Source organism: Bubalus kerabau, chromosome 13 (assembly GCF_029407905.1).
Source record: "Bubalus kerabau isolate K-KA32 ecotype Philippines breed swamp buffalo chromosome 13, PCC_UOA_SB_1v2, whole genome shotgun sequence".
NCBI classification, from domain to species: Eukaryota; Metazoa; Chordata; class Mammalia; order Artiodactyla; family Bovidae; genus Bubalus; species Bubalus kerabau.
The window spans coordinates 47,459,881-47,581,776 of NC_073636.1; the positions used below are offsets into that span (position 1 = coordinate 47,459,881).

The 121,896-nt window shown below is 43.5% G+C and overlaps 2 protein-coding genes and 1 long non-coding RNA gene across 3 annotated transcripts; 1 reads left to right on the forward strand and 2 right to left on the reverse strand.

The window, feature by feature from the left end:
• Positions 1-17,197: 17,197 nt before the first annotated feature.
• On the forward strand, positions 17,198-17,734 carry PRND (prion like protein doppel). The gene has a single exon (XM_055543153.1). It carries the CDS (start codon positions 17,198-17,200, stop codon positions 17,732-17,734), a length of 537 nt encoding a protein of 178 aa, XP_055399128.1.
• A 24,634-nt stretch (positions 17,735-42,368) lies between these two features.
• Positions 42,369-50,789, reverse strand: LOC129624975 (uncharacterized). Its single transcript, XR_008701213.1, has 4 exons — positions 50,478-50,789; positions 44,228-44,333; positions 43,639-43,678; positions 42,369-42,579 (listed from the first exon to the last, which is right to left on the reverse strand). It is a non-coding gene; the product is annotated as an uncharacterized LOC129624975 (long non-coding RNA).
• A 9,126-nt stretch (positions 50,790-59,915) lies between these two features.
• On the reverse strand, positions 59,916-121,100 carry RASSF2 (Ras association domain family member 2). Its single transcript, XM_055544215.1, has 11 exons — positions 120,862-121,100; positions 89,150-89,240; positions 87,639-87,714; positions 85,474-85,625; positions 81,857-81,945; positions 76,200-76,360; positions 72,528-72,629; positions 70,696-70,747; positions 70,084-70,205; positions 65,576-65,673; positions 59,916-64,412 (listed from the first exon to the last, which is right to left on the reverse strand). The coding sequence occupies exons 2-11, from the start codon at positions 89,206-89,208 to the stop codon at positions 64,343-64,345; spliced, it is 981 nt and encodes a 326-aa protein (XP_055400190.1). The 5' UTR covers positions 89,209-89,240; positions 120,862-121,100; the 3' UTR covers positions 59,916-64,342.
• Between the last annotated feature and the right edge of the window lie 796 nt (positions 121,101-121,896).

Genomic DNA, 121,896 nt, shown 5'->3' on the forward strand with positions numbered 1-121,896 from the left:
CCAAAGCCTTTTCTAGCCATAGAATCAAAGCCTATTCAATGAAAGCTGAAAAATGTTATACAAAATTCTCTCCCTCTAAAAAGGCGAGCACCACAATATTTAACCACAAAGTGGTTGAATTTAAAGCCTGCTTGCCTCTCCTGCAATATGTTATATTAGAGGACATGCTGGTGTCAAGAGGTGACAGAATTGTTACCAGGTAAAATAAACCTGTTACCAGGTAAATAATGTGCCAAAAGCTCAACCCCCTTTACTCAACATTAAATACTAAAATTTCCTCAAGAAAAACTATGATCTTTGATAAACGATTGGAGGACCTGGAAGTTGTTTCATGCACCAGTTTTGTGATGACTGCCTTTTCTATTAGATTACAAGTCACTCCTCCAGCAAACTATTGCAACAACTTTCATCCACCTGGTGGAAACTTTACCCTTTTCCCCAAAGATGGCATTTCTCTGGACTTCTCAATCTGCCCAGCAGAGGTAGCCCTGTTGTTTCTTTTCCACCTAGTAGAGAAGTTACACAGATGATTAAGGACCCACCCTTCCGTACCTCCATGTTTTATTTACTTTGACCTGCTTTCCTTGTTCAGGGGCCTTGCTATACCATTTAAGAACCCATCTGAGTAAAGCATGTGATGTTTTGGCTTTTCCTCTATTGGCGCTCATTTCATTTGGTTTTTCCTCCCAAGTTTATATCTGATTCTCCTTCCCTGTGTGTCATTTCATACCTACATGTCACTTCCACTTGAGGCCAGTTCAGTTCAGTTAGTCGCTCAATCGTGTCCAACTCTCTGCGACCCCATGGACTACAGCTCGCCAGGCTTTCCTGTCCATCACCAACTCCTGGAGCTTATTCAAACTCATATCCATCGAGTTGGTGATGCCATCCAACCATCTCATCCTCTGTCGTCCCCTTCTCCTTCTGCCTTCAATCTTTCCCAGCACCAGGGTCTTTTCCAAGGAGTCAGTTCTTTGCATCAGGTGGCCAAGGTATTGAAATTTCAGCTTCAGCATCAGTCCTTCCAATGAATATTCAGGACTGATTTCCTTTAGGATGGACTGGTTGGATCTCCTTGCAGTTCAGGGGACTCTCAAGAGTCTTCTCCAATACCACAGTTCAAAAGCATCAGTTCTTTGGTTCTTGAGGTCAGGAGATCAGAAAAGATGGAAGAGGGGCATTGGTTCATGTAGTTGAAAAATATTAAATGTTTCCATATGGCAGCTAAAGTGAATGGCTGAGAAGATCTTTTCCAACCCTTGAAAAATCCTTGAAATCAAGGACATCTATGGTAGAGGTGGATGTGGTCTGTGAACTGCTAGTAGAGACATATCTGCAGGATGAATCGTTCCCCTTACAATGACCACCATTCAGGGCTAGAAAGGAGAATGCACTGTTCAGTGTTAGCCTTTCCTACAGACCACAAAACTGAGTCATATGGAAAAATTTGCAGCACACAAGCAATTGTGAAAGAAATCCAGCAGAACACTAAAGATGTCAATTATCCCTCTCTGTGCCTTCCTCCCTACAGCCCTCTCAGTGGCAATCTGGCCCGCCATTCAGTTCAGTTCAGTCGCTCAGCCGTGCCCAACTCTTTGCGACCCCATGAACTGCAGCACACCAGGCCTCCCTGTCTGCCGGGAGCCGGCGAGAGACATTCCACTCGTGACAAAGGTCATGAGGAAGGAGGCTCGGCATACGCAAAGGCGGGATCGAGCCTCGGGAGTGCCCCCGGATATTCTCGAGCATCTACCCCCAAAAAACCAGAGTCTGCCTACTTTATTGCTTTGTGCTCTCACCTCTGACTTTACTGGGGGCTGTCCCCCACCACCATCTCGCTCTCTCTGTCAAAGAGTTTAACTTACAGCTCCAATTAATAAAGTTCCTGGGCAATTAGGAGTGTTTAAATCCAAATCCCTCAGATGGCTCTCTAACTCACCTGACAAGTTTACCCGGACACCTACAGCTATGCATACGATTGTTTACAGTCTCCCAGCCTCCAGAAGCACGGGAAGCTTAAGATATTCAAATAGCTTAGAGCCTCTCAGAGAATTAGAAACTGTCAGAATAAAACTAGTAAAAGATTTCATTGATGAGCCAATGTTTGTTGCCAAGTTTTCACATCCCCTGAATTGTATCCTTGAATGTGTATTAATTAATATAGTTGGTATGTAGAAAAAATAAGTAGTGGCCTTAGTGTTAGTAACTTTAGACCCTTAAGGTAGTAAATTCTTTCCTTTGTAAACCCATTACACATCCACCCTATAGGAACGTAATCTTATCTTCGGAAGATGGCGCCAAACCTTAAAATAATTACTCTTAGAGAAAATAAGTCTTTGTTGATAAGTGCTTGTCAAGAGTCATAAAATGTTAATAGGCCTCTGGCCAGAAGATGATGTAAATCACCTAAACCATTTGTATACGATAAATTTGCAGGAAAGAAACCCTGGTTTTTGATAAGCATCAAAGACTGCTGACTTCGCATCCCTTATTATCCTCTATGTGTAACTTAGGGTATAAAAGCCCCTGTTGAAAATAAAGCTATGGGCCTTGCTCACCAACGCTTGGTCTCCCCATGTCATTCTTCCCTTTAACTTCCAGCTGAGTGTCCATCTGGAGCGCGGATATCCTCTGCGACCATTTATTTGCCTGGGCTTCTAAGACCCACTCGAGAAGGTGTCTAAGGTGGGGCACCTTCCACTATTCGAGAGGGCGCCTGCGGCCTCCGAGGTCAGAGCTAACCTGGTGTCACGGGTTATATTGATTTTCCGCGTAAACCAAGCCACTCAGCTTCTTTTCTCCACTGAATTTTCCTACTGAGCTATCCTCATTCTATTACTCTTTATTATCTCTAATTAACATTTGAATAGGTCGCCTAGCCGTCTCTCCTTCGAATACCCTGGATCAGCCGGGGCTGGACCTCGGCATCTGTCCATCACCAACTCCCAGAGTTCACTCAAACTCACGTCCATCAAGTCAGTAATGCCATCCAGCCATCTCATCCTCTGTCATCCCCTTTTCCTCCTGCCCCCAATCCCTCCCAGCATGAGTCTTTTCCAATGAGTCAACTCTTCACATGAGGTGGCCAAAGTACTGGAGTTTCAGCTTTAGCATCATTCCTTCCAAAGAACACCCAGGGCTGCTCTGCTTTAGAAGGGACTGGTTGGATCTCCTTGCAGTCCAAGGGAAGACTCTCAAGAGTCTTCTCCAACACCACAGTTCAAAAGCATCAATTCTTCAGTGCTCAGCTTTCTTCACAGTCCAACTCTCACATCCATACATGACCACAGGAAAAACCATAGCCTTGACTAAACGGACCTTGCTTGGCAAAGTAATGTCTCTGCTTTTGAATATGCTATCTAGGTTGGTCATAACTTTCCTTCCAAGGAGTAAGCGTCTTTTATTTTCATGGCTGCAATCACCATCTGCAGTGATTTTGGAGCCCCAAAAAATGAAGTCTGACACTGTTTCCACTGTTTCCCCATCTATTTGCCATGAAGTGATGGGACCAGATGCCATGATCTTTGTTTTCTGAATGTTGAGCTTTAAGCCAACTTTTTCACTCTCCTCTTTCACTTTCATCAAGAGGCTTTTTAGTTCCTCTTCACCATAAGGGTGATGTCATAAGCACACCTAAAATAAGACACTGTCTTGCCCATCCTCACTTCCTTCCCAAAACTAGTCTCATTGTTTTCCTTTTAAGCAGTTATCTCTGCAGACCTCCACCAAAATGATCACCACTTCCTCTACACTCTGATAACCCTTGCCTGGCACCTAGCATCATATAAACTGAGCCAAGGGACTGTTTTGTGTATTACAAACATTACCAATCACAACCAACTACCGTCACTTCCCCAAGCCTAATTTTAAAAACTGTATTCAAACACATCATGAATTCTTACCTTATTGTACCTTAGAGGCACTCCTAAGATGCTTCCCTTCCTTTTCCTTTAAAAATTTATTATTTTAATTTATTTTTGACTGTACAGGCTTTTCTCTACAATTGTGGAGAGCAGGCGGATGCTCTCTAGTTGCAGCGCATGGGCCTCTCCTTGCCGTGGCTTCTCTTGTTACAGAGCACAAGTTCTAGGGCTTGGCAGGCTTCAGTAGTTGAGGCACATGGTCTTGGTAGTTGCAGCTCCCGGGCTTTAGAGCACAGGCCCAGTAGTTGCGGCACGTGGGCTTAAGTGCTCCACAGCATGTAAGATCCTCCGGATCAGGGATTGACCCCGTGTCTCCTATACTGGCTGGTGGACTCTACCACTGAGCCACCAGAGAAGCCTTCTGTTTCTTTTCTTATGTTGTTCCCTCCACCTGGCCCCCTCTCCATCTCACAAACTCCTGTTTATACATCAAGACCCAGCTGAAATGTCTTTCCCTGCCAGACCTCTTTGTGAGTCTGATGAAGCCTATGGACCTTACTCAGAATAATGTTTTTAAATTCATAAAATATAGAGGTTACACAGGAAACCAATTATGCTGAAATAGAGTTATCAAAACATTTTTACACTGATTAAATGTAAATATCTATAAAGTCACTAAAAAAGATCTACTAGTAGGCCTAATGACCTCAAGTGATAAGTGTAAGTAGAGACGATATTTTGAGATTTGCTAAACCTGGAATCAGGGTCATCAGCTTGTTCTGGTGTGCCTCATACTTCTCGTTTTAGCACTGAAAAGCCCCGTGTCCCAGGAGCCTCCTCACTCCCTATCAAACTAGGACAGTTGGTCACCCTTCCTGTAATGTGACCTGAAAACATCTGTGATTCTAGTCGGTTATGGTCACAGGTATAGCTAATGATACTGTGTCTGCTACCTGCATTTTTCATGGGGAAAATCTGCATTTCAGGGAGCTGCTGCTGCTGCTAAGTCGCTTCAGTCGTGTCCGACTCTGTGCGACCCCATAGACGGCAGCCCACCAGGCTCCCCCGTCCCTGGGATTCTCCAGGCAAGAACACTGGAGTGGGTTGCCTTTTCCTTCTCCAATGCATGGAAGTGAAAAGTCAAAGTGAAGTCGCTCAGTCATGTCCGACTCTTCGCGACCCCATGGACTGCAGCCCACCAGGCTCCTCCGTCCATGGGATTCTCCAGGCAAGAGTACTGGAGTGGGGTGCCATTGCCTTCAGGTAGAGGTTAGTGGAAATAAAGATGTGATGGTTTTCCTAAGTTCATGTATCTTCCAAATTCTATCCATGGACTGCCCCTTGCCAGTTTAAGAACCCCTGCAACTAGCAGGACAAAGTTAGGCCTAATCTCCCCTAACCTTTATACTTTGTTAACTCTGCTACAACTTACCAAGCTGTTGTTACTGTTTATTTAAACAATGCAGCAAAACTTCTCCATTGAGCACCATTCCCACAATGGTGGGAAGAATTAAAAGAAGTCTCCTGTACAGTGGGGCCACCATGCAGCAGATGCATGAGGAACCTTGGAGACCTCTCATGCAGATGTATCTAAATTTGTTGAACAACTTTAGAAAACTGCTTAGCTGCAGTTTTGGTAAAAACTAAAGCTGGAAAGGCACGTATCTGATGACCAAGCCTCTCTGCCCCTGAGGGTTTTACCCAACAAGAATGAGAGCTATGTTAACCAAGAGATGTACATAAGAATTTTCAAAGCACCTGCATTTATAATAGGTCCAAGTGAGAATCAACCCAAATATCCATCAAGAGGTGAAGAGATAAACTGTGATTTACTCATATAACCATATATCATGCAGGAATGAGAACTGAAAAATAACACTTCTAGGCAACAACACTGATGAATCTCACAAACATAATGATGAGCAAAAAAGCCAGCAACAAAAGAGCACTTATTGCATGATTCCATTTGTGCAAAATACAAAAGCAGGTGAAACTAGCTTGAGCATTAGAAGTCAGGACAGCATACCGTTGGATGGGTGGGTGGGTGTGGGTGTAAGGGTTTAGAATATTCTGCAGGCTACACAAGGTTGTTTACTTCATGAAAATTTATTGAACCCTGCACTTAGAGAATGTACATTTTTCCACATGCATGTTGTGCTTCAATAAAAGCATTTGTTTACAATGTTGGAAAGCATTCCCACCTGCTGGTGAATCTCATCCCAATAAAGCCACTGACATCAAGTGACCTCTCCCTGCATAGTTAATTTGTTTGGCTCTGCAGCTTGACCACCAATTTTCCCACCGCATATGAATTGTCCTGATGGAGCTTCAATTTTCTCCTGGCTGAAGGCCATCACAGACCCAGCATCTGGAACCAACCTCTTCAGCCTTTGTTCAGTTCAGTTCAGTTCAGTTCAGTCGCTCAGTTATGTCTGGCTCTTTGCGACCCCATGAATTGCAGCACACCAGGGCTCCAACTCCCGGAGTTTACCCAAACTCACGTCCATCGAGTCAGTGATGCCATCCAGCCATCTCATCCTCTGTCATCCCCTTCTCCTCCTGTACCCAATCCTTCCCAGCATCAGAGTCTTTTCCAATGAGTCAGCTCTTTGCAGGAGGTGGCCAAAGTACTGGAGTTTCAGCTTTAGCATCAGTCCTTCCAATGAACATCCAGGACTGATCTCCTTTAGGATGGACTGGTTGGATCTCCATGCAGTCCAAGGGACTCTCAAGAGTCTTCTCCAACACCACACTTCAAAAGCATCAATTATTCAATGCTCAGCTTTCTTCATAGTCCAACTCTCACTTCCATACATGACCACTGGAAAAACCATAGCCTTGACTAGACGGACCTTGGTTGGCAAAGTAATGTCTCTGCTTTTCAATATGCTACCTAGATTGGTCATAACTTTCCTTCCAAGGAGTAAGCATCTTTTAATTTCATGGCTGCAATCACCATCTGCAGTGATTTTAGAGCCCCAAAAATAAAGTCTGACACTGTTTCCACTGTTTCCCCATTTATTTGTCATGAAGTGATGGGACCAGATGCCATGATCTTCGTTTTCTGAATGTTGAGCTTTAAGCCAACTTTTTCACTCTCCTCTTTCACTTTCATCAAGAGGCTTTTGAGTTCCTCTTCACTTTCTGCCATAAGGGTGGTGTCATCTGCATATCTGAGGTTATTGATATTTCTCCCAGCAATCTTGATTCCAGCTTGTGTTTCTTCCAGCCCAGAGTTTCTCATGATGTATTCCGCATATAAGTTAAATAAGCAGGGTGACAATATACAGCCTTGACGTACTCCTTTTCCTATTTGGAAATGTTCTGTTGTTCAGCCTTTGTTAGATATCTTCATATTAGTAAATCCTTCATTAGTATTTCTAACAGGCCAGTAATTAACAGGCTAACACATGCCCATGCACTCAAAGCTGCATTTAGAGCTTAGCTTGTTTTGTTGTTTAGTAGCTAAGTCATATCTGACCCTTTTGTGGCCTCATGGACATGTGGCCCCATGGACATTGCTTGACACTGTTGGAATAGTAGAACTGAATACAAATCTTTTTGTATTTCAGATGAGAGATTTGTAAGATTTGTATTGAACTCTGTGATTCCAACAGCACCAAGCAATGTTTGATAAGCCCCAGCAAATATGGAAAACTCAGCAGTGGCCACAGGACTGGAAAAGGTCAGTTTGCATTCCAATCCCAAAGAAAGGCAATGCCAAAGAATGCTCAAACTACCTCACAATTGCACTCATCTCACATGCGAGCAAATTAATGCTCAAAATTCTCCAAGCCAGGCTTCAGCAATATGCGAACCGTGAACTTCTTGATGCTCAAGCTGGTTTTAGAAAAGGCAGAGGAACCAGAGATCAAATTGCCAACATCTGCTGGATCATGGAAAAAGCAAGAGAGTTCCAGAAAAGCATCTATTTCTGCTTTCTTGACTATGCCAAAGCCTTTGACTGTGTGGATCACAATAAACTGTGGAAAATTCTGAAAGGATGGGAATACCAAGCACCTGACCTGCCTCTTGAGAAATTTGTATGCAGGTCAGGAAGCAACAGTTAGAACTGGACATGGAACAACAGACTGGTTCCAAATAGGAAAAGGAGTTCGTCAAGGCTGTATATTGTCACCCTGCTTATTTAACTTATATGCAGAATACATCATGAGAAACGCTGGACTGGAAGAAGCACAAGCTGGAATCAAGATTGCTGGGAGAAATATCAATAACCTCAGATATGCAGATGACACCACCCTTATGGCAGAAAGTGAAGAGGAACTCAAAAGCCTCTTGATGAAAGTGAAAGAGGAGAGTGAAAAAGTTGGCTTAAAGCTCAACATTCAGAAAACGAAGATCATGGCATCTGGTCCCATCACTTCATGGGAAATAGATGGGGAAACAGTGGAAACAGTGTCAGATTTTCTTATTTTTGGGCTCCAAAATCACTGCAGATGGTGACTGCAGCCATGAAATTAAAAGATGTTTACCCCTTAGAAGGAAAGTTATGACCAACCTAGACAGCATATTCAAAAGCAGAGACATTACTTTGCCAACCAAGGTCCGTCTAGTCAAGGCTATGGTTTTTCCAGTGGTCATGTATGGAAGTGAGAGTTGGACTGTGAAGAAAGCTGAGCACTGAAGAATTGATGCTTTTGAAGTGTGGTGTTGGAGAAGACTCTTGAGAGTCCCTTGGACTGCATGGAGATCCAACCAGTCCATTCTAAAGGAAAGCAGCCCTAGGTGTTCTTTGGAAGGACTGATGCTAAAGCTGAAATTCCAGTACTTTGGCCACCTCATGTGAAGAGTTGACTCATTGGAAAAGACTCATGCTGGGAGGGATTGGGGGCAGGAGGAGAAGGGGACGACAGAGGATGAGATGGCTGGATGGCATCACTGACTCGATGGACGTGAGTTTGAGTGAACTCCGGGAGTTCATGATGGACAGGGAGGCCTGGCATGCTCTGATTCATGGGGTCATAAAGAGTCTGACACAACTGAGCGACTGAATTGACTGACTGACTGGTGGGGGGCAATGAGTGATACCTCTTACACAGTTGTGAAAGCTGACTCTCAGGGTGAACTTCCACCTGCCCCAGGGATGCTCAGTAAATATATTGTCTGTTTTCTGAGATAAAAAAGCTACTTACATGACAAAGAAGGCTAAGCTCTCCTCTGATGATAACTGAAGTTACTAAAGGCAGAGAATGGCACGGTGGAATTAAAACCCACGTCTTGAGTTCACACTAGCCGTCTTGGCAGCATCCCTAAGGCTTCCCCTGAAAATGAGGGGCACTGTGGATAAATGAAATTTTCATTACCCTGACACAATGATGGTCCCTCTCACCTGTTCCAGGTAAAAGTGTGAAAGAAATCCAGGGGAGGTGAAGGGCTGGATTTCTGGGGAAGACTTTATCTTTTTGGACATTTCCCTGCATATTAGGGAGAGAAGAAAACCACAGATCAAATCATGCTTTAATTATTATGCTTTACAAAAACATAAGAGACATTAGAAAAGTGGTGGGAAACTAAATGAGGAACTTCAACATGGTGTCCTCTTCCAGCATTCTCTGCCCTTCTTTGAATCTTCTGTTAGAAGTTTCAGCTGTTTCCCACTCCAGTATTTTCTGTTGCTGTTGTTCGTTAATCACAAAACCATATCCAATTCTTTGTGACCCCATAGACTGTAGCATGCCATGCTTCCCTGTCTTTCACTATCTCCCAGAGTTTGCTTAGGTTCATGTCCCTTGAGTCAATGATGCCATCCAACCATCTCCTCCTCTGTCACCCCCTTCTCCTTTTGCCTCCAATCTTTCCTAGCATCAGAGTCTTTTCCAATGAATCAGTTCTTCACATAGGGTAATCAATGTATTGGAGCTTCAGCATCAGTCCTTCCAATGAATATTCAGGGTTGATTTCCTTTAGGATTGACAGGTTTGATCTCCTCGCTGTCCAACGGACTCTCAAGAGTCTTCTCCAGCACCACAATTCAAAAGCATCAATTCTTCAGTACTCAACCTTCTTTATGGTCAAACTCTCACATCTATACATGACTACTGAAAAAACCATAGCTTTGACTATACAGACCTTTGTCGGTAAAGTGATGTCTCTGGTTTTTACTATGCTGTCTAGGTTTGTCACAGCTTTTCTTCCAAGAAGCAAGTGTTTTTTAATTTCATGTCTGCAGTCACTAAAAATCACTGCAGTGATTTTTGGAAGCCAAGAAAATAAAATATGTCATTTCTTCCACATTTCCCCCTTCTATTTGCTGTGAAGTGATGGGACCAGATGCCATGATCTTAGTTTTTTGAATGTTGAGTTTCAAGCCAGCTTTTTCACTCCCCTCTTCCTCATCAAGAGGCTCTTCACTTTCTCCCATTAGAGTGGTATCATCAGCGTATCTGGGGTTGTTGATATTTCTCCTGGCAATCTTGATTCTAACTTGAGCTTCATCCAGCCTGGCATTTCACATGATGTACTCTGCATAGAGGTTAAATAAGCAGGGTGACAATATATAGCCTTGTCATACTCCTTTCCCAGTTTGGAACCAGTCAGTTGTTCCATGTCCAGTTCTAACTGTTGCTTCTTGACCTGTATACAGGTTTATCAGAAGACAGGTAAGGTAATCTAATACTCCTATCTCTTTAAGAATTGTCCACAGTTTGTTGTGACCCACACAGTCAAAGGCTTTAGTGTGGTCAATGAAGCAGAAGTAGATGTTTTTCTGGAATTCTCTTGCTTTCTCTATGATCCAATGAATGTCCACAATTTGATCTCTGGTTCCTCTGCCTTTTCTAAGCCCAGCTTGTACATCTTGAAGTTCTCGGTTCACGTACTGCTGAAGCCTAGCTTGAAGGTTTTTGAGCATAACCTTCCTAGCATGTGAAATGAGTGCAGCTGTAAGGTAGTTTGAACATTCTTTACCATATCCCTTCTTTGGCTTTGGAATGAAAACTGACCTTTTCCAGTCCTGTGGCCTGCTGAACTTTCCAAATTTGCTGACATGTTGAGTGCAGCACTTTGACAGCATCTTGAAATAGCTCGGCTGGAATTCCATCAACTCCACTAGCTTTGTTTGTAGCAATGCTTCCTAAAGCCCATCTGCCTTCACACTCCAGTACTTTCTGGATCAACTTAAAACACAGAGTTCATGCTGTTACCCCTGTTCTAAATCTTCAATAGTTCCCTGTTTTCTTACTTATGAGCATGTTTTTCACACTCATGTGTGCTCAGTCATGTCCAACTCTTTGCAATAATTCTACTTATATGAAGTACAAAAGCAGGCAAAAGCAATTTGTGGTATAAGGAGTCAGCACAGTGGTCAGTATAGGGAAGGGGCAGTGACCGGATGGGAAGATAAAAGGCTTTGGACTTTGTTATATTCATCTCATTAATCTTGGTGCTCATTACATGGGTGTATTCAGTTTGTAAGATTACACAGTGCTGTATACTTAGGATATGTTTAGCTTTCTGTGTGTATTAAACTGAAAGTGAAAGTTGCTCAGATGTGTCTGACTCTTTGCTATGCCATGGACTGTATAATCCATGGAATTCTCCAGGCCAGAATACTGGAGTGGGTAGCCTGTCCCTTCTCCAGGAGATCATCCCAACCCAGGGAACAAACCCAGGTCTCCCGTAGTGCAGGTGGATTCTTTACCAGCTGAGTCACCAGGGAAGCCCAAGAATACCAGAGTGGGTAGCCTGTCCCTTCTCCAGTGGATCTTCCCGACCCAGGAATCGAACCAGGGTCTCCTGCACTGCAGGTAGATTCTTTACCAGCTGAGATACCAGGGAAGCCCCCTGTGTGTAGACTTCAATAAAAAGAAAAAATTGAGTATGGTTGTTTAGACAACTACCCAGCTATCTAATAAGTATTTTTTACCAAAACACATTTCAATTCTTTATCATTAGGTCATGAGCTACTTGAGCTGCCTATTCATCTCTATGCTCTCCCACATAACAGACACTTGATAAATTTCAAGAAGCCAAGATATGGTCGGTAATCCTCCCACACACTAACCTTTCTGTATACAGTGATTTTGCCATGGCATCTTCTATCTTAATGATCACTTTATTTATTTCTAAATGTTTTCAAAGAGGTCCAAGGTATAACAAACATAGAATTGATCTAATAATGATCCCTTCATGCATTCTAAAACTCAGTCTTTCCCTGTTTTGCTTTTTTTTAATCCACATAATTTTTAATTATTCGTATTGTTTCAGTGAAAAGGAAAAAGAGGAAAGAGTTTTTTCTTTCCCTTTCCTGAGAACAAACAAGATAAACAGAACAATGAGCAGGCCTGAACATTCCTAGTTTCTTTTTAATTTTAACTGCTCCTAACTCTGCATGTCTGCAACTAAGTTTGCTTTTCAGCCCCCTAATTCTGCAGGAATTACATTTCACACCTATTATCCTTTGCTTACCCTTATAACACTCCTGTCCCCATATAGTTACATATGAGAAGGAAGGCCACAGAGCCACAGAGCTGCCGGACTCAATTACTGGGTTACTGCTGCCAGCCTATGACTATTTTTGGCAAGATCCTAACACCTTTGTTCCTCATCGTTGACTCCTGACTGCAATCCCTCATCTTATATAAACCCCTAGACTCCTCATAGAGTGGGGAGCAAAGTCTTGAGGCATGAGCCTACTGCGTACCTCTCGCCACCGGCTGAGAATTAAAGTCAACTTTATATTACCTTCAAACTCTGTCTCCACATTTTTTATTCAGCTTTGGTGGGCAGAGAAAGCCCAGATTTTGGCTGACAACAATGTTGCAGAGAAATACATCACAGTCTTTGTGTCATGGAGCACCCAACTCGGTGGAATCAGTCTCATTCTCCAAGGTTTCTCAAAAATGATCAAAATTCTATTGTTGTCTTAATATAATTTTCAAGGCTGGAAGACACAATTCACCCAGCCCTGGCCTTTCAGCTCATTTGAAGAAACTAATGTTCTCTCACTAATTCCTTGTCTGTTTGTTCATCTGCTGGGTGTGGGGCAGGATCAGAGCAGCTCTGCACTCTCTGCATCTGGTTAACAGTTTTCTTGCTTCATTTGCAGCTTCCAGGGCTCCTCCAATCTTCTCAAACGTTTCACAGCCCTCTACACTCCTCTGTGCCTCCAATAACAGCCTTTTGTTCGCTGACAAGAGGAATCTGCAGCCTCATCATCTCTAAACCAACCTCCCACAACCCTCTGGGCAAAGTCCTCCCCAAGGGAAAAGAAAGAAGCGGAAGGCCTGGAGGGGAGGGGCCCTGGAGGTGGTTGTGCCAGATGGGGACAGGCAGGGTGGACAGAACACAGAGTTCAGAACACGGCAATGGGCCCACAGGGGCAACACAGCCTCCTGGGTGGGTGACCTTGGGACTATCTGGGCCCCATGACATTATAGTGTGAAGGAGCTGGACTAGAGGATTTTGAGTCCTTTCCAGCTCTAAACATCCCAAACCTAATTATTACCCTAAGCATCTATTATGTTGAGCAAACATGTACTGACATTTGTCTCTGGATAGTGAAATATTAAGTCTTTTTCTTCCTCTCTTCTGCATTTCACAAATAGTTTATGCTAATTTTCCACTACTGATAATGTGTGTGTGTGCATATGTCCACAAAACCAAAATATCTATGATTCTAGAAAGAAAATGAAAAAGATTCTTTTTTAAGAGAGGAAAAAATGAATAAAATTTAAAGGCAGAGGCAGAGAAGAAAGAAAAGTCCATGTGGAGGCCAAAAATCCACCTAGCGCAGAAGCCCTGCAGGGACAGCATTTGATTTGGGGTTTCCCACCTCCAGGGTGAAATGCCTTTGTAAACTCTTCTGGCATCATCTGCTGGTCATTCCAGAAGAAACCACTTAATATGGTTCAAAAAAGGGCTTTGAAGTGAATTTTGGGGACCATTGATAGGGTCATATTCAGGGTGAAAATGGTATTCTATTTATAGGTAAATCTCATTCTGGTCTCACCTCCAGAAGTCACTTTTGATTTGGTGTTGCAGTAATGATTGTAACAGGAACACTTAAGTAAGTCCTGTCTGTGTGTTCACCTGATAACCATGCACAACCCCTTGTACCACATGAGACAGATCTTCCAGGTCTCTCTGCGCTAGGCTTGGGCACCACTAGAGAGAGGCACTCAGAGGAAACCCACTCTCAACCCACACCATCTTTGAACCGTGTGGGTTTCATCTTCCTTTGTCTCTGTCCCTTGGGTTTCTATAAATATTCAACTCATTGGCCTTTGAAATAATTCATTGGTTTAACCATTCCTAGCAACCCAAAGTTCTGGCAAGTGCTCTCATTTGTCTTCCACCCAACATTAGCCCTGCTTTCCAAGGGAGCTACTCTGAAGAAGCTCCCTCATTCCCTGTAGGTCCAGGCTGTGGGTCACAAGGTTCAATGGGTATCTCACCCACTTCCCAACCTGAGCCTTCCCACAGAGGCTGCCTAGCAAAGGCCCCTTGGCTTCTGAAACTGGTCTTTAGGTGAAGGACAGTATGCATAACCAACAAGGCTTGTTTAAAGCGCCCTCTTATAGACTCACAGACTTAGAAACTTATGGTTGCTGGGGGGAAGAGATAGTTAGGGACTTTGGGAAGGTCATGTACACACTGCTATATTTAAAATAGATAAACAACAAAGGCCTATTGTATAGCACATAGAACTCTGCTCAAAGTTATAGAACATTGTTAGTAACACAACTAATAATTATAGAACATATGGTAATAACATAATTAATACCCCAATACAAAATGTTTTTGGTGTTAAAAAATAAAATAAATAACATTAAAAATTAAATAAATAAAACACCTTCTTATAAATATTGAAGGAAAAGCATTTTCCTTCTAACATTTTTTCTTTTCAATCTAAAGTCACCTCTCCAAATATCAGTCTTAAAATAGCCCTAACCAGACTCCTTGAACAGATACAGCCACTTATCTGTACAGCTGTGACATTCTGATATAGTAAGAAATATATGTTTGATCTTCATCCCCAGTTCCTGGCTCAGAGCTTCTAAAACCCTGTAACTTCCTGAGTTATAGGGGTGAGAGGAACATCTTTCATTATAATATTTGGTTTGTCACCTGATTCTGGCATGGGTTTCAAAGAGTTTCAACCTGGAAAGGTTGGTGAATTCACATTCAGGAAGAGTGATGTAACCCCACACTCACGGGAACTCTTGTGCTTGGAAACCTTCCAGACATGCCCTGTGTACCTCTTCATCTAACTGTTCATTTATATCCTCCTAAATCAAACAGAAATAGTAAGTTTAAAATATTTTTAATAAATAAGATAAATAAAAGGCACCTCTCATGTCTTTCTGGACTTCACCAAGTTCTTCACATGGTGTTTATTGGTGTCTATTAGTAAAGAGTAATGAAAGGGTCCATCCGTCTCAAGGCAAAGAAGTACTTGGGAACCCCTGATTGGTTCTGCCAGAAGAGAAAGGCTCCCATATTTGGAAAGCAGCAGGAATGCACCTCCCCCTGCAGCTCCTACATAGCTAGGCAGGTCCAGGAGTATGTGCAGAAGGTGCACAAGAGGACAGTGTGCCCGTGGCTCCAGAGGTGCATCAGAGAGATCCTAAGGTATGTGGGGAGCAGAGTTTATGTGTGATAACCATTTCTGTGGCCAGGGCTGTTCATTTTTAATACCACTACAAGCCATGCAGTGATTTCTTGACTCTCACCTCCTGGGATGGGTCCCAAGTCTGGGGACACTTGAGAGAAGATTCAAACATCACTGGGGTTCCTGTCTATGTTTTGGTGCTATAATAAAATGCTAGCTTAAGGGTTGGCTGGTTAGGATTTTCTTTTGTTTTTAAGCCCTTGCCTCTGAAGACTAATTTATTTCTCAAGGTCTCTATGCTTTTATTTTTTAATTTTATGCATGCATAATTTATGCTATAATTCTTATTTAAGGCTTCTCCTACCAAGGGGTATGGGCTGATGAAATAGGTTTAGGAGATTAATGAATGTTTTCTTCACGCTTGGATCTCTTTGGAGAAAGCTTGTCTGAGTTCACTGTGATTGGTGGGCAATGATGAGTGGGATGCTGGAAGGCTGGGTGCTCAGGCTGCTGCCTGGCACACTCATGCCCACCCTGGGACAGTGACTAGGTGATGTCTGCATGTAAAGAGAGGTCAGCAGAGGCCTCTTTGCAGGAGTCCAGAGAAGCGTGGATGTGCATGCAGTTAGGTTGCATCTTGCCTATTTTTCTGCATAAGAACCTGTGTCACACTAGAGTTGAACATTTTGAACAAAGAAGTACTAATCATTTTAAGGAATACTGCAGGGAGGGTATATTAGGGCCTAAGCAAGATAAACTTTTCAACCTCCTTCAGCTCTGGCACTGGTGAACTCAGGAAATCTTCTAGAAGACGGTCTAAGCAGGCTCTGCTATTGTAACTCTCTGTATATTCCTGACCCACATGGACAAAGGTCCAGGTGCTGAATGCCCTGAATATTTGACCTTAAGAGATGGAGTTCCACAATAGCTATTGTAGTTTCAGGAACCAGTTGTGACTAACTACCAGACTGGGGGCCTTAAGGGGGAGGGATATTTCCTGAGGTCATCAGCAGTCTTTCAGATGTCCTGGGGCCAGCCTGATTCTTGGTGCCTCCCCAAGCCCTCTTGTCCTTCCTCTTATTTCATTTCCTCTGAAATTCTTCACAGGCCTTGCTGTTCACTTAACTGAGGGGCCATCAGAGTTGCTATTCACTTAACCTCATGCCCAGTGACTCAAAAGCACCATCCCCTTCAGCAGCTCCAAAGGGTAATGGGACATGACCCTCGGGTACCTGGGAAAAGCATCACAGGGCTGGATTCAAATCTGCCCTCCATCCCCTGCTGTTGTGTGGCCTCAGGCAAATTACTTAACTTCTGAAACCCAATACAACTTTTATAAAGTGAGGATAATAACATACCTACCCCATGTGAGAATTAAGTTAGGCAATGTCAGCAGCTGGCATGGTACGTGCAATAAGAAGCTGGTTGAGGGAAGAGGGTGGGACCCCACTCTCCCCAGGGTGTGATTAGAAAAGATATCCATGAATAATCAAATTGCCTGTTGCAACTTCTGATCTGTCTGAGAAAACCAAGATCACTATCCTGAATGGTGTAATTCCAGGCCAGAGCAAGAAACTTGGTTTTGGCTTAACCCTATGCAGACCAAGTCTGGGAAAACAGTTATGTTTCAGGAAAAATGTAAAGGGTGCAAGAATGACATTCCTCTCAAACAATCTCCTACACACAGGAGGGGACATGGAGACTCAGAACTCCACTGAGGAAATTAACTGCTCCAGCCTTTTCTGTTGCAGATCCCGACACAATGAGGAAACATCTGGGTGGATGCTGGTTGGCCATTGTCTGTGTCTTGCTCTTTAGCCAGCTCTCCTCAGTCAAGGGGAGAGGCATAAAGCACAGAATCAAGTGGAACCGGAAGGTCTTGCCAAGTACCTCCCAGGTCACGGAGGCCCGCACTGCAGAAATCCGCCCAGGGGCCTTCATCAAGCAAGGCCGAAAGCTGGATATCGACTTTGGAGTGGAGGGCAATAGGTACTATGAGGCCAACTATTGGCAGTTTCCTGACGGCATCCATTACAACGGCTGCTCCGAGGCCAATGTCACCAAGGAAAAGTTTGTCACCAGCTGCATTAATGCCACCCAGGCGGCGAATCAAGAGGAACTGTCCCGTGAGAAACAAGACAACAAGCTTTACCAGCGGGTCCTGTGGCAGCTGATCAGGGAGCTCTGCTCCATCAAGCACTGTGACTTTTGGTTGGAAAGGGGAGTAGGACTTCGGGTCACTCTGGACCAGCCCATGATGCTCTGCCTGCTGGTTTTCATTTGGTTTATTGTGAAATAAGCTTGCAGGCAGGTTGGCAGCCACAGAGATCAATAGGCAAGCAAATCATAAGCAAGTTATTCCAGTTCTTCTCCTCTAACCGCAAACCACACGTGTTCTGAAGGTACCAAAAAGCAGTGATTGATTCTTCAGTGCTTTAAATAGCACTCCCAAGTATTCACTCAGGTGCTTGATTGTATTTGATAAATGTGTGGGTATCAATCCTCTCCAGGCTCTACCTAAAGTTGGCTTGTTCATCATTGCATTCTCAACTCTGGTGTAGCATCTGGCCCACCATATTATGCAATAAATGTTTGGTAAGCAGATAAAAGAATGTGCCAGGGACCATACCAAGCACTTCATAATGCTTCCTGACAACTCTCTAAGGTAGGTGTAATAGGTGTTAGTCTGTTGGTATAGATGAGAAAATTGAGGCTCCAAGAAGTAAAACAGAAAGTATCAGCCATAATTCAACCCTGGCTTATCTAACACCAGATTTCCTGCTCTGTACGGTTATACTTTTGGAAATACGAAATTACTGATGCTGATGGCCATGTTTTTGATAACTTATTACATGGAAGTTAACTAATTAGTTTGATTAAAGTAAGATATAATAAAGGAGTTAAGCTAAAATATAAATAAAATCTAGACAAATGTCCATATTGCCTAGTAAGGAAGTATTACCAACTTGATTCCTGGAGTAGTCTAGATCTATGGCACAAAGATGTTTTTTCACAAGAAGTATAACTATTTGCTACTTGCATCTCTGAAGTAGTTAATGTATTTAAGAAACTATTTCTAAATGATTAATTTCCTTTCTAATGTTCCTCCAACCCTGTGTGCATGATTTTAGGTATACATGCATACAGGCATCTTTAAATATATTCCCTTTATATAGGTGCTCCATACAATCTCCGGTCATTCTTTTACTGCCACTTTGGTGAGGGGCCATCATTTCCATGAACCACTTACAGCTTCAAAAACACAATTCCTCAGTAGAAAGGTTAAAAATAAAGTATATCTTTAAGAAGATCAAGTAATGAATTCATACATGCCATAATTAGGAATTATCATTAGTTAAACTACATTTATATTACAAAATATCAATACAGTTTAAATAAAAATAATGAATCTAATACTCTAAAAGATGCCCCCAGAGGCTCTCTGAGGATATGCTCAGAGTACCCAGCCCCAACCCTCAGGAGTTGTTGAACCATATTTGGTGATAAAAGTTGCTGAATATTATCAATTGGTGAAAAAATGTGCATTGTCAGACAATTTTATCCAAAGTATTCTAAAATGTGAGTGTTGATAATGGTACCTCTTGTTCTGATCTCCTCTGCTAATCAGTGTTCTTCTCAAGGATACAGTTGGAAGGTTTTTACATGGAAAGGCAGTGGAGGACTTGGAGGCCAGACAGTCCAGTGGAGCACCTTCCCCTGGGTGTGAGGGATACCTGTCTCCCTGCCCTGACAGCACAGGGAGTTCCTATGCAGGAGTTCCTGAGGAACTCCCGCCTCTGTGGCTTTCATGCTGCTGGCACTATGCTCATCTTCCACAGTCCTGGTGAGTTCTAGATCAGAAACTAAGACTAAAGTCCAGAACACATACAGGTTATTTCCTACATGTCAATATTTTAATAATAACAATAGCAATAACAACAAAGTACTTATGCGCTGATGTTAAAATTTCAAGTCCCGGCTCTCCTGAGTTTAATTATAAGGGCACACACAGCCTCTTAAGTAAAATTTCACTTCTTATGTGAAAACATTCAGCCATGATGTAGTACATTTTCTATAACTCCTGTCTTTCCTCATTTCATTAATAGTTCCAGAAACCAGATTTAGATGGGTGTAGTGAATTGGTATATAGTGATTTAAATTGATTCCATATGTATTTGAACATCCTTGCTCATGTTTATGAATTATGAGATCCAGTCAAGGTTTTGTGAGTTGAGTTTTTCACTTTAGCAAAGGTCAGTCAAGTGCCTACTATGTATAAGACATTGTGAAGGATTTCTGAATTATTCTTGATGGAGTCATTTTAAAAGTGAATAATTTCACCAACCATTGATTTCTTGTCCCTTCTAAGCATTCATTTTAAAAATATGTTTATTGTAAAAAATGACACTAAAATTACAACAGAAATCCAAAACCAAACATTGCCCACGGTTCCAGCATCTGATTGTCAATGTTCTCATTTTGCCCTATAACCTCCTAGTCCTTACCATTTGCATATACAAATGTACATAATTGCAATAATAATTTAAGTGATCATTTATATTCTAAATTTTTGCTCGACTTTGTTCTATGCTTTTTTCATTTTTCTATGATTTAGGGGGTTTTGCCTCCTGCTGCCTTCCCCAACCCACTCTCCTTCCTGCCTGAGATGTAGCTTCCATGCTTTCATTGTACTCATATAGAGAGTTTTTTGTTTGATTGCTTTTTAAAAATACTGTAATCATACAACTGGCATTTATTCTGCAATTTGTCTCACTGTGTTATCACCTTCACCCTACTGCAACAGCCACCTAGTTAGTTAACTTGTCCTTTAGGACGTGGCATGATATTCTATACCATGGACCAGACCCTGATTGATTTAATCATTTCCTTGTTGATGGACCTTCAGGTTGTCTTCGATTTTTTGCCACTGCAAACAATAAACATCAATGTACAGACGACTTTGCAATCTGTTACTTTTATTTCTGTGGAGTAGATTTATACATGCAACATTTCCAGAACAAAGCTATGTATAATTTAAATTTTTCTAGACATGACTGGATTATGTTCCTAAATAGCTGGAGCAAGTCTCATTCTACCCCCTGCAGTACACTGTGCTAACTTTAAAAGTCTCTATGTCATTTAAGTTACAGCAACTGCCTTTTCTCCAAATGGTGCTTGAACATCTTTTCTACTTTGTACACAACACACCTAAATCTTCCCAACTAATTTCTGAGCATAAAGACTATTTGAAAATTGTAAAACTGTTAGCAGTTTCCATCCTACACATAGTCTGTGGCCCAAAACATCTGGAAAGCCAGAGTGTGTGGGGGCTTCTGCTCAGAGGGTGGTTTGTTTGCACAACTGCACACTCCCTAACTGGCAGAAGAAGCACAGTGTGATGTTTGGTCTTGGCCTTTTTATTGATCTTCAGTAAAATAGGAAATAAAAGTATCTGCATCCCAGCAAGAATGCTCTCCAGGTCGTGAAAATCAAAAGAAGCAGAAATCAAGCACGCAGTGTAAATAGCCCATGCTTCTCCTTTCCTCTGAGCTGTCTGGGCAGACGATCAGCATCTTCCCGGAGCCCTCACACCCCACCTGGCTTAGGATATGACTGACAATGTTGAGAAACCCCACCCTCTGTTCCTAATGAGGTATGTCCCAGGTAGTGGCCATGACTTTGTCTTGAGTTGCCCCTACTCTCTTCCTCAAGCTTTCTGATAACAAGTGACTGACTTTGGGAAGTGGACCCCTGACCTCAGCTTTGTACGTCCAGTTTGGTAACATCTTTCATCTCTATCTTTTCTTCATGTGCTGTATATGGCTGGACAAGGATGCCCTAAGATATTAATACCCACATGTTGCTATGTGGCACACTCTGGGGTCTGCCAGGGTCTCAACTTGAAATGCTGACAGTGGGGCCCACGTGCCTATATGCGGGTAGTGATAACACATGGGCAGACTACATATGCCAGGCGAGTAGTCAAGAAAACTTACACAGATGTGGCATGCTGGCTTTTTTGTTTCTCCAACTGAAAGCTCAGGTGCTGCTCAGTTGAAAAGCAGACCTCTGATAATCCTAGCTCAGGTCAGTGGCTGCATGTCCACTTTTTCTGCCAGAAGGTCATGCAGTCAGGCACAGCAGAGGGCTTGTCCTTATCTTATCCTCACTGTCCATAGAAGTCCCTGTTTCAGTTGGGCACCCAGCCTCACAGGTAGAAGAGAAGGGAGCCAGACTCCTATGCTACTGGGAAAAACAGACACCTGCAACATGTAAATAAGATGATATATCTTTGACATCTCTTAGCCAATCCCATCAAAAACCTGCTCCAGAAAAGCAGACTCAGCTGTTTCCCTTGGCCAGTGGGAGCCTTCACCTGGACCCACGAGAGGCCTCAGACTGACCACCCTACTCCCAAAAGGATCTTCCTGGCAGCTGCATCCAGGCCAAAGCTGACCACCGAGAAAAAGGTTATCCTCCAATACCTGAATGTCCCTGAATCCTTAAGATGCTTCCATCTGTGAATTTCTTATCTTCATTCATCCAGTCAACCCCCACCCACCCCTCCCTGATCTTCCCTTGGAATTTCCACATCTTTTTGTAGGAAAGCATTGCCTTCTTAAACAATACAAATTGTTTTAACTCCCATAGGCTTGGCCTTAAATTGTACAGGGAAGTTGGCATAAGGCCAGAAAGGAACTCGAGGAAGCTGGAAACAAATCAGGACCAGAGGACCTAACACAGCTGGTGTCCCTGAATAGATGGAGGTGTGAGGGTGAAAGATTTGGGGTGGGGGCAGGGGAACTGCTGTTAGCTAAAAATTGTCACTTGCCATCTGCCTCTACAAGGATTAACTCTCTAGCGGCTGCAGTCGCTGATCTTCAACACACACTGAAAGGAGTTCAGTGGGGAGATCAGGAATGAGGCACTCTATGCTCTGGGAGAAACTGGCAGAACAGGCCTTCAAATAGTTAGATATTTTCGGAAGATTTTATGAGCCCCAATTCTTCCATCTCCTCATATCTAGAAAAGCTCTAAAATCATTAATGGTGACATCTGCTCCTCATGACTAGCAGCAAACTTCTGCCAAGACATGTGCTTGACGGCGTACATTCACCAGCTCACCTATATACCGGCCTCCCCCACTGTGTCTTTGGAGCAGTTCCTCAGAGCTCTCTGAGATGCTGTCTCCTGGGCTGTAGTCCTCATTTTGCCCTAAATAAAACTTAACTCACAACTTTCATGTTAAACATTTTTTTTTCAGTCGATACTATCCACAGGAAGAATTACACGCTTAAGGCTCATCAGAGGTGACATCAGCATCCAACAAGGCTCTAGGCTCAATCAACAAGGTTCAACACCAAGGAAAGAGATGTTCAAGGACTAAGCAGAGGGAAGGGATCCAGGGAAGGGTCCTAGTTAGGCAGGACCTATAGTTGTGTTCTCCCTGAACATTTGAATTTCTCCTTGAATTTCTAAATCGATAATTCGGGTTTCTAATTTTTTTAACTGGCTGTTTTGACTCAAGTTTACTTGCCACTCAAGAACAAAATGATAGAGCTTTATAACATCTGCAGTGCTGTGATTTATAAGAAATATATTATTAAAAGATAAACTGACGTATGTTTAAAATTTTGAGTTTATTTGAGCAAAAATCAATTTGAATCAGGCAGTATCCAAGCTAGCAGATAGAAAGGAGCTCCAAAGACTGGTACAAAATGGAAGACTTTTATATTTTTTTATTTTTTAATATATAAAATTTTTATACAGTGACTTGTTTAGTCGCTAGGTTGTGTCCAACTGTTTGCAACCGTATGGACTGTAGCCTGTCAGGCTCCTTGGTCCATAGGATTTCCCAGGCAAGAATACTGGAGTGGGTTGCCATTTCTTTCTCCATGGAAGGCTTCTATAGACAGAAGTGGGATGGAAAAAGGAAGTAACCAGCAAAGAATGGACTGTTTGTGACAAGGCTGCCTTCTTTTAAGGGACAGAAGGGGCCTAACAGGCAGATTATATTACTAGTGCTTACTAGGTAATTCCTGGTGCTTCCCTGATAGCTCAGTTGGTAAAGAAACCACCTGCAATGCAGAAGACCCTGGTTCAATTCCTGGGCCAGGAAGATCTGCTGGAGAAGGGATAGGCTACCCACTCCAGTATTCTTGGGCTTCCCTGGTGACTCAGCTGGTAAAGAATCTACCTGCAATGTGGGAGACCTAGGTTCGATCCCTGGGGTGGGAAGATACCCTGGAGAAGGGAAAAGCTATCCACTCCAGTATTCTGGCCTGGAGAATTCCATGGTCACAGTCCATGGGGTCGCAGAGTCAGACGTGACTGAGCGACTTTCACTTCATTTCACCAAGTAATTCCAGATTGACTGGCTTAAGATTCCACTCTGGGGAGAGGTTGAAATTGTAATCAATTTAGGTATTAAATCTCATTTAGTGACACATGCTTAGTACATTTGGGACCTGTTGCCTCTTTTGTATCAATATATTTAGTCATTTTCTGGTCATTCAGATGACCAAATACATTTCTCATATATATTTGGTCTTAATCCATGGTTATTCGTTCACAGATCCGTAAAACATTGGAACTTCCTAAGTGACTAGAAAAATTTCCAATGGGATTAGAACAATTTTGTCATAATACTTGGTCCTTTCCCCTAGTTCCTAAAATCAATTGACAGCCACAAAGGTGTCTTGATATTAATGACAAGTGCCTTTCTACAACTACTGGATTTATATTAATGCAGTGACTTTTGGAGAGTACCCAAGGATGAGGACTGGTTGCCAAGGGGAACAACCATGAATTAAGGTTTGGAGGTTTCAGTCCCAACCCCTAATTTCTGGGGAGAGGAGGGTGCTGAAGGTTGAATTAATGACCAAATGCCAGTGATTTAATCAACATTCCCTATGTAATGACTCCTCCATAAAAACCCCAAAGGATGGGTTTGGAGCTTCCCAGTAGGGAGCATGTGGAGATGTAAGGACTGTGATGCACTTAGAGGGGCATGAACACTCCACACCCTTCCCCATCCCTTGTCCTACACATCTCTTCCATATGGCTGTTATTGAGTCATATTGTTTTGTAATAAACTGTTAATCTAGCAAGTACAATGTTTCTCTGAGTTCTGTGAGCCATTTTGTTGTTTTTCAGTTGCTAAGACACGTCTAACTCTGCAACCCCATGGACTGCAGCACGCCAGGTTTCCCTGTACTTCACTATCTCTTGGAGTTTGTTCGAATTCATGTCCATTGAGTCGGTGATGCTCTCTAACTATCTCATCCTCTGCTGCCCATCCTCCTCTGCCCTCAGTCTTTCCCAGCATCAGGGTCTTTTCCAATGAGTTGGCTCTTCGCATCAGGTGGCCAAAGTATTGGAGCTTTAGCTTCAGTGTTAGTCCTTCCAATGAATATTGAGGGTTGATTTCTTTTAAGATTGACTTATTTGATCTCCTTGCTGTCCAAGAGACTCTCAGAGTCTTCTCCAGCACCACAATTCAAAAGCATCAATTCTTCAGCGCTCAGCCTTTATGGTCCAACTCTCACATCCATACATGACTACTGGAAAAGCCATAGCTTTGACTACACAGACCTTTGTTGGCAAAGTGATGTATTTGCTTTTTAATATCATGAGCCACTTAGGTAAATAAGTTGAGTTCAAGGAGTAGGTCTTTGGAAACTCAGATCTATTGTTTGTCAGTCAGAAGCACAGATTACATCCTGGACTTGGGACTGGTATCTGAAATGGGGGTGGAGAGCAGGCAGTCTTATAGGATGAACCCTTAACCTGTGGGATCTGACACGATATCCAGGCAGATACTGTCAAAATTCAGCTGAATTATGTCCAAAACACCTAGTTGGTGTTGGAGAATTGCTCAGATGTGTGGGGATATCCACCCCATGCCCCAGCACACACACATTGGAACTGGTTCCAGAACCCTTTTAGCATCTTGTAAAACTCATTTTATCTATCCTTCTTTGTGCCTAAACCAAACATCATCATCACTTCTGCTCCCCTGAAGAAAAATAAAATAGAGATGAGCAAGAGGCAAAGAGTTGGTGGGTTTCCCTCAGATTTTGGCCTACATAGCACAGCCAAAGTGGAGAGAGCACCCCCCACCCCACTCACACTTAATGGGCTTTTCTGGGCTTATAGTCATCAGAGCAGGTTCTAAAATGTCCCATCCGGAATTTCAATCTTAATGTGGTCAGTGAACTGCTCGCTCTCAGCTAAGAGACTGACCTGTGCAGATGGCGTCTCTATAAGCCCAGCGGCCAGACTCTCTCTCAGGACAGGACCTGACCCTGTCTGTGGAGTTCCCACATCTATATTTCAAGGCCGTTGGCCCTCTGCCTTAGCAGATGGCTTTTACTTAGAATTACAGGTAATTTTCCTCTGGGCACTAGCTCAGCTCCTAAATTATATTCGCCATTCTAGCTAATGTCCTTTCATGACTTATCTTGGGCATGCCTTCCTTCAACAAACATTTGTTGAGTTACTACTATGTGTCGGTCCACTCTGTGCTGGAGCTATAATGGTGGGCAAGTAAGGCATTATCCCTGCTATTGCGTCTTTACTTTCTGGTGGCACAAGCACATACATATATAACCACAGATAAACTGCTAGGCCAGCTCTCTGGGAGTTGGGTAAATGGTTTGTACCATTTACCAATAGTGACCTGGTGTTCTGTGCCCTGGTCTTAATTTATGAAGATGACTGAGTGACAACAGCAAGAAGTCAATGTCCTGGATCACAATTCCCCTAGAAATGAGAGACACACCTTGCCAGCACCAAAGGGTCACAGAACGAACACCAGACTGGTTAGGAAGCAGAAGCAAGAGCAAAGGGAGAGCCCAAGTCAGAAACTTTGATTGGGGTTTCCTCAGGAAGGGCAAAACAGGATACAGTAAACAGCTTAGGATTGGCTAGCCTGAATAATTTCAGTGGACTTTGAGCTTATATTGTTGCTCTCTAGTTTTCTGGTTCCCAACTCTTTAAAGTAGGAATGCGCAGGTCTGATAGAGAAGAGGCTCCACTTCTCTCAGCTAAGCCTTTGCTATCTTTAAAAATTGAGTGGTCCTGAGAGGGGAGTCTTTCCCCAGCCAGAAAAGTATTTTTAGGATATCAAAACATCAAAATATGCAGAATTTTTCAAAAACATGATTAGTATACCTGGCTAGTCTCAAGCTAGCAGCTGACTGCGGAGGGAGAAGAGATGTGCATAGTCATTTGTGACTGGTTCCAGGACAACTAATTTAAATTTATAAACTTTACACATATTAATTCATTCCATAGGCAATTTTGTAGCCCTCTCAAGTCAGAGATGAAGTCATTTCAAGTTGAAGGCTGTAGATGATTGAGGATTGCCTTCTAGATCTCTTTCCTCACATGCAGATGGACCCCCAGTGGTACATGGGCTTGGGAAGAGCTGGTCCAGAGCAGAAGAGAGATGGCACCTGGGCCTCCACTGGAGTTTAGGATCAGTTAGCAATAAATCTTTACTGACTCTCTATCACATGCCTGACCATCCCCAGGGCTCTGCAGATACCACAGTGAAAGAATTGCCACTGCTGCCTTCCAGATCTCAGTCTGTTGAGGAAGTGGATAATGACTGAGCAGTATGGGAAAGTTCTGTCTACCCATGTGCACTAGCAAGAAAGGATTCCAGAGAGGGCAAGTCTGAAAAGATGAATGGGTATACCTAGGTGAAGAAGATAGGGAAGTGCAGTATCATCACAAAAAAACAAATCAAAACCACCAAGGTACATTCAAGGAGTTGCAAAGTTGTTCAGTTCAATAGAGATGTGGAGGCATGTGGTGAAGAGTGATGCCATAATGCTAGAAAACGAGAAGGGCAAGACCGACAATGTTCCTTCATTCTGTTGGTCCTACAGGGCAGCACTTTCTTAGGCTTTACTGGGAATTTTGGTAAAACACAGGCTCTGCTTCAGCAGGTTTGGGTGGGTGGGCTCAAAATTCTGCAGCTCCAGCAGATCCCAGTGATGCAACACCACTGGTCCATGGACTATGCTTTGAGAAGAGTGTAGGTAAGGGCAAGCAATGAAGAATATTAGGAATACTGTATCAAGCTTGAATACTGCCTCAGGCTTCCATTTAGAAATATGACTCTAGTTGCTGGGCAGGGAATGGGCTGCAGGCAACCAGAACTGCAAAAGGGAAAAGGTTAAGTCTGGCACATGGTGAGTCTGAGGTGTTCCATCTTGAATCTGCCTGTCCTCCCCTGTCTGATTCCCTTGTCCTCACCACCTGCCTTGCATGTCTCTCCTCCCAGGGGAAATGCTGGAACCCCCAGAAATGTTCTCACTCTAATACATCGTCTCATGTATCTGGATGCCAGTCTAAACAAGATTCAGGCAAATTTATGCCTTCTGTCACTCAGTCTTATTATACTATGGAGTCATTTCATTTAGGGGTAGAGCTTATTTCACTAGTTTTAAAAATAGCTGTCCCCAGAGGGTGGTCATTTATTCTTTCTAATTAATCTTTACTGAATTCTATGGGGGAAACCTGTGCTATCATGAGATTCCCCAAAATCGTAGGATATATTGCTTTGAAATGTTCACAGTCACAGTGATGGGGAAACATCATAGGCTCAAAGGGGCTAGGGAGGCTGCTATGGAGGCTTAAAGTAGAGCAGATTAGCTGCTCCTGGGGAGATTAGAGATGAGATTTAGGTAGAGGTCATTAGAAAGTAAGACAATGGAGCACGGAAGGGTGCTCCTACTAAGAAGAAATAGCATGCCCAATGACTTAACGGGCCAAAAAGTGGTGACAAGGGCACCACAGACAGCTTGGTATAACTCTAAGAGGGGAGCGGCTAGAAATGAAAGAGGATGCTCACTAGAAAACAGGACATAACAACCTTATGTGCAGACCAAAAGGAGAGCAGCTAAGCTGCCAGACAATTGGACTCCACCCACTGGCCAATCTGTTAGGAAACATTTACTGAGCTACTCCTGTGTGGCCTTGGGGCTACAGTGATAAGAGACCACAGTTAGTTTAGAATAGGTCAATATTGGAGAGAGACTTAAACAATGAATATGGCTAATCAATTTCACATGAGTAAAGGGGAACTGGGCATTAAAATTGAGGATTAATATTTTTGCTGAGATCTGAAGGATTTTTTAAAAAAATATATTTTTATTCATTTATTTGGCTACCTCAGGTCTTCATTGTGACACACGGGATTTTTTTAGTTGTGACACTCAAACTCTTAGCTGTAGCATGAGGAATCTAGTTCCCTGACCAGGGATCAAACTTGTGCCCCCCCGGCATTAAGCATGCAGAGTCCTAGCCACTGGACCACCAGGGAAGTTCTGAGACCTAAGATTAAGTGGGAGGATGTGTGTGCTAAGTTGCTTCAGTTGTGTCTGATTCTTTATGACCCTATGAACTGCAGCCTGCCAGGTTTCTCTGCCCATGGAGTTCACCAGGCAAGAATACTAGAGTGGGTTGACATGCCCTCCTCCAGGGCATCTTCCTAACCCAAAGATTGAACCCGCCTCTCTTACATCTCCTGCATTGGCATGTGGGTTCTTTACCACTAGCACCACCTGGGAAGCACAGCAAAACCCATTCCTAGCTTTCTTACCCTGCTGCTGAGAGTGAAAAATTGTTCAACCACTTTGATTAACTGTTGGGAAGTTTCTAATAGTTCAACATATTGACCCAGCAATTCCACTCCTAGGTATATATATACAAGAGAAATGAAAACATATGTCCTCAAAAAAAATTTGCATATTTCAAATGTCAATAGCAGCTCTCTTCAGAATAGCCCATAGCCCAAACCTGGAGGAAACTTAAATGTCCATCAACAAGTGAGTGGACAATCACATAAAAACTAGGGCAGATGTCTGAGGGGGAAGATACTCTTGTTTAGCAAAAGAATATACATCTATCTAAGCACTGAAAAATATAAGAGTAGCTTCAACTTCTAATTATGGAGATCCTTCAGGAAAGAGGTGATTTATCACCTCATCTTGATTGGGTGTTAAAGGTAATGAAGATACAGCTATTAGTTCCAGAGTCTACTGTCTCATTTGGCCCAAATTTGCAAGGCCCAAGTGCTTGGAGGTGGGGAATGAGATGTGCAATAGACTGAATGCGTGTGTCTCCCCAAACTTCATATGTCAAAATCCTACCCTCCCTAATGTGATAATATTAGGAAGTGGAGCCTTTGAGAGATGAATGGGTTATAAAGGCTTCACCCTAACAAAGGAATGAGTGAGTGAGTGAGGGGGTAAGTGAAAGTCGCTCGGTTGTGTCCAACTCTTGCAACCCCATGGACTTATACAGTCCATGGAATTCTCCAGGCCAGAATACTGGAGTGGGTAGCCTTTCCCTTCTCCAGGGCATCTTCCCAACCCAGGGATCAAATCCAGGTCTCTTGCATTGCAGGTGGATTCTTTACCAACTGAGCTGTCAGGGAAGGGAGTGAATGGAGGGGAAGGGAGAGGGCTTCCCTTACAAAGAAGGCCCCTGAGAACTCCTTCCTTCCTCCTCTGTGTGAGGATACAGAGGGAAGACAGCTGTCTAAAAACCAGGAATTGCCTCTGACACCAGCAGACACCAAATCTCCCAATGCCTTTATCCTGGATTTCTCAGACTCTAGAACTCTGAGAAGTAAAGTTGTGTTGTTTATAAACCACCTAGTCTATGGTACTTTGCTTTTGCTGCACAAACTAAGACAAGAAGCAATAGGATCTCTGGGCGTGTGTGGGAGTGTTGGTCTGCTGGGCAATTCCTATGTATGCCAGCAAAGATTCTGTTCATGGCCTCAGGTTCCTGGATTGGGGGTGCTTATCCTGAGGGCTTCCAACATGAGATCATCCATGTGTTCATGGCCCTACCTCAAGCATGCAATTCTCCCTGGTTGCACTCCCCCCATTTATGTCTATCACTTCAAAACTAGCAACACTGTGAATCCACAAAGATTTCCTGTATCTCACTGAAATGTCTTTGACACATCTCTACAGATCAGACCATACTGTCTTATTTTCCTTCTTCTTCCATGTATTCCCAAGTCAAATATGGATTCCTCAGGGATAAGAGTTGACGTTTCTGCTCCTTTTGTATCCAACACAGCACCTAGCACAGAACTGAGTGCATCAGTTGAATGAGTGAATAAGTGAATTATTCTGTCTTGCCCCTGGAAACCCAGTTTCCTACTTCCTACTACTCCCACACCCACTTAGGAGAGTCTGTCATGTCTTAAAAGAACTTTGTATATCTCCGTCAGTATCATAGCAACAATATATATAAGTGGCTCAAAGATATACAGGATGAATTTCTTTGCTTTCCCACTCACACAAAAGTTCAGGTACTCAAGAGTTTACCTGCATCACACACACACACAAAAGACAAAGTACAAAATTGTTGAAAAAGGATATGGCAGGTTTTTAAGAACATTCTTCAGGTGTATCAGAAACAATCCATGTTGTAAACACTTCAGATTCTTCAAGGAAAGCAGAATGAAGTGATATCTACAATCTATTTTGGATCTAACAAAGAATGGTAGATTCTTTGTTTTTAAAGTTCCTTCAAATCTATTCAAATCCCTTTAAGAGCATTCTGCCTTGCACAGCAGAAGGTCATGGTACCTTAACAAAGTGCACAAGGTCCTTCACAACATGGTCCTTTTTTGTTCTCTAAGCTCACCTTCCATAACCCTTGCTTTACAACACAACCATATTGCCCAGCCCTCTCAAGCCCTCTATTACCCTCTGCAGAATTCCTACTCACATCTCAGGACCACCTCAGATAAGACCTGTCTTAAGATTCTGGGTAAGATAATCAATCTCCTTGTGGTTTTGTGGTGTAATTATTTATTGACAGTGAGTGAAGTTACTCAGTTGTGTCCGATTCTTTGTGACCCTGTGGACTGTAGCCCACCAGGCTCCTCTGTCCATGGGATTCTCCAGGCAAGAATACTGGAGTGGGTTGCCAATTCCCTCTCCAGGGAATCTTCCCAACCCAGGGCTCGAACCCAGTTCTCCCACATTGCAAGCAGACACTTTAACCTCTGAGCCATCAGGGAAGCCCAAACATTTATTGATATGTGTATCTCTAATAGCAGATGTGAGTGTCTCCAAATCCAATGATAAGTTTTGATCACCTTGCATTCCTCTACACAGCTGCTGACCCAGTCTTGTCAGATATCTGCAGGGACTAGAACCCTCACAGTGGGGTCCTAAATGCCTCTCTACATGTCTGTCTCAGGAATTTCACCTCTCCTGAATCTCTTTCCTTCCACCATCCCTTTGTCTTGAAAGCACCAGAATTTTTGTTGTTGTTCAGTCACTCAGTTGTGTCTGACTCTTTGTGATCCCATGAACTGCAGGACGCCATGCTTTCTATTCTTCACTATCTCCTGGAGTTTGCTCAAACTCATGTCCATTGAGTTGCTGATGCCATCCAGCCATTTCATCCTCTATCATCCTCTTCTCCTCTTGCCCTCAATCTTTCCCAGCATCAGGGTCTTTTCCAGTAAGTCAGCTCTTTGCATCAGTTGGCCAAAGCATTGGAGTTTCAGCTTCAGTATCAGTCCCTCCAATGAACATTCAGGACTGATTTCCTTTAGTATTGACTGATTTGATCTCCTTGTTGTCCAAGGGACTCTCAAGAGTCTTCTCCAGCACCAGAATTTGACAGCATCAATTCTTCGGTGTTCAGCCTTCTTTATGGTCTAACTCTCACATGCATACCTGATTACTGGAAAAACCATAGCTTTGACTATACAAACCTTTGAGGGCAATTGATCTCTCTGCTTTTTAATAGTCTGTCTAGGTCTGTCATAGCTTTCCTTCCAAGGAGCAAGTACCTTTTGATTTCATGGCTGCAGTCACCATCTGCAGTGATTTTGGAGCCCAAGAAAATAAAGTCTGTCAGTGTTGCCCTTTTCTCCCCACTTATTTACCATGAAATGATTGGATCAGATTCCATGATCTTAGTTTTTTGAATATTGAGTTTTAAACCAGCTTTTTCATTCTCCTCTTTCACCTTTATCAAGAGATTCTTTAGTTTCTCTTTACTTTCTGCCTTTAGGGTGGCATTATCTGCATAACTGAGGTTATTGATATTTCTCCCAGAAATCTTGGTTCCAGCTTGTGATTCATCCAGCCCAGCATTTTGCATGATCTACTCTGCGTAGAAGTTGAATAAGCAGGTTGATGATATACAGCCTTGACATACTCCTTTCCCAAATTTGATCCAGTCCATTGTTCCATGTCTGGTTCTACCTGTTGCTTCTTTACCTGCATACAAGATTCTCAGGGGCAGGTAAGGTAGTCTGAAATTCCCACCTCTTTAAGAATTTTCCATAGTTTCTTGTGATCCACACAGTCAAAGGCTTTAGTGTAGTCAGTGAAGCAGAAGTAGATGTTTCTATGGGATTCTCTTGCTTTCTCAACAATCCAACGGATGTTGGCAATTTGACCTCTGGTTCTTCTGCCTTTTCTAAGTCCAGCATGTACATCTGGAAGTTCTCGGTTCATGTACTGTTGAAACCTAGATTGAAGGATTTTGAGAATTACCTTGCTAGTGAGTGAAATGAGAGCAATTGTGTTGCAGTTGGAACATTTGCTGGCATTGTCCTTCTTTGGGATTGGAATGAAAACTGACCTTTTCCAGTCCTATGGCCACTGCTGAGTTTTCCAAATTTGCTGGCATATTGAGTGCAGCACTTTCACAGCATCATCTTTTAGGTTTTGAAAAAACTCAGCTGGAATTCCATCACCTCCACCTCCTTAGAAATGCTTCCTAAGGCCCACTTGACTTCACATTCCAGGATGTCTGGCTCTAGGTGACTGACAACACTATCGTGGTTATCCAGGTCATTAAAACCTTTTTTGTACAGTTCTTCCATGTATTCTTGCCCCCTCTTCTTAATATCTTCTGCTTCTTTTAGGTCCTTACCATTTCTGTCCTTTATTGTGTCCATCTTTGCATGATATGCTCCCTTGTATCTCTAATTTTCTTGAAGAGGTCTCTAGTCTTTCCCATTCTATTCTTTTCCTCTATTTCTTCGCAGTGTTCACTAAAGGAGGCTTTCTTATCTCTCCTTTCTATTCTTTGGAACTCTGCATTCAGTTGGGTATATTTTCTCCTTCCTCCTATGACTTTTACTTCTTTTCTTAGCTATTTGTAAGGCCTCCTCCAACAACTATTTTGCCTTGCTTCATTTCTTTTTCTTTGGGATGGTTTTGGTCAACACCTCCTGTACAATGTTATAAACCTCCATCCATAGTTCTTCAGGCACTGACTATCATATCTAATCCATTGACTCTATTTGTCACTTCTACTGTATAATCATAAGGGATTTAATTTAGATCATATCTGAATGGCCTAATGGTTTTCCCTACCTTCTTCAATTTAAGTCTGAATTTTGCAATAAGGAGCTGATGATCTGAACCACAGTCAGCTCCTGGTCTTGTTTATGCTGACTGTATAGAGCTTCTCCATCTTTGGCTGCAAAGAATATCATCAATCTGATTTCGGTATTGACCATCTGGTCATGTCCATGTATAGAGTTGTCTTTTGCGTTCTTGGAAAAGGGTGTTTGCTAAGACCAGTGCATTCTCTTGGCAAAACTCTGTTAGCCTTTGCCCTGGTTCATTTTGTACTCCAAGGCCAAACTTGCCTGTTATTCCAGTATCTCTTGACTTCTTACTTTTGGATTTCAGTCCCCTATGATGAAAAGGACATCTTTTTTGAGTGTTAGTTCTAGAAGGTCTTGTAGGTCTTCATAGAACTGGTCGACTTCAGCTTATTTGGCATTAGTGGTTGGGGCATAGACTGGGATTACTGTGATGCTGAATGGTTTGCCTTGGAAAAAACCGAAATCATTCTGTTGTTTTTGATATTGCACCCAAGTACTGCATTTTGGATTCTGTTTGACTATGAGGGCTACTCCATTTCTTCTAAGGGGTTCATGCCCACACTAGTAGATAGAGTGGTCATCTGAATTAAATTTGCCTACTCCCATACACTTTAGTTCACTGACTTCTAAAATGTTGATGTTCACTCTTGCTATCTCCTGTCTGACCACTTTCAATTTGCCTTGATTCATGAACCTAGAATTCCAGGTTCCTATGCAATATTGCTCTTTACAGAATTGGACTTTACTTTCACCACCAGACACATCCATGACTGGGCATCATTTCCACTTTGGCTCAGTCTCTTCATTCAGTCTGGAGCTATTTCTCCAACTTTCCCCAGTACCATATTGGGCACCTACCATCCTGGGGAGAGGGGGTCATCTTTCAGTGTCATATCTTTTGCCTTTTGATACTGCTCATGGGATTCTCAAGGCAAGAATGCTGAAGCGGTCTGCCATTCCCTTCTCCAGTGGACCACATCCTCTAGCTTCTACTATCTCCCAAAGTTTGCTCAGATTCATACCCATTGAGTCAGTGATGCTATCTAACCATCTCATTCTCTGAGGCCCCCTTCTCCTTTTGCCTTCAGTCTTTCCCAGCATCAAGGTCTTTTCCAGTGAGTTGGCTCTTCACATCAGATGGCCAAAATTTTGGAGCTTCAGCTTCAGCATCGGTCCTTCCAATGAATATTCAGAGTTGATTTCATTTAGAATTGACAGGTTTAATTTCCTTGCAGTCCAAGGGACTCTCAAGAGTCTCCTCTAACACCACAATTTGAAAGCCTCAATTCTTTGGCACTCAGCCTTCTTTATGGTCCAACTCTCACATCTGTACATGACTACTGGACAAACCATAGCTTTGACTATATGGACCTTTGTTGGCAAAGTGGTGTCTCTGCTTTTAATACACTGTCTAGGTTTGTTGTAGCTTTCCTTCCAAGGAGCAAATTTCTTTTAATTTCATGGCTGCAGTTACCATCAACAGTGATTTTTGGAGCCCAAGAAAATAAAGTCTGTCACTGCTTCCACCCTTTTCCCTTTCTATCTGCCATGAAGTTAGGGCTTCCCTGGTGACTCAGACATTAAGGAATCTGCTGGTAATGCAGGAGACCTGGGTTGCATCCTTGGGTCAGAAAGATCCCCTGGAGAAGAAAATGGCTGCCCACTCCAGTATTCTTGACTGGAGAATTCCATGGATAGAGGAGTCTGGTGGGCAACAGTCCATGGAGTCACAAAGAGTTGAACACAAACGAGCAATTAACACTTTCAACACTATGGGACCAGATGCCATGATCTTAGTTTTGTTTTTTTTTTTTAATATTGAGTTTCAAGCCAGCTTTTTCACTCTCTTCTTTAACCTTAACCAAGAGGTTCTTTAGTACCTCATCACTTTCTGCCATTAGAATGGTATCATCAGCATATCTGAGGTTGTTAATATTTCTCCCAGCAATCTTAATTCCAGCTTGTTATTCATCCAATCTGGCATCTCACCTGATGTACTCTGCATAGAAGTTAAATAAGTATGGTGATAATATACAGATTTGTCTGATACAGGAGTGCTGAAAGAGCTCCTAGGGGCCAAGGTTAAGACAATTTGAGCAACAACAAAAAAATAATATTGGATTATAATGTGAACAAAATAAATTCTCATGAATCTATACTAATATAAATGACTGAATACATAATATATAGCGGGGAAGAGACAGATCTCCTAGGAAGAAGAATTTCAAATAATTTATGCAGATACTCTGCCCTCAAGAGACTGGAGCATAACCTTCACTCCTTAAGTGTGAGTTTGCATTAGTGATATCTTTCCAAAGATGACAGATAGGGAGAAACCTGATAAATGTCACTTCAGCCAGGTGATTACAGTCAACATCAACAATGATAAATCATGTTGATAGTATGTACTACTGACATGATGTGAAGGAAACGGCATTTTGCCTCTGTGGTCTTCCTCTCCAAAATTCATAACTCAAGTCTAATTATGAGAGAAACATAAAGACAAACTCAACAGAGGTACATTCTACAAAATATCTGACCAGTACTCTTCAAAGCCATCAAGATGGTTAAAAACAAGAAAATTCTGAGAAACTGTCACAGCCAAGAGAAGCCTAAAAAAAACAAACAACTAAATAATGCTTCAATATTGGCTCATTAGTTGTAATAAAAGTACCACATTAATTTAAGATGTTAATAATAGAGGATAGTGGGTATGCGTTAGATGGCAACTGTCTTCTCAACTTTTCTGTAAATGTAAAACTTTTCTAAACAATCAAGTCTTGAAAAAATACAAGCAGCAGAAAAAGTATTTGCAATATATAACAGATAACAGATTTTACAGATTATTATGGATTATATGGATTATAGAAACAACTTCCATAATCAATGAGGAAAAGATAGACAAGCTGATAGGAAAATTGACGAAGGATATGAAAAGGCACACGAAAGACATACAAATGGCCAATAAACACAAGAAAAAATGCTTAATTCATAACAATCACAGAAATGCACATTACATTAAATATTGATAAGATAGTTTTTCCCTCATCAATTTAGAGGACTGATGATAGACACTCTTAGCAAGGCTGTGAGGAAACAATGAAAATGCATTCATATAAACTTGTGCAATTAAATATGAATTAACATGAGTGAATTTTTAAGAAAACTCAGAGGAAATAAAGGCACTATCCCGGACTTCCCTGGTGGCACAGCAGATAAGAATCCACCTGCCAATGCAAGGGACATTCTGTCTCTGGTCTGGGAAGATTCCACATGCCATGGAGCAACTAAGCCCATGCACCACATGCTGGGCCCACATGCTGCAAATACTGAAACCCATGTGCCTAGAGACTGCAGCACAACAGGAAAAGCCACCGCAATGAGAAGCCCGCTCACTACTGCAAAGGGTAGCCCCTGCTTGCCGCAGCTGGAGAAAACCTGTGAAAAGCAACACAGACCCAGTGCAGCCAAAAATAAATAAATAAGCACACACAGAGAAAAAAAAAAAGGCATTATCTCTTTGTCATCCTTTTGTCAGACTCTAAAGAAAAATATGATTCAAAAGTGTTAAATGAAAAAAAAGTGATTGGTGGCTATCCAATGGCCAAGAAGGACATAAAAAGGCATTCGATCTCATTCGTCATCAGGAAAATGCAAATTAAAACTACGATGAGATACTATCACGTACTAGAATGACTGACATTATTGAATGTCGATGAATAGAAGGAGCAACTAGACTGTCAGTGGAACTGGCACGATCCACTCTGGAAAACTCTTGGACAGAATCTATTCAGACTAAACATGCACCTGTTTTAAGGCCTAACAATTTCACTTCTTGGAAAATACACAACAGAAGTGAGGCTTTATGGTCACCAAATGACAAAAGTGGTCATGGCAGTTTTATCAGAGTAGTTACAAATTGGAAACAACCCAAATGTCCATGGATAGTATTGCTAAATGGAATAGCTAAATGGTACAGCAACCAAAAAGAACTATTGCCACATAGAATGTGAATGACTCTCACTGACTTCCTGCTCAGCAAAAGAAGCCAGATGCAAAAAAATACTTATCGTATGGTTCCATGTCTATGAAGTTCAAGGATAGGCAAAATTAAGATGATAGAAATTGGCATAGCAGCTTTGTGGGTGGGGGAGGTCCCTTGGAGAAGGCTTGAAACAGCCTAATGGGAGGAAGAGATGCTCTATATCTGCATCTGGATGGTGGTTACTCAGGTATAGACATAGGTAAAAACTAATCAAGTGCACACTTAAGATGCTTGAATTTTAATTGTAAGTTAATGGTTTTTCCAATGGTCATGTATGGATGTGAGAGTTGGACTATAAAGAAAGCTGAGCACCGAACAATTGATGCTTTTGAACTGTGGTGTTGGAGAAGACTCTTGAGAGTCCCTTGGACTGCAAGGAGATCCAACCAGTCCATCCTAAAGGAGATCACTCCTGGGTGTTCATTGGAAGGACTGATGTTGAAGCTGAAACGCCAATACTTTAGCCACCTGATGTGAAGAGCTGACTCATTGGAAAAGACCCTGATGCTGGGAAAGATTGAGGGCAGGAGGAGAAGGGGACAACAGAGGATGAAATGGTTGGATGGCATCACTGACTCAATGGACATGGGTTTGGGTGGACTCCTGGAGTTGGTGATGGACAGGGAGGCCTGGCGTGCTGCAGTTCATGGTGTCGCAAAGAGTAGGTCATGACTGAGCAACTGAACTGAACTGAAAAAGGAGGAAGTATGTGAATCTTTGACTATTAATTATTTGTACTCACTGCATCATGTAGAGATCAATTTTCAAAAAGAAATATTAAAACAAACGAATGATACATAAAATGTGGTCTATCCTTATAGCAGAATATTATTCAGCCATAAAAGGGAATAAAAATGAATGACTCTTTAAAATATTATGCTAAATGAAAGAAACCAAACACAAAAGTCCACCTAACTATATGATTCCATTTATATGAAATGTCCAGATTATGGGAATCCATAAAGGCAGAAAGTGTATTGATGATATCCAGGTGCTGTGGGAGGGAAGAATGGGGAGTGACTGTTAGTAGGCATGGGGTTTCTTTTCAAGGTGATGAAAATGTTCTGGAATTAGATAGTGGTGATGGTTGCATAGCTTCACAAATATACTGTAAATCACTGAACTATGTGTACACTTTGAAGGAATGAATTTTAGACTATATGGATTATATCTCCAAGGAAAAACAAAACAGAGATAAATAGCTTCAGAAGTCCCAGGAAAACGCAATAAGCAGAGCACACCTCTGTCACCAGGGTCAGCTTCATGGGCATGTGGACTGTGCAGCCATCAGAAGGGCCCTATGCTTGATTCAACGCTCTGCTATCACTGCTTTGAAATTCTTTTTTTTTTTAACGTGAGATATAAAAGTCAATTATATTGTTTTCAGGAGTATAACACAATGATTTGATATTTGTATATATTGTAAAATGATCCCCACAATAAATCTAGTTAACATCCATCACCACACATAGCTATACTTTTTTGGGGGGATGAGAATGTCTAAGATCTTCACTCTTAGTGTTCATCCATAAAAATGAATTAAATCTTGCCATTTGAGATAACATGGATGGACCTTGAGGACATTATGCTAAGTGAAATAGGCAGAGAAAGACAAATACCTTATGATCTCACTTACATGTGGAATTAAAAAATAAAAAACAAGGGACCCCCTGATGGCACATTGGTTAAGAATCCACCTGCCACTGCAGGAGACACGGGTTCAGTCCCTGGTCCAGGAAGATCCCACATGTCAAGAGACATCTAAGCTCATGCACCACAACTACTGAGCCCCCACGCAACAAGACAAGTCACCATGACGAGACCCTGTGCACAGAAACGAAGAGTAGCCCCACTTGCTGCAACCAGAGAAAGCCCATGAGCAGCAATGAAGACTCAGCACAGCCAAAGGTAAATAAGTAAAATTTAAAAATTTTAAAACTTAAATTAAAAAAAAGACAAGCTCACTGATCAGAGAACAGATTGGTCGTTATCAGAGGAAGGGGAAATGGATGTAAGATGTGTGAAGGGGATCAAAAGATACAAACCTCCAGTTATAAAATAAATAAACCATGAGGGGAATTTCATTCTTAGCAACTTTCAAATGTACAATACAGTATTATTAGCTATAGTCACTATGCATTCCTAGTCACATCACATTCCTAGGACTTCTTTTATAATTGGAAGTTTGTACATTAGAAAATTTCAATAATTTTTAACAAGGGCCCATATCATCATTTTACACTGGGCCCTGTCAAAGTAAGTGGCTGGTCCTCTGTGTCAAGATTTCATCGTTAAGGGGCTGAGGCTGGTGCCCACCTTCGGAGGTGGGGGCTGGGGAGCGGGAAACACACATAGGAAGTGTAGGACCACTTTTCCTTCCTCAGTTTGGGCCTGAGAACTTGGATGCCTGGACCCTGGCTCCAAGGGCTACCTTTCCATCCCCAGGGAAGCCTGAGGATAAGACTAAGCATCCAGAGGAGCTACCTGGGCCCTGGGCAGCCCAGAGGGCACAGCTGGGATCTGATGGGTACAGGAAAGAGGTTGCATGGGAGGCAGAGAAGGGGCTCCAGTGAAGGGGGAAGGCCAGGACAGTGGTGGGGAGTCATCCTTAAACCTGGGGCTCCCACTGCAGAGCATCCTGCCTCCCTCAGGGATCCACCAGATGAGCCCCAAGCCCCTCCAACTCCAGATTCTATAAGGATGAAAATACCGAAGGACCAAGATTGAGGCATCGATTGATTTCTTCTAGAGAGTTTGAAGCTAGCAGCCCAACATTGAAGAGGCTACCCAAGGAGAGGGCCTGAAAGGCTTCAAGCGGTTCCTCTGCAATTAGTGTCTCCTTGTTGGGTGGTGCTATTGATGCTGATGAGGGTAAAGCCCTGGAATGGAGAAGAAGCTGCTGCTGCTGCTGCTAAGTCGCTTTAGTCATGTCCGACTCTGTGCGACCCCATAGAAGGCAGCCCACCAGGCTCCCCTGTCCCTGGGATTCTCCAGGCAAGAACACTGGAGTGGGTTGTCATTTCCTTCTCCAATACATGAAAGTGAAAAGTGAAAGTGAAAGTGAAGTCGTGTCCGACTCTAGCAACCCCATGGACTGCAGCCCACCAGGCTTCTCCGTCCATGGGATTTTCCAAGCAAAAGTACTGGAGTGGGGTGCCATTGCCTTCTCCATGGAGAAGAAGGGAAAACCCCCAAAGAACCCTTGATTGGAAATTCTCTGGCAGTCCAGTGGTTAGGACTCTGTGCTTTCACTGCCGAGGGCCAGGGTTCAATTCCTGTTTGGTGTACTAAGATCTCAAGAGGTGAGGCCAAAAAAAAAACCAAAAACACCCTAGACATCTACTGTTTCTCTAGGGAAAGCACAGGGCCTGGGGTATGTGGCTACTGCCTTCTCCACTTGGGAGCTTAAGGAGTAGATATATGGAAAACTGATTTTGGTTGTTTATTTTAGGTCTTAATTAAATTACACAATTTCTCTTGTATCCACCCATCTTCTTATGCATTTTACTTGCTTCTACTGCTGCTGCTGCTGCTGCTGCTGAGTCGCTTCAGTTGTGTCCGACTCTGTGCGACCCCATAGACGGCAGCCCAGCAGGCCCCCCCGTCCCTGGGATTCTCCAGGCAAGAACACTGGAGTGGGTTGCCATTTCCTTCTCCAATGCATGAAAGTGAAAAGTCAAAGTGAAGTCACTCAGTCGTGTCCGACTCTTAGCGACTCCATGGACTGCAGCCTACCAAGCTCCTCCGTCCATGGGATTTTGCAGGCAAGAGTACTGGAGTGGGGTGCCATTGCCTCCTCCGTTGCTTCTACTAATCCATGACAATTTGAATAAAAAGCTTTAACATGTAAAATGAAGACATACAAATCAAATTATGGTTAGTATGCACCAAGCTCTATTCCTGTGGCTTGTTTAACCCTCACAGCCATATTAGACAGGCTCTATAATTATCCCCATTTTACAGAAGGGGAGACTGAAGCTTAGGGATTATGCATGACTGGTAGTGAGCAAGGGACCTACTTCATCAGTCTAGGTTAAAGGGTCATACTTTAACCTCCATGTCTCTTTGCTTTATTTATTTATTTGGCTGCTCTGGGTCTTAGCTGCAGCACATGGGACCTTTAGTTTGAGTATGCTCTTCGTTGCAGCATGCAGGATCTCTGAACAGGCATCAAACCTGGGCCCCCTGCATTGGGAGCATGGAGTCTTTGACACTGGACCACCAGGGAAGTCCCCCTGTTGCCTCCTTTTAATACATTTTAGGTGGTTAAGAATCTACCTTGCAATGTGAGTGACATCAGCTCCATCCCTGGTCCAGGAAGATCCCACATGCCATGGGGCAACTAAGTCCATTGGCCACAACCACTGAAGCCTGTGCACCTAGAGCTCACGCTCCGGAACAAGAGAAGCCACTGCAACGAGAAGCCCGAGCACCACAACTAGAGAGCAGTCCCCATCTCTGAAACTAGAGAAAAGCCCGTATACGGCAATGAAGACACAGCACAGCCAGAAATAAATACAATTTTCGCATTTAAAAATTTTTCATCAACAAGGTTGGAGAATCATCTCTTGCTGCTGGAGTCTTCAAGTGAAGGTCATGGCCCTGGTGTGCGGGCAGGAGACGCCACTTGGCTCCACACTGACACAGTCTCCACCCAAAGCAGAACCAGGTACAGACGGCATTTCTGGTCCCAGGTGCCCTGCCAAGAGGTTTGGAGAGCCCGGTGTCAACAATCTTGTGTTCAGCTTATAGGTCATAGAACCAATCCCTGTAACCACTCCCTGCTCGGTCCCCTGGCTTCCTCTCTATTTCCATTTATCAAATCCTCTCAGAGAAGAGAACAATGTTCAAGGCACACTCTTCCCCTAATTTAGGCATTTCCAGTTCACATGGGTCCTTGACCAGGCTTGGCTGAGAGGTAGATTGGGCTCTTTTACTGAGAAGGGCTTGCAGTTACTTTGAAGGAGTTTCCTGCCTCATCGGGGCATCTTCTTAAGATACTGAATGAACTGGTGGGGCTGGACCTGCTGTAAGTCCAGGAGGATCAGCTCAACCAGATTTGCATCCAACATGTCTCCCTCTGCCCACTACAGAATGGCTAATCAATCCTGAAAACCCTGAAGACTTAACCAGTCTTCAAAGACCAGGTGTCAGCTCTAGTCTTAGGTATAGACCTAAGAAGACAAAAGAGCTTTTCACCACATGGGGGACATTGCTTAGATCTGAATGAGGGATCTCTGAAAGACTTGCAAAGGCAAAGTCCAACACCATTTTCCTGGGATCCTCCCCTGGAGTGTAGCCAAAAGAGAGATTATGCCAAACCCCAGATCACTGTGCTCCTCTTACCAGCTATGTGTGCCCTTGGACAAGTCACTGACCCTCATGGTATCTCTGTTTCATTTGTAAAGTGGAGATAAAGACCTACCTCATATGTTGGTGTAAGATGTCAAAAGCTTAGGGGAGTATATAGAAAATAGTAAGTGCTCAACAAATATTAGTTACTACCCTGCTTCCATTACTTCTACACTCTTACTCAAATGCCATAGATATACCCATCATCTATCTTCTTTTTTTTTCCTCTGGATTTCCAGGAATAGTTTTCTAGGGGTGGGGAATTAGTCACTGATGATAGTTCTCCATCATACCCCAAACCAGAAGGATTGGTCCTATGAAATCTATTCTACAATGCAGTATTAACCCACTCATTTCTCAGTACTGCCAATGTCGCCACCTGGCCCGGGCTCTGCCATTATCTCACCTGGATATCTTCAACAGCCTCCCAACTGGCATCCTTGCTTCTGTTTGCACAAGGACAAAGATGGACAATTAAAACCATAAAAGCAACTCTCTCTCCTCTCTTCTCATCTCCTCCCCTCCTCCTCTTCTCCCTTCCTCTTTTCTTCTTCTTCTTCTCTCTCCCTCTCCTCCTTAAAACCTTTTCAAATCTTCCCACTGTACTGAGAATAAAATTCAAACACTTTATACTGGCCTGCAAAGCTCTGTACCTCTCTCTAGCTTCATTTGCCCCTTTTCCTGGAATAACTCTGCTTCAGCCATCCAGGTCTTCTGCTAAAACACAAGTTATTTCCAGCCTCAGGAACTTTGTTTCCTCATACTCCTCTCTCATTATCATGTGGGGAGCTTCTTCTCAACCTTCAGGTCTCAGCCCAAGTATTAGCTCCATTCCAGAATTTTCCATACCATCCTGCCTAAGTATGTTCCTTAGGGTGCTTCTTTATCTCAGCTTCTTTTTCCCTTCAGAGCACCTGTATCAGTCAGCTATTGCTGTGTAACAAACTATCTCAAAACTCCATGGCTTAAAATCACAATCCTGTATTATCACTCACAGCTGCAGTTTGGCTGGCTGGGCTCAGCTGGGCACAGCTGTGTTCCTCAGGGCAGGGCTATGGGTTGCTTGGGGGAGCATCTCAGCTCCACATGTCTCTCATCATCCTGCTAGAACCAGACATGTATGTTTTTTTCACAGCAATGGCGGAGGAGCAATAGAGTAAGCAGAAACGTGTAAGATCTCCTAAGACCTACGCTCAGAATTGACACACCATCTCTATCGCCAGAAACAGAGATTTAGAATAATATCCTGTGAACTGAGAAGGAACTTTGAGACAGCAAAACAAGGCAGGCAAATTCATAAAGTGAAATTATGAAGTTTATTTTTGATAACTTACCTACAGGCAGGATTGGGCAGATGATCCAGAGGCATTTGCTGCTGCACTCCAATATGCCAAAAAGGGTATGTTGCTGTTCAGTTGCTAAGTTGTCTGACTCTTTGTGACCCCATGGACTGCAGCACACAGGGCTTCCCTGTCCTTCACTGTCTCCTGGAGTTTACTCAAATTCATGTCCACTGAGTCAATAATGCTATATAACCATCTCATCTTCTGCTGCCCTTTTCTCCTTTTGCCTTCAATCTTTCCCAGCATCATGGTCTTTTCCAATGAGTTGACTCTTTGCATCAGGTGGCCAAAGTATTGGACCTTCAGCTTCAGAATCAGTCCTTCCAATAAATATTCAGAGTTGATTTCCTTTGGATTGACAGATTTCCTTTGGATCGCCTTGCTGTCCAGGGGACTCTCAAAAGTCTTCTCCAGCACCACAATTCAAAAGCATCAATTCTTCAGCACTCAATCTTCTTTATGATCAAACTCTCACATCCATACATGATTACTGGAAAAACCATAGCTTTGACTATCAGACCTTTGATGGCAATTGATGTCTCTGCTTTTTAATATGCTGTCTAGGTTTGTCATAGCTTTCCTTCAGCAAGCATCTTTTAATTTCATGGCTGCAGTTATCATCTGCAGTCATTTTGGAAATCAAGAAAATAAAGTCTGTCACTATTTCCACCTTTTCACCTACTATTTGCCATGAAGTGATGGGACCAGATGCTGTGGTCTTAGTTTTTTGAAACCTGAGTTTCAAGCCAGCTTTTTCACACTCTTCTTTCACCCTCATCACTTTCTGCCAATACAGCAATATCATCTGCATATCTGAGGTTATTGATATTTCTCTCAGTAACCTTGATTCCAGCTTGTAATTCATCCAGTCCAGCATTTCGCATGATGTACTCTGCTGCTGCTGCTGCTAAGTCACTTCAGTCGTGTCCAACTCTGTGTGACCCCATAGACAGCAGCCCACCGGGCTCCCCTGTCCCTGGGATTCTCCAGGCAAGAACACTGGAGTGGGCTGCCATTTCCTCCTCCAATGCATGAAAGTGAAAAGTGAAAGTGAAAGTGAAGTCGCTCAGTCGTGTCCAACTCTTCACAACCCCATGGACTGCAGTCTACCAGGCTCCTCCGTCCACGGGATTTTCCAGGCAAGAGTACTGGAGTAGGGTGCCATTGCCTTCTCTGATGTACTCTGCATAGAAGTTAAATAAACAGGGTGACAATATACAGCCTTGTGGTACTCTTTTCCCAATTTTGAACTAGTCCATTGTTCTGTGTCTGATTCTAATGGTTGCTTCTTGACCTGCATACAGGTTTCTCAGGAGATAGGTAAGTGGTCTGATACTCCCATCTCTTTAAGAATTTTCCACAGTTTGTTGTGATCCACAGAGTCAAAGGTTTTAGTGTAGTCAGTGAAGCGGAAGCAGATGTCTTTCTGGAATTCCCTTGCTTTCTCTAAGATCCAACGAATGTTGGCAATTTGATCTCTGGTTCCTCTGCCTTTTCTAAATCCTGCTTGTATATCTGAAAGTTCTTGGTTCAGGGACTGCTGAAGCCTAGTTTAAAGGATTTTGAGCATAATCTTGCTAGCATGTGAAATGAGCGCAATTGTACGGTGATGTGAACTTGACAAAATGGCACTGCCCTTCTTTGGAACTGGAATGAAAACTGACTGTCCTCTGGCAACTGCTGAGCTTTCCAAGTTTGCTGGCATTTGAGTGCAGCATTTTAACAGCATCATATTTTAGGATGAAATAGCTTAGCTGGAATCCCATCACCTCCACTAGTTTTGTTCATAGTAATGCTTCCTAAGGCCCACTTTACTTCATATTCCAGGATGTTTGGCTCTCAGTAAATGACCACACCATCATGGTTTCCAGACGTTTTCCATATAGTTCTGTATATTCTTGCCACCTCTTCTTAATCTCTTCTGCTTCTGTTAAGTCCTTATCACTTCTGTCCTTTATTGTGCCCATCCTTACATGAAATGTTCCCTTTTTATCTCCAATTTTCCTGAAGAGATTTCTAATCTTTCCCATTCTATTGTTTTCCTCTATTTCTTTGCACTGGTCATTGAAGAAGGCTTCTTATCTCTCCTTGCTATTCTCTGGAACTCTGCATTCAGGTGGGTATACCTTTCCCTGTCTCCCTTGCTTTTTGTATATCTTCTTTCCTCAGCTGTTTGTAAGGCCTCCTCAGACAACCACTTTATCTTGAATTTCTTTTTCTTTGGGATGGTTTTGGTCACTGACTCCTGTACAATGTTACAAACTGCTTCTTGAATCACAGCCTTGTCATAGTGAAGGGGCTTGCATAACTCAATTAAGTTATGAATGACGTGTAGGGCTACCCAAGACAGATGGCTCATAGTGGAGAGTTCTAACATAACTTGGTCCATGGGACGAGGGAATGGCAAACCGCTCCAGTATTCTTGCTGGGAGAACCCCATGAACAGTATGAAAGGCAAAAAGATATGACACAGGAAGATGAGTCCCCCAAGTCAGAAAGTGTCCAATATGCTTACTGGGGAAGACCAGAGGGCAATTACTAATAACTTCAGAAAGAATGACATAGCTGGGCTGAAGTGGAAATGATGCTTAGTTGTGGACATGTCTGGTGGTGAAAGTAAAGTCTGATGCTGTAAAGAACAATATTGCATAGGAACCTGGAATGTTAGGTCCATGAATCAAGGTTTTGGACGTGGTCAAGCAGGAAATGGCAAGAGTGAAAATAGATATCTTAGGAATCAGTGAAGTAAAATGGACCAGAATGGGTGAATATAATTCAGATGACCATTATATCTACTAATGTGGGTAAGAATCCCTTAGAATAAATGGAGTAGCCCTCATAGTCAACAAAAGAGTCCAAAATGCAATACCTAGGTGCAATCTCAAAAACAACAAAATGATCTTTGTTATTTCCAAGGCAAACCATTCAACATCCAAGTCTATGCCCCAATCACTAATGCTGAAGAAGCAGAAGTTACCAGGTCTATGAAGACTTACAAGACCTTCTAGAACTAACACCCAAAAAAGATGTCCTTTTCATCATAGGGGATTGGAATGCAAAAGTAGGAAGTCAAGAGATACCTGGAATAACAGGCAAGTTTGGCCTTGGAGTGCAAAATGAAGCAGGGCAAAGGCTAACAGAGTTTTGTTAAGAGAGCACACTGGTCATAGCAAACACCCTTTGCCAACAACACAAGAGAAATTCTACACATGAACATCACAAATGGTCAATACTGAAATCAGACTGATGATATTTTTTGCAGCTGAAGATGGAGAAGCTCTATATAGTCAGCATAAACAAGAGAGGGAGCTGACTGTAGCTCAGATCATGAGCTCCTTATTGCAAAGTGTTAGTCACTCAGTAGTGTCCGACTCTTTGTGACCCATGGTCTGTCCAAGGAATCCTTCAGGCAAGAATACTGGAGTGGGTTGCCATTTCCTCCTCCAGGGGATCTTCCCCACCCAGGGTTCGAACTCGCATCTCCTGAGGCTCCTGCATTGCAGACAGATTTTTTTTTCTGTTTTTACTACTGAGCCACCCGGGAAGCCCTTACTGCAAAATACAGGCTTAAATTAAAGAAAGTAGGGAAAACCACTTGGCCATTCGGGTACAATCTAAATCAAATCCCTTATGATTACACAGTGGAGGTGATAAAAAGATTCAAGGAATTAGATCTGGTAGACAGAGTGCCTAAGAACTATGTGAACTATGGAGGTTTGTAACATTATACAGGAATCATTGACCAAGACCAAAATGGGTATATAGGGATTTATAGAGCCTGAATCTAAAAACAGAATCTGACTACCGAGCAAGAAGCAAGTCAGCAATGACAGGAATTGGGACATTTTCTTCTCCCTGGGAGTCTTATGACCATTCACCATCTGCATCAGCAAAAGGCATTCTTCCAGTTTTCATACCAGATGAAAGCAAGGTTAAAAGATGATAGGCAACTTATTTGGCTTGGGCACATTCCTTGAGAGTAGGCTGAAGCTCAGTCACACAGAAAGGGGTGGGGGTTATGATGTGGGCCTAAGATGGGACTGACAAAATAAAGTCAGCGTGGCTCAACCACACATATATTCCATTGGCCAAAGCAAGTCTCATGTTTAAGCCCAAAGTCACGTTTTTCTTTCTCCCTTCTCTGCTAGAACATAAGCTCTGAGCAAGCAAGGCCTTTATCTGTCTTATGTATCTTCACCCAGAACAGTGTCAGGCATGTGACAGATGTTCAACCAGTCCTTTATACATGTGAATGAACTCCTGAACCAGAAATGTATGCTGAAATCCAAACAACATACTATAAAATCATCATGACTGTTGGCTTTTCAGAAATACCTCTGGTTGGAGATGGCCTTGGACACAAGCTTTTCTTATGATGGAGTTCTTTATTACTCATGTACAACTACACACTACTTATCAGCAGCTCTGGACATGGCCTGAGAACCACAAGAGCCACCTCGTGGTCCAAATGGCAGAGAAAGCCCGTGAAAGTGGCCCTGACCAAGACAAAGACCATGCAAGGTATTTTCCACCCTGGACATGGCAGAACCAATAAAGTTCAGAGCAGAGCCCAGCCCCAAACTCTCCTGGTCTCAAACTTAATTATTCTTCAGAGAAGGAGGTAGGAGCAGGCAGAGGTAGAGAGTGAGTTGCAGAGGTTGATGGGCTTCCCTTTGCACCTCTTGTGAAGAATGAGGTCCACAAGAGGTTAAAAGTCATGAAGAGCATCTAGGCATGTGTGAACACCAGCTCCTTGGAGTGAAGAGGCTTAGCTCAGCTGGTGATCACACCAAGCAACTCAGGATAAGGTCGCTGACCTCTCTGTGCTTCAGTATCTTCATATGAAACATGACACTAAAGCCTTTGCCACCCCAAAGGGCAAAACTGAGGAAGATACATTGGGTGAAGCCAACATTTCCACTGGAATCATGTGTTTCCCCCCAGGCTCAGAACCAGTGGATTCTAAAATTTTTCTGATTAGATATACACTCAGTGAGCATTCTTAATATATGCTAATTCTTATTTGTAAATTACATAAATGTACTTTTGAATATTGTTAGTGGCCTCTTGCACTTTTATTATTCATATTATCTTAGATCTATGTTTTTCGGCAGTAATTTTTAAGACTTTTAGGTTTTTTTGTGCTCTTAAATACTTTAAAAATACCTTTAAACACTAATGTTAGTGCCCTCTTGCACTTGCATTATTCATACTATCTGATTGATTGATTGATTGATTTTTTGCAGTGATTTTTTTTTTTTAAGCTTTTTAGGATTTTTGGTGAGCGCTTCAGTAAAACTAGAGGAGGGCATCAGCAACCCACTCCAGTATTCTTACCTGAAGAATCCCATGGAAAGAGGAGCATGGCAGGCTACAGTCCATAGCGTCTCAGAGTCGGACATGACTAAAGTGACTTAACAAGCACATGTGCTCAGTAAAACAAAGTAACACTTCATGTCACTTATATCATCCTTACCAAGGCACTTTACTAAATGTTCTAAAGATGTTTAATTCCCGTAGTATCACCATGAGATGGGCCTTAATATTATTCCCATTCAAATGATGAAGAAATGAAAGTAGACCATGAGTAAGCCAGGGCTCAAAATAGCAGAGTGAGGATTCGAACCTGAGCAGTCTGGCTCAGAAAGCATCAAAACACACCAGGACGTGTCAAAAGCTTTGATGTCCCAAACACTGAGCCCAGGGAGGGTGTCAGCAGCAGCCTCTTCAAGGCATGAAGCTCCCACGTACTCTCAGAGTGTCCCTTCTGCTTTACTTGTGCAGCAAGCTAGGGAGCTGAGATACAAACCAAGAAAGGGCACAAAGATCAAAGTGTCACTATTTTAAGAATTTAAATAATTCAATTATTTCTATTAAAATAGAGGTTATAGTCTTGTCCTACCTCACTTTGGAAGCCACTACTCAGAAGAGGTGTGGAAGTAGATGTAACACAGCGTCGGGACCACCAAGGGGCGCCATAAACCAACCGGCCCTGATCAGCAAGCGCCAGACCTGTTGACGGCACTCACGACCTGAACGCCTTTCTGCCGAGTTTGCCTTGCTCCTTAGCCATCAGACTCATCCAGTTTGAAAGATGGGCCTGTCTTAATTCCAAATCCTTCTCAGCGCTAGGCCTGGGAGGACGGAAAGCCTGGGTGTTAATCTCTGCTAATACCCGGATGGGGCAATGACCATGCAAATCTCAGGGAGTTCCAGAGCTAGAAGGTAACACAAGGGGGCACTGCCCTCACCTGCTTCCTCCACATCTACCACCTCCTGGAGATAGATTTTTAAAAGATCTTTTTTAATGATTTCAGGGGCTTCCCTGGTGGCTTAGACAGTAAAGAATCTACCAGCAATGGGGGAAACCTGAGTTTGACGCCAAGGGTGGGGAAGATCCCCGGAGAAGGAAATGGTTACCCACTCCAGAGAATGTTCAAACTACCATACAACTGCACTCATTTCACACGTTAGCAAGGTAATGCTCAAAATCCTTCAAGCTAGGCTTCAATAGTACATGAACCAAGAACTTCCACCTGTACAAGCTGGGTTTAGAAAAGGCAGAAAACCAGATATCAAATTGCCAACACCCACTGGATAGTAGAAAAAGCAAGAGAATTCCAGAAAAGCATCTGCTTCGTTGACTACACTGAAGTCTTTGACTGTGTTCAATTCAAACTCAGTTGTGTCCAACTCTTTGCAATCCTATGGACTGCAGTACGTCAGGCTTCAAGAGATGGGAGTACCAGACCACCCTACTTGGCTCCTGAAAAACCTGTATGCAGGAGAAGAAGCAACAATCAGAACCGGATATGGAACAGTGGACAGGCTCAAAATTGGAAAAAGACTCCGACAAGGCTGTATATTGTCACCCTGCTTATTTAACTTCTGGGCAGGGTACATCATGCTAAATACAGGGCTGGGTGACTCACAAGCTGAAATCAAGATTCCCAGGAGAAACAACAACTTCAGATATGCAGATGATATCACCCTAAGGGCCGAAAGCAAAGAAGAACTAAAGAGCTTCTTGATGAAGGTGAAAGAGGAGAGTGAAATAGCTGCCTTAAAACTCAACATTCAAAAAACGAACATGATGGCATCCAGTCCCATCCCTTCATGGCAAATAGATGGGGAAAAAATGGAAACTGTGACAAACTTTATTTTCTTGGGCTCCAAAATCACTACAGATGGTGACTACAGCCATAAAATTAAAAGACACTTGCTCCTTGGAAGAAAAACTATGACAAACCTAGGCAGCATATTAAAAAGTAGAAATGTCGTTTTGCCAGCGTCTATATAATCAAAGGTCTATATAATCAAAGCTATGGTTTTTTCAGTAATCATGTATGGATGTAACAGTTGAACCATAAAGAAGGCTGAGCACCGAAGAATTGATGCTTTTGAACTGCGGTGTGGGAGAAGACTCTTGAGAGTCCCTTAGACAGCAAGGAGACCAAACCAGTCAATGCTAAAGGAAATGAACCCTGAGGTTCATTGGAAGGACTGATGCTAAAGCTCCAATACTTTGGCCACCTGATGCAAAGAGCCAACTCATTGGGAAGGACCCTGATTCTGGGAAAGATTGAGGGCAGGAGGAGAAGGGAGCAACAGAGGAGGAGATGGTAGAATGGCATCATCAACTCAATGGACATGAGTTTGAGCAAACTCCAGGAGAGAGTGAAGGGGAAGCCTGGTATTCTGCAGTCCATGGGGTTGCAAAGAGTAGGACACAACTGAGTGACTGAACAACAACAACTCACTTCAGTATTCTTGCCTGGAGAATTCCACGGACAGAGGAGCCTGGCCTGGGAAACACCTGTTAGGACATTCTGCTTAAAAAAAAAAAAAAAAAAGAAACCCTCTAACCCACACACTCAGGCATCATCCAAACTTCTGAGGTTAACATGAATGACTTTTGGCTTTGGGACTGCATGTGGGACCCTAACCTTGACTGTCCAAGGTGGCCTCTGAGGCTGGGCAGATGCAGAATGTGACAGCGTTGAAGCAGAGTGCGAGTTGGAGGAAAGAGCTCTGAGGTTCACCTCTGGCAAAGGCCCAGGGACTAAGAGTGTTACTCACTCCAGCAGTGCCTGCACCTTTTTTTTTTTTTTTTGGTACCAGCATCTTATATTCCTTTCCACCAAAGAAAGGGCAATGCCAAATCCCACAGAATACCGTGGGTGAGTTTGCAGCATTAGAAGGCGCGACTCCATGCTCATACCAATAGAAAACATCATTGATTAATTCCATTCTGTGCCACAGAGAAGAATGTTTTGACCATTAGGAATACAGCAGCGAAGGCAACAGAGGAGATCTCTGGTTTCCAGGAGCTTCCATTTTAGAGGCGGAGGCAGACAACAAACAAGTAAGAAATGTCCTACAGAGTGAAGCTGACGAAACAGTGTGATAACAAAGCACGGGGGAAAGGTTGTATCCTGATTGGAGTTGTTGTTGTTCAGTTGCCAATTCGTGTCCGACTCTTTGCAACCCCATGGACTGCAGCACACCAGGCTTCTCCATCTTTCCCTATCTCCCAGAGTTTGCTCAAACTCATGTCCATTGATTTTGATCTTGATTGGGGTATTGCTACCCTCAAATGGATGTATACCTTTGTCAAAAATCTCTATGCCATACATTTAAGATAGGTACATTTTATCTTAATAAAAAACTTTCTTAAATAATGAAAAGAGTGACTGGAGAAGGAAGACATTACTAGAGTGATCAGGATGGCCTCTTTGCAGAGGGGACATCTGAGTTGAGACTTGAAAAATGAGAATGAGCTAGAATAAGAATGAACTAGTTAGCCATGGTAACCATGCTGCTGAGATACTTCAGGAGGAGAAACCTGTGTGTTAAACAGCCCAAGTTGAGAATGTGTTTGTGGCACGAGGAGGAAAGCATAAGCAAAGGGAGCAGAAGAGCAGGTGTGTGAGATGAGGTTGAGGACGTAGCCAGGGGCTGCTGAAGAGGCCTTGAAGGTCTGTGTAGGAGTTCATTCTAAGTGCAGTTGGAAGTCTCTGGGAGGAATGAGAGGAAATGGAGGAAAGAGAGCTCCTGAGCCTGGTAAGCCCTAGGCCGTCTCCAGGCAGAGACTACAGAAGAGGGAGGAGGAAGCAGTGAAGTCAAGAAACTACCTGAGAACTAACATTAGTGACCTGGACAGCAGACAAGCAACAGGGGTCCAAGCTGTCCAGGGTAGGCATTGTGCCACAGATGGAAAGCACAGCAGGGAATGGGCAGGACGTAGAGGAGTCAGAAAGAGCCAGGTTCACCTGGAGGGCTCCTAGGCCTGGAGTATTCCACAAGTGGGCACCAATATATACCTCCTGAAATGAGCCCCAGGAACACAGTTGAAAAGTGAGTCAGAAGAATAGGGACAAGGTCGAATGCCATCAGCAGGAAGGGCACTGCCCAACCACTGACCTGAGCTCCCTGTATGCCCACTCCTAGGAGTCCAGAAGCCATCTTGTAGACACAGCCTGGGAAGTCCAGTGTTCCTGGTTGGTCCATATGGTGCATAAATTAATCCACAAGTCTGCAAGGCAAAGGGTTTCTCTCACATGGTCAGGTGACTGAAATATCATCAGTGTGTCCCCAAAATGCCTGCACTCCTCACTGTTTCTGTCTGGTAGATACCTTTGGGTTGTCAGCTGTGCACTCGCAGAATGAAGAAAACCAACTGAAAGCTGCCACCCCAAACATCTAAACGACCTGGAGAAAGAAAAGCTAAGCTGGATAATCTGAGATGGGGCCATCTGTTGTCATCTGAGAATGGAACCGATCTCACTAAAGTGAAATAAGTTGGAACTAACTTCTGGGCAGGAGCAAGAAAATAGAGGGGCAATTTCAGCATGTCATTCAGACTTACATAGAGAAGGGCTCCTCCCCTGAGACACAGTCTTTCCAAAAAACACCCTCTTTCTCATCTTTCTCTGTCTGGGATCTTAATTGATTCCAGTGTTAAATGAATGACAAAGCAAAAGAACCAAAGCTTCCTTAGGTCACTAATTGCTTTTACTCACAATTATATGGTGGCTTTGAGATGGCCTAGAAGAAGGGAATGAGCTTCAAGAAGTGTGGATCCAGGAGTTGGAGGTCTGGGGTCAGCCCTGCTTTGGCCTTGTTTCTCTGACTTTGTTTCTCGTGACTGGGCATTATTCCAGGCTTCAAAGTTATACATTTTCTAATCTGCTAAACAGGATCATGCAACCAACTGTGGGCAACATTTGTGTCTAACTTCACTGTTTCCAAAGTAGCTCAGGCTTTCCATAGTTCTGTAGATTGAAAAATGATGCCCAAAATATAAGGTCCTGATCCCTGGAACCTATAAATGTTATCTTATATGGAAAAAAGATCCTTGCAAATGTGCTTAAAGATCTTGAAAGGAAGAAATTACGGTGGAATATGGACCCTAGATAAATTCCTGGAGTGAAGGAGAAAAGCCTTTCTTTTTAGGACATCCAGGAAATTGTAAGGTGAAGAATGAAGAAACAAGTTTACAAACATGTGCTGTGGAATAGCTTTAATATTTACATCAAACAACTTGTTGCTTTTAACACATACAGATACAATGACTTCATGTAGGAGATATTGTTCCTATCACTTGTTGTTTCTGTGTACGCACACCTGATCATTAACAGCCAGCACCTGTGTTCTTTGGCCACCTGAGTCTGTGCTCCCTGTGTACACTGCAAGCTGATGTGCTTAGGGAATGAATGGCTCCCTCCTCCCCCAAGAGCAGCCCTCTACCATTGCCTGATGAAGGTTGGTATTTAAATACCCCGGCTGTCTCGCCCTGCAGTGGGGGAACTCTGAGGTGCACTCTACGTGTTCCCAAAGGTCTTCAGTAGGATTGAGCTGCAGTTGCCCAAGTGGTAACTTAATAACAAACTGTATATTGGCTTCCTTCCTTTCCTTCCCTTTCCTATCACACTTTCTTATTCCACCTCATCTGTGGAATCAACTCCCAAACTAAGTTTGAATCCAAACTAAAACACAATTGTGTGTCATCTAGTGATAATGTCAAAAGCAGACATTTAAGGCACTTCATTAATTTGAACCTGAGCAAAATGACCTTGCTGGTCCTAACAGAAGCTCCAAATGGGCAAGAGATAGAGCATTAGCTCTTGACAGGGCATGTCAAAGCTGACCAAGTCATTGGTTTGAAGATGCTAGAATGTGTAGCCAGTATGGAGTCACTGATGTGAAAAGGACCACTTGGGCCTCTGGTCGGCCATGCAACCAGACACCTACAAGACTTTCCTTGTAGAGAAGAGGCACTCCCCTGCTCAGGAGAGAGGGATGTTCTGCAGCCTCCCCACCTTTTAGGACCCTGCAGCCTCCCCACCTTTTAGGGCCCTGGGGCATCCAGGTTCCTAGATGAGGAGGATGGGTTGTATCCTATCAGCAAGTACTTACAAAGGGGCTTCCCTGGTAGCTCAGTGGTAAAGAATGGAAGATACCCTGGAGGAGGGCATGGCAACCCACCTCGGTATTACCTGGACAAGCCCATGGACAGAGGAGCCTGCCAGGCTATAGTACTATGGACTCGCTAAGAGTCGGACATGACTGAAGTGACTTAGCAAGCACAGGATAATTTTGGATCAATTAGAATTGTTTAGGGAATCTAGAATTTAAGCATATTTAGGATTTCTTGGGGTTTTTTAATGGCCTTTTGGACTGAAAGGGTTTAGATCAATTAAAATAGATTTAAATTCATTAAAATAGATTTAAAGCAAATGTGAATGTTTTAGGGCGCTTTAGGGAGGTATGAAGCTTAAGATCTTTTAGAGTCTATTATGATCCTTAAGTCATGTAGAGTTGTTTGAGTTAGTTTAGGTAATTTGGGGCTTAAGATTTTAAGCATCAGTTAAGAAACTTGAGGGTGTTTTGTGTTGTTTAGGATTTAGGGTTTAGCTTTGTTTAGGATCTTTGAGGGTATTTTAGAATGTAGGGTAGTTTTAGTTTTCTTAGGATCCTTTGGGTTTATGTGGCTTCTAGCCTTGTTCAGAGTGTGATTTGTGAACCAGCACAGGGACTCAGCTGCCCTGTGGCATGTGTAATCTTTGTGGACTGAGGATAGAAGCCATGTCCCCTGCATTGGGCCACCAGAGAAGTCCTATTATGATCATTTTAAATTCAGCTTCTACTTGTTTTCTTTCAGTGGGTCATGGATGTTGTAGTTTGTTCTTTCTGCTGAGTTAACTAAGGGGCTTCCCTGGTGGCTCAGATGGTAAAGAATTTGCCTGCAATTTAGGAGACCCAGGTTGGATCCCTGGATTGGCAAAATCCCCTGGAGAAGGGAAAGGCTACACACTCTAATATTCTTGCCTGGAGAATTCCATGAAAAGAGGAGCCTGGCAGGCTGCAGTCCCTGGGATCACAAAGTGTTGGATGTGACTGAGCTTAGTTAACTAAAGGATTCTGGTGAGACTACTAATATTAATTTTTGTGATGACTCGTGCTATTGCCAAAATTTGGAAAAGGAACTTTAACAATTTAATTCATTACATTTCTGTAAATATGTCCCTTGCCTTTAAAAATCTTTCCTTGGGGTCATTTTGGATTCCAGGCTTTTTACAGTCCAGACATTCAATATGTGTGGGAGTTCTCATCAGCAGTTTGTTCCTGAAATTACACTTCAGACATCTCTAAGACATAATTATTTACATTAATAAGACAACCCATGCTTGTCCTGTTCCTTTGGTCCAAACTTTGGTCCAAACTACACTCTGGGAGGGGCTTCCCAGGTGGCGTTAGTGGCAAAGAATCCACGTGCCAGTGCAGGAGACATAAGAAACACAGGCTTGATCCCTGGGTCAGGAAGATCCCCTTCAGGAGGGCATGGCAATCCACTCCAGTATTCTTGCCTGGAGAATCCCATGGACAGAGAAACCTGGAGGGCTACAGTCCATAAGGTCACATGTCTGAAGTGACTTGGCATGCACACTCTGGGAGCCCAGGTTTCTCTCAGTAGCGTTCCTGATCCCTTAAATGGTTCTGCAGACACAGTTAGGGTGACATTGAAAGTCACGAGTTTGAATTTGAATTGTGTTCAATTTTACAACTTAACATTTAAATCAGCATTATCAAAATAGTGATAAATAAAATATCCATGTTATAGTCTGCCTTCCACCAAAACATGGGTTTAGATTTCAGCACTAAAGTTTAAATTTAACATTTAGACTCTAATTTATGACTTCTCTTAAACATCTTACATATTAAAATTGTGTTAAGCTGCTTTTTGGCCAATGCACACAGTGACCATATTTATCACCCACACTGGGACATTTTGAGAAAAAAAGGGGATGCTATTGATAATTACACTAGAGTAACAGACATAAGTTGGAGTTGTCCTGAGCAACCAGGACTTACAGCCCCTACCAATGAGCCCATAGTTTTAAAACTGCTAAACTTATGTATTTATAAAATATACATTTATGAGTTACTATTATGATAAAGTTAATTTACATAGTTATACAACTACATACTTAAATAATAAGTAAAAAATTTTACTTTGGTTGGTTGCCTCTTTTTTCCCCTGCATTCCCTCCACCTCCTATTTTGTTTGGTTTTAAAACAAAAAGAGCACTGCCAGTTTTTACCCATGTTCAATTTTCAGTAGGTTTGCTTGCATCTAAGTGTTCCAGGAAAACCTACTTGAATGTATTCAGAACTTTACAGTAAAGTCTTGTTCTCATAGCAAACTCCAGTTAGTGATAGCTTCATTACATAAAATAGATACCAACAAATTATTTCATAAAATCTGTCTTCATAAAGCAAGACAGAAACTGCCAACTCCTTTGGCAGCAGCTATTAGTATTTGTTGGGTGACTTCGGGCACTCTAACTTCTATGAAGTTTACTGCCTGACTTGAGGTCTTAGTAGGACCCCAAAAAGACCATTTATCTTTTGTTTATGTTGCCTACATCCACATACTGAACAGTACAAAAACCTCACTGCTTTATATGTGTTAGCTGTCTGCTCATCTATTTCACTCAGTTTAATTAATTCAGCACCTAAAAAGCTGCTGCTTGGAGTGAAAACTCTAAATATACAAGCATTGTTCGGTGGCACTGATAAAAATATAATCTTGGTTGTTATCTTTTTCTAGAGGCCAAATTATGCTGGTTATTCTTTATGCTCCATGGCCAGATATCCTAAAAGGACAACTGTCAATCATATATTTAAATGTTATAAACCAACTACACAACCTTTCTCTGTGTTAGAGTTCTGCAGAGAAACAGAACCAGCAGGATGAAGATACATATATATAGATAGATAGATATGTATATATACAGACATATATATATAGAGAGAGACAGAGGGAGTTACTTTAAAGAATTGACTCATGCAATTGTGGGAGACGAGGAATCCAAAATCTCAAGGGTAGGCTGGCAGTCTGGAGGTCAGGGAAGAGCCAGTTTTGCAGCTGTAGTCCAAAGGCAGACTGGAGGCAGAATTCCCTCTCCCTCTCCCTCAGTGTTTTTCTGTTAAGGCCTTCGGATGGTTGGATGAGGCCTACTCACATTATAGACGGTGATCTGCTTTACTCAAAGTCTATTGATTTCAATGTTGCATGCATGCCAAGTCACTTCTGTCATGCCCGACTCTTTGTGACCGTATGGACTGTAGTCCGCCAGGCTCCTCTGTCCATGGGATTTTCCAGACAGGAATACTGGGGTGGGTTGCTGTGCCCTCCTCCAGGGGATCTTCCCAACCCAGGGATCAAACCTGGTTCTCTTATGGCTCCTGCATTGGCAGTTGGGTTCTTTACCATTTGTGCCACCTGGTTAATCCCATCTAAAAATATCATCACAGCAATACCCAGACTAGTGTTTGACTAATATCTGGGTGCCATGACCTAGCCAAGTTGTGCATAAAATTAACCATCACCCTTCCCCCATACCATCTGATGGAACTTGGGCCCTAATCTTAGGTTTGGCAACCCCTGTGGGGCTGCCACCAACAGAGATAAACTCAGGTCCCCAACCCAAGACAGTGGTTTGACCATTTTACAGATGAGGAAACAAGTCCTAGAAAAGGTTCAATGAATTGGCCCCAAAAAACCCAGGGTAGAGTTAGGACAAAAATCCAGCCTCATTGAACAGCTGTCCCCAGCTATTCCTATAATTCTTGGTTCCACCAGGGGCCTGAACTCAAGATTCCTAAGGAATATTCTAATTTCACTTTCTATTTGGAAAACTGGAACCGAGTCTGAACACATTCAAACCATAAACTCTGAAGGAAGAAAATCAAAGCCTCTCCCAGATGCACCTTCACATTCCCATCCCCAACCCTCCTATAATGCAGCAGACACACATACTGGTCCACCAGAAAATTCTTTTTGAGAGTGCTTTATTCAACAAGGTCTAGGTCAGGTGCTTTAAAACATATCAAAATGTTACAGAAATTCACAGCTCCCTACTGAGGACTTGTCAAGTTACATTAAGATATCTAAACACATCAGTTTATAAATTCAGAACCAAACATTGAACCAGGTCGTGTACCATTATTTGACAAGCAAGTTATGATTAAGATAAAAGATACTTCACAAAGCTAAATCAAATGGGGAAACCCTTAAGAAACACTAGCAGTTATACACCAGAAACCAGCAGCTTGGAAAACAGGTCTGCAATCTGCTGGGGAGGCTCCACAGGTAAACTGAGGTTCTCCCTTTACAGCTTGTCCATGTCTAGTGCTTGGCTACAACACAGGGGGAGCTGTAACCTCCAATGACAGGGTAAATGCTGTCAATTCCCTCAGAAAGAAAGGGTGCCGCATTTGTCTATTTTTACCTCTCTAGATCATTTCTCATCTCATCTGCCTCCAACAAGAAGACTTTGTGTAAAACAATTTAAGTAGAGACTTGACTAGAGAATCTGTACTGCTGCATCGGTGCTCAAGGAGATCTCTGCCTCATACCTAGGCCTTCACATCATGGTTTGGGTGCTATGCTGGTGTGTTAAGTTGCTTCAGTCCTATCTGACTCTGTGCGACCCTTATGAGCTATAGCCTGCCAGGCTGCTCTGTCCATAAGATTCTCCAGGCAACAATATTGGAGTGGGTTGCCATGCCCTTCTCCAGGGGACCTTCCTGACCCAGGGATTGAATCCGCGTCTCTTAGATCTCCTGCACTGGCAGGCAGGTTCATCACTACTAGGGCCACCTGTGGAATTCCTTTGTTCATACAGAAATTTCTCTTGGAGATGTACCTATGGCACCGTGTTCTCTGTGCTACAGAGCTCTGAAACAGTTTTGTTTTTTAAAGAGAGCATCTCTTTTAAGAGAGCTTCTTCCCCTTCTGTGATCCATCTCTCCTTCCAATCTCCTAACCCTGAAATAACTGCCCAAACTCCAAAGAATTCTGGCCAAGACATTTTTGCATCAGAGAACAAGGTTTGTGTTTTGAGTGACTTTTTTATTTTTTGGTCTTTATGTCCTAAAGTCTTATCTACATAGATGACAAAATATCATTATCTGGAGGTCTCTAGGACAGTGTCTTGTTTTCTTTCTGGTAGAAAGGACGGAAAGGTGAATATATTATTCCTTGAAGTCTCAGGCCAAAACCTCAACCTGAGGGCTCAGCATTTGTCACAGGGATGGCTAATCTCAGATTCTCCCACCTCAGCCTCAATTCAGAGTTAAAATCCAAAAGCCCAGAGGTCAGTGTGCTTTCCTCACCAGTTTGCACAGTCAAGCCTATTTTGTGCTTTTCAGTTCCTCCTCAAGGTAACTCCTCCCCCTCCCCCTACAATTTAACTCCTCACATTCTCACTAATGTGATTACTAAGAATGTTACCTTGTGCTTAATTCCAACATCACCTGGGGGACTGGATCCCCTTATCACCAATCAGATAAACTCAAGTTTTTCCTTCATTTGATCACCTTATAACATAAGCTCTGGGAAAAAGATTAAGTCGGATGAGGCTATGTCGCTTCTCACAAGTGAGGGAAAAAACCCTATAAATTGGCCCTTTGTTCATCACATGATTTCAGGTTCATTGCACACACTTACATAAATGCACACAAATCTGTCCAGGAGTTCAAAGCTGCAAGGCCATGTGATACCAGTGAGAAAATACAGCTCTGCATCACAGCAGTGTCTCTGTTTCAAAGAATCTTTCCAAAATTCCTGACTGGGTTATTAGTACATGAGAAATTATTTCTAAACAGGGTGAGCCAAAATGGAAAAGTGGGGCCTGCATTAAGTGGAATGTATCATGTAAGAGATTTCCCTTAATTCCACCCCAATCCCCGATCTTTAAAAAAATCCAAGCCTACCCCAGTATCACTTTCTCAGAAAGTAATCTGGCAAACTGACATTTTGCAATTCCATGTTTAACACGATCATAATGTTAGTGCAAATTAAAGAGAACTTTGATAAGCCAAAACAGCTGTCCAATAAAAGTTAGTCATTAATAATTTACATTGTGGATAAAATTTTCCCAAGCCATTCAAGGAAGATTATTGGGGCCAACAAAGGCTTTGAACATTCAAAATTAAAATGACCAGAAGAAAAGTTTTCTAAGTCATTTCTCAAATGCAAAATTCAGCAAGTATGTTTGCATTCACAAAACTGTTCTTTCCCATCTGTAACAAAGGAAGCCTCTCCCTTGGCCCCTATTATTTTCTGTGCATTTTGCAGAAGCCCACTGAGGAGGCTAAGGCCCTCCTGATTTCCAGTCCACCCTGCACAAGGCTGGTGGATATCCCCACAGAGGCAGTAAGCTTGCTAAGAGACCCTTAGCAAAATGACAGGTGGCAGCATACCATCTTCTCGAAAGTCAACAATGAAACCACAGCTGTAAGCCATCTAAAGAGGTCTTTCTTGGAAGCCACAGTGGCAGATGGGGGCAAGGGTGCCCAGGGCAGGAAGAAGTCTGCTGCAAAGGTCCACTTTCCTTGGAGGCACAGATCAGTGGCTCTTCTTTCCTCAACTGCCCAGCTCTCCAAATCTTCAGAGAGGAGGTAGAGAATAGATGGGGAGTTCTACCCCAACAAGGCTCAGACTCCTGCTGTTAGGAGCTTCTGGCCCTGTTTGGTTGACCTCCACAGCCAGCACCCTGTTCCAACCATCCATCTAACCCTCTTCAAACAGTATCAGCTGTACTGGGGCTGAGCTACTTGTCAATCTTCCCAATGGAGGCTCCAAGGGACAGACTCTTCTTGCCCTTTCCCCTCCACTGGAGTCTCTCTAAAGATCACCCAGGTAGCTGCTCAGAGAAGTTGAGAGAGAAGCTCCATCCTAACTATGCACCATCAAAAGGCGCAAAAGGCATCCCTGAACCCCATACTTGATAAATAGCAGAAGTCTTCATTCCTAAGAGTCCATTTCCACATACAATGTGAGAGCAACTTGCAAGAATATAGTGGTTTGAAAGTTTAAAGGCTTGACTTCAAACATAGGACTTCAGCTCCAAGTGCAGGAAGACTCCTTGGTTATGTGCAAATGGACTGAACTTACAGGCACCTGTCATTCTACAAGAAGTCTTCACATTTCCCTAAGGAGGGGAAATTTCCCAGCCACCCAAGACTAGGCCCTAGCCTCGCCAGCCAGTCAGCACCTTATACAAATGAGTGAGACCTGTTTCATAAGACATTTCTTCCAACTCAGGAGGCACCAAAGAATTGGGGTCAACAGCTTGGCATGCTGAGAGAAACATCAGGCTCCCCTTATCTCCGAGAGGTAGCCAGGGTGGCAAGGGCCAAGGCAAAGTCCATTCTTTACTGGCATCCAGACAGACACGTCCTTGTTATTTAGAACAAAGTTTCCAGTGTAAAAACCTGTGGGCTTATTGCATCTACCCCACTGATAGTTTATCTTTTTCTTTTCATCAGACCTGCCTTGAGGGCATGGTTTGTTAATTAATTTGTTTATTTCCAAGGATCTCAGACTCATAGATCCTTCTAGGCATACAGAGAGAATATCTATTAACACAGTGAAAGTGAAAGTCGCTCAGTCTTGTCCGACTCTTTGCAACTCCATGGACTGTAGCCCACCAGGCTCCTCTGTCCATGGAATTCTCCAGGCAGGAATAATGGAGTGGGTAGCCATTCCCTTCTCCAAGAATCTTCCCAACCCAGGGAACAAACCCCAATCTCCTGTATTGCAGGTGGATTCTTTATCATCTGAGCCACCAGGGAAGCCCAAGAATACTGGAGTGGGTAGCCTGTCCCTTCGCCAGGAGATCTTCCCAACCCAGAAATCGAACCGGGGTCTCCTGCATTGCAGGTGGATTCTTTACCAGCTGAGCTACCAGGGAAGCTCCTATTAACACATAAATGCCCCAGATGGTGAGTTTGCTAGGCCTTCTTTTCCTTCTAAAGTTGAGCAGATATGTATAGGTGCTCCCTGGCACTTGAGAGGAGAACTCTTTTCTTCCGTCTAAAAGCCCTCAGATTGGCGGTGACTCCTCTGATTTTCCTGCCCACAAGCAGCATATGTGCTGCCCCAAGCACTAGTGCAGGTTGCTTGGAACTGAATTGCATGTGAGTTTATCATGTAGGCACGTGGATGTGTACCATCTGAGCACACACGTGTGCACACACATTTTGGGTCCTCCTTATAATAAAAATGGAAAGTCCTCGTGAGTGAAGGAAAGGAGCAGGGAAAGAAAGGACAGGGAGTTGCTGGCTTCTCCATTGTGGTTTGAAAGCTGGAAAGATTTGCTTGTAAATGTTTCCGTGGAAGGCATCCAGCTTCCTGTGAGTCTTCTCTGGGCAACAATGGCCTCTGCAGCATCTGGATCCCCTTCTTCTAGTGGCTCAGATTGTTGCTGGGGTCTCAGCTATCTCCTCTAGCCTCTGCCGAATCATCAGGCGGAGCACAGTGTACCTGGGGAAAGAAGAGCTGCGGTGGAGAGCGGAAAGCAACACACTCCCTCTCGGGACCCTCCCCCACCACTTGGGTCACAGTGGGGCCAAATGTGTCAACCCTTTGCTTCTCTTACTGGCCCACTCTTGAACCACTTCATTACTTGTGTTCATTACAACAGGATGAAAGGGCTAAAGAGGCTCACTCCAAACTATTGTAATTATTAGAAAATCTGACAAAGAATGAGAAGGTGAAATAACATGAACAGTAATAAGGTTCCCGTCACTGAGTGCTTAATATGCTTAAGGCACTATACACAGAAGATCATCTAATCCTCAACTAGGCTGGACCATAGGAAATTGCCATTATTTTTACCATTTGGAGGAGCCTACAAAAATGGCAACTTCATATGGTTCAACCTAATATCAGTATCTGCATTTTGCTAAAGAGGATATAGTAACTACCAGGCATGGAGGTCCATGGCTTATTGATAAGTACTGTTTTTTATACCTTTCCTGAATTATGGCAATTCAGATACTGGAGTGGACACTGTTATACAGACTGAACATGGCTTTGCACTACACAGCAAAAACTATATTTAAAGTTTGGCATAGTAAGTGCTCAGTAAATGTTAATTGCTATCATACTACTTATCACCAACACAATAAATGTAGCATTGACTTTATTCTCTAGTGGCAAGAAAACCTCAATTGTTTTGCCATCTCTGTGAAATGCAATCTACTTTGTGACTAAATATGACAAAAAAATAACAAAATCCTTTCTAGAACAAAGTTTTAGTACTGGACTTTTCAACTCAAATGCTATTTCCAGAAGAGATGTTTAAAAAAAAAAAAATGGAGGAAAGATACAAGGAAGGGATTTTAGAGGTACTCTGCTCAGATGAATTTCCATGACCGAGACAACCTTCCTAAAATCCTTGGAATATTTTTATGTCCCATATCAAAATGAGAAGTTGAACAAGAAGCAGAAAGACGAACACATGAACACAAGTTTCATGTCCCCACCTGACATATGGCATTGTCAACAGGAAGTCCCCTGAACAAAGTCCATAAGACCCAGATCCCAGCAGCAGCTCACATAGCCCCTGCAGGGCTCCAGAGCAGAGCCTTCTCCCATTGAGGCCTCAGGAGAATCCAACCAGCCACCCCAGGGGCCATGCTTACTTGCGCATCAGCTTCTTGACTTCCCTATCTTCTTCCTCTTGGAGCTTCTGAATGAAGCTTTTAAGGACAGGCATCTCGAACTTTATATACTGAGCCACCTAAGGAGGAAAAAGTAAGTCTGGGGTATAAGACCCCTATCAGCACTATTCCAACTTCTTTGGGCATCTCTCTCATGTTAGGCACAAAGGCTTGGGAAATCTGTTTCTGTGCTAATTCAGGATTTCCTCAAAGACAGGAACCAAGTTTTATTCTTCTCAAGGTGGGCAGAGAGTCCATGATAAAGATTGCTTTATCTACATGATATTTAATACATTATCTCATGACTTCTCATTTTTATCTCATGTATTCAATACCACAAGAGGTAACGTCAAACACAGAAAAGCACTTTCTCTTGATTTGGTCATGCAGAGAAGACTGGAACTCATAATATTCAATAAACCCCTCTGATCTCCCCTAAAAGAATTTAAGGAACCATGCTCAGAATGATGATTTGTGCCTCAAGTCTCAAACAGGTATCCAAATGTGAACTTCCTCCTGAGAAGCTGTAAGTGAGAGAGTGGCTCCCACCAGCCACTATTCCGTCTTCACCCGAATCCCCACCCTGCTTTATCAGCTCTTCTCCATGTGAGAAGTATATTTCTTTACCCTGTTAATGTTGGGCTCAGCTATGCAACTTGCTTTGGCCAATGGAACATGTATGTGAATGTGACATATGTCAAATCCAAGTGGGGGCTTTACATGAGCTTACATGGTTTCTTGCACTCCAGCCATCTGCCATAGGAAGGATACCTAAGTAACCACCGCCTCTGAACCCTTGGCCTCTGAATAAAACACACAATGTAGTGAAAGTCACTCAGTCATGTCCTATTCTTTGTGACCCTGTGAACTGTAGCCCACCAGGCTCTTCTGTCCATGGAATTCTCCAGGCAAGAGTACTGGAATGGGTTGCCTTTTCCTTCTCCAGGGGATCTCCCCAACCCAGGTATTGAGCCTGGGTCTCCTGCATTGCAGGTAACTTCTTTACCATTGAGCCACCTGAAGTCAACCCACATCTAGAGCAGAATGACTGCTACCAGCCTGCAGAATCCAGATCAACAAAGTAAATGTTTGCTGTTGTAAGTGACTAAGATTTGGGAATGTTTGTGAAAAGGCAAAATGATAGGATACTGAAAGAGGAACTCCCCAGGTCAGTAGGTGCCCAATATGCTACTGGAGATCAGTGGAGAAATAACTCCAGAAAGAATGAAGGGATGGAGCCAAAGCAAAAACAATACCCAGCTGTGGATGGGACTGGTGATAGAAGCAAGGTCCGATGCTGTAAAGAGCAATATTGCATAGGAACCTGGAATGTCAGGTCCATGAATCAAGGCAAATTGGAAGTGGTCAAACAAGAGATGGCAAGAGTAAATGTTGACATTCTAGGAATCAGCGAACTGAAATGGACTGGAATGGGTGAATTTAACTCAGATGACCATTCTATCTACTACTGTGGGCAGGAATCCCTCAGAAAAAATGGAGTGGCCATTCATGGTCAACAAAAGAGTCTGAAATGCAGTACTTGGATGCAATCTCAAAAACGACAGAATGATCTCTGTTCATTTCCAAGGCAAACCATTCAATAGCACAGTAATCCAAGTCTATGCCCCAACCAGTAACGCCGAAGCTGAAGTTGAACGGTTCTATGAAGACCTACAAGACCTTTTAGAACTAACACCCAAAAAAGATGTCCTTTTCATTATAGGGGACTGGAATGCAAAAGTAGGAAGTCAAGAAACACCTGGAGTAACAGGCAAATTTGGCCTTGGAATACGGAATGAAGCAGGGCAAAGATTAATAGTGTTTTGCCAAGAAAATCCACTGGTCATAGCAAACACCCTCTTCCAACAACACAAGAGAAGACTCTACACATGGACATCACCAGATGGTCAACCCCGAAATCAGATTGATTCTATTCTTTGCAGCCAAAGATGGAGAAGCTCTATACAGTCAGCAAAAACAAGACCAGGAGCTGACTGTGGCTCAGATCATGAACTCCTTATTGCCAAATTCAGACTGAAATTGAAGAAAGTAGGGAAAACCACTACAGGTAGGACCTAAATCAAATCCCTTACGATTATACAGTGGAAGTGAGAAATAGACTTAAGGGCCTAGATCTGATAGATAGAGTGCCTGATGAACTACGGAATGAGGTTCGTGACACTGTACAGGAGACAGGGATCAAGACCATCCCCATGGAAAAGAAATGTAAAAAAGCAAAATGGCTGTCTGGGGAGGCCTTACAAATAGCTGTGAAAAGAAGAGAAGCGAAAAGCAAAGGAGAAAAGGAAAGATATAAGCATCTGAATGCAGAGTTCCAAAGAATAGCAAGAAGAGATAAGAAAGCCTTCTTCAGCGATCAATGCAAAGAAATAGAGGAAAACAACAGAATGGGAAAGACTAGGATCTCTTCAAGAAAATCAGAGATACCAAAGGAATATTTCATGCAAGATGGGCTCGATAAAGGACAGAAATGGTATGGACCTAACAGAAGCAGAAGATATTAAGAAGAGATGGCAAGAATACACAGAAGAACTGTACAAAAAAGATCTTCACGACCCAGATAATCACGATGGTGTGATCACTGACCTAGAGCCAGACATCCTGGAATGTGAAGTCAAGTGGGCCTTAGAAAGCATCATTACAAACAAAACTAGTGGAGGTGATAGAATTCCAGTTGAGCTATTCTAAATCCTGAAAGATGATGCTGTGAAAGTGCTGCACTCAATATGCCAGCAAATTTGGAAAACTCAGCAGTGGCCACAGGACTGGAAAAGGTCAGTTTTCCTTCCAATCCCAAAGAAAGGCAATGCCAAAGAATGCTCAGACTACCACACAATTGCACTCATCTCACACGCTAGTAAAGGAATGCTCAAAATTCTCCAAGCCAGGCTTCAGCAATACGTGAACCGTGAACTTCCTGATGTTCAAGCTGGTTTTAGAAAAGGCAGAGGAACCAGAGATCAAATTGCCAACATCTGCTGGATCATGGAAAAAGCAAGAGAGTTCCAGAAAAGCATCTATTTCTGCTTTATTGACTATGCCAAAGCCTTTGACTGTGTGGATCACAATAAACTGTGGAAAATTCTGAAAGAGATGGGAATACCAGACCACCTGATCTGCCTCTTGAGAAATTTGTATGCAGGTCAGGAAGCAACAGTTAGAACTGGACATGGAACAACAGACTGGTTCCAAATAGGAAAAGGAGTTCATCAAGGCTGTATATTGTCACCCTGTTGATTTAACTTATATGCAGAGTACATCATGAGAAATGCTGGACTGCAAGAAACACAAGCTGGAATCAAGATTGCCGGGAGAAATATCAATCACCTCAGATATGCAGATGACACCACCCTTATGGCAGAAAGTGAAGAGGAACTCAAAAGCCTCTTGATGAAAGTGAAAGTGGAGAGTGAAAAAGTTGGCTTAAAGCTAAACATTCAGAAAATGAAGATCATGGCATCCGGTCCCATCATTTCATGGGAAATAGATGGGGAAACAGTGGAAACAGTGTCAGACTTTATTTTTCTGGGCTCCAAAATCACTGCAGATGGTGACTGCAGCCATGAAATTAAAAGGCGCTTACTCCTTGGAAGGAAAGTTATGAACAACCTAGATAGCATATTCAAAAGCAGAGACATTACTTTGCCAACAAAGGTTCATCTAGTCAAGGCTATGGTTTTTCCAGTGGTCATGTATGGATGTGAGAGTTGGACTGTGAAGAAGGCTGAGCACTGAAGAATTGATGCTTTTGAACTGTGGTGTTGGAGAAGACTCTTGAGAGTCCCTTGGACTGCAAGGAGACCCAACCAGTCCATTCTGAAGGAGATCAGCCCTGGGATTTCTTTGGAAGGAATGATGCTAAAGCTGAAACTCCAGTACTTTGGCCACCTCATGTGAAGAGTTGACTCATTGGAAAAGACTCTGATGCTGGGAGGGATTGGGGGCAAGAGGAGAAGGGGACGACAGAGGATGAGATGGCTGGATGGCATCACTGACTCGATGGACGTGAGTTTGAGTGAACTCTGGGAGTTGGTGATGGACAGGGAGGCCTGGTGTGCTGCGATTCATGGGGTCGCAAAGAGTCGGACACGACTGAGCGACTGATTTGATCTGATAGCAAAAGCAGACTAATGCACAAGGTAAAATCTCAGCTAACTTCTTGAAATTGCTTAGAAAAGGTTTGCAGGAACTTTTTAGCCCTTAAGTATACCAAAAAGCCTTAATAAATTTATTCCTTCTGAAATCATTTTGTGCCTGAGCATTCTTTCAATTAATTACCACAGGACACACCCTCAGCCTAGCCTCTACATTAATTTTCCTTGGCCCCATGATCATTACCATTCAAGAAAACCTAGTATTGAGAAATAGCAACAAAGTTGGGCAAAAAAACCAAGCTATAACCCAGTTATCATTTATCCAACCCACCCCCCACCCTCCTGGGACAGATATCGGACTGAAAAGGGACTCACATCATAGGTAACTTCCTCCACCTGGTCCTTCTCCATCAGGAACACTTTGGAGACCTGCTCACATGGGCCCTGGAGGATCCGGGCAATTAGAGGATAATCCGTGTTCTTCAGCTTCTGTTTCTCTGGAACCACACATAGCCAAGAGCAGCTCTGAGTTGCCTGAGGTCTTTCTCACTATAAGTAGCTGTCAACTCAGGGGTTCAAATGAACCCAGCACCTTAGGAGATGCAGCCATACAAGTCAGGAAACTGATTTGTAAATGAGAGATTCAACAGGTATTGTTCCAAGCACCTTTGCCGCTCTCCTACCCCTGAGCAATATTTCCATGCCTCAAGCCTTTTGGAAGATGCTGCATTGGAAAAAATAGTTTTCTCTGTGCTTTGAGAAAATCCAGTTCTTTTTTTTATAGGCAGTTAGGTTTTAGGGTTTGTTTACTGACCATATATGGCATTCCCCAGTGAATTTACCCAGGCAGCCCACCCGCCTTGAAGACAAACAACATTTGGAGGTTTCCAAAACCAAGAACTAAGCAAATGAGGGAGAGATTCTGTTTTTAACTTGCTATTTTGAGTTAATTAAAAGTTTTAAGCGCCTTGTGTTCTTTATACTTACCACCGCTGGTATGGACCACATACAATGCAAACTCCTCTGCCGAGTTCTCAATCTGAATCGGGAAGGAGCAAAAGATACTCACTAAAAGCATATATTTACACATCTAAACTGTGGCCATTTCTTCTTCTTGAACACTACAAAGCTAAATAAATGATAGGCTCTTTTGAGGGGAGGACTATTTATCTACAGTATTAAAAGTGATGAGGAGATGGGGCAGGTAAGTAAGTTTATTAATAATAATAGGTAATAAGAGCTAATATTTATTGCACCATGCTAGACACAGTTCTAACAAACTCTACATGTTTTAATTCATCTAATACTCATGAAAATCCAGTGAGAAGTAAAATACTGCCTGGCATATCAGTAAACAAAAGATGTTACAGTCATCAGCGATTGCAGGCACCTCCAATGGTGAGCCAGTGAGTCCTGACAAGGACTCAGGAAGGGATCAAAAAGTACTTGCCAACTGGCAGCCATTGGGCTATAGAGACTCCACACGTGACCCCAGAGGAAACTTAGGATGGGAAAAGACTGAACACTGGCCCAATAGCTGAGGTGCATAACCAAAAAACGACTTCAGTGAGCCCAGACACTTGCATCTTCCCATACCTAGAAAAACACTAAATTCCTTAACTTGAGATATCTGGTTTTCCTTTAATTCACAATAATCTTTTGACATTCAGACTACTTGCCCTTTGTTGGAAAACTATGCATTCTAGCTCCCTCCTTGTCTCCTCGGAGCAATTTTCTCAGGATTACTTGAGATGCTGCCTCCAGGGCTTGAAGTCCTAAGACTATCTGCCAAATAAAACATAGCTCTCACTCACAGACATAGAGAACGAACTTACGGTTGCCTGCGGGGAGGGACAGTTAGGGAGTTTGGAATGGACATGTACACACTGCTGTATGTAAAATGGATAACCACCAAGGACCTACTGTATAGCTCAGGGCACTCTGCTCAATGTTATGTGGCAGCCTCGAGGGGAGGAGGGTTTGAGGGACAATGGATACATGCACATGCGTGACTCAGTCCCTTCGCTGTTCACCTGAAACCGTTAACAACGTTGTTAATCGGCTATACTCCAAGACAAACGTCAAGATTTTGTTTAAACAGAAAAAAATACATAGCTCTCAACTTTTAGGTTGTGCAATTTTTTTTCTGTTGACACCAGCATGGGTGCTCTCAACCTCATTTTACAGATGGGGAGGCAGAAGCACAGGGATTTTAAAGTCACTTGTCCAACTCATCCAACCAGCAGATGATGGATAGAGATTCAAACCCAGAGCCCATAAACCACTAGGAGACACTTGCTTCTATAAAAATAAGAATACCTGATTTCCAAAAGACTTAGAAGGTGATGGTGGAAAACATACAGAGTAACAACACCATGCACTATAATTTTCACATCTATTGAAGACTGATTTTTTAAAGTAGCTTCCCTAAATGCACAGAAGTCAATATGTACATGGAGCCCTGATCCAGTCATCAGGTCTGGGGTCCTTCTCTGGTGGAGAAGGACCTGAGGGCTGGTGCTTCCCAGGCTTCAGTGGTATCAGAATCCCTGTAAGCCTTGTTGAACCGGTTCCCTGGCCTCCTCTCTGAGTTCCCGTTCCAGTGGGCCTGATTCAGGGGAGAGAGAGACCTGAAAACCTGCTTTTCCAACAAGCTCCCAGGTGATGCTGATTTCATGGGATCTAAAGAACCTAAACCTTCTCTGCCCAGTGCCCTCCCACTCTGGCAACACACACTCTCCATAGCTCCCACCTCTACACCTCTGGGGGTCCCAAGGCACACATATTACTGTCTGAGACAGCCAGCAGAGAGAACTTGCCTTAAATTTGTTGAGCAGCAACTTCAGGACCTGTGGAGTCGTCATGGTGCTGTTGATGCGGACATTGGTGATGGAGCCATAGGCTGGCGTGAATACTGATGTCTGTCAACAGAAGAGTCTGACTCAGAGCAGGTGTACAAGAATGGGGCATTAAAACCCAAGGGACAAGGAGAATGGCACTCAATCTGTGCTTCCTGAGAATCCCCTGCCCCTGACAACCCAGAAGTATCAGGCTTTGAGGTCAACAAAGAGCCCTGGGTTTTGCCTAGCTCAGGAACTTACATCCACCCCACCACAGCAGACTGGAGGAATCTGAGCTTGCCAACTGGCAGGCCTGGGGAGGGAAAGAGGAACAGATAAGGGAGGCCCTCCATCCAAACAAAACACACACAAAGCACCTTGCTCTACAACTTCAACAGGAGGAAGTCTGTGATCATTCTTTCATGATGCAATTGTTTCTAGGGCCAGATTAAAGCCAAGCAGCAAGACTGAAGCTAGCTTGGGGTCTTGAGGCGGGAGACAGATGGGCCCCAGGCTGAACAGTTTCTCCCCATGAGTAGAAATGCCTGAATAGTAGAAACTCCATAAAAGCAAGATGATGGAGGAGGCTGGGCTCTGCCCAGATAAGAGATAAAAGACCACATATTTCTCAATCTTGAAGTTAAGGAAAGAAAAAAGAAAGTGAAGTCGCTCAGTCGTGTCCGACTGTTTGCGACCCCACGGACTGTAGCCCACCAGGCTCCTCTGTCCATGAGATTCTCCAGGCAAGAATACTGGAGTGGGTTGCTATTTCCTTCTCCAGGTGATCTTCCCAACCCAGAAATTGAACCCGTGCCTCCCGCATTGCAGGCAGACGCTTTACCATCTGAGCCACCTGGGAAGTTAAGGAGACCTCCCCAATTGCACATGTGCAAAAAGGCTCCTTGGAGGTCAAAGAGGGAGTGGGTATGATGTCAACTACCCACAAGGCCTTTTCACTAGAATCTGAGGCAGGAGCTAGATGGGCCACAGGCTAGGCATTTACAACTGGTCTCATGTTTGCATTTCACGGGCAGGAAAAAGTTGGCTTCAGGCTGGACACTTACAGTTAGCCTCCTGTTCGTATTTCCTGAGACAGGAGATGGGTGGGCTCCAGGTTAGATATGTTTGCTCTCCAAAATGGAGTAACAGAAACAGGGTAAATAGATAGGCTTTGTCTCCTATCTATTTACCTTAAGATAATAGTCATGACAGGAACAGAGATGGGCTAAATCTTGTTTGAATAAAGGATAAGGAGGCCATATATTTCCCATCTTTGAAGCAAAGGAGACACTGCACATGTGCATAAAGGCTCCTTGGGGGTCAAAAGTCAGGGGACAATGCCAGGCCATGATCAGTCTTGCTTCTCCCAGGATGCTTTCCTTCAAAATCTATCTTGTCTGAAATGTACATATGCACATAGGGGGAAGGTCTTGAGACAAATTAGCCAGGGTGGCAAAACAAGGTGGTTGGCCAGGTGGAAGACAAAGACCCAAAAGGATTGCCCTGTATGAAACACCTCTTTACCTTGCTCCTCCTCATTAGGGAGGACACCCACACCCTTTCTCTCCAGGTGTGCATCTCTGCCTTGCTTCTTTCTCATCTAAACAAACTGTTTCTCTGTGTGCTCTCCCACATGTTTGTTGTGCTATGTCTCTAATAATAAACTCTGTACTCGCATTTACAGTTTTTGCTTCCATGATACATGCATTTTTCACTAGGAGCAAGAGCCAGGGAAAAATAGCTTCCAGCCTGTAGCCCTCGCTGGTCTGGTGGCTAGGATTCCTGGTTTTCATCCAGGCTATCCAGGTTCAGTTCCTGGGCAGGGCATTAAGATTTCACTTCATGCTACTGTTCACTGGTGCCTCTCCTAGATCAAATCCATCTTGGCTAAGAGATGTGCATGCACACAGGGGAGGACCCTGAGATATATCAAATACTGACTCAGAACCAGGCAAACCAAGATGATTGATCAAAGGAAATCTACAAGAAATGCACCATAAAAGTGATTCAAACTACTGTGAGGGTGTGAACTTCTCTCTCTGAGCCCTCCAGGGTGTCTATCCACACATACTGTACTCTTTCTTCCTAATAAACACTTTACTTGCTTCACTCCTTTCTGTCTGTAAGTGGAAATTCATTTCTACACAGTTGATGGGCCAACTTTGTCACTGGCCACTGGTCCCTGGTGGTCTAGTGGCTAGGATTCAGCAATTTTCCTGCTGCTGTCCGATCTCAATCTCTAGCCAGAAACCAAAACCCTGCTTCAAGATGCTACAGGCTCAGGTCACGTGAGATCAACCTGAATCCTGCAGCTCTATTTCAGGGCAGCCCTTTAACTCACAGAGAAGTCAGGCCACATAGTAGCTGGAGGCACATGGTGCAGAAAGAGAGTAACATGTAGATTGGGGGTAAAGGGGGTGATTCTGATGAGGGTTGTCTATGGGTCATCTCACATCTCACTCACTGAGACAGGAACAAAGGGGGCAGGGCACAACCATTAAAAGAACAGCACAGCCATTGTGAACAGGATCCCACAAAAACTGGTTGGAACCTACTAGGTCCAAGATGTCAGCAGATTTGACTTCCAGTAGACCTTCACCTGGAGAAGGCAATGGCAACCCACTCCAGTACTCTTGCCTGGAAAATCCCATGGACTGAGGAGCCTCGTAGGCTGCAGTCCATGGGGTCTCCAAGAGTCAGACATGACTCAGAGACTTTACTTTCACTTTTATGCACTGGAGAAGGAAATGGCAACCCACTCCAATGTTCTTGCCTGGAGAATCCCAGGGACGGGGGAGCCTGGTGGGCTGCCGTCTATGGGGTCGCACAGAGTCGGATACGACTGAAGCGACTTAGCAGCAGCAGCAGCAGCAGCAGCAGCAGCAGACCTTCACCTCCATATGCATCATTGTAATGCATTAGCATCTAAATGACCCACTCACAGGTGCCATGACACTTCTGAGGTCAACCATAAGAGGCCAAAAAGTGGGTGGTACCCCAATTCATGGAAATCCCCACCCCTTCTTCAAGATAGTTAGAATATTCCTCCCACTCATTAGCCTAGGAAATTATCCACCCCATAAAAACTAACCAACCCCATAGCCCAGGGCTGCTCTCACATTCCCAGATGACCCATTGCCCTGGGGCCACCACTCTCCTTTTGAGATGGCCTGCATTCTGTCTGTGGAACGTGTATCTCCCAGGGCTACACTCTCTGCGGAGTGTGTTTCTCCCAGCACTGCCCTCACTTTCTCAGGCGACCCCATGCCCTAGGTCCACCTCCCGCTTCTGAGGCAGCCCACACTCTGTCTATGGAAGAATGTGTAGCTCTCTGAGTAAACCTGCCTTCACTCTACTGTGGCTCACTCTTGAACTGTGTGAAGCCAAGGACCCTCATTTGGTGGCCCATCCCAAAGGACTCACCCAAGACCTAGGACACAACCATCTTCTCACAGTTTTTCCTACACCACCACCATCTGGGGGGGCTCCTGATCTGGAGGCCCTCATCTCTAACAGAGCCAGCAGCCCACCCACAAGGCAAAGACTGAGCGGCTTCCCAGGTGTCTGTAGACCTGATGTGGCAGTTGCCCAGGAAGGGGCCTTGCTCCCACTAGGGCTACCCCTTGCCCCGTGCTACCCTGCCTCCCCTACCTTGTGGTTGTAGAAATGGCCGTTGATAGAGAAGCGGTGGCGTCTGATTCGCCGCTGGTCGCTGGGTGTCCTCACATTGCCACGACGACGTACCCCAACATCACTGCGTGTGCGCATCAACTGTGGGGTATCTTCCTGTAGGGACTTCAGGCCCCTGGAGTCTGAGATGGAAAGAGGAAATGAGCTCTGTCTGCCTGGACCTGGGATGTGGCAGTTACAGTAACTTCTTGACCAATGCTACAGTACCTACAGCTTCCCCAAAAATATATTTTATAAAAACAGTATTTCTTGCTGGGGAAAAAACATGATACATAGTTTACCAAAAAGCAATACAGTGACAAAGTTTAGAGCACAGACTTCAGAGCCAGACTCCCAGGTTCAAACCCCAGCTCTACCACTGCCACTGTAGCAAAATTTGCCACCCCAAAATGTCACTGGTATGCTGAAAATAATCAAGACCCAAAAGACTGATAAATGGAACAATACCTGCCATATCAGTAAACAAAGGCTATCACCGTCATCAGCAACTGCAGTCATAGCCGATGGTGAGCTGGTAAGTCCTGAGAGAACTCAGGAAGGAAAGAATACCTGCCAGTTAGCAGCCATCAGACTGCAGCCACTCCCTACGGTGAGTGACCCCTGAAGAAATTCAGGAAGTGAAAACACAGGATATTTGCCTCAGATAGCTGAGGTGCACATTAAAAGAATGGTTTCACTGAGCCCAGACTGAGCCCTGAGCATTTTCCCCTGCATAGAAAAGTACTAAATTCCTTAACTTGAACTATCTGGGTTTTTAAAATTAACAATTATCTTCTGATCACCTGTCTTTTGTTGCAAAACTCCTATATATCTTAGCTGCCCACCACTGGATTCTTTGCAGCAGCTCTCTCAGTCGGGGTTCCTTGAGATGCAGCCTCCCAGGCTTGAAGTCCTAAAAATTCCCTAAAATTCTTAATTTTTAGGTTGTAATAAGTTTTTAGCCAAAAAGACTCAGGAAGAAACTGACTTTTCCCCTAACTGTCTGAAGGATTTAAGATAGCAGGCCTATTATAGGACTAGAGCTACCATCAGAGATATCTACAAAGAATATGGGCTAACTGTGGTAAAGGAAACACAGATCAAAGTTCACCCCATGTCATACTGTCTTTTCAGGGCCAAGCAAACATCTGTTTACCAACCATTGCTTTTCCATTTCCGTGTGAATTGTCTTCCTCCCCTCTAAAGTCCCCAGATACTACCCCGTAAAAGGCTGGCAAGTATTGAACAAAGGGGAAACAAAGTCATCTTAGGAGAAATTTCCCTGTATCTTTGAGATGCAAATGTCCTATCTGGTCTCCTCATCTCTGCCATCTCTTTAAAATGCAACTTTTGAAAAAAGGGTAAAGTAATTTAGAACTTGACTTGTTTTCCATAAATATTAGTAAAAAAGGAAGAAGCCTTTAAAAATTTTTCTTATTCTGTTATTTACAAACTAGTGAATTCTGTATTGTGATATCTGATATGACTAAGTTTGGAAAATAAAGTATAATATTTCTTATTGTGTCTGTATGGATATGTGTATATCTCAGTAAGTGTCTTTGGGTATCATTGTTAAGGTTAATTCATAAAAGAGCTCTGTTTAAGTTGCCTTAAAGAAAAGTAAGTGCTTACAAACCAAACAATTCTAAATACAAAGGAAATTAAGCTAAATTAGTTTTAGGTTCAGTGAACAGGAAAGTATTTAGTATTAAATTAATATCTTATGTTAATGTTTGTTGATCTAATTAATATAGATATGTCTTTGAGCCATCAACATTAAGTAGCACTCTTTCACTGCACCTAGTTTTAATAGAGGTTAAAGGAAATTTTGTTATACCTGTTGCAAATTTGTCAGCAAGAAAAAATAACTTGATAACTTTAGCTAAAAATCATCTAAAATAGTTTCTCCATATTTTGGTAACTATTATTTGTCTCTTGGTTTTCACTAGAAATTAAGATTGTTAGGGGTTGGGAATTCTAATTTAAATATATAATTAAAGCTACTGAAGACAATAAAACATTTCAGTATGGTAGAATGTGTGAGGAGGTTTAGAAGGCATGAGAAGGGACTTCCTTGATGGTCCATGTCCCTGCCAATGCAAGGGACATGGGTTTGATCCTTGGTCCCAAAAGATCCCATGTTCTGCAGAGCAATTAAGCCTGTGCTCCACAACTACTGGGCCTGCACACCTAAAGCCTGGCTCTGCGACAAGAGAAGTTACCACATTGAGAAGCCCACACACCACAACAGGGAGGAGCCACCCCACCCCCCCACCATCCCACACTGCAACTAGAGAAAGCCTGCATGCAGCAATGAAGATCCAGTTAATAATGTTAAAAAAGACCCAGTTAATAAGAAAAAAGGAGAAGAAGGTATGAGGCATGAAATTACATTTTACTGAGAAAGTTTTATACAAGGTCAGGATTAACTAAATTTAGACTGAAGTTGACTAGGTAAATGGATTTTGTTACGTAAACTAATACAAGGCTGGAATTTGATATATCTCTTTCTGTTAGAAGTGCTCATTTTTGATTACAGGTTGTATGAGTTTCTGGGCCCTTAGGTGATCCATATTTGCTTTCTTTTAATCATTTTGAGACTTTGGTTAAATGAATAAATATTGTTTCACAGTGACCTATGATCCTCCTGTGTTTTAAAACCTTTTTGATATTTTTAACAAACTTTCCCAAATATCAAAATCTGACTAAAGCTTTTTTAGGCTCCAGCTGACTCTGAGATACTTTAAAAGAACATCTTTGAGACATTTCAAAGAGGAAGGTCACACTAAGTTTATTTGATATGTTAAGTTACTTCAAAATTCTTGTCAAATGGTTGGAGAAGAACCTTAGGTTATAGTGTATGGATAAATGCCACTAATGTAGATATTCCAAAATTTATGTGGAATCCCTAACAGCTGATATGTCCTGATACATTATCTAAAATGTTATATGTCACAGAAAACCAAGTTTCCTGCTAGCTGCATGTTACTCAAATCTTTAACTAGGCTATTTTAAGTTTTGTACATGGACTGATGAATATGGTTTATAATTTTATGACTTTGAGAAATATACTAGCTTTAATTAAAAAAAAAAAGCTTTCATGGTATGACCTACAACAAGCTGACAAAGTATACCTTTGCAAACAAAGCTGAAATATTTATCATTTTCTATCTGATCCTGCCAAAATTTGGAGGCCCCAGCTGGCTCTCCTGTGGACTTGATATTTTATTGCAATTGGACTCCCTGGTGCCTCAGATGGTAAAGAATCTGCCTGGAGTACAGGAGACCCAGGTTAGATCCCTGGGTTGGGAAGATTCCCTGGAGGAGGGAATTGCTACCCACTCCAGAATTCTTGCCTGGAGAATTCCCTGGACAGGAGACTAGCCAGCCACAGTCCATGGGGTCACAAAAAGTCGGACATGACTGAGAGACTAACGCTACAACTAGTTATGCTAATCATCACTTTAGTTTGTTCTTTGTTTCCGAGCTGTTTGTGCTCTGTGTCTCCCTGAGGCACTAAGTCTTTGTCAATGTTACTAGCTGCATCACTTATCTCTTACAGTACCATGTGTAACCAGGCCTCCAACAAAACTTCTATGGCTAAACATCTTGAGAAACAGACCACATTTATTACATAAAGTAATTGTAATAGTGTGATTCTAGGTATGGGAAGAAGTAACAAGGGAGAATGTCTCTTGGATCATAATTAGACAGAAGATCTGGATAATCTTTAATTATTGACAGGGCCTAACCAAAAATTTAGCACCTGGAGTGGTGTATCAAGAATGCTCGCCTGATCTTGGATGAGCCTCCCAGCCAGCACCAGGGGACAAAGTTTGATTATGAAATGTTTCCCAAATGTTGGCCAAATTCCTAACCAAGAGGAGATCAGTCATCAGCAATTGCAGCTCTCCAGTGTGAGCTGATGAGCCCTGAGGGAACTCAGGAAGGAAGGACTACTTGCCATTTGCAGCCATCAGATTGTGGCCACTCCCTATGGTGAGCCCTGAGGAAACTCAGGATGTGAGAATAGAGGATACAGGTCCTTAGTTAACTGAGAAGTATATCAAAAGAATGATTTCAGTGAGCCCAGACTCTTGTATCTTCCCATACGTAGCACAGAATTCCTTAACTTGAGATGCTGCCTCCTGAGTTTGAAGTCCTAAAAAATTCTTGCTGAATAAAACATAACTCTCAACTTTCAGATTGTGAATATTTTTAAGTCTCCAAGTACAAAGAAGATACTTTCCAAAGGGGAACAAAAGAAGACAAATCTCAACATTTGGAGCACTGGCACCAATGGTGAACACTCCCAGATAGGTCCCTCTGATGAAGCAGTTAGAATGGCCATCACCCCCTTTCCACAAGATTGTGGAACAGACATCGACAGTGGGGGATTATAATGGGGAGAAGCCAATTTTGATTCCGTGTTGGATCTGTTTCTTTGACTTTACCTTTGTTTTTGTTATTATAATAATACATAATGGCCTGCCTCAAGGAACTCTGCTCCTCTGTCTAACTGTTAAGCTAAAGTGGCTTTGTTCAGTTCACAGGGAGACAATCTGACCCTACCCACCAGTGAATGGTTGCAGAAAGGATGAATTTAACACATCTTCTCCTATATTACAAGATAAATGGCCTTTTTACTTTATGTCCTCGCCTTCTCTCTTTCTCTGTTCTACAAATGAAACTGGAATCCAGACCCTGATAATATGGGTTTTTTGGAGACACTACTTTGCCATCTTCTCAGTCTATGGCTTTCCAATTCATATTCTTTGCCTCAGCACCTCAGTTTTCAGTTTATCGGCCTGTTGTGTGGTGGAGCAGAATGAGCTGGGACTCGGTAACAGGTAGAGAAAAATGTCTTCCTTCCCGACACCATATATCACTAACCTCTCTGTGCCTCAGCTACATCACCTATAGAAGGGGTTAATAATAGCATCCACCTCACAAGATTGTTGTATGGGTTTAAATAAGTTGATTAATTGAAAGCACTTAGAACAGTGTCAGGCACAGGGTAAGCATGATATAAGGACTTGCAAGAAATTATGAACTGATAATATCTATCAAAATTACAAATGCACACAGCCTCAGACCTAGAAACTTAATTTGAAAGAATTCTACAGACACAAATGTGTGAAATGAGACATGTACAAGGACATTGTCTACACTTTTGTTTAAAGACTAGAAATGACTTAAATGTTTATCAATGGAAGTGATTAAATTATTTATTCATACAATGAAATACTGCAGAGCTGTAAAGAATGCAGAGGTTCTTTCTGGGTTTGTATGGAACAATCCTCAAGACAAACTAACAGAAATGGGATGTGCAAAATGCTGCCACTTATAGAAGAAAAGGAAAGAAAAAAATGACATCCAAACATTAAGCTTTGTTGGTGTGTATTTCCTTGTGTTTGCAAAAAATATCTTGGAAAGAAAGCCTTCAGATTGCTTCTAGGGAGTGAAAATCAGGGGGTGGATGAGATGTGAAACTTTCAATTCTTTTTTCTTAATAAGTTTTGAATCTCAAACTATGTGAATTTTATATTTCCAAAAAATAAGTAACAGTATACAACATTCATCACATCAGGCTTCACACAGTTGGCCCCAACTGGAGGATCCTCCCACCATGCATGTACCTGTGTTGCTCAATGTCTGATCACTCTCAGGCAGGGCATCCACCTCTGAGATCGCAATGTTGGGCACGGTGAGGGGCTTCAGGATGGTACTGGGAAGCAAAAACAAACAAAAGGTTCAGCCCCTGCAGAGGAACTCCCTCAGTCCCACCCCATCCCACTCACGCAAAGGGAATATTTCTGGGGATCACCATGCGGTAGGTGATGAAGGACACGGTAGGCTGTGCTGAGGGCCTCATGAGGCTGGCCCAGCTCCTGAGCCAAGCACTGAGCAAGGAAGGTTAATTCTGGAGGGAGAAAGTGCTTGCTCCCAGCATTTGTAGCAACATCAAGCCCAGGGCAGAGAACAACAATAATACCTGTGTGGTACCTGTGCTGGGTTTCTAAGCACCTACAAAGTCTATGCCTTATTTAGAAAACCCTAATAATGGTCATTTATCTTTAGGGACAAGATTCTAGTACAGACCCATTTATGTTGGAGGAATTACTCAGAAATTTCTTCTGGAATCTAACAGGAATGGAAAGTAATAGGTTGGTTGCTATGAGAGGCAGAATAACTTTAGAAGTGGCACTGATGGCCGTGTGCTCGGGGTTGCTGGAGAGAGGGTCACACACAGGCAATCTGAGTTGAGACCTGGAATTGCCCTGATAACTGAGGAATAACTTCCCAAAGCTCAGAAGGACAATGGAAGCAGCTCAGAGAAACACACCCAAAATCAACAGAGGATCTGACTAGAAAGGAGAATCATATTTGACCAATTAAGACCTTCCCATGGTGGGAAGAATGTAGGTGCCCTGGTGAAACCAAGCAAGACCCTATGGGGGCTTCCCAGGAACAGACCCCTGTATCCTCTTCTTATTTGTTAAAAAGCTTTAGCCTTCTAGGCCTTCCCTGAGTTTAAAAAAAAAGAAACAAAACACATAGTCAGAGAAGTGAGAAAATGCAGAAACAAAGGAAAACAGCCAAGCAAGACAAAAAAATAATAGTTTAGCCATAAAACAATTCAAGAACCTTTAGTTCCTCCTCAGGGGCTATAGATAATATCCTGAGCCATATCCAGGAGTTGTTTTGCAGATACTGACTCCTCCACCAGGTATATGAAGTTAACTGCATTCTGACCACAAGCAGGTAAACCCCAAACCAGCTGGAACCAGATGATGTTGACTCCTGAAGTACCACCTAATTACCTCACCACCAAATTAATGAGAAGAGCATCTACCACCCTGCAACAGTCTCCCTCACCTTGCCTTTAAAAACTCTTCCCTGAAAGCCATCAAAGAGTTCAGGTCTTTTGAGCATGAGCTGCCTATACTCCTTGCTTGGACTTGCAATAAATGCAGCACCTTCCTTCACCATAACCTCGTGTCAGTAAATTGGCTTTACTGCATGTAGGTGAGCAGACCCAAATTTGGTTTGGTAATACTATGACTCAGCAGACATAGGACTTACAGTCCAAGGATGATATTTTTTTGTTTGTTTTTTGCCACATCATGTGGCTTGTGGGATCTTAGTTCCCTGGCCAGGGACTGAACCTGAGCCCTCTGCAGAGAGAATATGGAGTCCTAATCACTGGACCACCAGGGATGATAATTTTAAGGAAAGACAATTGAATATTGAAAATCTGAAAGAACTACCTGTTGTATAGTTATAACTTGTGGGCATCTGAGCCCCAGAATGAAATCAGAGCCTCTCAGGAATGGTGTATACTTGGCACCCACAGCAGCCACTGCCCACTCCCTAGTCTGGAACCCTCTTTCTTGCCCAAGCAGAAACTGGTCTCAGCATGTTTTAAAAAAAAAAAAAACAAACAACTTTTTATTTTGTATTGGGGTATAGCCAATTAATAATGTTGTGATAGTTTCAGGTAAACAGCGAAGGGACTCAATCATATATGTACATATATCCATTCTCCTCCAAACTCAGCATCCTTCTTAAAACAGTGGTCCAGGCATTCACTTTACTATAGCAGGCACTGGAATAACATTATTAATCATTCCTGAAAACTCTGTCCAAGTATTTGCAGGTTTCAAGAAGCAACCAAGAGCAGCTTGATGCCATAAGGAAGGGAAAAGAAACAAGTGTACAGCCTGAAAGACGCTGGAGTAGGCCAGCCAAAGGCCACATGGTCAAATGGAATTTTAAAAACCATGTCACTTAGGGAACGAAATGTAATACTCCACGGGCTAGGCTGGTGCTATGGAATGGGTCTGGCCCGCTTGAAACCAAATACAGTGAGAATGCCGAAAGCAAAGCAGAGTATGAAACTGCAAAGTTAGATGAAAACAAAGAACCTTGACTGGACCTCTCCGCGGCTCCCCCTACACCCCGCACCCCCTGCACTGATGGAACAAGCAAAGCTTTTCCTCCTTAAATTCCCTTGGAAATAAACCAGATCAGCTACAGGCTTTGGGCAACATTGTAGCTTTCTCTTAAATTCAGCCAAGAATAGATTTGGCTGTGGAGTTGAACAAAATGTTCAATGGGGCCAACAGACAGGGCTTGGTTCTCATTTAAAACAGAAAAAAAACATCACTGTGGTTTTGGCTGGGATCTTGGTGCATTCCATCATGCTCTGGCCCCAAGGCAGTCAGCATTAGCAAATTTTAGGATGGAACAAAGGGTTGTCACTTTATCCTAAAAACTGAAATCCCAGATAGTAGGGATTTCCCTGGTGGTGCAATGGTTAAGAATCTGCCAGCCAACGTAGAGGACATGGGTTCAATCCCTGGTTTGGGAACTAAGATGCCTCATGCTACGGGACAACTAAGCCTGTGCATCACAACTACTGAAGCCCACACACGCTAGAGCCTGTGCTCTGCCAAGAGAAGCCACGTCAATGAGAAGCCTGTGCATTTTAACTAGAGAAAGCCTGCATGCAGCAATGAAGAGCTCATGCACCACAAGAAGACCCAGCACAGCCACACACACACACGCACACACACAAAACAGTAAAGAGGGTGTGCCTTGCTAGATGTACAGAGCTACTCATTTGGCTAAGGAAGGAACAGGCTTAGTCTTCACAGACCTTCTAGTGGGAACACAGGAGAGGGGACCTCCCAGACCATCACACCACCACCCAGCTCCAGGTGTAGCCAAGGAAGCAGAGCTTGCTTGGCTGGCTTGGTCAGGGCCTGACATTCTTTCCCCACTTCCAGGTTCCTCTAAGACACAGAGAGCTTTGGACAGAAGTTTTGAGCCCTAAATGACTCTGGGGTGGGGTCATTCTGTGAGGAGTGGTCCCAGTGGGGAGGATGCTGGGGTATTGGGTGTCCTGTCAGAAATCTGCAGACTGAGCCTGGCTAGCCACTAGAATGCCCCTTAGAGAGGTAGGGTCTCCACGAGCAATGGCACGCTGCTCACTCAGGCCTTAGTGCTTCTCCTCTTGGACTCAGCATCCTCCTTCCTCACTCATTCATTCATTGATTGTGATGACAGGTCTGGAAGCCCAGTAACACCAACATATGACCCTTTCTCCTCATTCTAAGTCTAGAGCAGGGGGGAGTGGGAATGGGAGCTTGGATCAAGGCTTGCTGCAAGTAGGTAGCATTTACCAACTTGAGAACACATGCAACCCCCAGATACCTCTGGTCAACCCCCAGTCCTATCTCTCTTTACTCACCCCTGAGCCCCCAAGTTACAGCCAGAGTGCCAAGAGGAAGAGGATGGAGGGGGGCGAATGCGTTCATTGTCATCCTGCATCTGTAGACGAATGGGCCGGCGCACTCCCCAGGAGATGTTCAGCAGCCCCTCCACAATAAACTCATCTTCCTCCTGCCACAAAGCAATTGGATAAGTCCAGAAAAGTCCCAAAGAAGCCAGCGCCATGTTGTTTGTGGTAAATGACAGTTTTCTTGATGTGCCCAGGTAGGTGCACCCAAGTTATAGTCACACCTCAGCTCCAAGACACTTTCCAGGCTCTCAAGCTGAGCTCAGAGGTCAGCACATAGTTGCCTCAAGATTCATAGACATGTGCAAATTTTAACAATGGTTTCTTTGTTGTTTTTTATACTAATGACTTTAAAGAATGATAAATATATTTCTTAAAGTATGTGAGAAAATAGCCTGTTATTCTTAAATTATGCTAACAGAAGCAAGAGTTAAAACCTTGAATTAGCTATTTTTCCCCTCCCCTACTATAGAAAGTGATGTGTCTTTCATTATAACATGTTTAGCAATCTGACCCACTGGTTGATGATTTAAAGTAACATTTCCTCAAGTTTGTTCAACAGAATACTAGCTCATCTGGCAGATGAACTGTTACCTTAAAAAGAGTATCAGGTGATCTTGAGTTGGGAGATGCTGTGTTATCAGATTTCTTTAACAGCAGAACTTCCCAGAGCCAATAATTAACTAATGTGCTACATAATAACTCTCCAAGAGGTGAATAAATTCTGCAAGAATTCCAAATTTATACTCAAGGGTTGTTGATTGATAAGAATTTAAATGTGAAGGCCTTCTAAAAATATCTGATGTTTTATCCCAAAGAAATGGATCTCAGGAATCACCATACCCCTTGAGTCATCTACAGGACATACCTCAGAAAAGCTGTTTAAGGACCAAAATCTTGCTACTGATCCAGCCACTAATTAGTAGAAGATTTGAGGACAGTGCCTAAAGAGTCAGGTCTTCTTTCTAGAATCTCAGCAAAACCTTTTGAACCCATGTTTTATAAGCAGGGTCAAGACTAAGGTCTGGGCTATGGCCACATCTTCAGGACAAGCCCCATGAAAGAAGATGACACATGCTCAGTGAACACCCAATCTGGGTCCCAGGATCATCCTTAGAGACGGAGGGGGTAATAAAAGAAGGCAGGAGAGGGGTGGAACAACTTTAGGGTGTTTGGGGATCTTAAGGAGAAAAGCATTATTTAAGCACAGGTTACATGTATGGTCTTCTAAGTGGTCAAGGCTGGCATCAATACTTTATACCACATGATTAGAGGGCAGAATTTAACCCAAAGTAGGACTTTGCCTAAGTGGTATAGTTTGAGGAACATACAAAAAGCCACTACATACTATCCCCAACCAGCCTGCCTTAGTAGCTGAAATCCTGCCATCTGATATCTGTTTCTACAGATTAAATCAATATGGCTTGATAACCTGAAAATGTGTTTAGAAGGGTATTACATGTACCTTCTTATCAGCCAAGAACACTTGAGTATAAATTACTCTGCCAGGCTCCCATATAATTCACCATCTACCCAAAACAGGCTCTACAGAAATGGATACAGGATGAGTAAACTTAGACTCAGGAAGGGGGCTGGGGAAGGACATATGGATAACAAAAGACATGCTAAGAAGGCATTCTAGGAAGGCTGCTGCAGTTGTGGGGAAAAGCCGAGAGTTCCCGCCCAAGCTTATGTAACTTGTCCAGATTGCTGCAACGGCACATGGGCCAGATGTGGCAACACAGAGGACAGGGTGAGGCTCCTGAATTGCCCAAGAGGAAAAAGGTTGCTTGAGTACCATCTGAAATAGTCATTTCATGAAAGCATCCTTTTGGAGGGTCCTCCTTCTGAGGCTAGAATTAGTCCAGCCACAGGAATATCTCCAGAACAGAAAACTCATTCTTTTTAGAAAAAATCTGGGCCCGGGGTGTACTTCCAAAGAACTCTAGGGACTCCCAATAACATCACTAACATTGAGAGGCTACTCACTGTGGCAAAAGAGGCAGAGACCCTCTTTGAGGGTGACATGGAGACATGGAGACCCAGAAGACATGGAGACGAAGACTGGGCTGGCCACTAGGGGAGGAGCCCCAAAGACCTTCCCTGTGACTCCTTACCTCACGATGTCGGAGCTGCAAATTTTGGCCTTCGTAGTACAAGTTGTAGGTCTTCAAATGCAGGAGAAGTTCATTCCTTAAGAGAAAAATACAAAAGGTGTCACAATCTCAGCTAAAATCACTTATAATGCAATTGCTCCCTCTTTTTCTCACCTCTAATCTGGCCTCAGTCACTCCAGTCGGGGTGTTTGTCTACATGTGTACATACACACAAATACACACACCCATAGTGTCTAGAACCACCAATCTTCCATCACAAACTTTCCCAGGATCAAGATCAAGAGTAAATACTACCTAGAACAGACTTAATGTAAGGAGCAACTCCAGAAAACCAAGGAGGTCTGGTCTGCTGACAATGGTTAGCAGCTCTCACTACATTTCTCAAACCCAAGCTAAATACGCAGGCCTTGTTAAACCACAGATTCATAGAAGCGAATGCACTTTAAAGCCCACACACAAGGTTTCTTTAGCCTCTCCACAGACTTTCCTCTCTCACAAACGCTGTGAGAAGAAGACATTCACTACAGACCTTCATGAGACTGAAACTCCAAGGATTTCAGGAAGTTAAAAGGGAGAGCTCTGGGCCCCATTGACTTAGGCTTCAATGACACACCTTTGTTGTTTAGTCGCTAAGTTGTATCCAGTTCTTTACAACCCCATGGACTATAGCCACCAGGCTCCTCTGTTCATGGGATTCCCCAGGCAAGAATACTCAAATGGGGTGCTATTCCTTTCTCCAGGGGATTTTCCCAATCCAGGTATTGAACCCATGTCTCCTGCATTGCAGGCAGATTATTTACCGTTGAACCACATGGGAAGCCCCTAATGTAATATTCTGCATTACTCTTCTAATGTACTTTTCTACTGTCCTTCAAGAGGTGCTTTTGTCTCTTTATTCTATGTGCTTTTAGTTTATAAAAACATTTTTTAAAAACCTTACAAGGCCTCTAAATACTGGTTTCCAAGTTGTTCCCCTGGGACCATAGCTGTTAATACTAAACATGGAAGAGAGAGCATATGACACCCTTTGTGATCAGAGTGAGAGCTGTCAAACCTGAAAATGCTCTGATCAAGTTTTATCCGAAAGTGAATGCAGGAGGCCTGGGAGGAGGGAGGAGCTTGCGGAGACTGAGGTATGCTTTTGCCTCTTCTCAGGCAAGAGGCAAGGGCGTTCTGTCACTTTAAGTCCAGTCATTCAGTGTAAAGATTTGGGGCTGTCACAAACAACTCCTCCTCCTAGAAAGTCTCCAGGACATCAACTCTTCTGAGCCTCTAAAGGTACCATGTCTTGAAGACGCCCTTAACTTTACTCTCTATGGCCAGGCTCTGGGGGCATGTTCTTTATCTATAGCAGCAAACTTGCCTGATGCTCTCACTAGTCCACACGCAGTTGCTTTCTCCTTCTCACACACATGAGCTCCTCTCGTGTACAGAGGAGGCTCCTCTGCCAGTGGCTTCCATCCACATGGGATCGGCCACTCCAAGGACAATACCATAACAAAAAATCTTACTTGGAAATGTATTTATCTTGTCCACACGGGACTAGGGAAGTTTGGTGATGGTAGTCCATTCTTCCTTTCTCTTTTCATCAGAAGAAGAGGCCTATATTTGAAAGAAGACAGCAGTTAATGTCCAGTTGTGTCTTTAAGAAGTCAGCAGAACATGGTCCAGGGGGTGGGAGCACATGGTTCTTTGTCCCTGCCCCAGATACATAGCTTGAGCAGCCCAACACTGACAAAGGGCCAGGGAGATGCCACACTGTTGGCTGCTGCCTCTGCTTGCCGGAGCTTCTGAGAAAAAAACGCAAACAAAAGATGACAGTCCGGGCACAGCCCCAAAACAAATGCCCAAGCCACAGCCACAGACAATGCTGGCACCCAAGCTGGTTTGAAGGAATGAATCTTCCTGAAGAGAACTTCACTACACAGAATAGAGATTTGTCTGAAAAGGAAGATTGATAGTACTGAGATATACTAAAGATTGGTAAACAACCTAAAAAAAATGCCCAAAGAAAAATGGGAACAATAAATCACAGCATATATATCATCATTAAAACATGACAATATGAAAGGCAATTTAATTACCTGAGAAAATGACAATACATTATGAAAACAAAGTTATAAAACTGTGAGTCCAATTTTGTTTAATATACATGTAAGGCTCCCCTTGTGGCTCAGATGGTAAAGAATCTGCCTGCAATGTTGGAGACCCAGGTTCGATCCCTGGGTTGGGAAGATCCCTTGGAGAAGGAAACGGCAATCCACTCCAGTATTCTTGCCTAGAGAATTCCATAGACACCGGAGCCTGGCAGGCTACAATCCAAGGAGTTTCAAAGAGTTGGACAAAACTGAGCAATTATACTTTCAAGGGTAGTTACTTTAGTGATAAAGAATTCACCTGCCAATGCAGGAGACACAGGAGGAGATGTGAGTTGGATCCCAGGGTCAAGAAGATCCCCTGAAGGAGGAAATGGCAACCCAATCCAGTATTCTTGCCTGGGAAATCCCATGGACAGAGGAGCCAGGCAGGCTACAGTCCATGGGGCCGAAAAGCTCCATGATCTGACTGAGCAGGCATGCATGCAAGCATAAAATATGCATATATATACACATTACTTTGTTGCATGCTAGCAAAGTAATGCTCAAAATTCTCCATGCCAGGCTTCAACAGTATGTGAACCAAGAACTTCCAGATGTACAAGTTGGATTTAGAAAAGGAAGAGGAATCAGAGACCAAATTGCCAACATCTGCTGGATCATAGTAAAAGCAAGAGAACTTCAGAAAAACATCTATTTCTGCTTCACAGACTACACTAAAGCCTATGACTGTGTGGCTCACAACCACTGTAGAAAATTCTTAAAGAGATGGGAATACCAGATCACCTTACCAACCTCCTGAGAAACCTGTAGGCAGGTCAAGAAGGAACAGGTAGAACCAGACATGGAACAATGGACTGGCTCAAAATTGAGAAAGGAGTACATCAAGGCTGTATAGTGTTACCCTGCTTATTTAACTTCTATGCAGAGTACATCATGCAAAATGCTGGGCTGGATGAAGCACAAGCTGGAATGAAGATTGCTGGGAGAAATATCAATAAGCTCAGATATGCAGATGACATCACCCTAATGGCAGAAAGAGAAAAGGAATCAAAGAGCTTCTTGATGAAGGTGAAAGAGGAGAATGAAAAAGTTGACTTAAAACTCAATATTCAATAAATGAAGATCATGGCATCTGGTCCCATCACCTCATGGCAAATAGATGGGGACAAAGTGGAAATAGTGACAGACTTTATTTTCTTGGGCTCCAAAATCACTGCAGGTGGTGACTGCAGCCATGAAATTAAAAGATGCTTGCTCCTTGGAAGAAAACCTATGACAAACCTAGAGAGTATATTAAAAAGCAGAAACATTATTTTGCCAACAAAGGTCCGTCTAGTCAAAGATATGGTTTTTCCAGTAGTCATGTGTGGATGTGAGAGGTGGACCATAAAGAAGGCTGAATGCTGAAGAATAGATGTTTTTGAGCTGTGATGTTGAAGAAGACTCTTGAGAGTCCCTTGGATTGCAAGATCAAACCAGTCAATCATAAAGGAAATCAGTCTTGAATACTCACTGGAAGGACTAATCTGAAGCTCCAAGACTTTGGCTACATGATGCAAAGAGCCAACTCATTAGAAAAGACCCTGAGGCTGGGAAAGATTGAAGGCAGGAGGAGAAGGGGACGACAGAGGATGAGATGGTTGGATGGCATCACTGACTCAATGGACATGAGTATGAGCAAGCTCCAGGGGTCGGTGAAAGACAGGGAAGCCTGGCGTGCTATGATCCATGGGGTTGCAAAAAGTCAGACACGACTGAGCGACTGAACAAGAACAACATACATTCATCTGAATGGATATATATATATAAATATTAGGGTTTTTCAACCTCAGCACTATTGACTTTGGGGGCTAGGTCATTCTTTGTTGTAAGGGCTGTGCTGTGCAATGAAACATGTTTAGCAGTATCCTTCGCCCTTACCCACCAGATGCCAGCAGCATGGCCCCCAGTCATGATGATCAAAAATGTCTCAGGACATACCACTGTCCCCTGGGAACTAATCTGCCCCCAGTTGAGAACTTTTGGCATATGTATATGTAAGTGAATGAAAGGCCAGCTCTCTCAGGTAACAGTATTATTAGAATTTTTCTCAAGTATTTTATTCTGAAATTTTTCAGAAACGAAATTTAAGAAGACAAGGAATAGCAATATACTTTTGGCTAGTCTATCCTTAACATTTACTATCCTTACATTATAACACATCTGTCCATCTCTTTATCCATTCAATAATTCATCTTATTTTTCACAAAAAGAAGATGTCCTTTTCATCATAGGGGACTGGAATGCAAAAGTACAAAGTTAAGAGATACCTGGAGTAACAGGCAAGTTTGGCCTTGAAATACAAAATGAAGCAGGGCAAAGGACAACAGTTTTGCCAAGAGAACACACTAGTCATAGCAAACACCCTCTTCCAACAACACAAGAGAAGACTCTCCACATGGATATCACCAGATGGTCAATACCGAAATCAAATTGATTATATTCTTTGCAACTGAAGATGAAGAAGCTCTTTACAGTCAGCATAAACAAGACTGGGAGCTGACTGTGGGTCAGATTATGAACTCCTTATTGCCAAATTCACATTTAAACTGAAGAAATTAGGGAAAACCACTAGACCATTCAGGTGTGACCTAAATCAAATCACTTATGATTATACAGTGGAAGTGACAAATAGATTGAAGGGATTAGATCTGATAGAGTGCCTGAAGAACTATGGATGGAGGTTCGTGACATTGTACAGGAGGCAGTGATCAAAACTATCCCCAAGAAAAAGAAATTCAAAAAGGCAAAATGGTTGTCTGAGGAGGCCTTACAAATAGCTGAGAAAAGAAGAGAAGTGAAAGGCACAGAGTAAAGGAAAGATATAAGCATCTGAATGCAGAATTCCAAAGAATAGCAAGGAGAGATAAGAAAGCCTTCCTCAGTGATCAATGCAAAGAAATAGAGGAAAACAACAGAATGTGAAAGACCAGAGATCTCTTCAAGAAAATTAGAGATACCAAGGGAACATTTCATCCAAAGATGGGCTTGATAAAGGACAGAAATGGTATGGACCTAACAGAAGAGAAGATATTAAGAAGAGGTGGCAAGAACACACAAAAGAACTGTACAAAAAAGATCTTCATGACACAGATAACCATGGAGGTGTGATCACTCACCTAGAGCCAGACATCCTGGAATGCAAACTCAAGGGGGCCTTAGGAAGCAGTAGCAAGAACAAAGCTAGTGGAGGTGATGGAATTCCAGTTGAGCTATTTCAAATCTTAAAAGATGATGCTGTTGAAGTTCTGCACTCAATATACCAGCAAATTTGGAAGACTCATCAGTAGCCACAGGACTGGAAGGTCAGTTTTCATTCCAATCCCAAAGAATGTTCCATCTACTGCACAATTGCACTCATTTCACATGCTAGCAAAGCAATGCTCAAAATTCTCCAAGCCAGGCTTCAACAGTACATGAACTGTGAACTTTCAGATGTTCAAGCTGTATTTAGAAAAGGCAGAGGAACCAGAGATCAAATTGCCAATATCCACTGGATTACAGAAAAAGCAAGAGAGTTCCAGAAAAACATCTACTTTTGCTTTATTGATTACGCCAAAGCCTTTGACTGTGTAGATCACAACAAACTGTGGAAAATTCTTCAAGAGATATGAATACCAGACCACCTTACCTGTTTCCTGAGAAATCTGTATGCAGGTCAAGAAGCAACAGATAGACTGGACACAGAACAACAGACTGGTTCCGAATTGGGAAAGGAGTACGTCAAGGCCATATATTGTCACTCTGCTTATTTAACTTATATGCAGAGTACATTATGTGAAATGCTGGGCTGGAAGAAGCACAAGCTGGAATGAAGATTGCTGGGAGAAATATCAATAACCTCAGATATGCAAATGACACCATCCTTATGGCAGACAGCAAAGAACTAAAGAGCCTCTTGATGAAAGTGAAAGAGGAGAGTGAAAAAGTTGGCTTAAAAACACAAGATTCAGAAAACTAAGATCATGGCATCTGGTCCCATCACTTCATGGCAAATAGATGGGGAAACAATGGAAACAGTGAGAGACTTTATTTCTTGGGGCTCCAAAATCACTGCAGATGGTGACTGCAGCCATGAAATTAAAAGATGCTTGCTCCTTGGAAGAAAAGCTATGACCAACCTAGACAGCATATTAAAAAGCAGAGACATTACTTTGCCAACAAAGGTCCATCTAATCAAAGCTATGGTTTTTCCAGTAGTCATGTATGGATGTAAGGGCTAGACTATAAAGAAAGCTGAGCGCTGAAGAATCGATGCTTTTGAACTGTGGTGTTGGAGAAGACTCCTGAGAGTCCCTTTAACTACAAGATCCAACCGGTCCATCCTAAAGGAAATCAGTCCTGAATATTCATTGGAAGGACTGATGCTAAAGTTGAAACTCTAATACTTTGGCCACCTGATGCGAATAACTGACTCATTGGAAAAGACCCTGAGCCTGGGAAAGATTGAAGGCAGGAGGAGAAGGGGACAACAGAGGATGAGATGGTTGGATGGCGTCACCAACTCGATGGACATGAGTTTGAGCAAGCTCTAGGAGTTGGTGATGGACAGGGAAGCCTGGCAGGCTGCAGTCCACGGGGGCACAAAGAGTTGGACACAACTGAGTGATTAAACTGAACTGAACCCTTAACATTTACTATCCTTACACTATCACACATCTGTCCATCCCTTTATCCATTCAATAATTCATCTTATTTTTCATACATTTCAAAGTAAATTACACACAAAAAATGTCTTAGCAATTTAAGAAGTTGAAATCATACTAAGTATCTTTTCCAACCACAGTAGTATTAAATTAAAAATCAATAGTAGAAAAAAACTGAAAAATTCACAAATATGTGGAAATTACACAACACACTCCTGAACAACCAAAGAGACAAAGAAGAAATAAAAAAGAAATTTAAAAATATCTTAAATAGAAACAGAAGCAAACACACTAATAGTTATGAGATACACCAAAAGCATCTCTAAGAGGGAAGTTTATAGCAATACATACCTACATTAAGAAAAACAAAAGATCTCAAATGAACAATCTAATTTTACACCTTGAAGAACTAGAAAAAGAAAAAACTAAACCTACAACTAGCAAAAAGAAGGAAACAGCAAATATCAGAGCAGAAATAAATGAAATGGAAACCAGGAAAATGATAGAAAAGGTCAATGAAACTAAGAGCTGGGTTTTTTTTTTTAACAAGATAAACAAGTAGAAATGTATAAGTTGAATCAATAATTACATTTATTGATTTGTATATGTTGAACCATACTTGTATTCCAAGGGAAAACCTCACTTGATCATAGTGCATGATCCTTTTAATGCACTGTCAAAATTCAGTTTGCCAGTATTTTGTTGAGAATTTTTCTATTTATATTCATCTAGCATTTTGACCTGTGGTTGTTGTTCAGTTGCTCAGTTGTGTTGGACTTTTTGCGACGCTATGGACTGCAGCATGCCAGGCTTCCCTGTCCTTCACTATCTCCTGTCATGTATGGATGTGAGAGTTGGACTGTGAAGAAGGCTGAGCGCCGAAGAATTGATGCTTTTGAACTGTGGTGTTGGAGAAGACTCTTGAGAGTCCCTTGGACTGCAAGGAGATCCAACCAGTCCATTCTAAAGAAGATCAGCCCTGGGATTTCTTTGGAAGGAATGATGCTAAAGCTGAAACTCCAGTACTTTGGCCACCTCATGTGAAGAGTTGACTCATTGGAAAAGACTCTGATGCTGGGAGGGATTGGGGGCAGGAGGAGAAGGGGACAACAGAGGATGAGATGGCTGTATGGCATCACTGACTCAATGGACATGAGTCTGAGTGAACTCTGGGAGTTGGTGATAGACAGGGAGGCCTGGCATGCTGTGATTCACAGGGTCGCAAAGAGTCGGACAAGACTGAGTGACTGAACTGAACTGAACTGAAAGTTCGCTCAAACTTATGTCCATTGAGTCAGTGATCCCATCCAACCATCTCATTCTCTGTCACCTTCTTCTCCTCCTGCCCTCAGTCTTTCCCAGCATCAGGGTCTTTTCCAGTTAGTTGGCTTGTAGTTTTTTTTTTTGTATCTGGCTTTGGTATCTGGCCTTGAAAATGAGTTTCACAGTGTTCCATCCTCTTCAGTTTTTTGTAAGAATTTGAGAAAGATCAATATTAACACTTCTTTAGACATTTGGTAGAATTCACCAGTGAAACCATCTGATCTTGGGCTTTCCTTTGTTGAGAGGTTTCTAAGTGTGGATGCTCAATATCACTAATAATCAGGGATATGCAAATCATGCAAACTATTAAATATAGGATGGATAAAAAATAAAGTCCTACTGTACAGCACAGGGAAGTACATTCATCATTCTGTGATAAACTATGATGGAAAAAATATGAAAAATAATATGTATGTGTATAACTGAGTCACTTTACTATACAGCAGTAATTAAATATTAGCGTTGGTGAGGATGCAGGAAAATTGAAACCCTTATGAACTACAAGTGAGACTGTGAAATGGTACAGCCATTATAGGAAACAGTATGGCAATTTCTGAAAACATAATGACCTAAAAGCTATGGGAAGAGGTGAAAGCAGTTCTAAGAGGGAGGTTTATAGCAATACAAGTTTACCTCAAGAAATGAGAAAAACATCAAATGAACAACCTTACCTTACGCCTAAGCAAATGAAAAAGCACAAAATCCACCAAAGTTGGTAGAAGGAAAGAAACTATAAAGATAAGAGTAGAAATAAATGAAAAAGAAACAAAGGAAACAATAGCAAAGATCAATAAAACTAAAAGCTGGTTCTTTGAGAAGATTAACAACATTGGTAAACCATTAGCCAGACTTATCAAGAGAAAAAGGAAGAAGACTCAAATCAATAAAATTAAAAATGAAAAAGAAGTTACAACGGACAATGCAGAAAGGGTCATAAGAGACTACTACAAGCAACTCTATGCCAATAAAACAGATAACCTGGAAGAAACAGACAAATTCTTAGAAAAGTACAACCTTCCAAAACTGAACCAGGAAGAAAGAGAAATCACGAACAGACCAATCACACGCACTGAAATCAAAACTGTGATCAAAAATATTCCAACAAACAAAAGCCCAGGGTCAAATGGCTTCACAGTTTAATTCTATCAAACATTTAGAGAAGAGCTAATACCTATCCTTCTCAAATTCTTCCAAAAAATTTGCAGAGGGAGGAAAACTCAAAACTCATTCTATGAGGCCACAATCACCCTGATACCAAAACCAGGTAAAGATATCACATAAAAAGAAAATTACAGGCTAATATCACTGATGAACATAGATGCAAAAATCCTGAACAGAATACTAGCAAACAAATCTGACAACACATTAAAAGGATCATACACCATGATCAAGTGGGATTTATCCCAGGGGTACAAGACTTCTTCAGTATATGCAAATCAATCAAAGTGATATACCATATTAACAAATTAAAAGATAGAAACCATATGATCATCTCAATAGCTGCAGAAAAAGCTCCTGAAAAAATTCAATGCTGATTTATGATAAAAGAAACTCTCCAGAAAATGGGCATAGAAGGAACATACCTCAATATAATAAAGGCCATATATGACAAACCCAGAGCAAACATTATTCTCAATGATGAAAAACTGAAAGCACTTTCTCTAAGATCACAAATAAGACAAGGTTGCCCACTCTCACAACTATTATTCAGTATAGTTTCAGAAGTCCTAGCCATAGCAATCAGAGAAGAAAAAGAAATAAAAGCAATCCAGATTGAAAAAGAAGTAAAACTCTTACCATTTGCAGATGACACAATACTATACATAGAAAACCCTGAAGATGCCACCAGAAAATTACTAGAGCTAATCAATGAATTTACTTAAAGTTGCAGGATACAAAATTAATACACAGAAATCCCTTGCATTCCTATACACTAAGAATGAAAAATCAGAAAGAGAAATTTAGGAAACAATCCCATTTACCACTGGAATAACAACAAAAATAAAATATCTAGGAATAAACCTACCAAAACAGACAAAAGACTTATGTGTACACGTGCTCAGTTTCTCAGTGGTATCTGACTCTCTGCAGCCCCACAGACTGTAGCCCACCAGGCTCCTCTGTCCATGGAATATTCCAAGCAAGAATACTGGAGCCAGTTGCATTTCCTGTTCCAGAGGATCTTCCCAATCCAGGGACTGAACCCATGTCTCTTGTGCCTCCTGCACTGGCAAGTGGATTCTTTACCACTGAGCCACCTGGAAAGCCCAAAGCCCTGTACACAGAAAACTATAAGACACTAATGAAAGAAATCAAAGATGACACAAACAAATGGAGAGATATATCATGTGCCTGGATTGCAAGAATCAATATTGTGAAAATGACTATACTACCCTAAGCAATCTACAGATTCAATGCAATCCCTATCAAATTACCAGTTGCATTTTTTGCAAAACTAGAACAAAAAAACTTCACAATTTCTGTGGAAATACAAAGGATCCCAAATAGCCAAAACAATCTTGAGAAAGTAGAATAGAGCTGGAGGAATCAACCTTCCTGACTTCAGACTATACGATGAAGCTACAGTCATCAAGACAGTATGGTACTGGCACAAAAACAGAAATATAGATCAGTGGAACAAAATAGAAAGCCCAGAGATAAACCCATGCACCTATAGGCAACTTATCTTTGACAAAGGAGGCAAGAATATATAACGGAGAAAAGAGTCTTTCAGTAAGCGGTGCTGGGAAAACTGGACAGCTATGTGTAAAAGAATGAAATTAGAACACTTCCTAATAACATACACAAAAATAAACTCGAAATAGATTAAAGATCTTACTGTAAAGCTAGAAACTATGAAACTCTTAAGAGGAAAATATAGGCAGAACACTCAGACATAAATCACAGCAATATCCTCTTTGACCTGTTTCCTAGAGTAATGGAAATAAAAACAAAAATAAACAAGTGGGACCTAATTAAACTTTAAAGTTTTTAGACAGCAAAGGAAATTATGACAAGATGAAAAGACAACCCTCAGAATGGGAGAAAATAATTGCAAATGAAACAACTGACAAAAGGTTATAATCTCCAAAATATACAAGCAGTTCATACAGCTCAATACCAGAAAAACAAACAACCCAATCAAAAAATGGTCAGAAGACCTAAACAGACATTTCTTCAAAGAAGACATACAGATGGTCAACAAACACAAGAAAAGATGTGTTTTCAACATCGCTCATTATTCAGTTCAGTTGAGTCCAGTCTCTCAGTCATGTCCGACTCTTTGCAACCTAATGGACTGCAGCATGCCAGGCCTCCCTGTCCATCACCAACTCCCGGAGTTGACTCAAACTCATGCCCATTGAGTCGGTGATGCCACTCAACCATCGCATCGTCTATTTCCCTGATGCTGGGAAAGCATCAGGCTCTTTTCCAGTGAGTCAGTTCTTCATATCAGGTGGCCAAATTATCGGAGTTTCAGCTTCAGCATTGGTCCTTCCAATGAATATTCAGGACTGACTTCCTTTAGGATGGACTGGTTGGATCTCCTTGCAGTCCAAGGGACTCCCAAGAGTCTTACCCAACACCACAGTTCAAAAACATCAATTCTTCAGCGCTCAGCTTTCTTCACAGTCCAACTCTCACGTCCATACATGACTACTGGAAAAACCATAGCTTTGACTAGACAGACCTTTGTTGGCAAAGTAATGTCTCTGCTTTTTAATATGCTGTCTAGGTTGGTCATAATTTTTCTTCCAAGGAGCAAACGTCTTTTAATTTCATGACTGCAGTCACCATCTGAAGTGATTTTGGAGCCCCCAAAAATAAAGTCTGTCACTGTTTCCCCATCTATTTGCCATGAACTGATGGGTCCAGATGACATGATCTTAGTTTTCTGAATGTTGAGTTTTAAGCCAACTTTTTCACTCTTCTCTTTCACTTTCATCAAGTTTAGTTCTTCTTTGTTTTCTGCCATAAGGGTGGTATCATCTGCATATCACTCATTATTAGAGAAATGCAAATCAAAACTACAATGAGGTATCACCTTACATTGGTCAGAATGGCCATCATCCAAAAAAAAAAAATCTACAAACAATAAATCCTGGAGAATGTGTGGGGAAAAAGGAATCCCCTTGCACAGTTGGTGGGAATGTTGACACAGCCGCTGTGGAGAATGGTATGGAGATGCCTTAAAAAAAAAAAAAAAAAAAACTAGGACTAAACTACCATATGATCCAGCAAGGCCACTACGGGGCATATACCCTGAGAAAATCTTAACTGAAAAAGACACACGTACCCCAATGTTTATTATAGCACTATTTACACTAGATAGGACATGGAAGCAACTTAGATGTCCATCAACAGATAAATGGATAAAGAAGCTGGTAGATACATACAAGGAATTATTAGTCATAAAAAGGAACACATTTAAGTTAGTTCTAGTGAGGTAGATTAACCTAGAGCCTGTTATACCGAGTGAAGTAAGTCAGAAAGAGAAAAACAAATATTGTATATTAATTCACATATATGGAATCTAGAAAAATGGTACTGATGAACCTATATTTTCAGGGCTGAAATAGAGATGTAGACATAGGAAACAGACTGGACGCAGTGGGGAAAAGAAAGGGTGGGATGGATTTGAGAGAATAGCCATGAAACATATACATTACCATATGTAAAGTGGATAGCTATTGGGAAGTTGCTGCATAGCACAGGGAGCTCAGCCTAGTACTCTGAGACAACCTAGGGGGTGGAATGAGATGGAGGGTGGGAGAGAGGGAGGTTCAAGAAGGAGGGGACATATGTATATTTATGGCTGATTCATGTTGTTGAATGGGAGAAACCAACACGACGTTGTAAAGCAATTATCCTGCTTGGGGCTGGTGCACTGGGATGACCCAGAGGGATGGTACAGGGATGGAGGTGGGAGGGGGGTTCAGGATGGGGAACACGTGTATACCTGTGGCGGATTCATGTTGATGTATGGCAAAACCAATACAATATTGTAAAGTAATTAACCTCCAATTAAAATGAATAAATTTATATTAAAACAAAACAAAACAAAACCAAAAACACAGTATGGCAATTTCTCAAAAACTTAAAAATAGAACTGCCATACAATCTAGCAATTCTACTTCTGGGTATATACCCCAAAGAACTGAAAGTAGGACCTGAAGTGATATTTGTACACCCATGTTCTTCATAACAAAAGCCACTCAGGTGCCTATTAGTGGATGACTAGATTAACAATGTGGATGACTAGATTAATAATACATCTATACAATTCAGACTTAAAAATGAACGATACCTTGTCATATGTTACAACATGGATGAACCATGGGGACATTATGCCAAGTGAAATAATCTAGTCACAAAATGACAAATACTGTATAATTTTGCTTAAATGAGGTACCTAGGTCAAATCCAAAGAGACAAGAAAGTAGAATGGTGGTTGCCAGGGGTTGGGAAAGGGGAATGGCAAGTTGCTACTGATATTTAATGCATATAGTTTTAATTTTGCAAGATGAAGAGTTCCGTGGATGGATAATGTGCTGGCTGCACAACAATGTGAATGTACCTGATGCTACTGAACTGCACTTACAAATGGTTATAATGGTAAATTTTATGTATGTTTTGCCACAAAGCTTTAAATGGAAAAACCAGGCAGAAAATCAGTGTTATAGTGACATAATGTGAAAAAGATTCAATGCACCCCTGCTGGCTTTGAAGCTGGAGGAAGCAGGGTGTGAGCCAAGGAAATGTGGGAAAGGCTTTTAGAAGCTGGAAAGGACAAGGAAACACCCTTAATCTGGACTTGCGTGGTGTCCCAGGTGCTTTCTGGAGGAAGTGAACTTTAAACTGAGACCTCAGTGACGAGATGGAGCTGGCAAAGGTGAAGGGCAGAGTGGTCCAGGCAGAAGGAGCATGCACCAAGACGCGGTAGTACATATGCTGGAGCTTGACCATGTCAGGGAGTTTGAACTCTGAAGTGCAATGGGATGGGGTGTGTGGTAGACTGAACAATGGCCACCAAAGATATCTGTGTCCTAATCCCTGGAACCTGTCAATGTCACTTTATATGGAGACAGGGACTTTGCAGATGTGATTAAATTAAGGATCTGGAAACAGGAAGACTATCCTAGATTACCTGCACACGTGCACTCAGTCATGTCCCTCTCTTTGTGACCCCATGAACTGTAGCCCACTATAGTCCTCTGTCCATGGAATTTTCCAGGCAAGAATACTGGAGTGGGTCGCCACCTAGTTCAGTTCAGCTCAGTTGCTCTGTCATGTCCGACTCTTTGCAACCCCATGGACTCAGCATGCCAGGCCTCCCTGTCCATCACCAACTCCCAGAGTTGACTCAAACTCAGGTCCATTGAGTTGGTGATTCTATCTAACCATCTCATCCTCTGTCATCCCTTCTCCTCCCACCTTCAATCTTTCCCAGCATCAGGCTCTTTTCCAATGAGTTCTTAGCATCAGGTGGCCAAAGTACTGGAGTTTCAGCTTCAGCATCAGTCCTTTCGATGAATATTCAGGACTGATTTCCTTTAGGATGGACTAGTTGGATCTCCTTGTAGTCCAAGGGACTCTCAAGAGTCTTCTCCAACACCACAGTTCAAAAGCATCAATTCTTCAGCGCTCAGCTTTCTTTATATAAGCCTAATTAGATTACCTGAGTGGACCTTAAATATAATCACATGTATCCTTAAAAGAAAGTCAGAGGGAGATTCTGCTACAGACAGCCTCAACAGAGAAAGATATTTGAAGATGCTACTCTGGATGAAAGATGGAGAAAGGGACCATTAGCCAAGGAACACAGCGAGAAAAGGCAAGGAAATTAACCCTCCCCCTCAGCCCTCCCCAAAGGCTCTAGAGGGAGGGCAACCCTACTAACTCCTTGGTTTCAGCCCACTGAAACCAATGTCAGACTTCTGGCCTCCAGAATGTAAGAGAGTACATTTTTGTTGTTTTAAGCCATCAAGTCTGTGATCATTTTTTACAGCGGCAACAGGAAAATAAGGGGAGTTATAAGGGAAGGTGTAATCTGATTTGAATTTTGGAATGATTACCTCATTCTACTCTTTACTTTGAGAAAGGATTAGGGAAGAAAACAGAGGCAAAGGGACCAATTGAGAGGCCTGTCCCAGAGAAGCAGGCAGTGGGGATGGAGTAACAGTGTCCAGTGAGTTTAAAGAGGTAGAGAAAAGAGTCACACTCCATCAGTAAAAAGATTTGGAAAGGGCCAGATTCCCACATTACACCGGGCTGCTAGGTAGCCATGCTAGGTAGTCACAAACACTGCTGTGAGGAATATGGGCCGAGTCTGAGGCAGGTCATGGAACCCTATGATGCTGAAGACAGGAAGCCCTGCCAGGTCTGTGCCCCAGGAAAGAGACAGTGTGGAGCTCCCAGGGAGGGAATCCTGGCTCTGCTGAGGGGAGGGAGGTCAGGAGAGTGGCAAGGTCACCAAGGAGAGAGTAGGGAGGACAAAAAGGCAGGGCCAAGGGCAGGGATCCAATGAACCCACTAGGTTAGGCATAGGCAGGAAAAAAAGAGTCCCTGGAAGAGGAGGAAAAAGAGGAGACACAGTATCTTGGAAACCAAGAGAAGGAGTCCATGATCAGCAGAGCCAGGAGCTGGTGGTGGAAACCCAAGGAATAGAAAGAAAGAGCAGTCTCTGATTTACCACATAAGGTCATGAGGGACCTCAGCCAGAGCCAGTTCCTAAGTTTAGATAGAGTGGAAATCAGATTAGTGGTGCCTGTCCATTGACAGACCTCATCCTGAACATTCAAGTCTTTCTCCAGCCAGGGAAATGTTATCCTATACTAGCTTTGATTGCTGCTTCTCTTCCTTCCATTCTTGGTTTATCTTCTGCAATGTCTGTCCTCTCTCTCCAGCACTATTCAGTTCAGTTCAGCTGCTCAGTTGTGTCTGACTCCTTGCAACCCCATGGACTGCAGCACACCAGGCTTCCCTGTCCATCACCACCTCCCAGAGCTTGCTCAAACTCATGTTGCTGATGCAATCCAACCATCTCATCCTCTGCTGTCCCCTTCTCCTCCTGCCTTCAAGCTTTCCAAGCATCAGGGTCTTTTCCAGTGAGTCAGTTCTTTTCATCAGGTAGCCAAAGTATTGGAGCTTCAGCATCAGCCTTTCCAATGAACATTCAGGGTTGATTTCCTTTAGGGTTGACTGGTTTGATCTCCTTGCAGTCCAAAGGACTCTCAAGAGTCTTCTCCAACACCACAGCTCAAAAGCATTAATTCTTTGGTGTTCAGCCTTCTTTCCATCTCTCACATCCATACATACTTTTTTACTTACCAGGTTGATAAAAACCATCAAGTAGTCTGATGGCCCAAATGTGGGAATTCTTGAAAGTTAAGTCACTCTCTCCCTAGTGAGTGATTTCACAAGGCCATCACTATAAATCTGACCTAGGCTTCGAGGTGGCACAGTGGCAAAGAATTCGCCTGGTATACCAATGCAGGAGATGCAAGAGATGTGGGTTAGATCCCTGAGTAGGAAAGATCCTCTGGAATAGGAAATGTCAACCTGCTGCAATATTCTTGCCTGGAAAATTCCATGGAAAGAGGAGCCTGGCGGGCTACAGTCCATGGGGTCACAAAGAATTGGACACAACAGAGCACACACACAGATTCACTTGGCCCAATCTTTGTCTCCAGCCTGACTTCTCCCCACCTGCTTTTTCGTTTTTGTTTTGACTTTTACATTTCTTGGATTAGGAATGTTAGGAAAATACTTACACAGTCTACCATATTGTTGAACTGAAATTGCAGATAACTGATTTTAGGGCCCAAGCCCTTCTTTGTCTGTCTCAAGGATAACATCTGCATCTGTCTTCATAAACTTTCCAACCACAAATCACTGGCTACCCCCAGCCAGCAGAAGAGGGGGAAAAAAGCTAGCTAAATTTACCTACACTTTAAGGCAAACACAGAGCAAACAAAAGGCCAGAATTTAGAGTTCAGTCCAATCTTCCTTAAACAGAATATTGCTTCTCATACAAGGAAGAGTCAGAGGAAGATGACTGATGGGGCTGGGATGTGGATTCAATTGGACACTTTTGCCAAGGATGCCCACCAGTATCAACAGTCTTGAAGAGAGAGATCTGCTCAGCTAGCTAGTTGCAATTCTTCTGTCTTCTCTGTTAACAAGAATTTATGAAGCCCTTTTGGACTCCAAAATGCCTTGTAAGGATCATTTCCAAGCATCGCTTCCACATTGCCTTCAGAATACAGAACAACTCTTCACCATCTCTTGGAAGAGGGGAAAGTAAGAGAGAGGGGAAGGAGGGGGCTTCCCACATCAGCCAGCATCTCAGGCACAGAACTGAAACAGCTCACTGAGTCCCATAAAGAGAAAGGAGAAGAGAGAAAGCATGGGACAGGAATGAAAGGGCAGATTTGACACAAATAATCTTTGACATTTAAAACATATTTAAACCTACTGAACCCCACCCTGTGAACATGACCACTTAGCCCTCAAGAATTCTAAACCAGTACAACTTCTCTTTAGAAAAATGTTAAAAGATGGAATGCATGCATGTGTGTGTGCTAAGTGGCTTCAGTTGTATCCAACTCTTTGCAACTCTATGAACTGTAGCCTGCCAGGCTCCTCTGTCCATAAGAGAACACTGAAGTGGGTTGCAGTGCCCTTCTTCAGAAGATCTTTCCAATCCAGGGATCAAACCCACATCTCTTATGTCTCCTGAGTTGGCAGGCAGGTTCTTTACCACTAGCACCACCTGGGAAGCCCCATTAACTATAAAGCGTGTCTGCTAAAATGTCTAGAGACGTGAATTCTGTTGGGCTTGCAGAGTCAGGACATGAGCCTCCTAGTCACCTAGACACTGGACACTTGCTGACGCCACTAACCAATCAGTCCTCTCTTCTGGCACTTCATGCCCTAGCAGAATGTTCTGGGTTCTACTCAGCTCAATTAAATACCTGTGTGATGCCATGCAGCTTGTCAGCAGAATCTAGTACTTCGCACATGAAGACCCTTCCTGCCTGCTCCCAGGACAACTTGAGGACACAATCTTCCCTAAGATCCAAGACAATGTCTTGACAAACCAAAGGTTCCTAAGCTACTGAAGATGACGACATCCCAGCTACAGAGAACTTTCGGGGCCTGCTTTTCATGCTCTGTGAGGGTACTCCTTGTTCTCAGACCCAGGGAAACTCACACATTCCCTAAACCCTGCCAAAACTTACCTCCCCCTACAAACTGTTCCCACTATCCCTGGGTAGTGTTGAGGGGACGGCACCCACACCTCAGCCCGTCCTTCATCACAGCACTTACCACCACACAGAAACCATTAATTTAGTGTTTCTTTCTTCTCCTGAGCCTAGAGGTTTCTCTCTTTGGGCCCCAGATCCCACACTGTGTCTCTCTCCTGAAAATATTCCCATTCTCATTATTAGTTATTCAGTAACAATGGATTCAACAGTCAGCCCTAGGAAAGCTAGCCTGCTGTTTTATGTCAAGGAATTCCTAGAGGCAGAGGATTCTTGTGCACATGAGTTATTGAGGAAGTGACTTCAGGAGAAACCTGTAAGGAAGTGAGGGAAGCAAGACTGGGCTGGGGAAGGAACTGGAGCCTAGCCACAGCCTGATCCCATGGGAGCTCTAGGGTGTGAACAACTTCATGGAACTGTCCCACCCTAAGAGAGGCAGACCAGGCCTTTGTATCTGGCACTAGTCAGTCATTGGCTGAGAGTCACCCCTGGGAGGAGGGGGTGAGTGCCGAGGCATTCCCTGAAGAGCAGTTCTCAAGACTAGGGAGCAACTGAGACTTGTCAACAGTCCACACTTATAACATGCGGTAGATAAAGGAGATTGGGTGGATACCAGCAGCGACCACCACACATGCCCCACGTTAGGGCTTGAAACAGCTCCTGGCTCTGTCACCTTCTTCCACCCACTCTCAAGCTGGGAGGAAATAGCTGCCCACCCAGCATCAATGGGTGCAATGCAAGGCTGAGCTGCAGAAACGGGGACAGATGCCCGTGCTCTGGACCAGTAAAAACCCTGCAGCTACCCTGTAGCTGTTGCACAAGGGAGTTTTTCCTTTCTCTTTTCACGGACTCTCCACTCGCAGGTGTTTCCAGACTCCCCAAGAATAAACAAGGGGCTCTCCAGGCCCTTGAAATTAACCAGCTCAACTTCCTATGAGAAGAGAAAGCATTAAATCCTTAGGAAGCTTAAGAAGGTAGAAAAGGCATTCGACATTGTCTTAAAAGAACAGCTTTGTCTGTTCTTGGTTCTTGGTTCCTCCAAATTCCTGTGCCCTCACTCCCTTTCTGTCAGGGAGCCCAGAGAACATACTGAAGCTAATCTGGTTTCAGAGCATTGCCAGGAGGCCGGCTAATCCCTACAAAGCTTCTGATTCAGCCTAGAGACCAAGTGTCTCTCATTTTATTGATCAACTGGAAAGTCCCAGAAGGCAAATAAAGAACAGAAACAGGGAAACCCCCGGCAGGAAAGCCCAGAGTGAGACGAAGAACCTCTTCAGTGGTTTCTTTGCTTCTTTGTTTCTGTCTTCCTGTTTCCAGAACCAGAGTCAGGCCCCACATCCTGACTCCCACCTCAGCTCCCCGGGTAGGATGGGAGTGAGGGAACAACAGCCAATTTATAGGACCCAGGCAGTCCCAGTCTCTAAGAAGATATAACTGGAAGAGGGAGACAGGCTTGGAAAGGGGAGGGCTTATTCCACAAAGCATTACCAGTGGGGCAAACCCCACGGAGCTATGCCCTGACCAGTGAGAAGGATATGCACTTGGCAAGGCCTCAACTGAAACCTAGGTGGAAAGGAGTAACAGTTGACCTCAAGACACACAGCATCTCGGAGGTTCTAATTCTGGGTGCTCATTTGACTCTCTTGGAGTAGGAGTGGGGTATGTTGGTGTGTGCTGTTGTGTCCAACTCTCTGAGACCCCCTTGACTATAGCCCACCAGACTCCTCTGCCGGTGGAATTTTCCAGGCAAGAATACTAGAGTGGGTTGCCATTTTCTATTCCAAGGGATCTTCCTGATCTAGGGATCAACCCGCATCTTCTGTGTCTCCTGCTCTGGCAGGCAGATTCCTTACTACCTCACCACGTGGGAAGCCAAGGGAATGGGGTAGGAGGGTTGATTTGAAATTCCTGATGTTGAGGCTGCAACTCCGACCAATTTCTTCAGACCCTCCAGGAAGAGGTCCAGGCATGAGCATTTTTAAAACCTCCCCACGTCATGCCAATGTACAACCACAGCTGAGAGCCACCATGAAATATGATGGAGATAGAGCTGTATAAACTGAGGACACCCCCAAACGCATCTCAAAGTAGTCTTTCAAGAATGGAAGGAAAAGAATTTTCTAAAAACAAATAAGTTGTCTTTTGCACCCCCCTCCCATTACCAAACTTCAAAGGGGAGAGGGGACCGCATAGAACATCCTCAAGGATGAGAAGAGATGCACAGAGCAGATGCAAGGGGCCCCATCCGGCAAACCAGGGCACCACACCACAGAAACCAGGAAGTCAGCTACAGGCACCAAATGCAAATGAAACACCAACTGGAGGCCTGCAGCTTCCCCTTTTGAGGCCTCTCTCTACCTCTTTTCTGAACCCTGCTCTGCCCTGCCCTCTGGGGACAATCTGGAGCTCCAGGGTTGGAGAAAAAAGCTCTCTGACATGGTGCTTTATACTAGAGTGTTGATCACTGCTTCATCAGGTCTCCAGAGGGACTCCACTTTATAACCAAGCAATGAAAGAGGAGATAGTGCTGCCCCTCTGCACTTCAGCTCGCTAGGATGGCAGCAGGAAGAAGTATCAATGACAAACAGGAAACCCCAGTCCTATTGCACCACATATGGAAGGAGACTTGAGCTATGGCCTGGGGCCCTGCCAAGATCTAGAGATTACAAGAGATGCCACCTGAGCCTGTCCTAGACAATGGCAAAATCTGGGCTGCCTAGGAAGCAACAGCATACTTTCCCTTCCATTGCTTTCTTCAGTAAAAGGTCCACTTTCTGGCCAAACCCACATGCCTCCTCCATTCCTTTCCCACCCCTGGTGTCCAGGCCTCCAGGGAACCACCTACAGGGCTCTCAGTCACTCTGCTCTAGAAAAGAGCACTAAACAGCACAAAAGGGAGATAAGGTCAAGTGTACTGGGTTATATGTACTCCATTTCCTCAGCTTTATTATGACTGTGAATACAAAGCTTTGCCCCTCTGCACCCAAAAAGATGTTAGAGGTTAGAGAAAAGGGAGAGGGGAAGGTAGTAAGTTGGTGCAAAAGTAACTGCAATTTTTGCATTGTTGAAATTTGCTGTTTGATCCTGGAACGCATTCTTAAATAAATGTGGTTATATGGCATCATTTTAATGCATATTTCTTGCTTTATTTATTTATTTTTGGCTAATGACTTACTATTTGTTGTTTATTTTATATTTATTTTAGATCATGGAAATGACATTAGACAAAAAGCAAATTCGAGCAATTTTCTTATTAACTTGCAACATCAACAACACATTTGGCCTGGGAACGCCTAATGAAGTGTGGTGGTGGTTCAGTAAGTTTTGTAAAGGAGACGAGAGCCTTGAAGATGAGGAATGCAGTGGCTGGCCATCAGAAGTTGACAATGACCAACTGAGAGCCATCACTGAAACTTAGAACCACATGAGAAGTTGCTGAAGAACTCAGCATTGACAGTTCTATGGTCATTTGACATTTGAAGCAAACTGGAAAGGTGAAAAAGCTTAATAAGTGGGTGCCTCATAAGCTGACTGCAAATCAAAAAAATTGTCGCTTTCAAGTGTCATCTCTTATTCTACGCAACAACAAACCATTTCTCGATCGGATTGTGGCGTGCAACAAAAAGGTGATGACCAGCTCAGCAGTTGGACTAAGATGCTCCAAACCACTTCCCAAAGCCAACCTTACACCAAAAAAAGGTCATGATCATTGTTTGGTGGTCTGTCGACAGTCTGATCCACTATAGCTTTCTGAATCCTGGTAAAACCATAACATCTGAGAAGTACGCTCAGCAAATCAATGATATACACCAAAAATTGCCATGCCTGCAGCTGGCATTGGTCAATAGAAAGGGCCCAATTCTTCTCCACCACAATATCCGAATTCATGTCGCACAACCAATGCTTCAAAAGTTGAATGAATTGAGCTGTGAAGTTTTGCCTCATCTGCCATATTCACTTGCCCTCTCACCAGCTCATGGACAGAGGAGCCTGGCAGGCTACAGTCCATGGGATCACAAAGAGCCGGACACAACTGAGGAACTTTCACTTCACTTCACTCACCAACAAACTACCACTTCTTCAAGCATCTCGACCACTTTTTTGCAGGGAAAATACTTCCACAACCAACAGAATACAGAAAATGCTTTCCAAGAGTTTGTGGAATCCCAAAGCAGGGATTTTTAAGCTACAGGAATAAACAAACTTATTTCTCATTGGCAAAAATGTGATTGCAATGGTACCTATTTTGATTAATAAAGATGTGTTTTAACCTAGTTATAATGATTTAAATTTAAAAATTTATAGTCTAAAACCACAAAAACGTTTGCACCAACCTAAATAACTGGGAAGAGGTTGGTGTGTCCTGCCTGAGGAGGGATGGCACTTTTATGCAGAGGCAGGCAGCAAAAACAACTAACAGAAGACTGGTCAAAGGAAGCCCTGATCACCTATTTTCCTCACAAATAGTGAACAGAACAATGACAACAATATTACTACGCTAATAATAAAACAACAAATGTGAATAATAGATGACTAACAGAAACGCAAGCTTACTACAGGCTAGCTATTACCTGTTTTGACTCGTTTAATGTCCATAACAACCCCATGTAGAAAGAAACCTTAATAGTCTCACTTTGCAGATGAAGCAATCGAAGCACAAAGAAGTTAAGTATTAATAACTTGTCCAAAGACACACAGTCAGGAAGACAGAGAGCTGGAGTTCAAACTCAGGACTGTCTGATGCAAAACAGAACTTATATTTGCTACAGCTGCCTTGCAGTGAAGAAGAAGTTTTCAGCTAAAAATCACCTGACCCGGCCATATTCTAGAGAAATATATATCAGAATCCCCCAGTTCAGTTCAGTCGCTCAGTCGTGTCTGACTCTTTGTGACCCCATGAATCACAGCACGCCAGGCCTCCCAGTCCATCAACTCCCGGAGTTCACTCAGACTCACGTCCATCAAGTCAGTGATGCCACCCAGCCATCTCATCCTCTGTCGTCCCCTTCTCCTCTTACCCCCAACTCCTCCCAGCATCAGGGTCTTTTCCAATGAGTCAACTCTTCGCATGAAGTGGCCAGAGTACTGGAGTTTTAGCTTTAGCATCATTCCTTCAAAAGAACAGCCAGGACTTTCTCACTTTAAAGATGAGGAAACAGAAGGTTATGTGACTTGTCCAAGGTCACAGAGCTGACATGAACAGTGCTCCTTCTCTGGTACCTTGGCTAAGCACTGGGCATGAGGGGCTCCAAGGAGGACAGGCAGCTGGAGGCTGGCTTCAGCTGCTGGCCACAGAATGCCCCAGAGTCCTGGGGAAGACAGGTGAGTCAGTGACTGGCCTGGCAGACAACCTGCAGGAAAAGCAGACCCTGCAGGGGATAGAGATCCCATCCAGAGACCTGGGTACTTGCAACGTCACAGGGCCATGAATGCCCAGACATATCTCACCCTCTGTCTACAGAACAAGCTATTCCTCACACTCATGGGCCCCGCAAACTGCCTGCTCCTCGTTTTGGAAAATGCCTGGGGGTCTAACAACAGGTCCAAGGCCCCTGCTGACAGGCAACCTCACTCCTATCCCTGGAGAAGCCTCTGTCTGGTACACCTGCCAGATGAGTACATGAGATTCAGCAGGTGGTCAAGTGGGCTCCCTCATGCCAGGAGCATGGTCTGCAAAAGCCCCAGCTCCTTCCACTGACAGCTTGGGCATTGATCCTTCTTGCTCAGGCCTTTTGCACACTGGTCTGAATTCTTCAGTGTGCCTGTGGAAGCTCTGAGGAAATGGTCTGTTTCCTGCTAAGAAGACCTGTCTCCTACTCCCATGCTAGTAGGCAGGTGGCCAGGTGAGTGACCTGGAGAGTCACAACAAGCAATCACACACCCCCCCCACACCCGCTCTCCTAAACAATCACCTCACAGGCCCAGATGAGCAACTACTTGTTTATAGGGAAGTCTCATCTACATCCACAAGTTTTTGACTTTTTGGATGCATATTTAGAAGGAAACCCAAAGACCCTTAGCTTCATGTCAAATAAGCAGGGTGTTGGAATGGGACCAAAAAGACATAAAGGAAGCAAAAACTCCATACAGAAAAAGCTCTATGTGTGTGAATGTGTAGGTGTAGATGTGTGAGGAAATGTATAGGTGTAAATGTGTAAGAGAGTATGCATGTGTAAATGTGTAAGTATCAGTGTGAGGGAGAGTGTAAGTAAGTGTGCAAATGAATGTGTAGGTAGGGGTGTATGACAGAGTGTATGGAGAGAGAGGGAGTGTGTGTGTGTGTGTGTGTGTATAAAGAACTTTTACTATAGCTCAGAGAACCCACAAGACTTAGAAAGATAACTTCCAATATCTACAGACCTCCAGGGAAGGGCCTAGTCACCTCTTCCTCCCTAAAGCAGCACCTCCATCACCTTCACCCAAAGGGGTTCTGCCAAGATGTGTCCCCTCACAGGATAAAACTCAACAAAGTGCAAAATTCCATATAACTGACTTGGCATGAGGAAAGAATGGGAAGTTGGTGGAGGCAAATAAGACTAAGCATTCCTTGACCTGCATTTCTCAAAACCGAGGGTTATTTTATGGGATATTTAAAGTCCTACCTTCCGAAGGGCAAATTAAGCTCTCCTCCAGCCCAATAATTACAAGATTCAAGTGGAGCCCTGTCTCACAGGGAGGGCCCAAGATCTGTGTCACCCCTCGTGCTCTGAGCCTCCACTTGCCATCAGCTTGGCAGGGAGTGCTGGCTTACCCAGGCCAAGCTGGGAGGCGGCTGCCAATGCCCCACTTCCTACAAGCACAGGTTTCTCTCTGGCCACACTTCCTGTTTACTGAGTGCTTCTCTGAGACTCATCTCTGACCTCACATCCCCTTCCTAAGGATACCCCAGCGGTCCTTCCCTTTTTTGGTGCTACTTACTGAGACTCAGCTTTGTGTGCAGAGATCTTAGGGTTTCCCCTCCTTGCTTCCCCGGAGCCAGGATAGGAAACGCAAAAGCCTAAAGTGCTGGCTTCCTTCACCCCCAGGTATGGGCAGGTTCCTTGCCCTTGGAAGCAGTAAGGAAGGGCAAGCAGAGGAAGGGTCCAGCAAGTACTGAGCCTCCCCCTGGGGGCAGCCATGGTGCGGCATCTTATATCCACCCTTTCTTAACCTCGTTAACACCCTACAGTATATACAGGCAGGGAAATTCAGCCTCACAGCAGATCTTGGACCCAGGAGAGACAGCTCATCCAGGGGTTTCCAGAACATTTCCAGGAGGCTCAGGGGAAGTTTTACACAAAACCACTTTCACACTCTCCTCCTCCTGTCCTGCAACCAGCTGACTAACCCTAAAGAAAAATCAGCACCATGAAAAACTGAACTTCTCAAAATGGTCTTCAAAGGCCATTTCTGTAAAGTCTTTTCACTTCCCCCTCACTGTCTGGGATTCAAAGAGCAGCTGGGCAGAGAGAAAACAGACAGAGCCAGGTAAAGTAATTTCCAGAGAGCACAGTACGTACATCTGTCCCTCCCAGACCTACATTTTCTCAGCAACTTGCTGGAGGGCGGGCAGTTTCCTCTGGGAGCTTGATTAATGAGGAACTTAAAGCATTTTCCATAGAACAAGGCGTCCCACAGCAAAGCCACTTGACCTACTCCCTTGACCCCTGAATACAGTCACGCAACCTAGTACCCAGGTTCTGGGGACTGACGCTTCCTGATGTCCTCTCACCTCAGACCAGACTGAAACACACATACATACCACCTCCCCTGCCTCCACTCCTCTGCTCCCTGTCCCTGATTATCCTGTCAAATACACAACCCACCATACACACAAGAGAGCAATCCTTGGCCCAGATGTCTATAAAAGCTTGCGTGGAGCTTTAGGAAGAGGGAACTGGTTATCTGAGGCCACTACCCTTTTCCCAGAGTACTTAGGATCTCATGGACTCCACCAGTTAAAGTCTTCTCTGCATCCCAGGCAGGCTGACGCTGCCTGTGGACAAAGCATTCAGCAGCCGCCACAGGTGCCATGGTGGGTATTTAGTAAGTTGAGCTGAGCCACAGGATCTGGAATACACAAAGGATGTTTCAAATAGAAAGGCTGAGGCTCTCATTCTCATTCTTTAAGGAAGATGGTATCAACAATCCAACTTCCATCTGGTTTGGACCTTACTCACTACAGGACAGCTGTTAGGTTTAAGGCACAGTAAACCCCAAGCACACTCTCTGTCCCACCACCACACACAAAAAACCCTGGGATATGATGATTCAGCAGTAGAGGCCTGGGGCCCAAGGCCCAGCTGCTAGCAACCAGCAAGTCCCAAATGTGATTAGTTGTGATGCCCACTGGCTGTCCACCTTTGTTCTGCTCGGCTGAGATGGAGGTCAGACCCTGACCCCCATCCCAGGTGATGGCAGCGGAAGCAACAAGGATGGCCAGGTCCTTGTGGCCCAGTCTGAAATGAAAATGCAAGAGACCAAATACCACAATTCCCTTCAGGGCTTCCTTGTTCCTTTTCTTCTTTTATACGAGTAAAATGGATTTTTTTTTTTTAATTTTAAAGATATAGAAAAGCAAAAATATTGAGATCAACAAAAGGACAATTACAGTACAATTCCACTCTTAAAAGAAACCTAGAGTAGGCAAACTCAAGAAGATGTTAACAGAAGTTACCAGCAGCTGGGGTGTTAGTGTTCAATGGTATAGAGTCTCTGGAAAAGTTCTGGAAATGAATAGCGGCTGTGGTCATACAACACAGTGAATGCACTCGATGCCATTGCTATGGTCTGAATGTTTGTGTCCTCTCCCAACTCATATGCTGAAATCCTATGATGGCATTAGGGGCAGGGGTGGCGGGGGTGGGCTTTGGGAGGTAATTAGGTCACAAAGGTAGAGCCATGAATGGAATTAAAGGAGACCCCCAGCTGCTTCTGCCACAGGAGTGTATAATAATAAGTCTGTGATCTGGAAGAGGACCCTCACCTGACCATGTTCACAGCCTGATCTGACTCCCAGCCTCCAGAACTGTGAGCAGTAAGTTTCTGTTTTTTATAAGTCACTCAGTCTGTGGCATTTGTTATACAACATAGCTCAAATGGACTAAAACAGCCACTGAACTGTACACTTAAAAATGGTTAAAAAGGTGAATTTTATATTGTGCATATTTTAAATACAATAAAAAATTGAAAATACTTAATATAAGAAAATGTAAGATTAAAATCTTCCAAAATTCCACCAGTCAACGACAATTACTGTTAATATTTTTCCATATACCCTTTCAGAGGCAAATATAAATGGACCTTACAAAACCAGCACATTGTTTGGAAATGGCAATTGAAGAAAATGGCAACCCACTTCAGTATTCTTGCCTTAGGAATCCCATGGACAGAGCCTGGTGGGCTACAGTCCATGGGGTCGTTAAGGAGTTGGACACAACTGGATGACTGAACAAGAACAACAACAGCACAATGTTTGGTAACCTACTCTTTACAAATGTATATTTTCCCACGTTAACAGATACATATCTATATCCTAAATATTTTGTAATCACATGGTATTTTAATGTAGAGATACACCATGATTAACAAATTTACTATTTGGGGGCATTTAGTCTCCATTTTTGGTTTTATTATTATTATAAACAATGTTTCACAGGACATTGCTCATGCACATATTTTTCTGCACGTGTCCAATTCCTCTGGGTGGAATTGCTGAATCAGGGACACCCTCAGAAGGATTATCAATAGAGCCTTATGAGTAAAACCCAACCAGGAATGCTGAATTCTGTCATATAGAAGTCTCTTCTTCCACATGAACTTTTCCTGGATTCCATGTGGGTGTCTACAACTTTGCACAGTGGTTCAGGAAAGGGCGTATCATTTCCATATCCTCTTTACCCACTCCCCAGTCCTGTGGGGACATATCATGCCTAGGTCATTAAGTGAAACTGGCACACAAGGAAGGCAAAATTTACTGAGATGGTTCCACTGAAATCTCCTGTGCCAGCAGGAAAGACTATAGTAAAACTAAAACTCTAGGATGGCCCAGTGCTGGGTGCCCCATGGTGAGTAACCTCTGTGTAGACACATGAAAGATTTTCTTTTGTTAAAGGTTTTTTTTGTATGGACAGAAGGAGATTGCAATGGACTCTTCTTGAGGAGACCAGGGATTAGAAGGGACCTGTGGAATCATCTAATCTCTACCCTTGGAGGAGAGGAAATCAAGGCTCCACCCCAAAACTCATAGCATAGACATTTCAATAATTTTTAACTGAACCCCATAAGTGTCTCATACACAATGATTCAGTCAGTTTAGGGCACAGTTGAACATACCCAAATTTTGACACCTAGTACAATTCTTTTTTTTAAAATATTTTGGGCCATGTTGCATGGCTTCTGGAATCTTAATTCCCCAAACAAGGATCCAACCCATGCCCCCTGCAGTGGAAGCACAGAAGTGTGGAGTCTTAACCACTGGACTCTGCCAGGGGAGTTCCGACACCTAGTATTTCTTTTTACCTAGTAATTACCTGCTGCTGCTGCTAAGTTGCTTCAGTCATGTCTGACTATGTGTGACCCCATAGACGGCAGCCCACCAGGCTCCCCCGTCCCTGGGATTCTCCAGGCAAGAACACTGGAGTGGGTTGCCATTTCCTTCTCCAATGCATGAAAGTGAAAAGCGAAAGTGAAATCGCTCAGTTGTGTCTGGCTCTTTGCAACCCCATGGACTGCAGCCTACCAGGCTCCTCCATCCATGGGATTTTCCAGGCAAGAGTACTGGAGTAGGCTGCCATCGCCTTCTCCTAGTAATTACCTAGGTAATTCTTATCCTCCTCACCTGTGTACAAAATCGGAAATTAAGACCCTGATCACATCCAGTCCAGTCAAGGCCAGGTGTTGCTGGAGCTGGCTCCTACTGGCTCTCGAGCCCCTCTCTCCAAAGCGTAATTCTTCACGGTCCACCACAATACCCATTCCCAAATCCATCATAGCCTCACCTGTACTATTCAAAGAGCCAGCAAACATTTGCCGGATGCTCGCTGTGTCTGAGCACATGTCACAGTGAGACAGTTATCATTTCCATCATTCAGTTGGGGAAACTGAGACTGAGAGCCCTTTTTTTTTCTTCTCACTTTTTTATTAACTCAACCATATTTAAAAGGAATCCAAGATGTCAAAAGCATTTTGCAGGATGCTACTGAAGTATCAATCAAGGACTCAGCTCTCAAATTGCACAAGGTGAGAGAGAGACAACAATGGAACAAGGAAAAAAGGGATGGGCAAAATGTGAATGAGAATGCAAAAGATGGGGCTATACTCCCATGGGGCACAGTCAGAGAACAATTTCTGGATGCAGTGACATTGGAAGTAGCTGGAAACGTGGCCCCAAGCTTTTCAGGTCCTTGTGGGTGGGAGGAATCTTCCACTTTTTATCAGAACCGAGGTTTATCTTTATTTTTTCCATTATGGTTTATTATAGGATATTGAATATAGTTCCCTGTGCTGCACAATATGACCTGGTTGTTTATCCATTCTACATATAATAGTTTTCATCTGCTGGTCCCAAACTCCTAATCCAACCCTCTCCTGCACTCCTCCCCTTTGGCAAGATCTATTCTCTATGGAGAGGCAAAGACTTAAAATGACTTTTAACTACAAACTAAAGACTTAGGTTGGTTCCCCCAGAGGTTGACCATAGGACAAGGATTCAAGTGCAAGTGGAAAGGGAGTGGGAAAGTGAAAGAGGGAAGGGAAGGCAGCCAGTGACGGGAGTCAGTTATTATTATAAGCAACTGTGAAATGGTCTTACTAAGCAACTCTGAAAGACAGCATAGAATATGCCCCAAAGCTGCCCCAGCAGAGAAGTGAGGGAGCTGGAGCATTTATACACTTGCTCCCAACAGCACTGGTTGAGGTCAAGGGAACACAGAATGGATGCTGACAGCATCTATTCCATTGCCCAAGATTATGCAGCTAGAAAATCTGAAAGCCATTCAAACTCCAAATCCAATACCTTTTTCATTATAGAAAGGAGTAATCAAACTAAGACTATGGGCAAAGTGCCATGCTGGTAAAAGTAAATGTATTTGCCAAATGACTTTGGTGTAACATGTCCAGGGAAATAAAATGTATCTTTTTGCTAATTTTTATCAATATAAGGATTAGGAAAAGCCCTTCTAAGTCACTTTGCTCATCCCACAAGAATTAACTAAATGCCCGTTCCCTGCCCCTTCTTCAGTGAGAGGTTGCCTTCTCTAGTTCAGTCACAGCTGCCTTGGGCAGGAATTCTACAGCCTCAAGCAGTCATCCTTGAGCAGCTGTATCAAACTCTGATTACAGGCTCCAGAGTCTACCATCCAAGGGATGATTAAAAATGACCTCCTGGCCACCTAGCCAATGGAATCTGGAGGATGTTCCTGTTTACTGCGCTCTGCTTCCCCTCTGCCTCCTGCTCCATCCCCTCCCCCACCACGTCCTCCATAGGAACCCACAAATAATCAAACAATTGAAGTCAGCAATCATGGGCCTGTGGTAGCTAACCCAGCCTTAAGGATTTATTTAAAATTCTTCTGGAGAGGCAGGGAGTATTTAAATAGCACGGTATGTCACTGGGATAAATAACTGGACCATATTGTGATGAGTAGTGGGATGAGCGAGGAGGTGCAGAAAAGGACAACTGCTCTAGTTTTATAAACCCTATAAATTGCAAGCATGGCTTGAAGACAGACTGATGTCTTGTTCCATCCCCCAAAACACTGCTGAGACCTTCCCAGTTTCTCACTCTGGGCAGAGGAAAAGGAACGTGGACAAATCCTGAGACTGCTCTTGGGATCGTCCAGTTTCCCCAAGCTCTCCAAGGGATTCTCTGATAATCTCGTCCCACCTCTGCATGAACCCCAGAGAAGTGGACTCGAGCAGAGTGAAACCACTCTCAGGAGGGTGGGGACGCTGCCAGCTAGAAATACAGCAGGGGCAGATACTGCACAGGCCCTGGCCTGCTCGGCCAGGTACAGAGGGCATATTACCTTCCCCTGGAGAAGGATGTGACTAGGGGCTCCAGGTCCCCTGGCCTTCTCTCAACCAAAGGTCCCCCAAAGGTGTCCTCATCATTCTAACCGGATTTCACCAGCATAAAAACAAGGACAGAGGAACATGGGGTATTTTTAGGTTGCATGTCAAAGATCTACTCAGTACTCCACTTCTGCTCTCCCTTTTTCTGAAGGAGGAGCAGGATTCACCTTCCAGCTTTATTAGCACAGGGAATCCTGAATTGAACCAGCCCAGACTCCCAGGTGTCTCTACCTCCTTACCCCAGGGCAAGAACTACCCTCTTTCTAAAGCTATCCTGCCTCTCTGAGCTCAGCCATCCTTTGAGGCCCTCTTCCATCCCCCTGAGCCCACTGGATTGCTGCAGTTTCCAGGCATCAGGCTGACCTGTTCAGAGAAGAAAGCACAGTTGCTGCCCATACTCATGGCCTTACTCCAGAGTCTCTGATCCCAAATGGGCACCTTGCAGGCTGACTTCAATTTTAGTCCCTGAAACACTGAATTTGGACACAAGTTTAAAACAAGCAAACAAACAAACAAAACCTCTTCTCAAACAACGTAATATAGCTTAGCCACAAGAGGTTTAATTCTTCAGACCACCTGAAGAAAAAGTTTCCAGTAAGTAAATGTAGATTGATGAATAAAATAAATCCAACCCCAGATTCTTCAACCAGATGCTCTGGAAAGAAGGCCCCTGGTTCTGTCTCACAGCTGTTTAAAAGAATCATTGTTTCTAATTCTTTCTTCCCATTGTACCAAGATCAATTGTGACAGGAATTATTTGTCAGCTCACTGGTGCCTACATTCACTCATCACATGTAAAGTACATACTATGAACTTGGCCAGCTCTAGACAACTCTGTTCTCTGGGAGAACAAGCTCTAGGGATCCAGATTCCACAAACCTGGGAATAAAGTGCATCGCAGGGTTCAGAAGCCTGGCCCTCAGTTCCTTCTGTCACTGAGGGGCAGAGGTGCAGTGAGCAACTCAGGACCCAAAGAGCACCCCAGGATAAAATGGAGCCGCATGTCTCCCTGTCAGGCCACTGTGCCTCTCTCTGTCCCTAGGGCTCTTCCAGCTTAGGAACTGAGTGCAATGCAGGCGCTCAAAATGCAGTGGTGGCCAGAGTCGGCCCAAGGCACTTGCCTCTTCAGTGAGAGAGGACGCAAAGCCGAGGTTCTCAACGACCTCAGGCTCTGGAGGCAGGCCAAGAGCCGGCAAAGGGGAAGTGTAAGGAGGACCCAGGGCCCCAGCGCGTCCAACGCCCTTCTGAAGGCCAAGGGAGGCTCAGGCGCTGTTGGTTGGAACTCGCCTCCAGGGAACCCTCGGTTCAGTCGGGAAGAAGAGAACCGGATTAGGATCGGACACCACCACCCACCCAAGCCCCCGGGCTGTCGGGGCCTGACGTCCCTGCACCTGCCCGCCCGGCAACTTCTCGCCAGGGAGTCCTGGGGGACCCCGGGAATAAGGTGGCGGGGGGCTTCCTGACGCCGCCCTTGGCGCGGAGAGAAGGAAGAACCCCCCAGGGAATCGAAGGGGAAGGACGAGCCTGGACCACAACTCTGTCCCTCAGAAGGCGGGCTGGCCGGGGTTCCGCGCCTACGCGGCCCCAGCGGAGTCCGCACGCCCTGGAACCCCCAGCGTCTGGGAAAGGAGAGAGAACAGGCGCTGAGGGACTGAAGGGCTGACACGGAGGAAGCGGGGGACACTGCCAGAGAACTTTCTGCCGGGGGAGAGAGGACCGCCCAGTGCGCCACACCTCGCGCCCCGCAACTTGCTCCGGGAGCCTCGCTCCCAGCCGCCCGCGCCCCGCGCCTTGCCTGCGTCCGGAACCGGCTGCATCTCGCGCGCGCTGCGGGGACCGTGGAATTGGAAAGTAGGGGGGCGGGGGTGGCCGCGGAGCTCGTTCAGCAGTCGGCGGGCCAGGCTCCCTAGCAGCTCGGCAGAGCTTGCTGCAGCCGCGTAGTTGGGGGTCGGGCGCCCCGCCCCCCTCCGCCCTTTTTCGTCCTCTCTCCCGCCCCTCTGTCTTTATCTGCCTCTATCGGATCTGACCGCCCTCCCTTACTCTTTTCTCTAGCTCTCCACCTCTCCCTCCACCCTGCTTCCCTGGCCTTTCTTCTTCCCCCTCCTCTCGCGGCCCCCCGCCCCCTGGGGGCGGGGCTTCTCCCCTCCCTCCCAGACAAAGCTGTGGCTGCGCGTCGCCTCCTTCCCTCCTGCGAGTCGGGGCTCAGGCTGCAGGCGCCTCTTCCGGCCTGGGGTGGAGGGGTAGAAGTAAGAGGGTGGGGAGGATGAGCTGGCTCATTCACTGCATTCTCCAAAACCTCCGAAGGGGATGTAGTCTTGGCCCTTGACTCGCTCTGGACCGTGATAGCCACTCCCAGAGATCAGTCGCTCTGCCCCGCGAAGCCCTCGTCGAGCGCCCTGAATTCCCCAAGCAGAGAATATGGGGTATTTTTTCTAACACCTGCTTATTCCAGAAAGGGTTTAAGCTGAGCAAGGCCCCTTGGACTTCGCGGGCTTTCGCGGGCTGGCACACATGACAGCAATATGCAGGCCAAGTTTCTTTGTCCTCCTCTCACCTCCCCCTCTTAGCCATCCCTGAGCCTCCATGGCCTCACAGTGTACAGGGATCCCTAGAGCACCCCAGATGAGGGGCACCTTATCTGTTCCCTCCTTATCGGAATTCTCCCCCAGCCCCACAAACATACTATGGGCTTCCTGCAATGCAGGAGACCTGGGTTCTATCCCTGGGTCGGGAAGATCCCCTGGAGAAGGGAATGGCAACCCACTCCAGTATTCTTGCCTGGAGAATTCCATGGACAAAGGAGCCTGACGGGCTATAGTCCATGGGGTCC

Excerpts from the sequence above, each read along its gene's own strand:
- RASSF2 (XM_055544215.1), bottom strand. The coding sequence starts at position 89,208 with ATGGACTACCATCACCAAACTTCCCTAGTCCCGTGTGGACAAGATAAA. Across the intron at positions 87,715-89,149 it reads CAAGATAAATACATTTCCAA|GAATGAACTTCTCCTGCATT; the intron begins GTAAGATTTTTT and ends TTTTCTCTTAAG. Across the intron at positions 70,206-70,695 it reads TGTGGTCCATACCAGCGGTG|AGAAACAGAAGCTGAAGAAC; the intron begins GTAAGTATAAAG and ends GTGTGGTTCCAG.
- PRND (XM_055543153.1), top strand. The coding sequence starts at position 17,198 with ATGAGGAAACATCTGGGTGGATGCTGGTTGGCCATTGTCTGTGTCTTG.